At 42.1% G+C, this 144,179-nt stretch overlaps 7 protein-coding genes across 9 annotated transcripts; 2 read left to right on the plus strand and 5 right to left on the minus strand.

Moving 5' to 3' along the window:
* Positions 1-9,876: 9,876 nt before the first annotated feature.
* On the minus strand, positions 9,877-14,545 carry LOC120051819 (deoxyhypusine hydroxylase). Its single transcript, XM_038998703.1, has 5 exons — positions 14,434-14,545; positions 11,415-11,716; positions 11,214-11,290; positions 10,842-11,094; positions 9,877-10,607 (listed from the first exon to the last, which is right to left on the minus strand). The coding sequence occupies exons 2-5, from the start codon at positions 11,686-11,688 to the stop codon at positions 10,291-10,293; spliced, it is 921 nt and encodes a 306-aa protein (XP_038854631.1). The 5' UTR covers positions 11,689-11,716; positions 14,434-14,545; the 3' UTR covers positions 9,877-10,290.
* Positions 14,546-33,996: 19,451 nt separating this feature from the next.
* Positions 33,997-65,005, minus strand: LOC120052062 (oxysterol-binding protein-related protein 1-like). Its single transcript, XM_038998922.1, has 21 exons — positions 64,855-65,005; positions 63,725-64,474; positions 62,200-62,726; positions 60,335-60,437; positions 56,106-56,227; positions 55,001-55,082; positions 54,193-54,299; positions 45,072-45,234; positions 44,225-44,405; positions 42,326-42,401; positions 37,379-37,513; positions 37,088-37,185; positions 36,813-36,995; positions 36,557-36,664; positions 36,346-36,435; positions 36,087-36,210; positions 35,272-35,385; positions 34,981-35,104; positions 34,781-34,871; positions 34,514-34,534; positions 33,997-34,181 (listed from the first exon to the last, which is right to left on the minus strand). Exons 1-21 carry the CDS (start codon positions 65,003-65,005, stop codon positions 34,079-34,081), a joined length of 3,453 nt encoding a protein of 1,150 aa, XP_038854850.1. The 3' UTR covers positions 33,997-34,078.
* A 3,880-nt stretch (positions 65,006-68,885) lies between these two features.
* Positions 68,886-88,962, minus strand: LOC120051822 (tetratricopeptide repeat protein 39C). Its single transcript, XM_038998705.1, has 14 exons — positions 88,820-88,962; positions 86,182-86,230; positions 85,028-85,156; positions 84,015-84,129; positions 83,429-83,789; positions 71,550-71,718; positions 70,659-70,752; positions 70,420-70,527; positions 70,192-70,301; positions 69,953-70,076; positions 69,504-69,601; positions 69,264-69,368; positions 69,098-69,136; positions 68,886-68,975 (listed from the first exon to the last, which is right to left on the minus strand). The coding sequence occupies exons 1-14, from the start codon at positions 88,960-88,962 to the stop codon at positions 68,886-68,888; spliced, it is 1,734 nt and encodes a 577-aa protein (XP_038854633.1).
* A 22,012-nt stretch (positions 88,963-110,974) lies between these two features.
* On the minus strand, positions 110,975-113,233 carry cts12 (cathepsin 12). The gene is made up of 8 exons (XM_038998925.1): positions 113,203-113,233; positions 112,845-112,996; positions 112,517-112,639; positions 112,082-112,246; positions 111,768-111,989; positions 111,483-111,651; positions 111,208-111,313; positions 110,975-111,074 (listed from the first exon to the last, which is right to left on the minus strand). The coding sequence occupies exons 1-8, from the start codon at positions 113,231-113,233 to the stop codon at positions 110,975-110,977; spliced, it is 1,068 nt and encodes a 355-aa protein (XP_038854853.1).
* Positions 113,234-115,248: 2,015 nt separating this feature from the next.
* Positions 115,249-119,786, plus strand: LOC120051823 (ankyrin repeat domain-containing protein 29-like). The gene is made up of 10 exons (XM_038998706.1): positions 115,249-115,263; positions 116,796-116,906; positions 117,438-117,536; positions 117,796-117,894; positions 118,059-118,157; positions 118,631-118,729; positions 118,872-118,970; positions 119,153-119,248; positions 119,421-119,519; positions 119,634-119,786. The coding sequence occupies exons 1-10, from the start codon at positions 115,252-115,254 to the stop codon at positions 119,715-119,717; spliced, it is 897 nt and encodes a 298-aa protein (XP_038854634.1). The 5' UTR covers positions 115,249-115,251; the 3' UTR covers positions 119,718-119,786.
* A 1,074-nt stretch (positions 119,787-120,860) lies between these two features.
* LOC120052493 (vacuolar protein sorting-associated protein 4B-like) lies at positions 120,861-126,239 on the plus strand. The gene is made up of 11 exons (XM_038999437.1): positions 120,861-121,049; positions 121,430-121,541; positions 121,894-122,044; positions 122,211-122,272; positions 123,488-123,607; positions 123,742-123,898; positions 124,057-124,205; positions 124,449-124,530; positions 124,730-124,949; positions 125,139-125,279; positions 125,375-126,239. The coding sequence occupies exons 1-11, from the start codon at positions 121,029-121,031 to the stop codon at positions 125,474-125,476; spliced, it is 1,317 nt and encodes a 438-aa protein (XP_038855365.1). The 5' UTR covers positions 120,861-121,028; the 3' UTR covers positions 125,477-126,239.
* A 4,223-nt stretch (positions 126,240-130,462) lies between these two features.
* Positions 130,463-138,783, minus strand: plekhb2 (pleckstrin homology domain containing, family B (evectins) member 2). 3 transcript variants are annotated; one of them, XM_038999439.1, is made up of 8 exons: positions 138,700-138,766; positions 138,350-138,398; positions 137,861-138,013; positions 137,557-137,659; positions 137,409-137,448; positions 134,279-134,365; positions 132,175-132,292; positions 130,463-131,982 (listed from the first exon to the last, which is right to left on the minus strand). In XM_038999439.1, exons 2-8 carry the CDS (start codon positions 138,384-138,386, stop codon positions 131,837-131,839), a joined length of 684 nt encoding a protein of 227 aa, XP_038855367.1. In that variant the 5' UTR covers positions 138,387-138,398; positions 138,700-138,766; the 3' UTR covers positions 130,463-131,836. The 3 variants fall into 3 exon arrangements, with proteins under 3 accessions (XP_038855367.1, XP_038855368.1, XP_038855366.1); XM_038999440.1 differs by lacking the exon at positions 138,350-138,398 and having other exon boundaries at positions 138,700-138,783; XM_038999438.1 differs by lacking the exon at positions 138,700-138,766 and having other exon boundaries at positions 138,350-138,692.
* Positions 138,784-144,179: the final 5,396 nt, after the last annotated feature.

Here is a 144,179-nt window from a genome sequence, read left to right on the forward strand (position 1 = left end):
AGCTATACAAAATAGTGCTGACAGGCAACTACACATAGACAAGAACCCACGAACACTAAAGGGAAAATGGCTACCTAAATATGATCCCCAATCAAAGACAACGATAAACAGCTGCCTCTGATTGGGAACCATATCAGGCCACCATAGACATACAAATCACCTAGACCTACAAAAACCCTAGACATACAAAAAAAACTAGACAATACAAAAACGAACGTACCCACCCTAGTCACACCCTGACCTAACCAAAATATAAAGAAAACAGAGCTATCTCAGGTCAGGGCGTGACAATATACATGTGTTCAACAACATAGCTCACAGTTGAAAGTTTTGAAAGCATTTCCTCTTCATATGGTCAAGAAAAGGTCAAAAGGCCTAGTCTAAACAGTAACAATACAACAAGGACTGGTCACTTATGAAGCTCTTGTCATTCTGACATCATGTGGAGATTATTGTGTAATGCAGTTATAAGTACATGAATACAACACAGTATATCTCATTTGGCATACTGTTTACAGTGCATCTGCCACATGTTACTGTGTACCCTGCCTTGTCCCAAGCAATATGAGTCTGTGTCTGCTCCTTTGTAACTAGCTCATCCGGCCGAAGGCGACCCTGGGGCTGGTGCGTGGGGGCCATGGCTCACGTGGATCTCCTCCGCCTTGACCATGGCCTCCAGCTCAGCGTTGGTCTCTGGACACCAGTCCACCTGGAACTTGTCCCTAAACTCCCAGGGGTTAACCACCTCCTTGTCAGGCTGCAGCCCAAACAGGTAGTCTATACAGGGAGGGTGGGGGACACAATATGGAAGAAATTATGATACTATAAGACATTACAATATAAAGGGTTTTTGAAATGTTGTTTTGAAATTTAGATATTCACTTGTGAAATCCAAATCCAGACTATATCAGCAACTTTGTAGTCAGATACAGAATTATCATCTCTAATAATTTGATACAGTGATATTTTAATAATAATCTTGTAATTTCATTGCTGACTGACACAAGACAAACATAGTGCAGCCAGTTGGCTTTTGTGTGCTGTGGGAGTATAGTGGTAGCTGTACCTGCTAGGTCCTGAATCAGGACTTTGATGAGGTGCCTGATAATGGTGTACGTGGCAATCAGAGCCACCCCTGATGATAGGAACAGGTAGATAACATAGTTGGGCAGGGTGACAGCATCTCGAGAGGGAGGCTTGCAGTTCTCAAAGAACACCTCCTCCTCTTGTGAGTCCCCATAGTACAGGTGATTGGGCCATAGCCTCTTCACCCCTCACTCTACTCTACCTCCCCTCTTCTTCAAGGGGAGTGTGGCAGCCACATTACCGTTGCCATTTGGTCTACCTGTCCACAAAGAGAGACGTGCTTAAAGTAGTACGCTGAGTATATTGGCAGTCAATTCAGTACAATGTATTCATTATATACTGAACAAAAATATAAATGCAACATACAACAATTTCAAAATAAGGAAATCAGTCAATTGAAATAAATTCATTAGGCCCTAATCTATGGATTTCACATGACTGGGCAGGGGCGCAGCCATGGGTGGGCCTAGGAGGGCATAAACCCACCCACTGGGGAGCCAGGCCCAGCCAATCGGGAATTAGTTTTTCCCCACAAAGGGGCTTTATTACAAACAGAAATACTCCTCAGTTTCATCAGCTGTCCGGGTGACTGGTCTCATACGATCCCGCAGGTGAATAAGCCAGATGTGGAGTTCCTGGGTTGGCGTGGTTACAGGTGGTTAGACGTACTGCTAAATTCTCTAAAACAACGTTGGAGGCGACTGATGGTAGCGAAATTAACATTAAATTATCTGGCAACAGCTTATGGTGAACATTCCTGCAGTCAGCATGCCAATTGCATGCTCCTTCAAAACTTGAGACATCTGTGGCATTGTGTTGTATGACAAAATGTATATTTTTGTTCAGTGCAGCATAGCGTGTATCAAAGAGTTTTTCAAATAAGAACAACTTGTGTACCTACCAGTACCAGTGTTTTCTTTCTCCGCTTCCTAATTTGGCAGGCTGTAGTAATTACCAACAGTAATCTCCAATCTTGAGGAATTTCGGGAACAACTATGCATCAATCAATCGCGTTCATCAATCTTCTCTCCACCACTGAGAATCTGTTGTTTTAGATGTACTGTATTACATGACAAGCCACTGCAGCCCTTGTGCTGTGTCCCACCCCACAGCAGTGTGAGGTTGCCATAGCTGCAGGAGTGCTCTAGTCCTAGATTGCATTGACTGCAAAGAGAAAAAGAGACTCACGCATGCTAATGTACTTAGTGTCTTAAAGGCCAGGTCAAGATCAGTTCTCTGTGCCTGGATTGGATTTAGGATTGGATTGGAAAACAAAGAGAAGTACATCATGCTTGAAGATTCCACCCACATCTCCAACAGAGAGATAGGGGATAGAGTCACTGGATATGTTTTCTTTAATCCATATCTCCAAAAGAGAGATAGGGGATAGAGTCACTGGATTTTTAAAAAATCCATATCTCCAAAAGAGAGATAGGGGATAGTCACTGGAAATGTTTTTTTTTATCCATATCTCCAAAAGAGAGATAGGGGTAGCATCTTGCTTTATGGTACCTTTATTTGTTCCATTTGTGTATGTTTTGTCAGTAAATATTCATGTTTGAGTGTTGAGGGTTAAGCATGTTCGACAATAATCTCTTTACCAAGTCCCCTCTGTCAACTCACTGTTAAATCTGGGAGCTTTAATCATCATGTCTTTCATTGTGCAATGGAAGAATTACAATCTTATAAACTTTCCTAAAGCCAAACCATATCGCTTTGTATCAGATGCCTGTAGAGATTAGAGACCTTATAGTGAGTGACCTTACCATATGCTCAGGTCTTGTGTGACCTTGTGTGTCATTGCTAAATCCCTGAGTCGCCACTGCTGAGGCCTTAGTCCCCCGTGCCCTGTCTCTTAGTAAGACTGGCTTAGCTTAACCCCACATGATAATGAAAGATCGGGATAAGGAGATAAAGAAACAGATATACACATTCAGACAGACAGACAGACAGACAGGTCCAGTCTTTCCTTTATTGGAACAAGGGTCATCCTCTTTGGCCACCTTAGCCACAAGCAAACAGATGTATTTACGTCTACAGCGTTACAGCAGCACATAAAGCTCAACACTAGCAAAAGTGATGAGTGTTGTGTGTGTTTGTCCAGGTGCTGCTCAGTCCCATGCTATTAATGTGAGCTGACATCTTATAGTAAAGATCCAACTGTTATTTCTACGGGAGTCAAAAGGAAATAGAACCTTTCAGGGAGCACTGCCACAAATGAATGTTTCTGCACCATTGGATTGTTCAAATTGTCTACATTTGTTATCCTATACAGTACAGAAAATTATAAAACAGTAACTTAGTTTATACTATGCCTCTGATGCTAAAATTACATTGTGTAAATAGATTGGGTTGCAGATTCATTTAATTTGTATCAAAACAGGATTAGTTTAGAAGTAACAGAAATGGGATTTGGCTGCTTGGGAGCCAACCTGGGAGGAATTGAGGACAGAGCGGAGAGCAGAATAGAGTGGACGGTGTATTGCTATCAAGGTAACTTAGTCAATTGGGGTCAGAATAACATTTAGCCTAATAGAGATGTGAGTCTGTTTTCTGGAGAGGAAAGTTGAGTCTTTGTTTTTTACATGCTGGGAGACTTGACTAATGGAAGGACCCCCTTCCTCTCCTCTTCTATTTTGATGGTCATCCACCTCTTCGCCTCGACGGCAGTCTTCCACCTCTCCTCCTTCTCCACTCCTGTAGGCTCACACGCACCTTCCTCTTCATCTGGGTCTGGGCCTAGGACCCAGTCTATGTGCACAAAATTACAGCTTTAGTGTTTGGCATGTACACATTCCTCATACTGTATAGCAATATAAGGTCAAGCTCATTTCGACACCTGTTACATTACAGCCTTATTCTAAAATTGATTCAATAAATTTTTCCCCTCATCAATCTCCACACAATACCCCATAATGACAAAGCAAAAACTGAAATACCTTATTTACATAAGTATTCAGATCCTTTGCTATGAGACTTGAAATTTATGTCAGGTGCATCCTGTTTCCATTGATCATCCTTGATTGAAGTCCACCTGTGGTAAATTCAATTGATTGGACATGATTTGGAAAGGCACACACCTGTCTATATAATGTCCCACAGTTGACAGTGCATTTCAGAGCAAAAACCAAGCCATGAGGTCAAAGGATTTGTCCGTAGAGCTCTGAGACAGGATTGTGTCGAGGCACAGATCTGGGGAAGAGTACCAAAACATGTCTGCAGCATTGAAGGTCCCCAATAGAAGAAGATTGGAACCACCAAGACTCTTCCTAGAGCTGGCCGCCCGGTCAAACTGAGCAATCTGGGGAGAAGAACCAATGGTCACTTTGACAGAGCTCCAGAGGACCTCTGTGAAGATGGGAGAACATTCCAGAAGGACAACCATCTCTGCAGCACTCCACCAATCAGGCCTTTATGGCCAGACGAAAGCCACTCCTCAGTAAAAGGTACATGACAGCCCGCTTGGAGTTTGCCAAAAGGCACCTAAAGGACTCTCAGACCATGAGAAACAAGATTGAACTCTTTGGCCTGAACGCCAAGCATCCCATCTGGAGGAAACCTGGCACCATCCCTACAGTGTAGCTTGGTGGAGGCAGCATCAACCTGTGGGGATGTTTTTCAGCGGCAGGAACTGGGAGACTATGAACGAAGCAAAGTACAGAGCGCTCAGGACCTCAGACTGGGGTGAAGGTTCACCTTCCAACAGGACCACGACCCTAAGCACACATCCAAGACAACGCAGGAGTGGCTTCTGGACAAGTCTCTGAATGTCCTTGAGTGGCCCAGCCAGAGCCCGGACTTGAACCCGATCAAACATTTCTGGAGAGACCTGAAAATAGCTGTGTAGCGACGCTCCCCATCAACCCTAACAGAGCTTGAGAGGATCTGCAGAGAAGAATGGGAGAAACTCTCCAAAAACCGGTTGTGCCAAGCTTGTAGCGTCATACCAAAGAAGACTCAAGGCTTTAATCGCTACCAAAGGCGCTTCAACAAAGTACTGAGTAAAAGGTCTGATTACGTATGTAAATGTGATATTTCGGGGGGGGGGGGGGGGTATTGTGTGTAGATTGATGAGGGGAAAAAACGATTTAATCCATTTTAGAATAAGGCAGTAACGTAACAAAATGTGGAAAAGTCAATGGGTCTGAATACTTTCCGAATGTACTGTATGTGTTTGTTTTGACTGTGAAGTAGCCTTAACTAGCCCTCTTAATCCACAGATCCAGCTGACGTGCCTGTTCCATGGCTTCTAATTGAGGCTATGAGGTGTGAAGGTCAAAGCTGATCAGTATCAATGGGTGCCACAGTGAAAGGACACTAATCTGATTAGTCCTACCAAAGATGTCCGTCTGTCTAGTATCTGGGTCAGCGAACAGATGTTTGTGATTGGGGGGCACATGGCAGTGTCATGTAATAAAGGGGATTCTAAAAACATTTGGTTCTAACAATGACTATCAAGCTCTACAACCTAAGGCTCATACTCATAGATGGCAACCCTCACGTACTCTCATGATTAACAGCATGCAGAATACCACAGAGGTCTGACATCCGTCAAGATCATTTGAACATGATTAGCAAGAACACACAAAATGATGGAATTCACCACAATAAAAATAAATATGTTTTATTGTCATGTACACCGGATAGGTGCAGTGAAATGTGCTGTTTCACAGGGTCAGCCATAGTAGTACATCACCCCTGGAGCAAATTAGTGTTAAGTGCCTTGCTCAAGAGCACATCGACAGATTTTTCACTTTATCGGCTCAGGCAATTAAAACAGCGACCTTTGAGTTACTGTCCCAACGCTCTAACCTCTAGGCTACCTGCCGTCCTAAGATCTATGGTGACATTCTCGATGACCAGGGATGCGTCTTTTGACATGTGATCACCCCACTTTACCTGCCAGGTCATGGTACAGATCATTGATCAGATGTCCTAGGATGCCGTAGCAGGCCACTACTACCACTATCACTCCCATTATGACATAGAGCACATGAGGAGGCATGTGGAAGGCATCACGGGAGGAGGGTACATAGTCAACAAAGTAGAGATCATCCTCCTTCTCCATGGCCTGTAGAAGCTGCCTTGGGTTATATGTCCTGGGGCGGTTCCACACCTCTCCCCACTCAGCAGTAGGCTGGGTCTGGGCCCCTGGAGGCTCCATGGTACAGTTAGCCATAGCGTTCCGGTCTGTGGGGAATCCATCCACAAATTGAATTAGTAGAAAGGGGAAGTTGATTAAGGGTATATGAGAATGAATTGACCTTGTTGGTTAAAAACACCATCATGGAATGATTCTGGAGGAAAGACTCTGAACAGGTGAACCAAACCGTCTGTGCGGCTCATGCCCGGTATATTCTTCATATTAAGCGAGCCTTATGGCTGATAAGACAAGATAGAATAAGGGAGTTAGCAGTATCCTTTTGAAGGCAAAAACTCCCAAAATACAGTACATCTGTTGTGAAGGACAACTTAATTCCCCTAATAAACTTCCCTGAAGTCTGTTGTGATTTAAGGGGTAAGGAACGGACGTGGGGGTGATCTGACAATTGTCTGATTTTCAGAGAATATGTTGCTATTTGTGATGTTGAACTTCAATCAGCCTGGATTTTCAGTTTGAAGGAAAGGATTTGTTCTGACTTCAGTTACGGACAAAGAGGCTTAATAAAGTGCTATTAATCAGCTCAACTCTTTCATTCACGCTCCAGCCCATCCCACCATTCAGTTGTGCATTCCTCCTTTGTCCAGAAATATCATCATGTGACACTGTCCTGTCTTTACAGAGACCAACTCCCCTCCAGATGTGTCTCAATGAGGTGGGAGAGATGGAATGAAGGAATGAAGAAACAGACACAGGAATGAGACAGTTACTGTAAGATGAAATGTGGAGGTGTCTAAGTACATGTAAAAACCCCTTTGAAGTTTGCTCATGCAACCAAAGTGCAGAAAAAGTTCTCTCAGACAGATGAGACGGAGCAGCTGTATCAGCACTGCCTAGAGTACTACATGAGCCACTCTCCCAGTGTAAAAGCAGAACACTCACAACAAAAGCACTAGCAAAGCCTAGAAATTAACCTAAAGCTTTATTTCTCTAGTCTAGTCAGTGAAGAGATTGCTCACTCAGACTGGGACGACCTCCTCAGGGTTGGGTGCATCCTTGATCTTCCTGCAGAAAACTTGAGACAACAGGAAGTTCCAGAGGACGATAGCTAGGGAAGTGTTGGCAGTGACAATGCCAACCATGATGGGGTGAACCATGCTGTCTGTCTGCTGTGTGAGGCTGGCCTGACAGGGAGGACTGGAGCCCCTCTATAGTCAGCAGCAGGTAAGTAGCTCTACTGCTCCTGAGCTTTGAGTGAAACTGGACTGAAGGGTCAAGAGTCCCTCCTCTGTGTCTAACTCTATATAAGTCTCTGTGTCCATCATAACCTTCAACACCTAGATCTAATTAATCCTCAAGGGTGTTCCCTGTCAGACTAGGATGATGGTTGTGGATGACGCAGGACAGCACGAGTGAATGAGTATGACCATGAGTACACAGGAGGTTGTTGGCACCTTAATTGAGGAAGACAGGCTTGTGGTATTGGCTGGAGCGGGATAGGTGGAATGGTATCGAATTCATCTAACACATGGTTTCCATATGTTTGATGCCATTCCATTCACTCTGAACCGGCCATTATTATGAGTTGTCCTCCCCTCAGCAGCCTCCTGTGCATGAGTAGTCGATGACATCCTTTCTCTCTGACAGATCATTTATGGTGACAACTCTTCTTTGTCCATAAAAGTATGATAGATTATAATCCTGGTTTCTGCCAAATCATGATTAGGTTGGAAAGTCTTTTAGATGTGTCAAAAAAGATAGATATCAATTTGGTAGGACATTCTCCATATATATAGGCCACACTTTCAATTACTGATTACCAGATCATATAATTGCCAGAGTATAAAGGATACAATTAGAAATAATTTAAAACATATTGAATGATGTGCAATGAACACAAAAGTACTTTCCTGCATCATACATATAATTAACAGGCTATGTTGAGCACACAAATTTAGCAACCAGTAAACAAATCACAAATGTTGACACTAGAATGAGGAAAAGAGATAGCAAAATACCTTGCTGGGTTGAGCTGCAAACAAAGAATCCTTTGGTTGAGTTTGCCCTTCAGTCCATTCATTTCCCTGATCTAAGGCTGCATTTGATGTATTTTCCTCTCCTTATGTGAGCAGTAGTAAGGAATCGTCTGGTGTCCATAAGATGACACATCAAGCAGAACAAAGGGAGGGTTCAGGAGAGTTCAAGCTGCTAAAACCTGGAATCTGCACACAAGATATCGGATTTTTTTCACTCAGCAATGTGTGTATGATTTAATCTCTTCCCAATCTGGAGATAAGCTTCAATACTGTAATGCCACAGAGTCAAGACAAGGTCATAGCATTTCCTGTATGAATGTGAGTCAGAAAACCCTTAGTAAAATAACTTATGTTAGAAATACAGCTAATCATATACAGAAATATATTTATTGATCAGTTTCAAAGAGATGCACTACCTGTGTGTAAAACTGTGCTCCAATGGCAGGAGCACTGTGCTGAAGCTGTGGAGGACTGAGCAGTTCCACCAGACAAAACAGGACACACAGAAGCACTAAAAGCTATCTACTCTGAGCAGGACCTGTAAGGTTAGTCATTTAGGCAGGGTTATCCTTAGGTTTGTCCTCTTCCTCTATCTTCCTATGGAAGGCCTCTGTGAGGATGAAGATCCAGTAGATGACGGTGATGGAGGTGTTGACGACAATGATGCCGATCATGATGGGGTGCATCATGGTGACGGAGATGTTGGCAGGTTGAGGGAAGGCTAGGTACTGTTTCCACGGCTCTGTGTTAAGCTAAGTGTAGTGTACAGGAGTGGGTCCTTCAACCCCATTTTACTATAGCGGTCGCCCTCCCTCTCAGCATGCTGCTAATTCTCTATCCCACCACAGAGCTGACAGCTGCCTTTCTGTCCCCACTCTCTGCAGAGCTCACAACTGAAGATGTAAACACGTCACACCACACTTACAAAGTGTTCCCCTGATCAGGGTTACAAAAGGGGTCTGTTTGTACTGTTAAGTGGTCCTGTTTAGCTCAGTCGGTAGACTCTAGCAGGAATGTATCCCAAGACCCTTGGCGTTGCAAACGCCATACATTACTGGGTAGAGCAGGCTAGGCAACCCTGCCCTAGACTTCCGCAGGCACTTCATGTTTTTGATTTAACAAAACTAGAAGACCGGGTGTGTTGAATTTATCACTGAACTGCTCAATTAGCTGTTGGTCAGGTATGGTGCCTAGTTGGATCAAAATCCTGCAGTATCTGCGGAACTCCAGGAAAAGTGTTGCCTACCTCTGCGGTAGAGTATGGTGCTTGCAACGCCTAGGGTCGTGGGTTCAATTCCCACTGGGGCCACCCATACATAAAAATGTATGCACGCATGACTAAGTTGCCTTGGATAAAAGCATCTGCTAAATGGCATATGTGAAAATGTATTTGTTAAAACAGAGGATAGCAATGTGTTTCAGTGGGAATGAGAAAGCTGAAAAGAACTAGTAAAGTATTTATAATTTTATATAACCCTATTATTCATTTCTCTGCTGGCGGAGTCTGCGTGGATTAGCCATCTTGATCCAACACCTCCTTGAGCCATCATGATCCCACATCTGACTGGAATAGAACACAGGCAAGCTTACGGAAAGCCTACGTACTACTACCATGATAGCGCTAAGTGACAGCATTGAGACAATACAGAATCATTTTGTTATCTAAGCCTTTATTTCCGACAAGATAAAAATCTATGCGAATATGACATAGCAGAAAAGTGGATTAACAATCTTCGACAATCAGGTTTCCTGATTTCAGATGCTTATGATCAGATCACTCGGAATACAAAATACAAGTGAATGGTTCAGTGAGCTTGGGGGGGGGGGTATTGAACCATTGACCATTTAATCATATAGATTCCATGAAAACAATAAATAAATTAACCACAACATGACTTCAGATGTACTGTAATACAATTATTACACTGCCTTGTCTCATAAAGGCTAATAATGACCGGCGAGAGTCAGATAGTTTTAATAAGTGAAAATGGGTATAAGTGATCACGAGTTATGACCTCTGTAGAAAGCTCTTTTGGTGCTGTATAGCAGTTCTCCTGGTGTCCATGCTTACTGCTCCCCCTGCAGTCGTAGTAGTCCGTCAGCGTACTGGAACTGTGTGCCGTTCTCATACTCCAGCATGTCCAAGGCTACCTCACAGCTCTCCTTCACCACGCGCTCTGTGTCTTTCCTGTAGCGCTCCAGGATCTTCATACACTCCTCCTTGCCGATGGATCCGAGGGCCTCGGCACACTCGTGTCTCACCATGGCGTTCTCCCCGTCCAGCTCCAAGGCTGCCTGCAGCTGGGGGATGCTGGCTGGGTGCTGGATCTGACCCAGGACGTAGCCAATCTCATGGCGGAACAAGGCACTGCTACACTGAAGACCTGGGTGGCAGGACAACAAAGGGTTGAGTGAGTGTTGGTGTTCGGAGGACGCTGATAGTGGAGGGTTATGCAATGCCAATGATTCAGGAAAATAAAATGTACTTATGCGAATAACAATTATGTGGCTGGTTGCACGTTTGGCAGAAAATAAGCCCCTCTGCATGTTACTAATTTGATCCTTTATTGCCAACTGCCATAGACCGCATAGTTTAAGAATGACTGCCAGTCTCTCACCATCTCCTAGAGCCAGGACAGCCTCCTCGGTGCCCAGGTTGCGGAGGGCGAACATGGCCCTGTAGCGCTCAAACAGCGGCAGGCTCTCATCCAGGAGCTGTGTCCTCAGCTCAGGGACAGTCTTCCTCTGGGCTGGGGGAGCAGGGTCCACAGAACAGTAGGGGTTTCCATCGGTGACCTCCTCTCCTTTCTGGTCCCCACCAGATATCAGCCACTCCAGCCGCCTAACAGCCAACTGACACGTCTCTGCCACCTGGTGGAGAAGGACAGTCATGTCATAACCACTATACAGGCACTGTACTGGTCATAGTGAATATGACTAACTTTCCACATATTCTCTACTCTACTTCTATTTCCCTCGTTTTACCATACCTCGATGACTGGGTCCTCTGAGTACTCTTTCAGCAAGTCAAGGACCTTGAGGTTCCCAATAGCTCCTAATGCTTCACCTAAATAAAAATAAATAAATAGTTAACTGTTTAGATAAGCACTATTATCATCATTATCTCTGAACATGTATATCAATAAGGTATGCATGAATGAGAGTGGACTCTAGTGATCTGGCATACTGACCTGCTTCATGCCTGACCATAGGCTCCTGTGTTGTGTCTTTTAGAACAGTCTCTAGCGTGGGTATGGCCCTCTCATCCTGCATTTGGCCCAGGCAGTATGCCAGCTCATGTTTCAACAGAGCAGAGTCATCAACAAAAGCCTGACTGATCCATTCGATGGCCTCTGGTCCGCCCAGGTTACGCAAGGTGAAGAGAGCTCTGAACCGTGTTGTCAGGTCCTGCTTTGGGTTGACCAGAATCTTGCCAACTGCTGCTACCTCCTGCTCACTTGCCATGCTGAGTATAATGATGTAGCTACTAGATCTGAAAAGGGAAGATCAGATACAGTGAGGATGTGAATGAACTGAATATGTAGCTAGCTAGCTATTGGACATATCTGGTAATAAACACTGAATCCAATTCACAAAATATTTTCCTTACAAGGCTAGAGAGCTGCGTTGTTGGTTCACATTAGCTAGGAGTCTCAGGCTTGCCATTATCATGACTCCAATTCCATACCATTGGGTTCTCGAGAGCTAGTCTCAGGCTAGCAGCTTAGTTAGCATCACAGTTACAAAACTAGCAGAGAAAGAGGTAGCTGCAATCCAATATGGCGACCGGAGTGTGGGCGTGTGGAAAGGAGTGGGTGTGTCGAAGGGAAAGTAGTGGGCGTGTGGAAAGGTTGAGCGTTTTTCTTCCCTTTCATACCAGGCACTGCCGTACATTGAGCTACAATACCACAAGAGTTTGGACTCGGAGTCCGAGTCATTTTTCACTGTTAGTTTTACAAACAACTGTACATTTTCAGTTATAAAACTGATGATTGTTGGTTTTGATTCAAAGTATTGATGATGGGTATACTGTTGCTTCATGTGATGTATGCATGTGCTTACTGTGACTGTCACCCTGATATTGGCTACTCGGTAGCTATTTCCCGCACCGTTGCTGGACAGTTTTGTCAAGTGGGAGCGAAGGGCACTGTGTCCCGGTGTTGTTGCCTATCATGCTCTCGCCATTGAGTAGTAGACTGTATGTATCAAGGTGACATCTATACTGAATAAAAATATAAAACGTCACATGCAACAATTTCAAAGATTTTACTAAGTTACAGTTCATAGATTTCAATTGACTTTTTTCTTTCTATGGATTTCACATAACTGGGCAGGGGCACAGCCATGGGTAGGCCTGGGGGGGGGGGGGGGGGGGGGCATAGGCCCACCCACTTGGGAGCCAGGTCCACCCACTGGGGAGCCAGGCGCAGCCAATATTAATTAGTTTTTACCCACAAAAGGTTTTTTATTACATACAGAAATGCCCTCCCAGGCCAACCCATGGCTGCACCCCTGACCAGTCATGTGAAATCCATAGATTAGGGCCTAATGGATTTATTTAAATTTACTGATTTCCTTCTATGAACTGTAACTCTAAAATCTTCAACATTTTTGCATTCATATTTTTTTTCAGTACATTATTATATTCAACCCAAGGGCACAATGGCCACTGGCCGCAAAAGGCATGGATTTTCTTAGGGGGCATTACGGCCACAAAAAGGGGGATGCTACCAGGAAATTTGATGCATTATCAAGTGCTTGTCAAATTGTGAATGAGAGACTGATGAAGTGTGTAGCCTGCACACAAAAACAAAGCAGAGCTCATGCCTTTCAAATGGTACTTTTTTCAAATCATCATTAAAGTAGCATTATGCAGCCTTAGAATGTATTAAAAATCAAAACATATAACCCAACGTTTGTATCACAACTAAAGTTGCATAAATAACTCTAAATTAAGCATATAGGAGGACCTGTTTCTTTAACCGCACTAACACAGAATAGACACATGTGCGCACTCCCTCAGAAATCGTTTTGGAGAAAATATCCTTTCTACTTTATTTTTCTATGTTCAATTGTATTGTTAATACTAAAGATGCAGGAATGACCACATGCAAGAACACACCGAATTGCAGCTTTCATGCAGTAACCAATGGGGTGCTCGTGGGGGGGGGGGGGGGGTCATGAAGGAACCAATTTTTTGCAGAGAGAATGTGCTGGGAGGTATTTTGTCAACATGTACTTAGGCATATTAAAACACTTCCGTATTTTCCAATCACGCATATCACCTGTCAATTTACGGATACGATTACGACGACTATGGCCATATCGGCACACCCCTAGGCTGTGGTCCAAACACTTAAGACACACCCTCGCCATCACCCTCGCCGTCCAGCCCCTTAGCCCTCGTTTTTAGTCGGCTTTGCAAGTGTACAATTATGTTCACTCAGGGGTCTGAAACTCCCCATATTTCAATTCGCGATGATTGTACATCCGCTAAGAAAAGGATGCGAAAACTTAAAAACAACATACAAGTGTAAGTAAAAACAAATAAGTTAGAAATTGTGCTACTAATGCACATGACAGCACAAACGTCTCATAAAAAGTAAATATGTTTTTGTTTGGTTATCTTTTGGAAATTTTAGAAATTAAACATTTTTCCTTCTTCAGAAGTTCCAGCTAGGCAGCCAATTAATTTGCTAGTTATCATACAGTAGGCGTATATTAATAATTATATATTTTAAATAAGTAGACATGCACTCCTATTTGACTAGCGCATATAAAGCACCCACAAGCTACCTGTGGCTAAAACACAATCATCGCGGGATGAACGCGTGACGTATTTCCGGCCAAGGGTGGTCTATTTAAAAATCATTACTTCCTCGCCCTGCAAGTGTATACTCGTCAGACGTCATCAGAAGTGTCCCCTTAATTTGAGAGATGAGGGGATCGTGTGTGTCTTTTAAGTGTTTGGTCCGCAACCCTAGTTTTTGGGCTATACATTTGAGCTAGACATGGCAACCCTGGCTGCTACCCATACTTGAACTAGCAACCTAACGTTCGCTAACTAGTAAAGATGTTTGATAACATAGCTGGCTAGCTAGCTTGCTAATATAATGACTATCATATCCAAGCTGAACCTTGCAAAGTAAAATACTTAGAATTCATAAACAGGTCAAAGATGGACTGACAATTACAGTAAATCATACTCACTTCGCCTACTTTTCTGTAACAGTTCGCTACAATCAGCATTTCATCTTTTCCACGTGGACAAGTTCCTCAGTCGCTGTGCGTGACCGAGAAACACTACAACCTTATACTTCCGGGGTACAGTTTAGTTTACCATCTGGATACTGGGAAAATGTATATAATGTAAAGTAAAAAAGTATCATAATCACTCACATCGGTAATCAATTGTTTTTATTTTAATTTTATTGGAAAATATTGAAGAGTTAATTATCTAGTAGGTCTATCTCAGAAGAATAATGCATTGTATCAAGTATGGGTAACTGCATAGGTGTATGTGTCTGAAAGTCCTTGGTATATTCTTTATATAATCATTTGTGTTCCCCCAGGTACTTTTTGTATTGATTTGTTTATTAAAAAATAAAAATAAAGTGTTTGTCTGAAAGTGGACGCGTCAACAGAAGTGGGAGGATCAACCGCGAAATGCGTTACACCAGCACTTTGTAATTGGTTAGATATTTTTGATTGAAGCGGGTTGTTTTTCCATTTCTTAACACGTTTTTATTGGTCAGTTCAAGACGGTGTGAAACAACACTTGGAGAGCTAAAAGCCACTCTTTTCTTGATAGAGAATCATACTGTTCCATTTGAATGTTAACAAAACACACAACAAATAAAAGAAAATTACTCCAGTAAAAGTGAAAGTCACCCAGTAAAATCCTACTTGAGAAAAAGTCTAAAAGTATTTGGTTTAAAATGTGCTTAAGTATCAAAAGAAAAAGTATAAATAATTTAAAATTTCTTATATTAAGCAAACCAGACAACACGATTTTCTTGTTTTTTTAATTTACGGATAGCCAGGGGCACAGTTCAACACTCAGACAAAATTCACAAACAAAGCATTTGTGTTTAGTGAGTCTGCCAGATCAGAGGCAGTAGGGATGTCCAGGGATGTTATCTTGATAAGTGCGTGAATTAGACAATTTTCCTGTCCTGCTAACCATTCAAAATATAACGAGTACTTTTGGGTGTCAGGGAAAATGTAAGTAGTAATAAGTACATTATTTTCTTTAGGAATGTAGTGGAGTAAGAATTAAAGTTGTCAAAAATATAAATAGTAAAGTGCAGAAACCCCCAAAATACGACTTAAGTACTTTACACCACTGCTAATCAGATCTATCTCAGGAAAACCTTTACACAGCCGTCGTGTTGTCTGAAAACTTAATGATGGTGTTGGAGTTGTGAGCGGACACGCAGTCATGGGTGAACATGGAGTACAGGAAGGGACTAAGCACAGCTGCTCGAGGTTCGACTGTCTGCTGCCCTGGAACCTTAAACCACAAAGTCTCCATCTGCCTCTCCCGCTCCAGGTCCGGAGCCCAATCCAGCGGTGGATCCTTCATCTGCTCCTAGGATGGAGCCACAGCCTGCAGCTATTACAGATGCCAAGTGCAGCCAGAACTTTGGGGCATCTCCAGCCACGCCTGCCAGCACCGTACTAGTTCCAGCCCAGAAGGTCCTTCTACCTTTAGACCTTTCAGACCTCTACTCAGGAGACCTGCCAGACATCACCTCGGGTGACCCAACAGAAGGCACCCCTGATGCTCCCTGCCACCACAGTAGGGTCTGTTCCCTGCCCCCACCATAGGGTACGTGTCCCCTTCCTCCCGGATATGGGCAGAGTCAGAGTTTCCTTCCCCCACGGTAGGGTAAGAGTCAGAGTCAGAGTTCCCTTCCTTCCTGGTAAGGTCAAAGTTCCCTTTCCTCCTGGTAGGGTCAGAGTTTCAGTTTCCTGTGTACCTGGCATGTGTAAAGTGTCCTGTCCCTCAAGTTGGTCCAGTGTATCCTGCCCAATGGTAGGTCTAGAGTTCCCCGCCTTCCTGGTAGGTCCAGTCTACCATGGCCACCCGGTAGGCTCGCAGTTTCCATTCATATCCGACCCTCAGTCTCTGGCAATAGTTTCAAGTTAAAACTTTTCTGACATACAGTTGAAGTCGGAAGTTTACATACACCTTAGCCAAATACATTTAAACTCAGTTTTTCACAATTCCTGACATTTAATCCTAGTAAAAATTCCCTGGCTTAGGTCAGTTAGGATCACCACTTTATTTTAAGAATGTGAAATGTCAGAATGATAGTAGAGAGAATGATTTATTTCAGCTTTTATTTCTTCACAATCCCAGTGGGTGAGAAGTTTACATACACTCAATTAGTATTTGGTAGCATTGCCTTTAAATTGTTTAACTTGGGTCAAATGTTTCGGGTAGCCTTCCACAAGCTTCCCACAATAAGTTGGGTGAATTTTGGCCCATTCTTCCTGACAGAGCTGGTGTAACTGAGTCAGGTTTGTAGGCCTCCTTGCTCACACACGCTTTTTCAGTTCTGCCCACACATTTTCTATAGGATTGAGGTCAGGGCTTTGTGATGACCACTCCAATACCTTGATTTTGTTGTCCTTAAGCCATTTTGCCACAACTTTGGAAGTGTGCTTGGGGTCATTGTCCATTTGGAAGACCCATTTGCTACCAAGCTTTAACTTCCTGACTGATGTCTTGAGACGTTGCTTCAATATATCCACATAATTTTCCTGCCTCATGATGACATCTATTTTGTGAAGTACACCAGTCCCTCCTGCAGCAAAGCACCCCCACAACATGATGCTGACACCCCCGTGCTTCACGGTTGGGATGGTGTTCTTCAGCTTGCAAGCCTCCCCCTTTTTCCTCCAAGCATAATGATGGTCATTATGGCCAAACAGTTCTATTTTTGTTTCATCAGACCAGAAGACATTTCTCCAAAAAGTACAATCTTTTTTTATGGCGGTTTTGGAGCAGTGCCTTCTTCCTTGCTGAGCGGCCTTTCAGGTTATGTCGATATAGGACTCGTTTTACTGTGGATATAGATACTTTTGTACCTGTTTCCTCCAGCATCTTCACAAGGTCCTTTGCTGTTGTTCTGGGATTGATTTGCACTTTTCTCACCAAAGTACGTTCATCTCTAGGAGACAGAACGCGTCTCCTTCCTGAGCGGTATGACGTCTGCGTGGTCCCATGGTGTTTACACTTGCGTACTATTGTTTGTACAGATGAACGTGGTACCTTCAGGCGTTTGGAAATTGCTTCCAAGGATGAACCAGACTTGTGGAGGTCTACAATTTTTTTATGAGGTCTTGGCGGATTTCTTTAGATTTTCCCATGATGTTAAGCAAAGAGGCACTGAGTTTGAAGGTAGGCCTTGAAATACATCCATAGCTACACCTCCAATTGACTCAAATTATGCCAATTAGCCTATCAGAAGCTTCTAAAGCCAAGACATAATTTTCTGGAATTTTCCAAGCTGTTTAAAGGCACACTAAACTTAGTGTATGTAAACTTTTGGCCCACTGGAATTTTTTTGATACAGTGAATTATGAGTGAAATAATCTGTCTGTAAACAATTGTTGGAAAAATGACTTGTGTCATGCACACAGTAGATGTCCTAGCCGACTTGAAAAAACTATACTTTGTTAACAAGACATTTGTGGAGTGGTTGAAAAATGAGTTTTAATGACTCCAACCTAAGTGTATGTAAACTTCCGACTTCAACTGTAGGTTCCCGGACTTCAGCCTTTGGTGCTTGGCCCCAAGTCCTCTGCCGTTCTAGGCCCACAGTCTCCTGCACTAGTAGCCACTAAGTTTGTGTTGGGAATGTTATTGCGCTAATAGGGGGTGCAATAGTAGTGAGTTATGGTTACATTATTGTGCAGTGTAACTGTGTAGATAAGTTTGCAATTAAGAAGTTGCAATGTTTGCTACCTCTCGGGTAATGCTAGCTCTACTGTTTGTTTGTACCCCATGCATGCTACTTTGTCTAGTATCATTATTCATTATTCAAGTATGTTTATTGAGTATCACTATTCATTATTATTAATTATTCATGTGTGTTTATTGAGTTTGACTAATCTAGCAATGTTTATATTATATGCATGCTACTGCTGCAATATGTTTATATCTGCAATATGTATAGCCTGTTGTGTTACTTGTGTAGTAGCTGGTGCCCTTCTACAGATTCTAAAAGTTTCCAGAATGTTTCAGCACATGCGCGGTAGCCCTAAATTAAGATATCACCTAGGCCAGAGAGATAGCCATAAAACATCCATGGCCTTAGGCCTTCTATTTCTCTCTCTCTCTAGCCATGTGTATTCTTTAATTATGTCTAGATGCTATACTATTGCATTCATTCATGTGTTTATATTATGCCACAGTTTGCTCATCTACTTATTGTTATATTCCACGTGTATATTTATCTTAGTATCTTCAAATTGATAATGATTGTATTGTTTCAGAACCACACACAAGTGCATATAAACCTCTTTAAATGGAAGCAGCTGTGTCCACATGTGTGTGTGGTGGTGACTATCAAGAGTATAGCTATGGGCCTCAACATCACATTCTAACCAGATAGCACTGTAGTGGGCAGATCTTAGTGAATCAGTTGAAGTTTACTAGCGGATGAGGGCATTCACAACTGACCTCTGGTGAGCTCCAGCTAGTCCTTTTTTAATGGTCCTAGTTTTTGCCGGATATAGCGACCAACAGTTTTTTCAATTAGGCTATTAATGAGTAAGCCAATGACTAAGCTATTTTACATTGTGCCAGTGAATTGAAGTTGAACATCGTCAAATCCGTCCTTTTAATTAGGCTTAATTCCGCCAAATATAGCTTATTTAATTGATGTCCTAGCTAGGCAATAGATCGCAAAGCAGGGCACCCACAATTCCCCACTTGTCACGCCCTGACCTTAGAGATCCTTTTTATGTCTCTATTTGGTTTGGTCAGGGTGTGATTTGGGGTGGGTATTCTATGTTCTTTCGTTCTATTATTTGTATTTCTATGTTTTTGCCGGGTAGGGTTCTCAATCAGGGACAGCTGTCTATCGTTGTCTCTGAGATTGAGAACCATACTTAGGTAGCCCTTTTTCCCACCTGTCTTTGTGGGAAGTTAACTTTGTTTGTGGCACTTAGCCTTAAGCGTCACGGTTGTTTGGTATTGTTTATTGTTTTGTCGGCGTCATCACCTAATAAAAGGGAATATGTACGCTCACCACGCTGCGCTTTGGTCAAGTTCTTTCAACGGCCGTGACACCACTGAGCTAAACTTTTTGGAAATGGCAAATTCCCTTTCTCCTCCATGTACGCTTCTCAAGTGCAAATACTGTACAGCAGTTCAAATCACCAGGCATTTTTGTTAATAGGAGAGGTCTACCATAATTATGATCACACTTCCTCAATTTAAATATTATGGGGACACCTATACATTTGGCAGCCAACCACAAGTTATCTGTAGTCTATTTGTATTTTTTGTATTTATTATGGATCCTCATTAGCTAAGGCAGCAGCTACTCTTCCTGGGGTCCAGAAAAATTAAGGCAATTATACAATTTTAAAAACATTAGAATACAGTCACAACAGATTTTACAACAAATTAAGTGTCTACTACCACATATCTACAACACAAAATCCATGTGTAGGTGTGTGTATCTGGGTATTTGTGTTTGTATTTATTATGGATCCCCATTAGCTGCTGCCAAGGCTACAGCTACTCTTCATGGGGTCCGGCAATATCTACAACACAAAATCCATGTGTAGGTGTGTGTATCTGGGTATTTGTGTTTGTATTTATTATGGATCCCCATTAGCTGGTGCCAAGGCTAGAGCTACTCTTCATGGGGTCCGGCAAAATTAATGCAGTTATACAATTTTAAATACAATAAAATACATTCATAACAGATTACATAACACACTGTGTGCCCTCAGGCCTCTACTCCACTACCACATATCTACCACACAAAATCCCTGTGTACGTGTGTATAGTGCGTATGTTATCATTTGTGTGTATGCATGTGTCTGGCCTATGTTTGTGTTGCTTCACAGTCCCCGCTGTTCGATAAGGTGTATTTTTATATGTTTTTTAAATCTGATTCTACTGCTTGCATCAGTTAACTGATGTGGAATAGAGTTCCATGTAGTCATTGCTCTATGTAGTACTGTGCGCCTCCCATAGTCTGTTCTGGACATGGGTACTGTGAAGAGACCTTTGGTGGTATGTCTTGTCGGGTATGCATGGATGTCTGAGCTGTGTGCTAGTCTTTAAACAGACAGCTCGGTGCTTTCAACATGTCAATACCTCTCACGAATACAAGTAGTGATGAAGTCAATCTCATCTCCACTTTGAGCCAGAAGAGATTGACATGGATATTATTAATGTTTGCTCTCTGTGTACATCCAAGGGCCAGCCGTGCTGCCTCGTTCTGAGCCAATTGCAATTTTCCTAAGTCCCTCTTTGTGGCACCTGACCACACGACTGAACAGTAGTCCAGGTGTGACAAAACTGGAGCCTGTAGGATCTGCCCTGTTGATAGTGCTGTTAAGAAGGTAGAGCAGCGCTTTATTATGGATAGACTTCTCCCCATGTTAGCTACTGTTGTATCAATATGTTTTGACCATGACAGTTTACAATCCAGGGTTACTCCACGCAGTTTAGTCACCTCAACTTGCTCAATTTCCACATGATTTATTACAAGATTTAATTGAGGTTTAGGGTTTAGTGAATGATTAGTCCCAAATACAATGCTTTTAGTTTTTGAAATATTTAGGATGAACTTATTCCTTGTCACCCATTCTGAAATTACCTGCAGCTCTGTGTTAAGTGTTGCAGTCATTTCAGTCACTGTAGTAGCTGACGTGTATAGTGTTGAGTGATCCTCGTACATAGACACACTGGCTGTCCTCAAAGCCTGTGGCATGTCGTTAGTAAAGATTGAAAAGAGTAAGGGGCCTAGACAGCTGCCCTGGAGAATTCCCGATTCTACCTGGATTATGTTTGAGAGGCTGCCATTAAAGAACACCCTCTGTGTTAGACAGGCAACTCTTTATCCACAATGTAGCGTGGGATGTAAAACCATAACACATACGTTTTCTCAGCAGCAGACTATGATCGATAATGTCAAAAGCCGCACTGAAGTCTAACAAAACAGCTCCTACAATATGTTTATCATCAATTTCTCTCAGCCAATCATCAGTCATTTGTTTAAGTGCTGTGCTTATTGAATGTCCCTCCCTATAAGTGTGCTAAAAGTTTGTTGTCAATTTGTTTACTATAAAATAGCATTGTATTTGGTCAAACACAATTTTTTCCAAAAGTTTACTAAGGGTTGGTTGTTCGGCTATTTGAGCCAGTAAAGGGGGCTTTACTATTCTTAGGTAGTGGAATGACTTTTGCTTCCCTCCAGGCCTGAGGGCACACACTTTCTAGTAGGCTTAAGTTGAAGATATGGCAAATAGGAGTGGCAATATCGTCCGCTATTATCCTCAGTAATTTTCCATCCAAGTTGTCAGACCCGGGTGGCTTGTCATTGTTGATAGACAACAATAATTTTTTCACCTCTTCAACACTCACTTTTACTGAAATCAAAATGACAATTCTTGTCTTTCCTAATTTGGTCAGATATACTTTGAATGTGTATTGTTAGCGTTTTTTTGATGGCATGTCATGCCTAAGTGCTAATATGAAAAAATCAGTAAAGTAGTTGGCAATATCAGTCGGTTTTGTGATGAATGAGCCATCTGATTCAATGAATGATGGAGCTGAGTTTGCCTTTTTACCCAAATTTTCATTGAAGGTGCTCCAAAGCTTTTTACTATCATTCTTTATGCCATTTATATTTGTTTAACAGTGTAGTTTCTCCTTCTTTTTATTCAGTTTAGTCACATGATTTCTCAATTTGCAGTATGTTTGCCAATTGGTTGAGCAGCCATTCCTTTCCTCTCAACCATACATTCTTTCAATTCCTCATCAATCAACAGGGATTTAACAGTTTTAACAGTCATTTTTTAATGGGTGGATGCTTATTAGTAACTGAGATAAGCAATTGTGCTAATGTGTCAATGTAGCGTTTAGTTGCTCCTCATTACACACCACGGACCATCAAATATTCTTTACATCAACAACATAGGAATCACTACAAAACTTGTTGTATGACCTCTTATACACTATATTAGGCGCAGCCTTTGGAATTTTGGTTTTCCTAGCTATGGCTACTATATTGTGGTCACTACATCCGATGGACTTGGATACTGCTTTAAATGTATTTTATTTATATTTATTTAACCTTTATTTAACCAGGAAGGGCTCATTGGGTTTTAAAATCTCTTTTCAAGAGTGTCCTGGCCAAGATAGGCAGCACCAAGTCATTACAAAAATTACAGACAAACAACATGAAAAACTACAAGTAATCTAGTAAAAACCATAGAATTCACAAGAGTATAACAAAAATCAAAAACAGCTAATTAAAAACATTGACAGGTCAGGGAATCAGTCTCAAGATCATTCATCAGTGATTTAAAAATACCAGTCGGGACAAGTTCTTCCAGTTTAAAAGTATTTTGTAAGGCGTTCCAAGACGATGGCGCAGAGTACATAAAAGCCCTTTTACCAAATTCAGTTCGGACATTTGGAACAGTTAGCAGGATAAAGTCCAGTGAACGAAGAGAGTACCCACCACATTTCTGAACAATAAAAATGCCCAGATAAAAAGGTAGTAAACCCAAAATGGCTTTATAAATAAAACATGTACCAGTGACTGAGCCTACGAGTGACTAGAGAAGGCCAGCCAACCCTGGTATACAAAGTGCAGTGGTGCGTAAGGGTTTTGCAGTATAAAATAAATCTCAAAGTGCCATGGTAAAGGGTGTCAATTGATCTCAAACACTGATCGGAAGCATTCATATATAAAATATCCCCATAGACTAGTAAAGGCATAAAAGCACATTTATGCAGCATTAGTTAAGATTTGATCAATACATGTTGATGAATTCATTCCTGTGCTTTTTTTTAACTACCCTGGTAGGTTGACCGATAACCTGAACCAGGTTGCAGGCACTAGTTACAGTTTTAAGCTTTCTCTTGAGTGGACAGCCTGATGAAAGCGTGTCAATATTTAAATCCCCCAGAAAATAAACCTCTCTGTTGATATCACATACATTATCAAGCATTTCACACAGGTTATCCAGATGCAGACTGTTAGCGCTTGATGGTCTATAGCAGCTACCCACCTGAATGGGCTTTAGGTGAGGCAGATGAACCTGTAGCCATATTACTTCAACAGTATTTAACATGAGATCCTCTCTAAGCTTTACAGGAATGTGGTTCTGAATATAAACGGCAACATCTCCAACTTTGGCATTTCTGTATTTTCTGTAGATGTTATAACCATGTACTGCTACCACTATATCATCTAAGTGAGTTTCAGAGATTGTCAGAATATGAATGTCATCTGTTACTAACAAATTATTGATTTCATGAACCTTGTTTCTTAAAACCTCTTATGGCTGCAAGCCCGAGGTCGGTACACCTATGACAACATCCAGCTCAAAGTGCAGGGCGCGAAATTCAAAAAAATATTTTTTTTAAATATTTAACTTTCACACATTAACAAGTCCAATACAGCATATGAAAGGTACACATCTTGTGAATCAAGCCAACATGTCCGATTTTTTAAATGTTTTACAGGGAAGACAAAATATGTAAATCTATTAGCTAACCACGTTAGCAAAAGACACCACTTTTCTAACTCCATCAGTTTCTTACTCCATCAGGTGCTATCACCAATTCGGCCAAATAAAGATATTGATAGCCACTAACCAAGAAAAAACCTCATCAGATGACAGTCTGATAACATATTTATTGTATAGGATAGGTTTTGTTAGAAAAATGTGCATATTTCAGGTAGAAATCATAGTTTACAATTGCACCCACCATCACAACTCGACTAGAATAAATACACAGAGCAACGTGTATTACCTAATTACTAATCATAAAACATTTCTTAAAAATACACAGCTCACAGCAATGGAAAGACACAGATCTTGTGAATTCAGACAATATTTCAGATGTTCTAAGTGTTTTACAGCGAAAACACAATAAATCGTTATATTAGCATACCACATGTGCAAACGTTACCCGAGCATTGATTCAAGCCAAAGAGAGCGATAACGTAATCATCGCCAAAATATATTAATTTTTTCACTAACCTTCTCAGAATTCTTCCGATGACACTCCTGTAACATCATATTACAACATACATATAGAGTTTGTTCGAAAATGTGCATATTTAGCCACAAAAAAACGTGGTTATACAATGACAATACTAGCAAAACTAGCCTGAAAATGTCGGGCGCCATCTTTAACAGTGATCTTGTCTCATGCATAACTATTCATAAACTTGACTAAAAAAATATAAGTTGGACAGCTATCGAAAGACAAATTAGTTCTTAATGCAATCGCTGAATTACATTTCTAAAATTATCCTTACTGTGCAATACAGGGTTCGCCAAGCGAAGCTATACCAAAAAAAATGGCGGAATATGCGTTTAAAATTTTTCGACAGAACAACGATTTATCATCTTAAATATTTCTTACTATGAGGTGATCTTCCATCAGAATCTTGGGCAATGTATCCTTTCTTGGGTCTAATCTTCTTTTGGTCGAAAGATGTCCTCTTGTCCATCGAAATGCCCACTAACGTTCGACCGGGACCCCGAAACGTGCCCGGCGCTTCAAAGTGCAACACAAAGCAATGCCTCAAAATCGCACTAAACGGATATAAATTGCTATAAAACGGTTTAAATTAACTACCTTATGATGTTTTTAACACCTATAACGAGTAAAAACATGACCGGCGATATATTACTGGCTAAACCCAAGCTTGGAAAGAGAGCAGGTCCGACGTCCATCGTGCGTCAGGCGCAGCAGGAAAAGAACGGTACATCCGGTCTTTGGCCTTTTATACAGGCCCTGATTGCGCAATCGACTCCATTCAAATTGTCACCTCTTACTGACATCTAGAGGAAGGCGTGGGCAGTGTTTGTATCCTCATAGGATTCACAGGGACTTTAAAACTGACCTGGGACCAGTGGCCAAGATTTCTGAAATCTCACTCCATATCAGGAAAAGTGCTGTAGAATGAGTTCTGTTCCACTCAGAGACATAATTCAAACGGCTATAGAAACTAGAGAGTGTTTTCTATCCAATAATAACAATAATATGCATATTGTACGAGCAAGAATTGAGTACGAGGCCGTTTGAAATGGGCACCTTAAACAGAGCGACTCAATACTGCCCCTGCAGCCATAAAAAGTTAAGCTACATGTTTTTTCATTGCTTTACTGGGAAGCTTAGCAGAGGTAGACATGCCCATGTTATTTATGTTAGTACAGGGTGATCTGCACACATTGGACTTCCTACTAGGGCACACTGTCTCAGTGCTAACAGTATAACTCTGGTTCATAGGCACATGATTACTGCATACAATAGCTGTGGGATCAGCAGAGGCATTCAGGGCAGTAAGAGGGACATAAATGAGGTCTTCCAATGCCCCTGGGATAATGTACATTTGCTGAAGCATTATGACAACTCAGAGATACAATGGTAGGGATTAACTGAACTGAGCTTGGGTCATTGATAAGTCATTGACTCAACGCAGCCTTATAATGCTGTGAAAGGATCCAGGAACCCAAATGATTTGGGTGGATCCCATCCTCCTCATAAAACGAGCTTTGTTTACAGAATGTATCGAAATTGTCAAAACACTTTACACCCACAGAACTGCAGTTGTCTCGTAGACAGTTATGGAGGGCTAAAAGTCTGCTGAACCGTTCAATGCCACAATTTTGGGAGGGCAGAGGGCCAGATATTATGGAGCGTTTGTTGGTGTCAAGGTGTGACCCAATAAGTTATTTAAAACCCATCTTCCGCTGTTCTGAGCTGCCCTTCATAATGTCATTGAATCTCACATGAACTATGATAAACTCTATTTCCTGATCCTGGTTTAAAATGTTTGGGAGCAGCTTATTTATGTCCTGTACTCGTGCTCCTTGATAGCACAACGTTTTTGCTCCAGGGACTGAGACATTTCTCACAATTGAACTGCCCAATACAACGGCCTGAGAGGGGAATGGAGAAATTTGCCCATTCCTACCCCTCAAACAATTTGTTGAACCCTTCACGGGCCCACGAGAAGCAGGATAGCGTACTTTTGTTGCTCCCAATGATAGGTCTAGACCTCCCACAGCAGGCAGTACCCCGTCAGATCCAGAGAGAGGGAAAGGAGCCGGAACTTAATGACAAAGCCGCTGCTGGAGTCAGCGTCGCAGACACAGGCAATCCCAACGATGAAGGTGCAGACATGACTAGACATGACGTTGACTTGAAATATCTTCACGTCCAGAATAAAAACCAGGCTTCTGTCATAAGTCAATTTAATGAAAAAATATATAAAGAATTACAGGGGGCAGTTTGGAAAAGCGAATCCCGTATGAATCATCCTCTGGAATAAGGCACATGCTAGGATAGTAATTACATAACAAACATCTATGAATAGGGAAATATAATGCGGCAAAGAATACACTGAGTGTACAAAACATTAAGAACACCTTCCTAATATTGAGTTGCACCCCCCCTCAGAACAGCCTCATTTAGTCGGGGCATGGACTCTACAAGGTGTTGAAAGCATTCCACAGGGATGCTGGCCCATGTTGACTCCAATGCTTCCCACAGTTGTGTCAAGTCGGCTGGATGTCCTTTGGGTGGTGGACCATTCTTGATACACAAGGGAAACTGTTGAGCATGAAAAACCCAGCAGCGTTGCAGTTCTTGACACAAACCAGTGCGCCTGATACCTACTACCTCACCCTGTTCAAAGGCACTTAAATATTTTGTCTTGCTCATTCACCCTCTGAATGGCACACATACACAATCCATGTCTGAATTGTCTCAAGGCTTAAAAACCCTTATTTAACATGTCTCCTCCCCTTCATCTACACTGATATGAAGTGGATTTAAGAAGTGACATCAATAAGGGATCATAGCTTTCACCTGGATTCACCTGGTCAGTCTATGCCATGGAAAGAGCGGGTGTTCTTAATGTTTTGTACACTCAGTGTAGGCTTATAGGGTTAGAGTACATCACATCAACCCATGGGATCTGTCAAGGCTACGCACAGCAGAAATATGACTGAAATATTCTAGTTCCTACACCACCTTCTATATTCAAACTATAGGCCTTTTATAACTTGATGAACAAATATGCAGCACTTTGCTCATGCCAGTCCTCTCTCGAAGGCAAAATTAGTCTTCCTAGTCAGACTCTGCAATAATGAGGCGATGTGTATGTGTGTGCGCAGCTGTTTCAGCGTGTTGTGGAAGTCGAGCAAGAGTAGACTCCAAAAATCCTGGAGTCGTTCATCCCTATAGCCATCTAGCTTGCTAGTAATTCTAGCTTTATGTTAGCTATAATTATTTTGTTTGTCTCTGGAACTTGTATGGGAACATCTGAACAGTACGACACACCTGGTTAGTTTGCTAACCTTAAACATTAGCTAGCAACCCATCTAGAACATAGATGGCTAGCTAGCTCACTACCAGAGCTGGCAATTTAATTAACGTTAGTAAAATAGCTAAGTTACGCTGTCCATGGGGCTGAAGCTACTGTGATATAGACCTGGTGTCTCTGGCGCTGTCCGTGGAACTGGAAGTTGACTGGCTGACTTCAATTGCTAGCTATCTAGCTAACCAGCTGACAGCTGTACAGCAACGTGACTGACGGGCCAGTGTGAGACAAATAACTTGTTTAAACTGATGGAAATGTTAGTTAGAGCAAATTATTAACACAAATACTTCAACAAAATGAATCTCAGTATTCTTATTTACATAAAAAGAGCACCAGTTTTTCTTTCATTTCAAAGAGGTGGGCCCGCTTAATGATGGACCAGGAAAGTTAAATCTGTTTCATTCCATAGTAGCCCCAGTCTTTCATCAAGGCGGCAACAGTTCATTGACATCTGTGTCTAAAGGGGAAGTCTGAGATTTAGGCCACACGACCACCAATCACCAAACAGAAAGTAAAAACCAAGGAGGATAAAAATGACATCTCAACTGACACAAAATCGGACAATGAAACCCAGAAGATTGAGAAACAGACTGCAGGTAACCTTGCCATTTTCAAAGGCATTGAAAAGGCCAAACTGCTTCTGAAATGTAATACTGCTGAAAATCTAGAGTTGGCAGGACTACCTATCAACATGGATAGCGTTCCTTAGGGCACCCCAGGAAGCCACAGGAAACCCCTCTGCGATGTAAACCCAGCAATACCCACCCTACCAGGGGACTGTGTTCCAGAACAGCTCCTAGATGAGTCATAGCAGGCTCAACAGGCCCCAGAGCACATACCCAGTACTGGCAAATGCCAGCTCCAGACATGGCCACGGGCCGATGTTTACCCCGTTGCCTCAGTGCAAAGAGCCACAATGTTTCCCCAGACCATGTCCCAACAGGCAACAGATGATGTCCAATGGCCATTGGCCGGTATGGGGCAGGCTCATGGGGAAGGCTACTCAACCATGTCTTTGTTCCAAGTAAGATTGATTTAGAAATAGTTTATCTTATCAGTAACATTTCACCCCAACTAAGCATGGTGCAGTCCTTTACATATTTTATTAGAATGGAATATTGTTGTTTTAATCTATAACATGTAGCAATGGGCAGCACCCATGGAAGATCTAACACCAGTTTAAATTGAGTATGTCACTCATTCAGGAGAAGAGGTTCTTCCACCATGAGGGAATGCTTCACCCATCCTCAAGACTCCTTTTTCTAGAATTTAATCAACTTTTCCTTGACAAATAATGTAGTTTTGTCTGGTGTCCATTATAAACTATAAAGAGTAGCTAGGTTACGTCCACAGAACCACAGCGCTGTCGATTTTCACAATGATGCTGTCCTTGGTGTTGACGTTAAATGTGTCCGCCTGTGCGGCGGGTCTTATTTTCTATTTCTAATTCAAAACTTTAACTATGAATGATCATTATTTCACCACAATCTAGCCATATTTTGTTTGTAAAATTATATTTCAGAATGGTAGCGTATTATGAAGTTATTATGACATAACTGCAGATCGAACTGTAGAAGTCTGGCGAGCTATAGATATGTAGTCTGGCGGTCTCAAAAGTAACAACGTGTGTTTGATGTCTGCAGAACATAGCTAAATAACATTGAATGCGTCATTTATCTGGTATTTGCATGTAATTCTTGACTAATCTGTGGCTGGACTATTTTCAAGTGAGCTCAAATTTGGTACTTTAGATCAGTGGCTGTGGAAGATCAGTGGCTGTGGAAAATAGGCTATGTCTTCGTGTGTATCTAATAGCAACCCCTAACAATATTTATTCTGAATCTTTGAGGCTTTGGCGACCCATAAGCATGTCAAGGGGGCAATATGATGTCATCCTTCCTTATGGTCTGACTACCATGCTGGAGGGTTTGTCCCGGGCTGTACTGAAAAAGAGACCAGACAACATTAAACTCTTCGCTCTTTACTATCTGACAGAGCTGAAGAAATTCAAAAATGGTAGGAACAAATGGACTCCACCATTATGCATTGCATGGATTATGCATTGACAATGATTGAGATGTTTTTCTTGCATCTAGAGAACCCGTCCTTTGGGATAAAGAAGCTTGTGGTAGATTTCCACAAAGATAGGGGTAAGGAACAAGGCAGGAATCACATTTCATTATACCAAGAATGCCTTTGTCACATGATTAAATTGACGTGTAGTACAATCACTAGCCTATAACATCAAATACAAAAGTACTTCCATACAATTCCATATAGATTTATTGGATCTCTGTGAGTAGACTTCTCTAACGTGCATAGGTTCTTTCTTTTTAGCCGAGAGTTTACACGACGATGGTTTTGAGGAAGAATTGAAAATGATTGGTTTCGAAGGCATACGACCAGAGCTCTCGAGATTAACCAGGGAGGAACCGACATCACCATCACGTTCAATTCCAGATAGGGTCAATAGGATTCCGTCCACATCGAAGGGGGACGCAGTCCTAGCTACACTTATAACGGAGAGCAATGTACAGATCAACGGTCGCCAAGATAATTACGCACGACCCAAATCTGCCCTCGTGGTAAGTCAACCGGGTATTTCGCCTGTTACAATTGACTGGAGACTTAAATCAAGCCGTGTAAAACATCAGTCGGTGAACGCACGAGGGCAAGAAGTTGAAGTCAAACGAGGTGGAGCCCCCAACAAGCCCGCCAATACACGATCAAGCGGAGGTTCGGAAAACGGGACGGTCGGAGACGCACCTGTCCAGGCGGCCAGTAATCCATGCACTGAGAACAAGGTAACTCTAATCACACCAGATTACAAAGAAACACGCGACACACCATGTAAACATGTCGACGAGATAAGAGAGTTAGTCCACGACCTCAGCAAAGCCCCAGAACAACGTGAAACAATACTAGTGACCGAAGGGCTTCCATCTCCAAGAGGAGATGCTTCCACAATTCCACATTCACGGTCTCCCGGTGGACAAAGAGCTGCAGCAACAACGACCGGACCTAAGAGGGAAAGCCACGGTGTCAAAACACAGGTCATTGCGACCACTAACCGACGAAGAGTTCGGATCGATGCATGGGCACAAGTGCCAGGGAAATCCTTCACCCGCAGCTCAGCCGCTAGACCTTCAGGGTGCACGGATGAGAGACGCTCACTCAACGCTGCAGCAGTTGTGCATTCTGAACAAGGTATTTCGAAAAATGTACTTAATTGTCTTCTTGCCATGAATGATCAATTAAACATGTTTTTTAAATACATAAATCAGAGCAGCAGTATAAAAAGATGGCATAATAAAATGGGTTGGTGATGTTTCCTCTTTGTTTTTGTCTGTCAGGCTATCAAGATACTGAGCACCCAAGAGATTATGAAGTGTCACCAGAAACAAACCATGACTACAGCCATGACAACGAAGCATGGAGAGGTCAAAATATCAGTAAGGGCGAGAGTCATGGGAAAGTAATCGTTCCAATACAATATCATGCGCCATGCTGTTGCGCTCAGCGAAGGTATCCTCAAGAGTGCGCCTGCCACTATTCTACGTCACAAGACTACAGTTATTGCCCCGGATTACCGACCCACCACCCAGGTTTACTGCACAATCAGTGCGCATACGACTACTCGCCTGTTTGTCAACCTCAAATAAACCTGTGCCACTGCGCCGCAGAGAGCACCGTGCCTCTTGCCATACATGTGCCACGGTGCGTAAGGGTCAGGCCTCACACTACTGGTCGTTTGAAGCAGCAGACGCAAATCAAATCCTGTCGGACTTCGACAACAACTAATTGCTGGAATGAGAGCCCTGCAGTGACCAGGCGACGATGCGCTTACCCTACCCTGATGTCAAGCAGCTACTATCCAACAGACAGTGATTCCTATTGTCTGCCTTTGCAGCCGAGGTCAACGATGAAATACGTTCCTGTCTATGTACCGATGGATGACCATTCCGTGCAAAAAGCCCTGACACCTGCTCACCTCGCAGCCTACGTACCATTCAGCCACGTGATGGAAGCTGAGGAAGGAAGGAGGGCGCGTCCTAGTGTCCCCTTCAAAAGGGTCACTTTAAGTAAACCTTGTGGGGGCTTGCACTAACGTGGGTCAGCCAACTTGTGATGGCTACATGGATTTTTGTCATCAATAAAACATGTGAACAAAACACTCTTCTTAATGTTCTGTATGGAACATAGATTCATTTAAAACTCGTGACCACCAAGCCAGAGCCATGCCAAAAGTAAAATGCATTTCATATTGTAGAGAACATTTTTATTTAAAAGTTACATGTTATATGGGTATTTTTTTATTTACTAAATTAAAGCGTCAGATTAATCATTTGATTGTACTACCTTGCCATACATTTTGTCATATTCCATATATCATACACATTCTTGGAAAAGTTTTGACCTCAAACTACCAGAAACCCTGTTACCAAGTTTCTTTTCTTCTGTGACAATGACACAATATATCTCTACCATACACTAGCCCTATTGTTAAAATCATATCAACAGTCCATACCTTTGATCACTCTGTATTATGACCCATGTCCTATATGGGAACTCTTCACAGTTGAATAGAGGAATGTAAAAGGAAAGCTGTTGGAGAATAGACCGGGATACACTTCTGTTTAGCTTGTACATACAGCGTCCCTTCAGATAGTTGCATAGCTGAGATCATAGCTTACTGCTCTACAAAATGTAACTACCATAACCAGTGGAGAAGTGGGACCTTGAGTTCATTTTCTCCCGCAATGATTGACATGAGAAGATTTTGAAGTAGTGTAGATCAAATCATCTAAGCAGCATTGTAACATTCAATAGTATGCATTGTACAGGTATTTTTTGATCCTACAATCAATAGAGCAATAGACCTTGATGTTCATAAAAATATTAACAATTCACCATGTTAATGCGCATGGATGGACTAAACAACTAAATAAAATACAAGTAGTCAGAATGATAGATCAGTAACAGTAGGACTGTGGGATAACACATTCAAATATCAGAAATGAAGTGTTATAAACTAATAAATCCCAACCACATGTACAGTGGGGAGAAGAAGTATTTGATACACTGTATTTGATACACTGGCCTAGCCAGTCTCCAGACCTGAACCCAATAGAAAATCTTTGGAGGGAGCTGAAAGTCCGTATTGCCCAGCGACAGCCCCAAAACCTGAAGGATCTGGAGAAGGTCTGTATGGAGGAGTGGGCCAAAATCCCTGCTGCAGTGTGTGCAAACCTGGTCAAGAACTACAGGAAACGTATGATCTCTGTAATTGCAAACAAAGGTTTCTGTACCAAATATTAAGTTCTGCTTTTCTGATGTATCAAATACTTGTCATGCAATAAAATGCTAATTAATTACTTAAAAATCATACAATGTGATTTTCTGGATTTTTGTTTAAGATTCCATCTCTCACAGTTGAAGTGTACCTATGATAAACATTACAGACCTCTACATGCTTTGTAAGTAGGAAAACCTGCAAAATCGGCAGTGTATCAAATACTTGTTCTCCCCACTGTATATGTGAGTGCAGTTATTTTTTTGTAACAGAAAAATTTAATAAAGTTGTGGGCACAAAACAGCTGTACATTACATTAGGAGCAACAGATTGAATGTGTGGATACTGTGTGTTCCTATAGTATCAAGGGAGCAAGGTTGTGCAAATGTCACACAGTAATGATGGATTACAGCATTCACAATCAAAACACAATTAGAAACTGGGTGGTTCGAGCCCTGAATGCTGATTGGCTGACAGCCATCGTATATCAGACCGTATACCATGGGTATGACAAATTTATTTTTACTGCTCTAATTACATTGGTAACCAGTTTATAATAGCAATAAGGCACCTCGGGGGTTTGTGACATATGGCCAATATACCACGGCTAAGGGCTGTGTCCTTGCACTCCACGTTGCGTCGTGCAAGGACACAGCCCATAGCCATATACCACACCCCCTCGTGCCATATTGCTTAATTAGAACACACAGATCCATTTATGCTAAAAAGTAATAATAAAATGATGGCTGCATGGAACATGTGACCTAATATAGATGCTACATTCATATCAAGCATGTTTAACAGCTGAACATTTTGTATCACAAATACATCTATTATTGCTATTTTCATACACAGTGTATTCATTGTAATAAATTAAGGCTTTAATGTATTCATGATAGATAAGGAAGTTGACGTGGATAAGAATCAATCTCACTATTCAAGGAATTAATGTCCATCAGTAAATATCAGGTAACAGGGGATAGTTGCGGTTCCAGTACCCAGTGGAGAACAACCAGTCCTGGGAGCCATTGTGGGGATTCTGGCCCTGTTGAAACCACCTGGAGACACAGGAGGGATAACGTGAGCATGGGCGGGGTTCAGGCTTTCATCCTGTCATTCTATGGATGAGAGTTAGTATCTACATAACATAAAGTACTGCATGCATGCATAAACATTAAGTCTAAAAATAAAATCATACGTTGGTTATGTGCAATAAATGGACAGTGGGTATGTATGCACTTATTTTCATTTGGGCCACTAACTGAATTTCAGAGATCAGAACCGATGCATGCACAGTATGTATTAGCACCAGTAGATGGAGCTACCACACAACAGTGTGACAGTGGAGAGCACATGTAAGGCACACAATAGAAGAGCAAGCAACTAATACCTGGGGCCGAGGGAAGGGTTTCTTCACATCAATGCAAAGGTGCAACACAGAGAACAAGACAATGGAAAAGAAAAGTAGGACTTTGCATTATTATAAAGCAGTAAACCAAATACAAATAATGACATGGATTAAATGAAGGGATACCTTTTCTTTTTTTTATACACTTGCTTAATTTCAAAATATATGGGTGTATTGATATACAATACATAAAGAGTATAACATAACTGAAATTGTCAAAACATAACCGTATTTCTCTCATTGTCTTACTTTGTTTTCCACTCGTCATCAGATTTGGAATGGGTTTTACATGCAGCTCTCTGTTTCTCTTCTAGTCTCTTCTTCTCCTCACTTGCAAGATCTACAGCAAGGAGAAAACACACAGGGTTTTCACTGATCTATCTTAGATCAACTGTGTGTTCAAAGAAAGTGTTTGCAGATGAGGCACAAGCATTTATCATGATTCGTACCAATATCTCCATTCTCCATGGCTCGTATGTCTGGCCTAAGCCTGCAGTCTGTCTTTGGGATGAGCCCATCCATATCTTTATCCAGCTCGTTCAGTTGCATGGCAAACGACGTGAAGCTGTACATCTACAAATACACACAAAAAACGTTTCCAGGACTGAATATTTAAATACAAAGCTGTGAAGAAGATTATGCAAAATATGCTTTATGATCGTGAAGTTTCTGAGCCTCTGCATTTCTATGTGCTTGAGTAAACCATACATCTAAATAGGAGGGTTTCCGATGCGACTAACCTCTGTAGAGTTGACTGGTCTGGGGGCTATCCTCCAAAGGAGATAGCTGCCTGGGATGACCTCGACTGTGTCAGCCTCTGGTAGGGGGATCTCCTCCACTTCCTCACGAGAGCCCTGGACAACAGGACACACAACAAGATCACATGAGAAGTTTCCACTAGTTACCACAGCCACAAAGTCAAAATTGTCTACATGGACAAATGTAAGGTTAGGGTTAGAAATAAAGTTAACAATGTGGTTCAAGTTAGGGATAGGTTTAAAATCACATTGGAAGAGAAATTGTAGAAATAGGCAGGGTTTATGGTTTTGTGGCTGTGGCTGTGGCGACCCACATGAGGGGAGCTCTGCACTGAAGCTCTTCTATCTACAACCGTAAGAGCTGTCATCACAGCGACGGGAACACCCGCAGCCAAAATCAACTGACAATACCAAAGTCGAGAACTGAACAGTATAGAAAAGGTCACCCTTTTTTTTTTTGCTGGACCCTTTTTGATGTATTATATATATATATATATATATATATATATATATATATATATATATATATATATATATATATATATATATATATATATAAACTGTCGTTCTCTCCATCCATATATTGTATGCTCGTGGATTTCAGTTTGTATTGACTGCTATATGAGTATAATAAAAAACTTGAAATTGAAAATACCACAGTGAAAGTGGTTGGAATTTACACTTCTTGTAACACCAGCACATGACATTCTTTGCAGTATAAAATAAGCCTCAGGGATGGAGAACTCAAAGCATGTGTTCACCATGTAATGGACTACATGATTTGATGGGGTACATACCGGTTTGCTGCTTTTCTTTTCCGCTGTCCCCTTCCCACTTCTCTTATGTGCCTCCAATGCAGCATAATCCACAATGTACATACACTCTGTCCACTTTCCGTAGAGAGAACAGACCTTCTTTTTGCTGTGCCAAACACACACATACTGTCAGTTAAAGCACTGCAGACATCACTGACTTCCGTCAATATGGCAACATAATGGATAAATACATTACAAACGTGAGATACATTGATAGGCTGGCTAAATCAAAGCTGCCTACCTTTTGTCCAGAATGTAGCCTTCAACTTTGTGCAATTCCTTGCCAAAAAGGCCACAGGGTTTGAAATTCAAACAGCATCTTTCTCCAGTTCTGTGAAAAAAACAGAAATACCATCAAATCATTTTCCTTTTAATTTATTTTAGTCATGCTTCCCCATTCACATATTGCACTTCCTTCTTAGTCAGAGCATGTGACAGTATTTTTCACATACTTGTGGTTGAGCACCTCCACGTTGCCATACTGCTCAATCCACAGCTGCCCCACGATGATGTTGTGGACACAACATGTAGGGTTTGTCCATGTGTAGGCCTCATTGTACCTGGAAGTACAAATAATAACTCTATAACAACATGTCGTGGAAAAATACATTTTGGTTTCACACAGGCAACATGAAAAAACATCACACATAACTGTTGTGTTGTTTGAATGTGGTGTGAAAGTTACAGTGCATGAATGAGTATGCTTACTTGGGAAGCTCCAGTGTGATGATGCCTTTGGGTTCAGCCTCCACGCTCTTGCCCCAGAACTTGAGTTTGGGGTAGATGGAGCCATGGAACACAAAGTCTTTCTTCAGGCCTTCGGCGTGGAACGCACTGACTGGTGGATGGTGGCTCACCTGCTCTGAGATCAATCTGAACCCCAGGTCCTCTCTGTCAGAGAAAAGGGGTGAGCTCAACACTTGTCTTTTACCACATCCAAATCCATCACCAGTGTTAGAGATGAACTCCTCCCTCCCTCTTACCTGACCAGTTCGTAGGTCTCTCCTAGTAGCGGGTTGAAAGGTTTCCCAGTTCTCTCCCACTGCGAAGCCACAGCAGACACAGCAAACGCTGCCACACACTGCCCATGCAAAACAGAAAAATGACTTGATGTGGAGATGTAATGTACAATTTCTTAGCTCTTTTTTTTCTACATACAGTATTTATTATACGTTTCTATGCTTGTCTCTCTCAATTCAAGTGGACAAAAAAATGACCCAAAAAAATCTATAATTAAACCCATTTTCCAGATTTTTTCTCAAATGTGTGTGTACCTTCATCCTCTCTATGGAGTCAGAGGAGGCGTTGGCCTGGTGGATGAGGTACGTGTGCTCCATGTACTCTGTCAGACGCTGAAGGAAGCTCAGGGGCTCATTAAAAATCACTGGCATGGTAATTTTAGACAGCTCCTAAAAGAGAGAGAACAAGAGAAGTAATGAATGTGAGAGAAAAGGAGAGAGCGCAAGTTAGTTCACAAGTAGTTGTACTATATGATTCCCATCTATCAACCATTAAATAATCAAGTCTCTAGATTTTACAGGAATGAGCAGTTATTGCATGAGCAGTTATCTCATAGGCCCATCATGATATGCTATAGATTTTTTTTAATGTACATACTGTGTGTGTGTGTGTTGGAATTCACACACACATCCATCAAGCATCAATTAGTCCATACCGAACCCCCATCACTGACATTTAATCGCTTTACAGTACTGGGCCATGGCCAAACATGTCTAAGTAGAATTATGTTTTTAGACATTTTAACAAATTTATTAAAAAAGAAAAGTCAATAGGTATTCAACCCCTTTGTTGTGGCAAGCCTAAATTCAGGATTTCAGGAGTAAAAATGTGCTAAACGGGCCTCCCGAGTGGTGCAGCGGTCTAGGGCACTGCATCACAGTGCTTGAGGCATCACTACAGACCCGGGTTCCATCCCAGGCTGTGTCACAGCCGGCTGTGACTGGGAGAACCATGAGGCGGCGCACAATTGGCCCAGCGTCGTCCGGGTTAGGGGAGAGTTTGGCCCGGCCGGGATGTCCTTGTCCCATCGTGCATAAGCGATTCCTTGTGGCGGGCTGGGTGCAGTGCACGCTGACTTCGGTCGCCAGTTGTACGGTGTTTCCGCCGACACGTTGGTGCGGCTGGCGTCCGGGTTAAGCAAGCAGTGTGTCAAGAAGCAGTGCGGCTTGGCATGGTCGTGGTTCGGGAGGACGCATGGCTCTCGACCTTCGCCTCTCCCGAGTCCATACGGGAGTTATGGTGATGGGACAAGACTGTAACTACCAATTGGATATCACATGAAAGGGGTAAAAAGTAAAAAAATAAAATAAAAAAAACAAGTCACATAATAAGTTGCACAGACTCACTCTGTGTGCAATAATAGTGTTTAACATGCTAATTGAATGACTACCCCATCTCTGTACCCCACACATATTATCTGTAAAGTCCCCAGATTCAACCACAAAGCCCAGGGAGGTTTTCCAATGCCTCGCAAAGAAGGGCACCTATTGGTAGATTAGTACAAAAAAATAAAAAGCAAACATTGAATATCCCTTTGAGCATGGTGAAGTTATTAACTGCACTTTGGATGGTGTCTCAATACACCCAGTCACTACAAAGATAAAGGCGTCCTTCCTAACCCAGTTGCCAGAGAGGAAGGAAACCACTCAGGGATTTCACCATGAGGCCAATTGTCACGTTCCTGACCTATTGTTCCTTTTTCTTTTATTTATTTAGTTGGACAGGGCGTGAGTTGGGGTGGGTTGTCTATGTGTGTTTTTCTATGTTGGGGTTTTGTGTTCGGCCTGGTATGATTCTCAATCAGAGGCAGCTGTAGATCGTTTGTCCCTGATTGAGAATCATACTAAGGCAGCCGGGGTTTCACGTCTGTTTTGTGGGTGGTTGTATCGCGTGTCTGTGTTAGCACCACACAGGACTGTTTGCGGTTTGTCACGTTTGTTGGTTTTGTATGTTAAGTGTTCAGTCTGTTTTCATTAAAATATCATGGACACTAACCACTCTGCATATTGGTCTGATCCTTCTCGCCTCTCCTCCTCGTCCGAGGAGGAGGATTACGACGATCGTTACAGAACCACCCACCAATCTAGGACCAAGCGGAGTGGAGAAGGGAGGCGACAGCAGTGGGAAAAAACCCAGGACTCCTGGACTTGGGAGGAGATCCTGGACGGTAAAGGACCCTGGGCTCAGCCAGGGGAATATCGCCGTCCCAAGGCGGAGCTGGAGGCAGCGAAGGCAGAGAGGCGCTGGTATGAGGAGGCAGCGCGGCGACGCGGTTGGGAGCCCGAGAGTCAGACCCAAAAATTTCTTGGGGGGGGGCACACGAGGAGTGTGGCAAAGCCGGGTAGGATACCTGAGCCAACTCCCCGTGCTTACCGTGGAGTGAGAGGGCGTCGTACTGGTCAGACACCGTGTTATGCGGTAAAGCGCACGGTGTCCCCAGTACGCGTGCTTAGCCCAGTGCGGGCTATTCCACCTCGCCGCACTGGTAGGGCTAAGTTGGGCATCGAGCCGGATGTCATGAAGCCGGCCCAACGCATCTGGCCTCCAGTGCGTCTCCTCGGGTCGGCATACATGGCACCAGCCTTACGAATGGTGTCCCCGGTTCGCCAGCATAGCCCAGTGCGGGCTATTCCATCTCGCCGCACTGGCAGGGCTACGGGGACCATTCAACCTGGTAAGGTTGGGCAGGCTCGGTGCTCAAGAGCGCGTGTCCTCCTTCACGGTCCGGTATACCCGGTGCCACCTCCACGTACCAGTCCACCGGTGGCAGCCCCCCGCACCAGGCTGTCTCTCCGGGTTCTCTCTCCAGCTGCTCCCACCTGTCCAGCGCTGTCAGAGCCTTCCTCCTCTCCAGCGCAGCCAGTGTCTGAGCTGTCTGCCTGCCCAGCGCTGTATGAACTGTCTGCCTGCACAGCACCGTCAGAGCTGTTCGTCTGTCCCGAGCCGTCAGAGCTGTCCGTCTGTTATGAGCCGTCCAGCCAGGACCAGCCAGAGCCGTCCAGCCAGGACCAGTCAGAGCCGTCCAGCCAGGACCAGCCAGAGCTGTCCAGCCAGGACCAGCCAGAGCCGTCCAGCCAGGACCAGCCAGAGCCGTCCAGCCAGGACCAGCCAGAGCCGTCCAGCCAGGACCAGCCAGAGCCGTCCAGCCAGGAGCTGCCAGAAGCCGTCCAGCCAGGAGCTGCCAGAGCCGTCCAGCCAGGAGCTGCCAGAGCCGTCCAGCCAGGAGCTGCCAGAGCCGTCCAGCCAGGAGCTGCCAGAGCCGGCCAGCCAGGATCCGCCAGAGCCAGCCAGCCAGGATCCGCCAGAGCCAGCCAGCCAGGATCCGCCAGAGCCAGCCAGCCAGGATCCGCCAGAGCCAGCCAGCCAGGATCCGCCAGAGCCAGCCAGCCAGGATCCGCCCCTCATTCCAGTGTTGCCCCTCATTCCGGTGCTGCCCCTTAATCCAGTGGGGTTAATTTGGAGGGTGGTCATTTTGAGGAGGCTACGAAAGCGGGTAGTGACTATGGTGGGGTGGGGACCACGACCAGCGCCAGAGCCGCCACCGTGGACAGACGCCCACCCAGACCCTCCCCTAGACTTTATGCTGGTGCGCCCGGAGTTCGCACCTTAAGGGGGGGGTTATGTCACGTTCCTGACCTATTGTTCCTTTTTCTTTTATTTATTTAGTTGGTCAGGGCGTGAGTTGGGGTGGGTTGTCTATGTGTGTTTTTCTATGTTGGGGTTTTGTGTTCGGCCTGGTATGATTCTCAATCAGAGGCAGCTGTAGATCGTTTGTCCCTGATTGAGAATCATACTAAGGCAGCCGGGGTTTCACGTGTGTTTTGTGGGTGGTTGTATCGCGTGTCTGTGTTAGCACCACACGGGACTGTTTGCGGTTTGTCACGTTTGTTGGTTTTGTATGTTAAGTGTTCAGTCTGTTTTCATTAAAATATCATGGACACTAACCACTCTGCATATTGGTCTGATCCTTCTCGCCTCTCCTCCTCGTCCGAGGAGGAGGATTACGACGATCGTTACACCAATGGTGACTTTAAAACAGTTACAGAGTTTAATGGCTGTGATGGGAGAAAACTGAGGATGGATCAACAACACTGTTGTTCCTACACAATACTAACCTAGTTGACAGAGTCAAAAGAAGGAAGCCCTTACAAAATAAAAATATTCCAAAACATGCATCCTGTTTGCAATCAAGGCACTAAAATAATACTGCAAAAAATGTGGCAAAGCAATTAACTTTTTGCCCTGAATACAAAGTGTTATGTTTGAGTAAAATCCAATACAACACATTCCAGAGTACCACTCTCCATATCTTCAAGCATAGTAGCGGCTGCATCGTGTTATGTGTATGCTTGAAACTGGGGAGTTTTTCAGGATAGAAAAAGAAACTGAATGGCACTAAGCACAGGAAAAATCTACCAAATACTGGGAGATGAATAACACCTTTCACCAGGACAATAACCTAAAACACAAGGCCAAACCTACACTGGAGTTGCTTACCAAGAAGACAGTGAATGTTACTGAGAGGCTGAATTACAGTTTTGACTATGGCAAGACCTGAACATTTTTGTCTAGCAAATATTAACAACCATTTTTTGTCTAGCAATGATTAACAACCAAAAGCAAATTATGCACAATCCAGGTGTGGAAACCTCTTAGAGAAATACCCTGAAAGAGAAACAGCTGTAATCGCTACCAAAGTTAATGCTAACATGCATTGACAGAGGGATGAATACTTATCTAATCAAGCTATATTAAAAAATACATATATATTGTATTTACAAATGTTAGAATTTTTCTTCTACTTTGATATTACAAAGTATTTTGTGTAGATCTTTTTTTTTTTTATTAATAGGAAATCCATTTGAATCCCACTTTGTAACACCACAAAATGTGGATAAAGTCAAGGGATGTGAATACTTTGTATAGGCATTGTACATTACCACTCCCCGGCTACTGAACCACATTCCACATCAGGATTATGACATGCCAGATCCTTTATATACATGCTCTAGGCTGTAGCTAAAGAAAAGCTCCACACAGAATTGTATAGATGTGGGTTACTTACTGCACAGTACATCAGTATTGGATTGACTGATCTACAATACAGGCACTATTATGGCCAGGAAGGTTCCCATTATTCATCATGTTACGGGGGTTTGGACAGGAACAATAAAGCTGAGTGCTTCTGGTTGATAGCTCACCATGCCAATGCATTTCCTCAGGATACTCCAGATGCTGAAGTCATTTCTGGAGAACATGGATGCTGGTAAACTTGTTCTGGAGTGAGGGATATACAGACGCACAAACATAGAATCTGGTAAATGTACAAATGACACAAGTATCACACTCTGCTCTGTGGACTTTGACACTACCCTTACCGTACAGTGATCTGCATTTCTTTCGATGAGATGTGCCAGGCATGTAACACATACTTTATATCTAATGCAGAAGTCATATCTTATTCAGGCGAATATAGTCTGCTGAGTGCAACAAAAGCCTTCAGTTTAGTTTCAGGCATGTGTAGAGCTGACATATTGGACCAAGGCCCAGGTCTACAATCAACACCGCTACACCACTACTGTCGAGGAGCTTCCATGGAAATAGCTGCTCCCTGAGGCCTTCACTTCTTTAAGGCAAGAGTAATCTTACCAACAAATGTACGTTGGCATCATGAACACCTACGTATATTTAACACAAATGCTTGCTCACACAAAGATATGTGAAGAAGATAAAAACCTGTGGATACACTAGTTTGCACATCCCATTAATCAAATATGCCATTTGATTCACTTCCTAACTATGCCATTTGATTCCCTTCCTAACTATGCCATTTGATTCCCTTCCTAACTATGCCATTTGATTCCCTTCCTAACTACCACTGTCAGTCAGTCAGGTTGGGCTTGACCATTTGGCTCACCACAGGTTTTTATGTTTTTAATGTTTTTTCTTACTAAAATGTATGGCCTCCACTTCTACGCCCTGATCAGCATTCAGATCGGTCAACATAAGGTCCTACCGAGTTCCAATTATTGCATGACACTGTGACCTCATCAATGTTTAACTGGTTTTACACAGCGCTCAGCCTTCTCAATGAGAGCCTTTCTCCTGCCTGGACCAGCCTAGCTGCCTTGCTAAATTATTCACACACTGACTCTGAAAACACACGAATAATACACCATATGTAGTCTAGGAACACAACAAGAAAACAAACAGTAGGGTAAACAACAAGATTCTGATAGTTAGGGGCTGGAAGAAACTCCACCTCTGTATTAACTTGGTCCTAAGAACCACTCATTTCCAACACTGGTCTAAAGTAGGAGATTGCATAAACCACAGGATGTTTCTTTGCCTTTTCCACTGCTCTACTATAGGCTTCTTTTTACAGAAAGGGTTCTCTCAAACAGAAAGGGAGTAACAAAAGTTTATTTGACAAACAACAAAAAAAATATGACTTTAAAAGGTACAGGTTACTGCCAAAATAAAGAAAAAGTGACAAAGTGTCTTAACAGGGTGTTGTGCCACCATGAGCCGCCAGAACAGCTTCAATGCGCCATGGCATAGATTCTACAAGTGTCTGGAACTCTATTAGAGGGATGCAACACCATTCTTCCACAGGAAATTCCATATTTTGGTGCCTTAATTTAAATGTTAAATTGGGTTGAGATCTGGTGACTGAGACACACACCCTTTAAACCTCTATATGCTCATTTGAGACCCCTCTTTCAAAGTCACTGAGATCTCTTCTTCTAGCCATGCTAGTCAAAATAATAGGCAACTGCGCATTCTTATAGATGACCCTAAGCATGATGGGATATTTTAATTGCGTAATTAACTCAGTGGAAGTACCTGCTTTCAATGTACTTTGTATACTTCCTTTACTCTTGTTTCCTTTATTTTTGCAGTTAACTGTAACTTATTGTGCAAAGAGGCAAAGTGGCTTTTCTTTCCAGGTTTAATCCCAATCTGAAGCTTCTACCTTCTAAAACAGCTGTGTACTGTAAACAGGACCGTTCCCTGTGTGTGCTTGGATGTAGGGTGGATGGGAGAGACACTGGGTGGGTAGGAGGGGGTGTGTCGGGGGGGCACTTGGCTAAGCTCACCTGTGCCTCACAATCCCATTGGGTTGGGACTCCTCCTCATTGCCATGGTGATTCTCCAGAGACATGCTGGTTGGGCTGCTGCGCTTGCTGCTGAACAGGACAGAGCCTTTCTCCTCGTCCTTGTCAAACGAATGACTGGCCACCGCCTCAAAGACGCTCAGAGAGTGCTCCGAGTCCGAATCTTGAGATGAAAGGGAGTAAGCAGTCATGTTGTAAAGGCAGGGACTGGATATATGAGTGACAGTGCTATGAATGACTGTGTCGCTATCAACAACTGACACCTTTCCCTGAGCCTCACTAAAGCCCTGACGGGAGAAACCAGATCTGTGGATAGGGTTGTATTTAAAGAGCCCTGAACCAACCTCTGAAGGCTGAAGGCATCAGTCAATCGATCATTGCAAAAATCATCATAACCATTATCATAGGCCATCTTGTGACTAAAAAAGCATTTTCTAAGTGAAATAGTAGTTTGTAGGTATTGCTCAATTGTGACTAAATTGGTGCACACAATAGCAAGCAAGTCATCTTAGCATAATATTGTAAACATCTAGACCAGGGGTAGTCAACTCTTACCCTATGTGGTTCGGAGCCTGCTGGTTGTCTGTTCTACCTGATAATTAATTGCACCCACCTAGTGTGCCAGGTCTAAATCAGTCCCTGATTAGAGGGGAACAATTAAAACAAGCTGTGGAACTGGCTTAGAGGTCCAGAGTTGAGTTTATAAAATGCATGAACAGCTATAGGCATCAATAAAATAATCATACTGTCAAACAAACACAAGTTTTTTATCTCAAGCTCTCTCACTTCAATTCCAATCTGATCGTAAATAAAAACAAGCCATACTCACCAGACACAGCATCGTAGAAATCATCATCACTGAGCGCGCTCCGTGGAGAGGAGCCCTTGACAACGGACTGCTCTAGTTTGTGCTGCTCTGTAGCCAGAGTCTGAAGCTCTTCAGACAGGATATTATTCTTCTCAACCTCCTGCTCCAATTTCAGACTGCGCACCTGAGCCCCAAACACACACACACACACACACACACACACACACACACACACACACACACACACACACACACACACACACACACACACACACACACACACACACACGCCACAAAACAACCACACACGCACAGACACACACAAACATAAGTGGGTACACACATGCACGCACGCAGTATAATTAATAATCATACAGTATACGTTTGATGGCACTTCATGGCCTACATAGATGATCTATTTATGCTAAATATCAACACTGAATACAGTATACAGTGAATAGAGTATAGATATCAGCAGAGATCTCTGTACGGCTGTGAGGACCTGTGTTTTGTAGGTCTGTAGACTACAAGAGCAGCATACTGACTGATCTCCTCTTGTTACTGTGCTCAGATCAGCAGACAGACATCACAGAGCCAGAGTGAAGCTGTGCTGAGAGGAACAATACATGTTTAGCTGTAGTGGAGGACAGGTGCCTTAAACCTGCCGTCTCAAATGGCCATCCAGAGAACGATCCTCATGGCGCAGAGGAGATCAGATAACTACAATGGGCAAGGACATTTCCAAATAGACTACTTGATCTTCTGTGGAAATATATAAAGATATACAGTACCAATCAAAAGTTTGGACACAACTACTCATTCAAGGGTTTTTCTTTATTTGTACTATTTTCTACATTGTAGAATAATAGCGAAGACATCAACACTATGAAATAACACATATGGAATCATGAAAAAGTGTTAAACAAATCAAAATATATTTTATATTTGAGATTCTTCAAAATAGCTACCCTTTGCCTTGATGACAGCTTTGCACACTCCTGGCATTTTCTCAACCAGCTTCACCTGGAATGCTTTTCCAACAGTCTTGAAGGATTTCCCACATGCTGAGCATATCTTGACTGCTTTTCCTTCACTCTGCGGCCCAAATCATCCCAAACCATCTCAATTGGGTTGAGGTCGGGTGATTGTGGAGACCAGGTCATCTAATGCAGCACTCCACCAGGCACTCACTCTCCTTCTTGGTCAAATAGCCCTTACACAGCCTGGAGGTATGTTGGGTTATTGTCCTGTTGAAAAACAAATGATAGTCCGACTAAGCGCAAAGTAGATGGGATGGCGTATCGCTGCAGAATGCTGTGGTAGCCATGCTGGTTAAGCGTACCTTGAATTCCAAATAAGTCACTGACAGTGTCACCAGCAAAGCACCCCCACACCATCACACCTCTTCCTCCATGCTTCATGGTGGGAACCACACATTGCGGAAATAATCCGTTCACCTACTCTGCATATCACAATTTGGACTCATCAGACCAAAGGACAGATTTCCACCGGCCTAATGTCCATTGCTCGTCTTTCTTGGCCCAAGCAAGTCTCTTCTTCTTATTGGTGTCCTTTAGTAGTGGTTTCTTTGCAGCAATTCAACCATGAAGGCCTGATTCACACAGTCTCCTCTGAACAGTTGATGATGAGATGTGTCTGTTACTTGAACTCTGTGAAGCATTTATTTGGGCTGCAATTTCATAGGCTGGTTACTCTAATGAACTTATTCTCTGCAGCAGAGGCAACTCTGGGTCTTCCTTTCCTGTGGTGGTCCTCATGAGAGCCAGTTTCATCATAGCTCTTGATGGTTTTTGCGACTGCACTTGAAGAAGCTTTCAAAGTTAGAACTTTTCCAGATTGACTGACCTTCATGTCTAAAGTAACGATGGACTGTTGTTTCTCTTTGCTTATTTGAGCGGTTCTTGCCATAATATGGACTTGGTCTTTTACCAAATAGGGATATCTTCTATATACCACCCCTACCTTGTCACAACACAACTGATTGGCTCAAACACATTTAGAAGGAAAGAAATTCCACAAATTAACTTTTATCAAGGCACACCTGCTAAGTGGAATTAATTCCAGGTGACAACCTCATGAAGCTGGTTGAGAGAATGCCAAAAGTGTGCAAAGCTGTTATAAGGCAACGGGTGGCTACATTGAAAAATCTCAAATATATAATATATTTTGATTTGTTTAACACTTTTTTGGTTACTACATGATTCCATACGTGTTATTTCATAGTTTTGATGTCTTCACTATTATTCTGCAATGTAGAAAATAGTACAAATAAAGAAAAATCCTGGAATGAGTAGGTGTGTCCAAACCTTTGACTGGTACTGTACCTCATAACCACACGCCTTCTCCTTTCCAAAAGCTGCATTTCTTTCATCCATTGAAACACTGTGGCTTAGCCAGTTCTTCTCTGCATAAAGCCAGATATTTGAACCCAAAAAGTGTATTCATTTTCAACAGACATGGTTTCTGGTGAGGGCAGCTCAAAGCCATGAAGGTGCAGTATGCACAGTACAGCTTACCTGTAAGGTTGGGAATAGAGGAAGGGAGCGGAAGCAGACCTGTATTATGATTCATTCACCTTTCTTACAGATGACGTAAGGTATCATATAGACAAACACCCAGATGTCTCTGAGGACTTTGTAGAAAACAAGCGTACATTTCTAGACCTCCACTGAGATCCACTGAAACATTCAGTGTCAATAACTAAAAGCCTGCATGTAATGGATTAATTAAGAGTAACAACACAGACAGTAACTACAGTAGGACCAATCTGCTGAACAGTTTTATAACGGGAGATTGTGCAATCATCAGAGCCACATCGTGTGCAACCTTAGAATATTTATAAATAGCATATTCAACATCATATGATAACCAGGGGTCTTATGTTATTATGATCCCTCACTTTGGTGAGGGTTGATGAGGGTTCACCAGAAAATGGAGACAAAATTCAAGCTGAAGTAATAAAACTGCAGATTCATCCACAAAATCATATGAAATGTCTGTCCAACAGCTATTGTCATCGTTAGTCCCTGTAACACTGTAATAGCATCACTAATTCCCAATCACATATGAAGTTATACTGAAATGACAGTATCATCCTTGTCATCATACTACAACATCTACAACCATAAGATGCAGTAGCAGTAAGACACAGTGAAACAGTCACACTTCAAACCAGGAACCAACTACAATAACACACTCACTACACAATCACAGAAAAGCTCATTGCACCAGAGCTGCAAATAAACTCACAATAAATCCAGCCTCTTCCATCTTCCAGCATAGGCCTGCACAGTGGGACACTGGCATTCGTCTGTGAGCTCACAAAACATAGCACTATTGAGGAGCCGGCAGCAACGGCAGCAGTAGTAGAATCGTCCCTCAGGAGATGCTATGTTATAAACAGCAGATGATGGTACTGTAGTAGCACTTATCAATAGTAGTAACATTTGCCTTTCCAGTAGTTTGAATTGGAGTATGACTGAGTAATGGCAGATGTAGTTCTACAGAGAATTACTATCAGACAGTCACTATTGTCACATTGACAAAGTTGTTGTGAAGATGGGGAGAGGTATGTCTGTTATAAAAATATGTTCTGCATTTTTGGCACAAAGATCAACTGTACTAGTTCAGGCTTTGATCTTGTCCCATCTTGATGTCCGGTAATATGGTCAGGTGCAGCAAAGAAAGACCTAGCAAAGCTGAAGTTGGCTCAAAACAAAGCACCACACCTTGCCCTTAACTGCACACAAAGAACTAACATCAACAATATGCATGACAGTCTTTCATGGTTGAGGGTTGAGGAGAAATTGACCACTTCTCTTGTAGTCTTTTTAAAAAACATTTGTGTGTTGAAAATGCCTAACCCCTTGTATAATCTATTTGCATACAGTGTCATACAGACATACATACCCCACCTGACACGCCACCTCACACAAACACAAACAGTTTGCGAATCAAAACATCAGATATAATCTACAGTATGATGTAAATGCATTTGGACACATTAGTATATCAAACTGTGCCTCATTAATAGTTCACCCTCAGGTCCATGTACACTATTGTATGAGAGAGCAGCATCTACCTAGGTCATGACTGCTGGTCAGTTTCATGCTGTACAATGGCTCAACAACCTCCTCCACTCAAGGGGCAGTTAGCTAATGCTGCTAGGCTGTAGAGCCCATCTCAAGTGGAAGAAAGCTAATGCTGCAAGGCTGTAGAGCCCCTCTCAAAGGGAAGCTAGTGTCATGACGTTGCCCTGTTGTAATGAGCCCCCATAAATATCTTTCCCCCTTTTCTCTCCACCCTACAGAATGGACTCTTGGAAAGCCTTTTGTTAACATAGAGAGAGCATGGTAACATCAAAAGGTTGGGGAAAGGTACAACATTTCTGTAATCCAACCAGTTGAAAGTGTCCGTTGGTACTTAAAGAATATGATGTCAGATCAGTTGGTGTATGGGACACTATATCTGAAGATATGACGACAAAAATTACATCTTGGAAAGTCTGCACATTCTACTTATCAGATTCACATGGAATTGTTGTGCAATTGAAATGTTTAAATATGAAACTATTTGTGAAAAGATTAAATGTAATTTTAGCTTCTAAATGAGAGAATTGTTTTCATAAAGTAAACTATGCTCACTCAGTGGCCACGTGGCCAAGTGAACAGACATTGATTGAGAACTATGAAACAAGCCCTTCTCTCCCCCACTACAAAAACCCGTCGACGCAAGTCAACTTTAGTTCCCGACGACATGAGGACTGGTGTCGATACATTTAAAAGGGCTAATATCAACTACAACCTAATGAAATTAACTTTAATTCCCAACAACATGAGGACTGGTGTCCATACGTTTAAAAAGGCTAATTTCAACGTGGAGGTGACGATCACCATGCTGGAAGGAAGAATTTCTACTAGACCAGCCAGAATTCAGTGCGAGCTGATTATGGCAAAATGGTATGAACTTTGAACTCTTATTCACAAAAGAAGAAGTGATACATCCTAGACGTCGAGTTATCAGCTGCAGCTGCAAACGTACGTTGCCTAGGAAAGAACAGACAATCTTCTAATCATAACGACAGGGTACAACGTATCCTCCCTACAACACTACGACCAGACAGATTCTACAAAGGACAAGGGCAATCTCTGCTGGGCAAACCAGTCTTCCATCTTCGACCCATCTATCGAAGCGCAGCTCAGTGTAAATATATATTTTGCGTTTTCCTTTTCCAAATGGGCAGTTATTTGAATGCATAAGATTCTGTATTTACATTAGCATAGCTTTTCAAGGTCTGATAGAGACCCAGTCTCCTTTGTACCTCAGTCCTCCCACTCTTTCATTCAAACCCAACCCCCTTTCTTTGTGTAACCAGCCGTGATATCGGTTTCACCCGCTAGGGACTTTTTATTTTATGACATGATTAGTAATCGATGTATGATCCATCCTGTGTATATGTAATTCTGCGTGATTATTTAGGTATTTAGTAAATAAATAATTAAGCCAATTTTTGTATTGCTGATTCAACTTGTTAGCCAGGGTTCGTGAAGATAACCAAGAATTTTACGATGTTCAGATGAGACTGTTATTAGGTAAAGAATAATTAATGATTGACTGCTATTGATATAAAAGATCTTCAGGTCTTTAAGAGTGGATTCGGGAGATAGCAGCTCTAAATAAACTAATTGTTCCATGGTGCCCCGAATTCCTAATGAGTAGTTATTGCCAGATTAATCAAATCAATGAAAATAGCATGTCAATGAATCAATGAAAATAGCATGTCATCTCATTTAACCAATACTAGAGACACAACACTAGCTAGCTTTGTTAGCAAAGATACTGGTAACTAACCCAAGAGATCTCTTTGACGTAATTTCCTTTGGGAGCAAATTAAGCATAGTGGGTAGAACAAGCAAGGAGGAGGGCAGAGCCAAGCACGAGCTAGTGAAATCCTATTGGCCCATTTAAAAAAATTGTATATATATATTTCTGTGTGCAATAACTTAATTTGCCCTTGCACTCCTTCTAAACAGCAGCATTTTTTGAAAGGGTCAAGTCTACAAAACTTAGTGCACTCTTTTCTTAACCGATTCTAGTTTTGGAAGCAGAAAACTGTATTGAGACTGAATGTTTCATCGGTGAGAAAATTTACAGAACGTCGGACAACTTTAATCTAGCTCCATCTTCTCTCACTTCCCACCACTGGACATCCTCATATCACCATATTTCTCCCTGTCACCCACGACTGAGTGACCGCGCAAGACTTCAACACCACCATCAAGTTTGCTGATGATACTTTTGGTATTTTGGTATGTTATTAGGATCCCCATTAGCTGTTGCAAAAGCAGTAGCTACTCTTCCTGGGGTCCACACAAAACATGAAACATGACATAATACAGAACAAAAATAGACAAAAACATCTCAAGGACAGAACTATATAAATTTTTAAATAAGACACACGGAGCATATATATCAATACATTCACACAACATTTCTAGGTCAAATAGGGGAGAGGCGTTGCGCTGTGAGGTGCTGCTTTATTTGTTTTTTGAAAACAGGTTTGCTGTTAATTTGAGCAATATGAGATGGAACGGAGTTCCATGCAATAATGGCTCTATATAATACTGTACGCTTTCTTGAATTTGTTCTGGATTTGGGGACAGTTAAATGACCCCTGGTGACATGTCTGGTGGGGTAAGTGTGTGTGTCAGAGCTGTGTGTAAGTTGACTACGCAAACGATTTGGGATTTTCAACATATTAATGTTTCTTATAAAAAGAAGAAGTGATGCAGTCAGTCTCTCTGCAGCAGATATTTGGTGAGCAATATGTTTGGAACATCAAATCGCAATACATATTGAATCGTGAGAATCGCAATACAGTGCACACGGAAAGTATTCAGACCCCTTCACTTTTAACACATTTTGTTAGGTTATAGCCTTATTCTTAAATGTATTAAATAAAACATTTTCCTCATCAATCTATACACAATACCCTATAATGACAAAGCGAAAACAGGTTTAGATTTTTACAAATAAAAACAGAAATACCTTATTTACATAAGTATTCAGACCCTTTACTATGAGACTCAAAGTTGAGCTCAGCTGCATCCTGTTTCCTTTGATCATCCTTGAGATGTTTTTACAACTTGATTAGAGTCCACCTGTGGTAAATTCAATTGATTGGATATGATTTGGAAAGGCACACACCTATCTATATAAGGTCTCACAGTTGACAGTGCAAGTCAAAGCAAAAAAAAGCCTCGAGGTCGAAGTATTATCCGTAGAGCTCTGAAACAGGATTGTGTCGAGGCACCAATCTGAGGAAGAGTAACAAAAATGTCTGCAGCATTGAAGGTCCACAAGAACACAGTGGCCTCCATCGTTCTTAAATGGAAGAAGTTTGGAACCACTAAGACTCTTCCTAGAGCTGGCCGCCCTGCTAAACTGAGCAATCGGGGGAGAAGGGCCTTGGTCAGGGAGGTGACCAAGAACCCGATGGTCACTCTGACAGAGCTCCAGAGTTCCACTGTGGAGATGGGAGAATCTTCCAGAAGGACATCCCTCTCTGCAGCACTCCACCAATCAGGCCTTAATGGAAAAGTGTATGAACAGAAGCCCCTCCTCAGTAAAAGGCACGATAACCTGCTTGGAGTTTGCCAAAAGGCACCTAAAGGACTCTCAGACCATGAGAAAAAGATTCTCTGGTCTGATGAAACCAAGATTTTTGGCCTGAATGTCAAGCGTCACGTCTGGAGGAAACTACGGTGAAGCATGGTGGTGGCAGCATCATGCTGTGGGGATGTTTTTCAACGGCAGGAACTGGGAGACTAGTCAGAATCGAGGGAAAGATGAACTGAGCAAAGTACAGAGAGATGAAAACCTGCTCCAGAGTGCTCAGAACCTCAGACTGGGGCGAAGGTTCACCTTCCAACATGACAACGACCCTAAGTACACAGCCAAGACAATGCAGGATTGGCTTCGGGACAAGTCTCTGAATGTCCTTGAGTGGCCCAGCCAGATCCCAGATTTGAACCTGATCGAACATCTCTGGAGAGACCTGAAAATAGCTGTGCAGCAACGCTCCCCGTCCAACCTGAGAGAGCTTGAAGGGATCTGCAGAGAAGAATGGGAGAAACTCCCCAAATACAGGTGTGCCAAGCTTGTAGAGTCATACCCAATGAGACTCAAGGCTGTAATCGCTGCCAAAGGTCCTTCAACAAAGTACTGAGTAAAGGGTCTGAATACTTATGTAGATGTAATATTTCCGTTTTTTATTTTTAATACACTTGCAAAAATGTCCCCCTTTTTTTTGCTTCGTCATTATGGGGTATTGTGTGTCGACTGAGGAGGGAAAAAACTGTTTAATCCATTTTAGAATAAGGCTGTAACGTAACAAAATGTGGAAAAAGTCAAGGTGTCCGAATACTTTCTGAGTGCACTGTACTTGAGTCTTTCTCTTCAGTGTATCCTCTTTAATCAGGTGACTTTGTGAATATATGAGTTACTGTTTGTTCGTCTTTACATTCTTGTGTGTTGGAGAGATTTCCCAGCTGATTGTAAACATCACCATAAAAAACACTTCTCACGGCTCCATCCCTTTTCCGTCCCCTTTGTCTCCCATAAACCCTCTGCATTAATAAACTACCTGCCAACGGCACAGCCTTGCTCAGTATGTGTGTTTGTGTGTATCGGTAGTAAAGACTAAGTCTATGGCGAATTTCCACTGAGGATTTTACCTGCGTTTTTACAAAAAGCCTCAGGCTTCTGTGTTTCCACCGCCACGGCCCGGCTCTAGCGACTCACTGGGCCATGAACTCGATGGACCTGCTCTGATTTGGGGCCAAGGCGAAGCCGCTGGGACTTTCAGGGCTGCATTTGCATAACAATGGCTAACTGTGAACATGGGTTAACACCTTCTGTGGTTAATACCGTCTCACAAAGCAACTCTTTTGATTTTGCAGAGGTTGCTGGTTCTGCTCTTCACAAGTCATCAGTGTCAGCCATAGCAATGAAAACACACTTCCCAAAAACGAACACTAGAGCAACATTAACATAATCACTGGAGACAGTAGTGTTGCTGTGGAAAAAAGGCATCAGTAGACACAGAAGAGAAGTGACAAACCCCATCCTGTCTGGAGAAGAGGCTGAGGCAGTGGTTGAGATTCGAGCAAGTTTCACTGGACAGCTCACACACCTCCCTCATCTTCTGCAGCATCATGGGCGGTAGCTCTGAGGGGACAAACAAGGCCACGGGATATTTTAGCTTTGTTCTGAGAGAAGAGTTAAATAGTGTTTGTAACGGTAACATCAAATTTACCACTAAAGCCTTGTGGTCTGAATTCAGACTAAATTCAAGCCACTATCACACCATCCTAGTCTTCCCCTGGAGATACACTGAGTGTACAAAACATTAGGAACACTTTCCTAATATTGAGTTGCACCCCTTTTTGCCCTCGGAACAGCTTCAATTTGTCAGTGCATGGATTCTACAAGGTGTCCAAAGCGTTCCACAGGGATGCTGGCCCATGTTGACTCCAATGCTTTCCCCATTCAAAGGCGCTTAAATATTGTGTCTTGACCATTCACCCTCTGAATGGCACACAATCCATGTCTCAATTGTCTCAAGGCTTAAACATCCTTCTTTAACCTGTCTCCTCCCCTTCTTCTACACTGATTGAAGTGGATTTAACAAGTGACAATAGGGGATCATAGCCTTCACCTGTATTCACCTGGTTAGTCTATGTCATGGAAAGAGCAGGTGTTCCTAATGTTTTGTACACTCAGTGTAGGTCAATAGGGTTTAGGCACGAGCTTCTGTTGTAAGTGTAATATATTAAAAAGCACAATTACATTTAACATTTATGCTATGAATGAGGGTATTGTACTACACATCTGTGGAAATTGAGTTCCTATGAAAGAAAAGGCTTTACTCTCTGGAAGTCCATCTTCCTTCACCAAGGAGAGGAATGCTCTAACCTCCTTCTCCAGCTTCTGGTGACAAGCTTCAGCTGACTGCCAGGGAGGAGGAGGGAGAGGGAGAAAACATGACCTCCATACATACACTACGGTTCAAAAGTTTGGGGTCACTTTGAAATGTCCTTGCTTTTGAAAGAAAAGCAAAAAAAAAAGTCCATTAAAATAACATCAAATTGATCAGAAATACAGTGTAGACATTGTTAATGTTGTAAATGACTATTGTAGCTGGAAACGGCAGATTTTTTAATGGAATAACTACATAGGCGTACAGAGGCCCATTATCAGCAATCATCACTCCTGTGTTCCAATGGCACGTTGTGTTAGCTAATCCAAGTTTATCATTTTAAAAGGCTAATTGATCCTTAGAAAACCCTTTTGCAATTATGTTAGCGCAGCTGACAACTGTTGTCCTAATTAAAGAAGCAATAAACTGTCAGACGAGTTGAGTTGATCTGTGAAGGGAGTAGTACACAGCATTGTACAAGATCTTCAGTTTCTTGGCAATTTCTCGCATGGAATAGCCTTAATTTCTCAGAACAAGAATAGACTGACGAGTTTCAGAAGAAAGTACTTTGTTTCTGGCCATTTTGAGCCTGTAATCAAACCCACAAATGCTGATGCTCCAGATACTCAACTAGTCTGAAGAAGGACAGTTTATTGCTTCTTTAATCAGGACAACAGTTTTCAGCTGTGCTAACATAAATTGCTTTTCTTTCAAAAACAAGGACATTTCTAAGTGACCCCAAACTTTTGAACGGTAGTGTAAGTTAACCATGAATTTTAAGGATCTTAAAATTCCCTGTTACATGTGAAAGAATAAGAGAGAATACACAGCTCTATTGCAGAAGGAGAACATTCAAGAACATTCAGGGGGATGGGGAAGGTTGAGAAGAACATTCAGGGGGATGGGGAAGGTTGAGGAGAACATTCAGGGGGATGGGGAAGGTTGAGGAGAACATTCAGGGGGATGGGGAAGGTTGAGGAGAACATTCAGGGGGATGGGGAAGGTTGAGGAGAGATACCAGATGAAGGTAAAGAAGTTGCAGACTGGTATGTCACCTGTAGTGATTCTGTCAGCTCTCCCACACTCATGACTCCTTCCTCGTCCTCCTCGCTGCCCTGCACCCGAGAGCAGTAGTGTGTGCTGTAGGCAGAGTATTCCTCCATAGCGTCCAGCCACACTCATCTGAGCTGCATGATGTACTGCACTGTACTGTGCTGCTTCATGTTCTGCTCTTAGGCTAATAACTGGGCTCTCACATGACTCATGACAGGAAGCAAATGAGAAGTTATGAGAATAGCGTTGTGTGTGTGTGTGTGTGTGTGTGTGTGTGTGTGTGTGTGTGTGTGTGTGTGTGTGTGTGTGTGTGTGTGTGTGTGTGTGTGTGTGTGTGTGTGTGTGTGTGTGTGTGTGTGTGTGTGTGTGTGTGTGTGTGTGTTAGAAAGAGAGTGTTTGTAGGTTTGTTCAAATGTAGGCTATGTTCATCAACTGGTTGGTGTTTTTTTTAACAGAAAACAATATGTTTTTGTTCTAACAAAAAAGGATGTTCCTTAGCTTTTGTACATATGACAGCTATAGAAAAAAACAGAAGCAATGAAAAACAGTATTGTTGATATGCAACAATAATTCAGAAAAACAAACCACATCTCACTTTTCTTGTTGTCATTCACGGGGGACTCTTTGAAATTATGCACTTGAGGGTGAAAAAGCAGCTGTCTCTGACTTTGATCTGAAAAATAAATAGTAAAACACAATTTGTCCAGTAGAGGCTGCTGAGGGGAGGATGGCTCATAATAATGGCTGGAATGGAGTCAATGGAGTGGTATCAACCACACGGAAACGACATCTTTGATATGTAGGATGCCATTCCATTGACTCCACTCCAGCTATTATTATGAGCCGTCCTCCCCAGCAGCCTCTACTGAATTTGTCGTATTCTACACTAATATTCCAGTAAATACTGCCCCAATGTTAAATCTGATGAGAGAAAAATCATGGCCTACCAAACAGTGGGCTTGGGTTAGAGGCTTACGGCCTTGTCTTTGGACATTGGCAGCTGCATCCAACCTTAGGAGGCAGAGAGAGAGAGAGACATACTAGGTATAATAATCTAGTGTGGGTCTAGGGCAGGGCTTCTCAAATTCTGTTTGTCAATAGGGTTTTTGAGAATGTCCGGTCATACACATTTCCAAGGTGGCAAATGTCTGGATGGATATTGTCATTTATCGGCGTAGTAAAGAATCCCCACCTCGCAAACCATGTGACCCCAAACTATTCACACCCCTTTCGTTGGCGGAGAGAACATTTAGCAGTGTGACTTTTTTTCTGCATTTCTACATGTGTTGCCATGTCTTATGTGTGTTTATAGGATACCAGGGTTCTAGGCCCGACTAAGCCCCACCACCCCAAAAAATATAATGCAACATTTATTCGATTTTTTGTTGCGACAGTATTGACCGCATTCTGGGTCTGGATCTGGCCTGCAGTCGGCCTATTGAGTATGGGGGATCTAGGGTGTCCTTAATTTTATTTTTATTTAACCTTCATTTAACTAGGCAAATCAGTTAAGAACAAATTCTTCTTTACAATGAGGGCCTACCAAAAGGCAAAAGACCTCCTGCGGGGATTAAACATTTTATTTTTTTAAAACAACATATAAATATAGAACAAAACACACATCACGACAAGAGAGACACCACAACACTACATAAAGAGAGACCTAAGACAACAACATAGCAAGGCAGCAACACATGACAACACTGCATGGTAGCAACACAACATGACAACAACATTGTAGCAACACAACATGGTAGCAGCACAAAACATGGTACAAACATTATTGGGCACAGACAACAGCGCAAAAGGCCAGAAGGTAGCGACAACAATACATCACGGAAAGCAGCCACAACTGTCAGCAAGAGTGTCCATGGTTGAGTCTTTGAATGAAGAGATTGAGATTAAATTGTCCAGTTTGAGTGTTTGTTGCAGCTCGTTCCAGTCGCTAGCTGCAGCGAACTGAAAAGACGAGCGACCCAGGGATGTGTGTGCTTTGGGGACATTGAACAGAATGTGACTGGCAGAACAGGTGTTGTATGTGGAGGATGAGGGCTGCAGTAGATATCTCAGATTGGGGGGAGTGAGGCCTAAAAGGGTTTAATAAATAAGCATCAACCAGTGGGTCTTGCGACAGGTATACAGATATGACCAGTTTACAGAGTATAGAGTGCAGTGATGTGTCCTATAAGAAACATTGGTGGCAAATCTGATGGCCGAATGGTAAAGAACATCTTGCCGCTCAAGAGTACCCTTACCTGCTGATCTATAAATGATGTCTCAGTAATCTAGCATGGGTATGATGGTCATCTGAATCAGGGTTAGTTTGGCAGCTGGGGTGAAAGAGGAGCGATTACGATAGAGGAAACCAAGTCTAAATTTAACTTTAGCCTGCAGCTTTTATATGTGCTGAGAGAAGGACAGTGCACCGTCTAGCCATACTCCCAAGTGCTTGTATGAGGTGACTACCTCAAGCTCTAAACCCTCAGAGGTAGTAATCACACCTGTGGGGAGAGGGGAATTCTTCTTACCAAACCACATTGCCTTTGTTTTGGAGGTGTTCAGAACAAGGTTAAGGGTAGAGAAAGCTTGTTGGACACTAAGAAAGCTTTGTTGTAGAGCATTTAACACAAAATCCGGGGAGGGGCCAGCAGAGTATAAGACTGTATCATCTGCATATAAATGGATGAGAGAGCTTCCTACTGACTGAGCTATGTTGTTTGTGTAAATTGAGAAGAGTGTGGGGCCTAGGATTGAGCCTTGGAGTACTTCCTTGGTGACAGGTAGTGGCTGAGACAGCAGATTTTCTGACTTTATACACTGCACTCTTTGAGAGAGGTAGTTAGCAAACCAGGCAAAAGACCCCTCAAAGACCCCAATATTCCTTAACCGGCCCACAAGAATTGAATGGTCTACCGTATCTAAAGCTTTGGCCAAGTCAATAAAAATAGCAGCACAACATTGCTTAGAATAAAGGACAATGGTGACATCATTGAGGACCTTTAAGGTTGCAGTGACATATCCATAACCAGAGCGGAAACCAGATTGCATACCTGAGAAAATACTATAGACATCAAGAAAGCCAGTCAGTTGATTATTGACAAGTTTTTCCAACACTTATGATAAACAGGGCAAAATAGAAATAGGCCTATAACAGTTAGGATCAGCTTGACCTCCCCCTTTAAATAAAGGACGAACCATGGCTGCCTTCCAAGCAATGGGAACCCACTTACTGAAAATTGCCTTCCAGGATCTGCTTCATCTCTGTGTCGTTGGTGCACAAGTCAGAGAAAAGGAGTCATCATACAGAACAATACACTAGGACATTGATGTTAAAACAAATAGCATGTAGCTTCTAAGCAACCCGTCTCATGCACACCCTGTCATTCATTGATTCTGAGCCCATCTTTACCATTCTTGTTCTTGATTTGGGGCTAGCACAATTGTTTAGCAGTTTCAGGGCACATAGCTTTTGACCACGTTAGGCAGAACAGTGCAGTAGGGTAATACCCAAGAGGTCACAGCAGTCAATGTCTGGAGGCTTTTTCCTGTTAAGCTAAAACAAATAGAGCATGTTGGGTAAAAATACAAAACCATGAAGGATAAATGTTTTTAATCATACACTGAGAGAAAAGTTATTCTTTCCAAGTAGGTAAAGTAACAGATATTGTGTGAAACTAAACTTTGCTCACCAGATGTGACAGGGTAGAACGGTCTCCTTCTCTCGCTGCCTCCAAAAGCTCTTCTTCTAGTTCTTCTCCGTCCTCTCCATCGCTGAATGGATTTATTGTGAAACCTTTCATCTCCACCTTTCAATCTCTAATTGCCTTTGAATTGTAATTGTTTATACATATTCAGATGGAGTTATCTTTCTAAAATGTGTATAGTATGCCAAGTTATTTAGCTACATGTATTTCCCATCATAGTGTGGAGAAAGTCAAGAGGAAGCAGTGTGAGTTGAACATGCGTGAAGGAGATTACAGGCTACAAAGGCATTATGACGACCAACCAATGTTTAAGGTACATCAAGCACGATCCAAAACACACTTTTGGATTGTATGTATGAAGTGTACAGAGAAGCTATAGCTAAGGAGGTGTCTGAGACTCCTTTTGCGTCTGTACAGGCAGACGAGACAACTGACGTCTCCTGTAAATCACAGATGGTAATAGTGCTCTGCTACATGTTTCCAGACAACAGTGTGCTCGGGAGGCTCCCATGCCACAGCTGGCTTGCCAGGCTCTGGCACGTCAGGCAGCTCGTCAGGTTCCCGCGCTTCAGCAGAGGTGACCGGTCCGCTCCTGATCCCAGGGATCTCTCTTTTGTCGGCATCCTGCGGCTGGAGCAGCGCATCTGGGAGAGGTTACTGTGTCATGTATACTTCCTCTCCGGCCTCTAGGTCACCAGGCTGCTGACTATTATGCACACGTGTCACGCGCACCAGCGCTTCATGACAATCACCTGGACTCCATCACCTCCTTGATTACCTTCCCTATACCTGTCACTCCACTTGGTTCTTTCCTCAGGTGTTATTGACTCTGTTCCATGTCAGTGCGTTGTTTGTGGTTTAAGTTCTGTTTATTTATTAAACACTCACTCCCTGTACTTAATTCCCGACTCTCAGCGCATTCGTTACAAACTGAAATTAAGCTAACTATTAGAACTTTAGCAACCAGGAAATGGCAGAGAAATGTCTGCATAGTGCATCTTTAAGCAGATGTAAACCAATGCATGATTCCAAAGATTATGAATATACTGACAAGATACATCTCTCCGCCCTAACAATGGGAGTCATTGTCCACAAAGCAGCACAGCGGGCTGTCTTGCTCCTGCCTATCCATTCTTTGGATTGGTGGATACATCTAACTATTGTAATCCTCTATTGAATATTCGATGAGGGTTGTTGACGTCAAGCGCCTGTATTCAATGGAGAGAGACGCTATGCTACTAGTCTCACAACATTAATATGCATAGCGATCTCAACAACTCAGATATAGTGTTTTTTTCTCAAAGTGGCAGGGATGTCACATGTCCTACTTATATCAGTACACCCGTAAGAACGTAAGCATTACAAAACTTATATTAGATCAAATAAACCTCACGTAGCAAATAAGCCATACATTTTTTGGGTTACCAAATTCAACACTCATTGACCTCCATGCAAAAACTCCTTGCTTGGTGGGCAAAACAACGCCACCTGCTGGAGGGAGACTTTCCGCCACGTTGGGTCTCTCCCTTTTCTTCCTCTCTGATAATGCTCACCCCACGCAGCGTTGCAGTCACACTTGCAGCTCATTTTGGGTTTCAGTTACGAGGTGAAAACACCTGCTGCCACTAAAATCCAGAGTCCAATTCCTGAAGGGGAGATATGAAAAATGGCCTTCACCCAGTGATATTTAAGTTCTACTGTTTGTGTCTCATCATAGATTTAGTGAACAAATTCAAACTACCTAGCTAAGTTATCTAGCTAGGCTTTCATTACCCTTGTTTTAGTAAATAAAATCCAAAGGGGTTGCCAAGGGAATCTTTTTCAGTTGGTGACAATAATTCATAACATTGTAGCTTGGTAAAGGTAGCTAATATTTGATCAGTTATTTTACCAGGAACATTGATGTTTATTTCAAAATGTTTAGTCCATCCTCATGAAATTGCATTTATATGAATAGGCCTACAGAAAAGATATTTTAATTCTAGTTCTGGTGATTAAATTCTAGTTCTTCTAATTCTACTAGTTCAATGGGTGCAACTGTAGATCATGACATCACAACTCAGAATATTTCATAAGATAGCTATGTTTATTGCGGAATGTTGAAGGTGTTCAGTATGTTTTCAGGAACAAATTAAACAAGTTGTTCATTCCTGGCGATGTGCTGTCATTAACCTGGAATTTAGACAAGAATGAGCTGAATAAATTAGAGATAAAATGAAAATCTGAACAAAATGTCACACTTATTCCAAGACACATTCTAACAAATGACAGAGAAATAACGTTTTTATATACCAGAATAATTCTGCTCATTTGGATTTTCACCCATTGGCATATTACTGGGCTCTCTGCAGTGTTCTGTTGGCCCTTGCTGGTGGACTGCATGGGCGCTCACATTGAAGGTGGATGACATTGCATTTACAGTTTCACTGTGGGGACCATACATGTGGACAGAATCATAGGCAAAACCCTGGGGCTGCATGGATGATGGAGTAGGGCAAAGATAAGAAGCAACACCGTGAGTTGGGCTGTTGATCAGTGCATAGTGTGGAAGGACCACATCAGGGGCAGCCTGGCAGCAGCGATGGTCTGGGGGTTTGACTGGCATGTAGGCACCACTCATGGGGCAGAGGGTTTGAAACAAGTTGGCACCACACATATGTATGTGATGGGAGCTGAACCGGGGCCCAAAGTCCTGGTGCATTGGCAAGTTGGCCTGGTCAGGGAGGTAGCCTTGCTCTTGCCCATGGCCAATCACAGTCCTAGATCCTCCTGGGCAAGCCACAGCTGTTGGCATCCCGGCCATAAACTCAGGGCGTGCCAGGTGGCAGAGTCTCCAGCTGCTACCACATGCTTCAGGTCTAACATACTGGAACTCTGGCATGGCCGCAGTAGGCGCTGTGTCACATGGCCTTTGTGAATCTACAGGGATGATAATAAGAGGAGATGTGTTAGGGGGGTTAATGTCACACAATATTAATTTTAACTTAAAAGAAAATAAATAACAACATGAAGTGATGAACTACAATTGATATATTAGGGTCAGTATGATATAAAAAAAGAGCATTCTATATTATCCTTTCACAGCTATCTGCTATTCTACTTGCCTGCTTCTCTGGACCAGCTGTGAATGAACTGGGGTTGTTGTGGTTGAACATACATCTGTGTCACTCCCATAATGCTTTGGGAGACCAATGGAATCATATATGGTGTTCTTCTGCTCTCCTCATTCACATGGAATGCTAGTGCATTTTGACCAGTGCACTGATGCATGTGGGCAACTGGGGCCTGGGGGAGTGGCAATGAAGTGGGTCTTGTTTCCACCTGGGCCAAAAATGGGGGATGAAGCAGAGTGGCTGTTGTTTCCTGTGGAGCTGGTACAGATGGGTTTGGTAAACTGGGTGGCACAATAGGAGGGTACATTGATCGGACGGCCTCTATTTCCTCTGCCTTGGAGGTCTTTATTTCCTCTGGTTGTGAGATGGCTGGGCACATCCCACTGGGGACTGTAATGGCTTGTGGCATTGAGATAGATGGTGGGCTAAGCAACGGGAGTGCTCCACTTTCTTGAGCAATGGAAATCGTCGGGAGCACCAAACAGAGTGTATTAGCCTCCTGTCCAGCTGAAATCGGAGGATACACTAAACTAGAAGCACTTATTTCTTCTGCTGCTGAAACACGTGGTGGCATGAAGGTGGGTGGGCCCATAACATTGAAGCATGTCATCTCATCTGACACCTTGGGTAAAATACCAAAGTTCACCTCATTCATTTCATCCACTATCATTTCATTCATGTAGGGGTTGTAGGCATTTGCATCAGGTAATGCTGTATTTATGTCCATGTGCTTGTAGAAAAAATTGTCTCCAGGTGAAAGTGGATTCCAACCAAGTTGGGTTAAGACAGCCCTATTTCCACCACCAAAAAGCTGAGGGTCCTCAGTCACCACTAAGGGCGTGACCAATTTGGTGGCTGGCTGATCTTTGACCATTTGTGATGGGGCTGTAGGCAGGGTCAAACAGGGTGTGCAGTCAGACTGGGCGTTGCCCGGTGCACCAGTGGCAGCACCACCAGCTGCTGCTCGAGCATTCCTCATTTTCTTACTGACTGATGAGTCTCTCTGAAACACTATGGTCTCCGGGACGTTGTCTGACTGCACCACAATCATGTACTCACAGGGCACATAAGGTGTCCTGATCAGAACAGCATTGGATATGAGATCGATCTCACTCAGTGGGATCCTCTCGAAGAGAGCTGACTCGGTTCGCCGGGTCCGGTCTGAAGCAGCAGAGTTGATGTCACAGTCAGCCGTCATGCAGTCGGTGCTGGATTTCCTGCGGAAGACAACTACATCATCGGTCTGCTCTGCTGAGATGGGGTGAGGGGAGACGTTAGAGATAACTGTCTGCAGAAGGCTCTGAAGGCCATTGTCATTGAGGTATTGGCTTGCTAGGGAGGTTACTTCTGAAGCTTCATTGGAGTCTGATAGACCAGGCAATGTTGAGACGGTGTACAGAATGTCCTGGCTGTGGATCCAGGGCTGCTCAGCACCCTGCTCCTCCACTCCTGGAATACTGGGAAGGGTTGGGAAAATCCCGACCGGAGGGTAAGCTCCACATGGTTGGACATATGGACCACCAGAAGAGACTGCTGTGGCACTTTCATTCTGAACTGCCAGTGGAGCAATCACAGTTCCAATGCCATGACTTGGTAACTTAGGCACTATAAAATTAAAATAAATATGATTGACTTGTCAGGTGTTAAATTGTAATTTCTTAAAAAACCTGATTTGTGATAGTCACATTTATTAATGTCTTTATTACAGTACTTTTCAGGTAAATGTTTTGGTACCTGGGCATGGCCTTATCATTATGTACTATTATCTAGTTAGGCCTACCTTTAGTTGCATTGAATTCTCTCACGAGGGCTTTGATATCAAGAGTTGGATTTTCTGTACACATCATAGCAAGAAAATATGTTACTTCAGTTTTCGCAACAGATTTCATCCTATGTTGAAAAAAAACGAATGCTATTCTCCACTACATATGTACCTGTCCTGAAGCGCAAGAGCTCAGCAAAGTACAACTGAGCAAACTGTGAGATGTAATCTGGACGCCTTTTCACTACTGCCCGACTGAGGCCTTCCAAAAGCGTCCTCAAGCCCGGAGGCACGTTGACTTTGGCGGGATAGCTGTAGGACATCTCGGCTTTAATGGAGCATCACCTCAGAGAGAATTCTATGAGGGAAATACTATATCAATTAAATCAATCAAATACATCTGCCTATATTAACGTATATAAAGAACCCGTCAGCGTCAGATACTTTTTTATGTAGGTTGACTGTGTTTCAACTTTTGTCTGAAAAGTAAATGAACTTACTCTGCGAAGAAACTGTCCTCTTTTCAATTCCCGTATTACAAACGCAAAACAATATGATGTCAAATGATTTTACCAATAGGTAACAATGTAATAAAACGGTAAAACGAATTTCGAAATAAGCAGTTCGTCATAATAACGGGCGTGGTCCACATAGGAAAGGCATTATTATGCGTCAGCTTTAGATCACAATGCATGGCATCTGAACTTGCCTCCCGCCTCCTCCATATGGTGCCAACTGCCAACTAATCAAAGAAAGTATTTTTTTCTTCATATGGGCATAAATTAAACCACAAGACCGATGTTATCGGCATTACAATATACTGAACAAAAATATAAACACAACATACAACAATTTCAAACATTTTACTGAGTTACAGTTCATATAAGGAAATCAGTCAGTTTAAATGAATTCATTAGGCCCTAATCTATGGATTCCACATGACTGGACAGGCAGGGGTGCAGCCATGGGTGGGTCTGCGAGGGCATAGGCCCACCCACTGGAGAGCCAGAATCAGAATTCGTTTTTACCCACAAAAAGGCTTTATTACAGACAGAAATAGTCCTTAGAAAATTACTCCTCAGAAAATATCTGGGATTTTTTATTTCAGCTCATGAAACCTGGGACCAACACTTTACATGTTGCGTTCATATTTTTTGTTCAGTGTAGAAACAGCTCATTTGAAATGCTGGATTAATTGACAATCCTTTATTGAACAGTTTGTAGATCTCTTTAGACACCACACAGGACCACCCTGTTACAATTGAACAATCTCCACATCACCCTCTACAACCTCACAACAAAGTGGATAGAGCACATTTCTAAGACAGAAATGTCCCCTTTTTTTTGTTGGTATACATATAATGACATTTAACTCATGTCATTACATGTCATTATAAGATACTTTGCTCTTACAGCTGTGGACTTACTTTATACCAGCACTTTATGGTCACACTCAGTAGTCAACACTTTTACATCACACCAAATCTTACATCCCTTTACACAATCACAGGAGAAGATAGAGGTCACTGACTGACTTGTGTAGATTTAAAAAAAAGTGTTCATACCCATCCTTGAACATGAAAAAAAGAGTCCCACTTTAAATGAAACACAGCATATTGAAGCTTTCACAAGCCGTTTACACTAAGGCCTATCTATATAGATTCTTCAGAAATCATTCATAAGAATATGCCATTTTATATGAAGGGTGGAAAATAGTTATTCTTAATTTAGCACGCACAAGATGTAAAGACTGTTTATATCACCCTTCACATGATTGGGGAATCCCATTGGGCGGCGCACAATTGGCCGTCATTGTAAATAAGAATTTGTTCTTAACTTACTTGCCTAGTTAAATAAAAGTACTTTTTTTTTTTTTTTTTATGAATCTAGTATGAATTAAAGACCATTTATATCACCCTTCATGTAGTATGAATTAAATACCATTTATATCACCCTTCATGTAGTATGAATTAAATACCATTTATATCACCCTTCATGTAGTATGAATTAAATACCACTTATATCACCCTTCATGTAGTATGAATTAAATACCATTTATATCACCCTTCATGTAGTATGAATTAAATACCACTTATATCACCCTTCATGTAGTATGAATTCGATTCCGTTTAAATCACCCTTCATGTAGTATGAATTAAATGCCATTTATATCACACTTCATGTAGTATGAATTAAAGACCATTTATATCACCCTTCATGTAGTATGAATTAAATGCCATTTATATCACACTTCATGTAGTATGAATTAAAGACCATTTATATCACCCTTCATGTAGTATGAATTAAATACCATTTATATCACCCTTCATGTAGTATGAATTAAATACCATTTATATCACCCTTCATGTAGTATGAATTAAATACCATTTATATCACCCTTCATGTAGTATGAATTAAATACCACTTATATCACCCTTCATGTAGTATGAATTAAATACCATTTATATCACCCTTCATGTAGTATGAATTAAATACCATTTATATCACCCTTCATGTAGTATGAATTCGATACCGTTTAAATCACACTTCATGTAGTATGAATTAAATACCATTTATATCACCCTTCATGTAGTATGAATTCGATACCGTTTAAATCACACTTCATGTAGTATGAATTAAAGACCGTTTATATCACCCTTCATTTAGTATGAATTTGCTAATGAAAGATTTGTGCTATGTAGTGCTTGTACAAGTAGTTAAGCAGTTGTTATTCATTTGAAGTGGGACAACAACAAAAAAGGAAACAAAGTTTGTGACAGCTAATCAAACTTCCAGTGTAAAATGAGCACTCTTCTTGCTTGCTTTTTATTGCTTGGAGACCATACCTCAGAGTGATTATAAAGACAGTGATACAATACCCTGCACTTTCAATTTAGTTTGTGACTGTCTTGAATGTTTCACTCATCATCAGTGTGGCCTGATAGAAAAGCCTGATCAAACTAAAATGACAGAATATCAAGCTTTAATGTCCAGTTTGTACAGTAACCTAAAACCTACCATTATTATTACAATGCCTGTAGTTAATAAGGACCTTGTTGGATTTTGTTAAAAACCAGAGTAAATATTAATATAAATGTGTTCTGTTGTCATCCAAAGTATCTCAGGAAAAAAACGTTCCGATTCATAGTACACAGCTGTATAAAAGGATCTTTCAGGTCCTTGGGTCACTAATAATACCCCTGCCATTGCATGCATAGTGTGCAGATCAATGCCCACTGCTTGTAAACTAAAATAAATAATATATAATATTGTTTGGATATTGCATTGTGCAAAAATGTCACAAAACATTTTAGAAGTGCATGTTATTTGTAAGCCAATATGTGAATGTCAGAATGTAAAAGCAATTTCATACTATTCAGAATTCAAGGTACCTGACACTAATATTACAAGTTTTCACTGCATGGTATAGTACACTCTGTATGGCACGCTGCGTAATACAATACTACAATGTAGCAGGCCACTAAGTTCTTGTCCCATCATTTAGGGGGTTGTTGTCACCATAAAACTTCACTAATATTTCTCATTGCAGAAAAATGATCTATGTTTGTTGGCATCATGACAAGCAAAGTAGGGCCATTTAATCTAGGACACATTTCTGAAAAACCAGAGGCGATAATTGTATGGATATTGGTCAATAAGAGGGTACTACAGCAGCGACAACTAATACAATCAAGAACCTTTGTCTTGCCTTGTCACATGAGGCAAACACAAAGACAAACAATTGGCAAATAACCATTTGACCACTTGATTATGGGTTGTAATCGAACATCTCTTGTACATGTCTTCCCAAGAACATGACAAGAACACAAAAGACAATGTTACTTACTGTTTAACTGTACTGTTACTACCTGTGGTCAAGAAAACCTGACAATGAGAATAAGGTGTGCATCTTCAAGAAGTTACTTGTATCCTATGTACCATTATGTATGGTCCAAAGAGTGGAAGGAAGGTTTGCAGAGCTAAAACCCTCCACTAGAAGAAAATGGTATTGACTATGAAATTGTTGGTTTATTGTATTTGGATGTGTAAAACATCTATCAGAAAAAGGGGGGGAAAACAATTTTGTCTGATGAGTGTCATACTGTGGTTTTGAATAGTAAAAGCCATGCTTTCCATATCATCAAGTGCACAGCTGGAGACGGAGTCGTTGCCTCATCATTATTCCTCCAGTGGTGGGCGGGGTCATTGGGGTACCACTTCCTTCAGCGAGGCCATGGCTGAGTGGATGCGCACGTGAAGTCTGTTCTCAAAGTCATAGCCTGCATAATCTTCCTGAGAGGCAGAGCACAGAACAAATGATGACTTCACAATCAGAATGGACTGTGTTACGTAGTCATTTCAAACCCAAGAGGAAAACCCTAACCATTCATATACATGTCATCTGATAACTGTACCTTTGCCTGAAGCAGAAATGCTCTCCCTTTTCCCACCGTCTGGATAGAAACACAATGCAAAAAAACATCTCATTAGTCCATCGAGATAAATACTTTAATACAATTTTGGACACAGACACCCACATACACATACACGCACAGATGGTCTGAGTTGACATATTCTCACCTCTGGCTGGGCAAGCAGGACACATCCAAGCTCATAGCAGGAGTATGGCTGCACATAAGAGTTGGTTTGTCGACCAAACTCATCTCTGGCAGCCAGCTGGAACGACTAGATGGGAGGAGAAAGACCAAAGGAAAATCGAATTATATAATTGACCACAAATACATAGTGAGTTACATAATTGATTGTACTGGCATAAGTTAATGTAATCAAGGTAAAATAATGTGCTCGGAAACAAATTACCTGGATGGCATCTTTATTATTTCCATGACATTTGTGGATGGAACCGAGAAGGAGGTTTTTCAGACCTTTGCACGATGCGTCATCCACACTCTGTAACACTGAAAAGAGAGGAGACAACGGACTCTATTTCATCCGTATTGTGGAAGTTCAGCGCTAAAGCACAATTGAAATATAAAGGCAGTGTTCCCACGTTGGCCGAGACTGCATTCAGGATGTCAGCGCAATCGAAATCCCCTTTACATTTCTATCGCTCAATCTGAAAGCGATATTCAGCGATACAGACTGAACAAAGCCCAATGTCTCAAAGACAGAAATGGTCAAATACTTCACAACATTGGTCAGAAATGTTCAAATACTTCACAACATTTAGTACAGTGGTTTGCACCCCATTGTGTCAAAGGAAACTCCTTGACTTGGAGATCCCCCTCTGATAAAGGTCCAGCCCTTACACTGATTCATGAGCTGCAGTTTGGAGGAGGAGCAGTTGGGCAGAGCCTTCCACAGGTACAGCACCTCTATGACCCCCAGAATGCACAGCTCTCTGGTGGGAGACATCTTCCTCAGTCTCTCTGCCTGCAGTAGGGTGGGGGCAGAGAGGCCATGGTAGAGAAAGGGAGGGTTCATGGTTATTAGTTTCACAAAGAGTGGATAAAGATATGGTAAACACATCTGGATGAAAATGACCCACCCGCTTGAGGGCAAACTGCTCAATCTGGTTGTTCTTCCTCTTGAACAGTTTCTGGACATCTTTGAAGACATCCTTGGCACCATCTAAGTCCCCTGCAGCTCCCTGACATACTTTACAGGGGGGGGGGGGGGGGGGGGGGGGGGGTTAGAGTGTGAGATCATTTTGAGAAGATGATGAAGACGATGACAATCAATGGTCCACACGTTCCTGGGGCAGTGGCTCTCTCACCTCCAGTCAGGTAGGCATAGTAACACTGTGACCATCGGGACTCATTCTTCAGCCTCTCAAACGACCTAAACGCATCCTCAAAGTTCATCTCGATCATACTGCACCAGCCTGAAGTCAAGACAAGACAAATGGGTACAACAGAGGGATTTGGCTCTCAGCAACTGTAAACTGAATGTACATGAGTGTATGCATGTGTGGGTGCTCATTTGAAAGTTGGCATGAATGTCAGGGAAACATACCGATTTCATAGAGACACACGTGCTGGATCTCTCTTTGGTCTGATGCCAGCTCTAGTGCATCATGGAAGGACACCAGAGCACTGTTAATTTGGCACTGGAGATAGATGGGATAGAGATAGCATCACTTTACACAATTACGAGCTACTAGGGTCCTATAAAATCCGCAACGAGGAGAATGCGGATGGAATCACGGAATCCAGACAATCCAGACATGCATTGAACTTAGTAGGGAATCAACTAAATCTATTGAACATGTATTCATTTGCCCAGGTTTATCATAACACAAAGAGAATGCAACTTTCTAAATAGGCAAAGAGAATTCCCCGTCGGTGTATGTGCGGGGCACGCCACTTTGTGCAGCCGTTAGCGACGATGCTAATGAAAAGTATTTTGGTAGATGGAAAGGCTTTCCCAAAATCTACAAAGTACCTGTCAGAATTACCTGTCAGAATTATATCATGATTATCTGTATAAATCCAGTGGGTACTTGTTTTGCAAACTCTACCATCACTCTACCAAACAACATTCTCTTGCAAGATGAGTGCTGGAATTAAGGGGGCAACTATCTACATATCTAAAAACAAATTATCCAAGACCTCAAAAGTAGTCTCCTGATGTGGTTTAAGCATTGTTGTGGACTTAGAATATCAAATGTAGCTGTTTTTCTATTAAAAAAGTGTGATTTTGAGAGTGAAAACCAGGGGGAAATGGAAACCCGGAAAAACAAAACGGAGAAAACGAAATTTGGGAAAAAACAAAATGTAATTAGGCAAAAAATGTAATGGATTTTAGAGCGCTAAGCTACTAAGAGCTACAACAACTTACTGTATTGTACAACGCTAAGCGGCAACAGACTGTTATTTCAAAGTCAGATGACCCCATCATGCTCACCTCTAACCTCTGAACCCGTCCTTTAAAGAACATGAAGAGGGAGGAATTGGGGTAGACTACAGCCTTCCTCTGGAGAATGGCCTTGGCCTCCTCCAGGCCTGCCTGAGTGTCAGAACCATCCAGAGCAAAGAAAGGCAGCACTACTGTGTGGTACCACAGGAGGGCCAATCTGGGCAGAGGAAAGAGGAAACAATCACGTTTATTTGTGAGACAATTCAAGATGTTTTTATTAAATATCGATTACTGTACATTCAAGTTTGCTAGATAGTTAATATGAAACATTGACTTTCTTGACAAAGAAAAGCTTTGTAAAGATGGCAAATAGAACAAAATTGTACCCCACTGCAGTAATTTAGTAAAACACCATCTCAATTTCATAAATAGCAAATGGTAGTTTCTGTCTCAGAGCCTTTTTTCACCACTAGCCATTCTAATAAGCATGCACGTGATTACCGCTATTCTTAGGTCTACCTACTTCTTACGTCACGAGTATTCACCATTCAACTTCCACTGACAGCATGCAATGTTGTGTCCTCAATTCTCTATGACTTCAAATATTCCCATTTGACATATTTTACAACTAACACCTGTCCCTGGTTTCATGTATTATACAATGAATAAATACCCTATGATTATAATATGCCATTATGATACTTAGGAGATATTACAGAACAGATGGCCATGTATGAGACAACAGGAACAAGCACTGTGCCAAGAGCTGGGAAAGAGATGAGCTGGAACACGTCAGCAGAAGCTGATCATGCAGAATAACACAACACGTCACCCCCAATCAAATCAACCTCAAGACCTGTGCTCTGCTTTTCTATCAAACGATGACATCATATCTACGTATAGCAGCTCATTCAAGCAGTAAAAAGAACTGACAGTGACCTGAACATTATGAACTGTTGGGAACTGACTTTTAAACTTGAAAATATGAAATATCCTTATTCATGGCACCGATGCAGAGAGGGGAATGTATGATGTTTACATTCTACCAGGATATGTTATTGTCAGACATTAGGGATCCTACGGGAGGAGAAGAGACACAGTCTGGTACAAGTCAACATGACAGACGTGAGTTGGGGAGGAGTGAGCAATTTGGGGCCAAAGTGAGGTCAGATGAAGTGAGGAAGAACATATATCACTAATCTTCTGGTTAGCAACAGAGGTGTATTGGCTGTTCAGACGTGTAGGAGGAGACTCAGTATAGGAGAACGGGTTAAATATCAGTGCTTGTGTGAATATGTATTTTGTCTAATGCAGCTGTTTTACTAGGTTCATTTAGAACCTAACAGTTGGCACTGCGAGTAGGGTTCAGCACGATTTATAGTCATACCAGAGAATCCAGATCAGTGGAGCAGGAGCTGGCAGCAAGGTAGGCACAGTTCCTACACCTTGGGGAGATGAGAATTGTGGGCTGAAAAATTATAGGAGTTTAGGAGGAGTCTGAGTTTATTCAGTCGGCCCATTGTGTAATGACCGGTCGTAAATATATGTTGTAGGGTAGGTTCTGTTAAGGATAGGTCCCGATTGGAGATTTTCCTCTGCGAGATCCAGGTAAATATATGGTGTAGGGTAGGTTCCTTTAAGGATAGGTCCCATGAGTGACACTACAGTGTAGGGTAGGTTCCGTATAGCATAGGTCCCTAGTGGGGCTATTCCCCTGCGAGATCTGTAAGAGGGATGAAAGTCCCAGCCACAGTGGCAGCGAGGCCGTAGAGTGTATGTGGATAGTGATAAAAAGTTGTCTATAAGTCCTTGAGGAGAGCTTCATCCATGGTGAGAAAATAAAGAAACTGTGAGGACAGACGCTGGGAGAAGAGAAGCAAGTACAGGGAGTGAATATTTTATAAATAATCGACATAAAACAAAACAAGGACAGTGTCTGGACAGGGGAAACAAAACAACATTAATGATGACACGGGGATCAGACTGAGGAACAAAGTGAAGGAGTCCAGGTGAGTCCAATGAAGCGCTGATGTGCGTAATGATGGTGACAGGTGTGCGTAATGGGCAGCCTGACACCCTCAAGCACCAGAGAGGGGGAGAGTGGGAGCAGGCGTGACAACCCCCCCTCCCATCTAGGGGCGCCACCCGGCATCCCACCTGGGTGAGCCTGACGGGCTGGCCAAGGCATGGGAGCCGGACAAGCCGGCTGAGGCGTGGAAGCCTGCCGAGACGGCTGAGGCGTGGGAGCCCGACGAGCCAGCTGAGGCGTGGGAGCCCGACGACCTGGCTGAGGCGTGGGAGCCTGACGAGCCGGCTGAGGCATGGGAGCCTGACGAGCCGGCTGAGGCATGAAGTGGGATTGGAGCATGCTGAGCCCACTGAGGTGTGGAAGCCTGACGAGACGGCCGAGGCGCGGGAGCCTAATGAGCCGGCTGAGGTGTGGGAGCCTGACGAGCCAGCTGAGGCGTGGGAGCCTGACGAGCCGGCTGAGGCATGAAGTGGGATTGGAGCCTGCTGAGCCCACTGAGGTGTGGAAGCCTGACGAGCCTGCTGAGGCGCGGGAGCCTGATGAGCCGGGCTGAGGCGAGGGAGCCCGACGAGCCAGCTGAGGCGTGGGAGTCCGACGACCAGGCTGAGGCGTGGGAGCCCGACGAGCCGGCTGAAGCGCGGGAGCCTGACGAGCCAGCTGAGGCGTGGGAGCCTGACGAGCCGGCTGAGGCATGAAGTGGGATTGGAGCATGCTGAGCCCACTGAGGTGTGGAAGCCTGACGATCCGGGTTGAGGCGTGGGAGCCTGACGAGCCGGCTGAGGCATGAAGTGGGATTGGAGCATGCTGAGCCCACTGAGGTGTGGAAGCCTGACGAGCGGGTTGAGGCGTGGGAGCCTGACGAGCCGGCTGAGGCGCGGGAGCCTGATGAGCCGGCTGAGGCGTGGGAGCCTGACGAGCCGGCTGAGGCTTGACGTGGGATGGGAGCAATTAACAAATAAACAATTTGTTTATTTTTTATTTAACATGCAGTGTTGTTGTTCGTTTATGAATCATGAGTCGTGTTCAAAGGGGAAATTACTAGTTCCCTGGGTCCCTGGTCCTTTGGTAAATATGCAAATGTACTTTGTTCAGACTGCATATAGAAGGAAAAATATGTTAATAAGGATTGACATTTACTCCAAATGGATTGTGATATGTGTATTGCTGATTTCGTTTTTGTCTTTGTTTCAATACAAATTTCACCAGATTGGGTCTGCTGGATTGTTGGGATTTCCCCGATGGGTTAGAGTTCTAACTCCCTGATCTGGTAACTCTTCGGGGAGGTTGGCAGTAAAAAAAAAGGAATATGAACCAATTTTGAAAATGGTTTCAACAGTAAAAGTATGTTGTTATGCTCTTTGACATTTGTCTTAGAGATAATGGTATTAAGAAAATGTATCATACGGTGAATGGATAGTCTGGATTTCCAGATTCAGATGTTCTTAAAAACTGTTGTTTTGCTCTCTCCTCTCTCAAGTAATGGCAAGGTGGCATCAGATGGTGTCTTAATGCATGCATGCAAGGGATAATTTGACCATGAACAGTGTGTGAACCTCAAAACCCTCCCTAACCGGCTGAAGAAAGAGTGACAAAGGTGTTCAATACGACAATGACTTTTAACACTCCTATCTGTGACCTGAGTCCGAGCCATCAACCTGGGTACGGGCGGCAGGAGTGTGCCATCAGTCCTGAGACCGCGCATGTGGAGTGAGCATGGAGAGAGATAACGTTCAAACTTCTCTCATGCTGCTGGTGTACTGGTGGGAAAAATGGACCAGACAGAATGGACTGTACAGAATGGTGGTGGCACCTAAGGCGAGAGACTTGTGTATTTGGAAAAAAATTATACATTTCTTTGATTATTGAAATCGGGACATTATCAAGAGCCATCAACTGTGACAGGCACGAGTTATATATGTGCCATTGGGAAGATGAACTATAACACTATCTGAAGAGGAATCAATGAAGACACACTAGAAAGATAAGTGTCGGGAGAAGAGGGAAGGTGTCAACCGTGCCCGTAATTGTTAGGGTGATTATGGAGGTCTGCACACTGCAAAATTCATAGTAATTTAGACTAAGAATGCATTGAGATTAGAGGTCGACCGATTAATCGGCATGGCCGATTCATTAGGGCCGATTTCAAGTTTTCATAACAATTGGTAATCGCCATTTTTGGATGCCGATTATGGCCGATTACATTGCATTGCACGAGGAAACTGCGTGGCAGGCTGACCACCTGTTACGCAAGTGCAGCAAGGAGCCAAGGTAAGTTGCTAGCTAGCATTAAACTTATAAAAAACAATCAATCTTCACATAATCACTAGTTAACTACACATGGTTGATGATATTACTAGGTTAACTAGCTTGTCATGCGTTGCATATAATCAATGCGGTGCCTGTTAATTTATCATCGAATCACAGCCTACTTCGCCAAACGGGGGATGATTTAACAAAAGTGCATTCGCGAAAAAAGCACAATCGTTGCACGAATGTACCTAACCATAAACCCCAATGCCTTTCTTAAAATCAATATATTTTTTTAAACCTGCATATTTAGTTAAAAGAAATTCATGTTAGCAGGCAATATTAACTAGGGAAATCGTGTCACTTCTCTTGCGTTCATTACACGCAGAGTCAGGGCATATGCAACAGTTTGGGCCGCCTGGCTCGTTGCGAACTAATTTGCCAGAATTTTACATAATTATGACATAACATTGAAGGTTGTGCAATGTAACAGCAATATTTAGACTTAGGGTTGCCACTCGTTTGATAAAATACGGAACGGTTCCGTATTTCACTGAAAGAATAAATGTTTTGTTTTCGAAATGATAGTTTCCAGATTTGACCATATTAATGACTAAAGGCTCGTATTTCTGTGTTTATTATAATTAAGTCTATGATTTGATATTTGATAGAGCAGTCTGACTGAGCGGTGGTAGGCAGCAGCAGGCTGGTAAGTATTCATTCAAACTTTACTGCGTTTGCCAGCAGCTCTTAGCAATGCTTGAATCACAGCGCTGTTTATGACTTCAAGCCTATCAACTCCTGAGATTAGGCTGGCAATACTAAAGTGCCTATTAAAACATCCAATAGTCAAAGGTATATGAAATACAAATGGTATAGAGAGAAATAGTTGACACGTCATAATTCCTATAATAACTACAACCTAAAACTTCTTAACTGGGAATATTGAAGAACTAGGAATATTGAACCACCAGCTTTCATATGTTCTGAGCAAGGAACTTAAACGTTAGCTTTTTTACATGGCACATTTTGCACTTTTACTTTCTTCTCCAACACTGTGTTTTTGCATTATTTAAACCAAATTGAGCATGTTTCATTATTTATTTGAGACTAAATAGATTTTATTTATGTATTATATTAAGTTAAAATAAAAGTGTTCATTGTTCATTCAGTATTGTTGTAATTGTCATTATTACAAATATATATATATATATATATATATATATATATATATATATATATATATATATATTCTCTCTATATATATATATAGAGAGAGAGAGAGAGAAAATCGTCCGATTAATCGGTATCGCCTTTTTTTGGTCCTCCAATAATCGGTATCGTATCGGCGTTGACAAATCATAATCAGTCGACCTCTAATTGAGATACCAATCTGTCATTACCATGCCACTCGCGACAGTAAAAACAGAGACAAACGGGGTTGTAATGAGAAGAGTTATTACCGGTAATATATGGTCCCGTTTATAAATGTACATTCTAACCGTGATGATGTGTGCTAGGTTGAGAAGTTTGAATTCGAGTGATAGACTCAAAGTACAGCACTAAGGACTGTCGTTTCAAATTTTGGTTGGATAATTTATCAAATGTTTTAACTATGATTCGAATAAAGCGAGAGAGCGTGCTATTCTCAAACTGCGAATGTATAGGGTCTAGGGAAGGTTTTTCTCTCTAGAAGCCTTATCTTTAAGTGTCCTCCGAAAGGGAGGTTATTAGAGAACTCACTGGATGATAGCTTGACTCAACCATGAAGGGGTTTTTGTTTTACAATGTCACCATAATCCTTGTGTTAAAGCATATCAATACATATGGATTGCTGGATGATACGGTAAAATTAATTGCATACAAGTCTCATAGTCTGTGTCTTGTGTTAATACCCAAGGATGAAAATGAAGGAGACGGGCATGGAAACTAGCATTCCATGGGCATAGAACGGAAAGAATGGACGGTTCTTTACCCAGTCTTAGTCGCATCAAGGGTGGTGTGAAATGAGTAAACATGTATTTTCTCTCTTCCCTGTTCAAGTCAATATGTTTTTAGGTGTCGTGGGATATAAAAGTGATCATTGTTCCAGATGAGGAATTGGTGGAAATTGAAAAATTTATTTGAAAATGTTTTAGTATGGTGATAACAATAGTAGTGACTAATGTGTTATAGGTTAGATTAAATGATTTATGTGCAAATGTATTTGTAGCAGGTGAGGTACATATGAGGCCTGTGTTTGAGACAGAATGTTTACATAAGGGTGAAGCAGAAGGCAATGTGACTGGGGGAGATCTGCGGGGGCTCATAAATTAAGGTCGGGGTGATAGTCTCTGGGGATGACACCACTCCATGTATATTGTTACAGGAGATAGCTCGTAGGAGAGGGAGACAGATAACTGTGCACAATATAAAGACTATTATGACGTTAAATTGAACGTTACTCATACCCAGATCATGGTGAGAGTAGCAGAGATAGTGTTGGCATTTCAGACATTATTGTCAACTTTCAAGAAACCTGTGACTTAGAGTTTTGTTAGGTTGGATATTCTTCCAAAGTCATTAATCTCTTCCCCATTTCTAAAAGCCAGCAAACACTTGACATATCTCCCAGAAGATTGTGACCAATCTAACCTGAGCACAAGAGAGTATTATCCACAGGTACAGACTGTAGCAGAATACAGAAGGTCATTGGAGATGTTGGTGGCTAGGGGACCGGATATGAGTTGGGAAACAGGTAGAGAGTATCTGAAAGGGTCCGTCCTAGATCTATCAGTGAACCACGACAATAGAAGAGCAGGAGACAGATTCCAGGCAGTAGCTATTCTCACAGCAGTCGCTGTAGGGACAGTAAGTGAAGGAGGCTATAGTAACAGCATGGAATTAGAGTACGGAGCAAATGGGGGATTTTGAGGTATGAGTCATGAGCAGTGTTAGTAGTAGCAGGGGTTACTTTAGTAGCATTGTTGGGACATCATTTTCTGAGGGCATTGATGTTGAAACGTGTATACAGTGCTGAATTACCTCAAGAAGAGGTAAAGTTGATTAAGGCCACTGCACGTATAAATCGGGTGGCTATGGAGGAAGAAGGAGAAGGGGAGCAAAGTGAGAATGACATGGCTTGGGAACACCTCTTGAGAGCCTGTGGTCTGGGGGGGAAGACTGGGTGAAAGCATGAGGAGGTTTTTAAGGGCTTTCATTTTTGTGGAACCCAGCAGAAAAGTAGCAGCAGAAAAGTATCCTGAAGGCAAAGTCAGGCAAAGAGAGAGTGGGAATTGGGAATGTTCTCAAACTTTGATTTTATGTTGCTATATATAATTATGCATAGTTTCACACATTATTAATACTGTTATGTTTTGTGTTTGTGTTTGCTTTTCAAGTCTTGTGCTATCACTCTCTAAGGAACCAGAAGTTGAAATGGAGAAAGTCAAAACCTACAGCTAAAATGGAGGAAGCCAAAAGCTCCAGCTGTCATTCTGTTGTCCGACAAGAAATGGGAATAGGAGTGTGCAGAGTGTGATTATAGAAGAGAGGCCATAAGTCTTGGATTTGTAAACATAATAAACAACTGTGAATGTTAATCATGTTTTATTTTTTTGTTAATGTCTTATCATTGTTTGTTCATTTATAAGTAATTTCCTAGTTTATATAATGATGAACTGTATGGAGTTAATGTTCAACAGGGGGAACTGTTGGGAACTGACTTTTAAACTTGAAAATATGAAATATCCTTATTCATGGCACCGATGCAGAGAGGGGAATGTATGATGTTTACATTCTACCAGGATATGTTATTGTCAGACATTAGGGATCCTACGGGAGGAGAAGAGACACAGTCTGGTACAAGTCAACATGACAGACGTGAGTTGGGGAGGAGTGAGCAATTTGGGGCCAAAGTGAGGTCAGATGAAGTGAGGAAGAACATATATCACTAATCTTCTGGTTAGCAACAGAGGTGTATTGGCTGTTCAGACGTGTAGGAGGAGACTCAGTATAGGAGAACGGGTTAAATATCAGTGCTTGTGTGAATATGTATTTTGTCTAATGCAGCTGGGTGAATAAACTTGGTTTAAACTTTACTAATCGTCTGTGAGTTTTACTTGGTTAATTTAGAACCTAACAGAACATAATCCCTTTCCTTCTCTCATTACATGAAAGTCATTCCCTTCAGTTATGAGAAAGGGCTCTATTCAATCCGACGCGCTTCAGTTCAGCGTTATAACGCGATTGAAATGTAAAGGTCATTTCCGATTGAGCTGAAGCATATGAGAGTACCAGCTGTTCTGGATGACTGTGTGATAACACTCTCGGTAGCCGATGTGAACAAGACCTTTAAACAGGTCAACATTCACAAAGCCGCAGGGCCAGACGGATTACCAGGATGTGTACTCAAAGCATGGGCGGACCAACTGGCGAGTGTCTTCACTGTCATTTTCAACCTCTTCCTGACGAGTCTGTAATAGCTACATGTTTCAAGCAAACTACCATAGTCCCTTTGCCCAAGGAATCAAAGGTAACCTGCATAAATGAGATCCACAGATGACGCAATCTCAAATCGCACTCCACACTTCCCTTTCCCACCTGGACAAAAGGAACACCTACAGTGGGGCAAAAAAGTATTTAGTCAGCCACCAATTGTGCAAGTTCTCCCACTTAAAAAGATGAGAGAGGCCTGTAATTTTCATCATAGGTACACTTCAACTATGACAGACAAAATGAGGAAAAAAAATCCAGAAAATCACATTGTAGGATTTTTAATGAATTTATTTGCAAATTATGGTGGAAAATAAGTATTTGGTCAATAACAAAAGTTTATCTCAATACTTTGTTATATACCCTTTGTTGGCAATGACAGAGGTCAAACGTTTTCTGTAAGTCTTCACAAGGTTTTCACACACTGTTGCTGGTATTTTGGCCCATTCCTCCATGCAGATCTCCTCTAGAGCAGTGATGTTTTGGGGCTGTTGCTGGGCAACACGGACTTTCAACTCCCTCCAAAGATTTTCTATGGGGTTGAGATCTGGAGACTAGCTAGGCCACTCCAGGACCTTGAAATGCTTCTTACGAAGCCACTCCTTCGTTGCCCGGGCGGTGTGTTTGGGATCATTGTCATGCTGAAAGACCCAGCCACGTTTCATCTTCAATGCCCTTGCTGATGGAAGGAGGTTTTCACTCAAAATCTCACGATACATGGCCCCATTCATTCTTTCCTTTACACGGATCAGTCGTCCTGGTCCCTTTGCAGAAAAACAGCCCCAAAGCATGATGTTTCCACCCCCATGCTTCACAGTAGGTATGGTGTTCTTTGGATGCAACTCAGCATTCTTTGTCCTCCAAACACGACGAGTTGAGTTTTTACCAAAAAGTTCTATTTTGGTTTCATCTGACCATATGACATTCTCCCAATCTTCTTCTGGATCATCCAAATGCTCTCTAGCAAACTTCAGACGGGCCTGGACATGTACTGGCTTAAGCAGGGGGACACGTCTGGCACTGCAGGATTTGAGTCCCTGGCGGCGTAGTGTGTTACTGATGGTAGGCTTTGTTACTTTGGTCCCAGTTCTCTGCAGGTCATTCACTAGGTCCCCCCGTGTGGTTCTGGGATTTTTGCTCACCGTTCTTGTGATCATTTTGACCCCACGGGGTGAGATCTTGCGTGGAGCCCCAGATCGAGGGAGATTATCAGTGGTCTTGTATGTCTTCCATTTCCTAATAATTGCTCCCACAGTTGATTTCTTCAAACCAAGCTGCTTACCTATTGCAGATTCAGTCTTCCCAGCCTGGTGCAGGTCTACAATTTTGTTTCTGGTGTCCTTTGACAGCTCTTTGGTCTTGGCCATAGTGGAGTTTGGAGTGTGACTGTTTGAGGTTGTGGACAGGTGTCTTTTATACTGATAACAAGTTCAAACAGGTGCCATTAATACAGGTAACGAGTGGAGGACAGAGGAGCCTCTTAAAGAAGAAGTTACAGGTCTGTGAGAGCCAGAAATCTTGCTTGTTTGTAGGTGACCAAATACTTATTTTCCACCATAATTTGCAAATAAATTCATTAAAAATCCTACAATGTGATTTTCTGGATTTCTTTTTCTCATTTTGTCTGTCATAGTTGAAGTGTACCTATGATGAAAATTACAGGCCTCTCTCATCTTTTTAAGTGGCAGAACTTGCACAATTGGTGGCTGACTAAATACTTTTTTGCCCCACTGTATGTGAGAATGCTGTTCATTGACTACAGCTCAGCGTTCAACACCATAGTGCCCACAAAGCTCATCACTAAGCTAAGGACCCTGGGACTAAACACCTCCCTCTACAACTGGATCCTGGACTTCCTGACTGGCCATCCCCAGGTGGTAAGGGTAGGCAACAACACGTCTGCCACGCTGATAATCAACACGGGGGCCCCTCAGGGGTGCGTGCTCAGTCCCCTCCTGTACTCCCTGTTCACCCATGACTGTGTGGCCAAATATGACTCCAACACCATCATTACGTTTGCTGATGACACAACAATGGTAGGCTTGATTACCGACAACAATGAGACAGCCTATAGGGAGGAGGTCAGAAACCTGGCTGTGTGGTGCCAGAACAACAACCTCTCCTTCAATGTGAGCAAGACAAAGGAGCTGATCGTGGACTACAGGAAAAGGTGGGCCGAACAGGCCCCCATCAACATCAACAGGGCTGTAATGGAGCGGGTCGAGAGTTTCAAGTTCCTTGGTGTCCACATCACCAACGAACTATCATGGTCCAAACACACCAAGACAGTCGTGAAGAGGGCACGACAAAACGTTTTCCCCCTCAGGAGACTGAAAAGATTTGGCATGTGCCCCCAGATCCTCAAAAAGTTCTACAGCTGCACCATCGACAGCATCCTGTTGCATCACCGCCCGGTATGGCAACTGCTCGGCATCTGACCATAATGCGCTACAGAGGGTAGTGCGTATGGCCCAGTACATCACTGGGGCCAAACTTCCTGCCATCCAGGACCTATATACTAGGAAGTGTCAAAGGAAAGCCCAAAAAATTGTCAGAGACTCCAGTCACCCAAGTCATAGACGCACGGCAAGCGGTACCGGAGTGCCAAGTCTAATACCAAAAGGCTCCTTAACAGCTTCTACCCCCGAGCCATAAGGCTGCTGAACAGTTAATCAAATGGCCAGCGGACTATTTACATTGACCCCCCCATCCATTTGTTTTGTACATTGCTGCTACTCGCTGTTTATTATCTATGCATAGTCACTTCACCCCTACCTACCCCCAGCCCTATGTGCAAATTACCTCAACTAACCTGTAGCCCTGCACACTGACTCAGTACTGGTACAACTTGTATATAGCCTCATTATTGTTATGTTATTGTGTTACTTTTTATTATTTCTTACTTTAGTTTATTTGGTAAATATTTTCTTAACTCTTCTTGAACTGCACTGTTGGTTAAGGGCTTGTAAGTCAGCATTTCACGGTAAGGTCTACACTCGTTGTATTCGGCGCATGTGACAAATAAAATTTGATTTGGGAACATTGCCTTTAAATGTCAATCGCACTACAACGCAGATCTTCAGCGCTACGGATTGAATCGAACCCTAAGTCGCTCTCTCTCTCTCTGTCTTTCCTTGCATTTCAGCCCTCTAAGAAGTGATTTAATACTCATACTCACGTAGCTAGTGGGGCCTTCATGTCCTTACTCTCACTGGCATACATGAGGGAGGACAGACCCTGGAGACGATCGCCAGGGAAACCCAGCAGGTTGATGATCTTGAGCAGGTGTGGTGGTACCATGGAGATGCAGAGATGGAAGAGGCCGTATCCGAAGCTGACGGAGCCCTTGAGTCGGTCCAGGGCCTCTGCAGTCACAGCACCCTCCACTGGGGTGTTGTGGTTGGCCTGGTCTGAGGATAGATCCTCCTCATGGGAGGAACAGTGCCTCACACAGGTCTCCTGCAGCTGACTGATGTCACTGTGGCACTTATTGTACATCTTCCAGGCCTTACGGAGGATCCAGCCTCCTTTGATGTACGCTGTTGAAGAGAAGATACTGTAAGAGTCAGTCCAGTCAAATCCAGTTAACTCTCATGATTCCTATTTTACTTGCAGATGTTTCCAAAAATTAGTAGACTGGAAATAATCATATTACATATAATTGAATAGAAAATGTATGAAAACAATATATACTGCATTGCCATCAAGCAAGCTATAGTACATCAGTAATTGAATGATTGTGGATTCAACAAATGATACATTACATGAGAGCTCCTGCTTGATGAAGGAGAGCACAGCGAGGTAGACCTGGCAGTCGGCCACAATGATCTGTCGCTGCAGGCGGTCCACAACCACGACCCCTGACCTCTGGGACTCCAACTGACAGACAGAAACACACAGTAGTCTGGTAATTCTCTGATCAACACTCAGCTAAACCATCAGCCAGTCCAGCTACGTAATAAAGAAGCCACCTGTGTTGATCATAAACAGGTTGTAACGATTATCTTCCTCTTCTGATGAGGAGTAAGAAAGATCGGACCAAAACGCAGCGTGGTAAGTGTCCATGTTACTTTAATAGAACAGAACACGAAAATACAAAAATAACAAAGTGAAATAACAACGAAAATCGAAACAGTCCTGAATGGTGAAAACAAACACAAAACAGGAAACAACTACCCACAAACTCAAGTGGGAACAGGCTACCTAAGTATGGTTCTCAATCAGAGACAACGATAGACAGCTGCCTCTGATTGAGAACCACACACGGCCAAACACAAAGAAATAGACAACATAGAACACCAGACATAGAATGCCCACCCCAACTCACGCCCTGACCAAACCAAAATAAAGACATAAAAAAGGAACTAAGGTCAGAACGTGACACAGGTCTCCATTCTATTCCTTCGTTCTATTTCAGAGAGTTACTAATTACATTGAGTGTGGGATTGACATGATCTCATAGTTGCCAATATCATTAAGCTCAATATAGAAGATCTTGACTTTGATTCTTGATACTGATACAGCTGGAAACAATGTGATGGTGTATAACCAGCAGAAATCAAGACAGAATTATGCATGTTACATGACCAATCCCACTGGGCACGTCCCAATGTCTATTTCACATCGGTTCAATGTAATTTCCTTGAAATAACGTGGAAACAGCGTTGATTCAACCAGTGTGTGCCCAGTGGAATGCTGGGATATCCTAAACATAAATGCTCCATGTAAACAAAACCTCTCTGCCTGTCTGTTGGTCTGTAATCAGTCACCCACTCACACTCTTCTTGATCTTGTTCCTGATTGTCTCTATGACGCCAACGTTGTCACTCTCACACAGCTTCTCCGTGGTCCTCAGGTCGTCACACGCCGTCTGCATCTTCTCCTCCTCAAAGGTCATCATGGCATTCTGCAACATCACACACACAACAACAACAAACACATTGGAGCTTTTCAGCTAATGCTGGCACAGAGAAAACACTCATGCAAGTAATTAAAGAAATAAGTACCCGATTTTAATTTTGATTTCATTGGGGTGTATTGTGAACAAATGTGCGGTAATCGGATTGAAGGAGGGTTATAACACAGGGGTTACGCAATGGTATCACAAAGCAGGCTCAGGACAAAGAGCTCTTTCTAGGCCACAGCACACGGAGAAACACTGTGACAACCAGAACCTATTGTGTGGCTTGGTCAAGAATCTCTTTGTTCAGTTGCCTTTTATCAAACTGTCAGTCAAAGACATGCAATGTATGCCCTCATCCTTATATAAATATGTGGTTTTAATTTCAGATGAATTGAATGCTTTTTCAGTGTGAGGCCCTCTATGCATCAGTTTGTGTTGTCATTGACCCATCCCCACACACTATCCTTCCAAGCGTTTTTTATTGCATGGGAGGGCAGAGGAGGATGACATTATCTCTCGCTTCATGGTGCTCCAACTCTGACATGAGGGGCAGTGACGGGGTCTGTTTCGTGACCATGCTGCAGAAAATCTCTGTCCCCCCCCCAGGGAGACAAACACATCACTGCAGCAGAGAGATAGCGAGAGTATCCACAGCAAAATGCCTTTGATGAGCTGAAGATGCATCCATTATGGTAATGTATAAATGAGGGGAAATGGACAATAGTGGTCACGATGATGTAATCCATTAGACAAATTGGGTCACGTCAAGTCCTGACACCTCATCTAACTTACGCAGTGCATTGTATGGTTTATGATGGTGTAACGTTGCACACTAACATTGTTAGGATGAGTAATTACATTTGCCCTGTCTCTCGTAGCTTGCATGCTTGTAGTGATGTCATGAGAGAGAATGTCAGTAGAGGTAGGACGTGAACCACCAACAGGGAAGTAAGCTAGAAGTTATGGTAACCAAGGGGTCATGACAAAACACCTGTCCTGCAGTCAAGATGCAGTCTGAGGAAACTCACCAGGAAGCTGACAAAACTGGCCCCAAAGCTCATCAGTGGACTGTGAGTCCTGAAGAGAAAGGACAACATAGAGTTCATTTTATTTATTTTATTTCACCTTTATTTAACCAGGTAGGCTAGTTGAGAACAAGTTCTAATTTACAACTGCGACCTGGCCAAGATAAAGCAAAGCAGTGCAACACAAACAACAACACAGAGTTACACATGGAATAAACAAACATACAGTCAATAATACAATAGAAAAAGTCTATATACAGTGTGTGCAAATGAGGTAGGATAACGGACGTAAGGCAATAAATTGGCCATAGTGGCGAAATAATTACAATATAGCAATTAAACACTGGAGTGATAGATGTAAATTAGATGAGTGTACAAGTAGAGATACTCGGTTGCAAAGGAGCAAAATAAATCAAATAGCTAACAGTATGGGGATGAGGTAGTTGGATAGGCTAATTACAGATGGGCTATGTACAGGTGCAGTGATCTATGAGCTGCTCTGACAGCTGGTGCTTAATAAAGCTAGTGAGGGAGATATGAGTCTCCAGCTTCAGTGATTTTTGTAGTTCGTTCCAGTCATTTGCAGCAGAGAACTGGAAGGAAAGGCAGCCAAAGGAGGAATTGGCTTTGGGGGTAACCAGTGAAATATACCTGCTGGAGCGCATGCTATGAGTGGGTGCTGCTATGGAAGGGAGCGATAGACACAGAAGCTGCATTTAGACAGGCAGCCCAATTCTTAAAATTATTTGATGTGAAAAGATCTGTTGACCAATTAGTGGGGGGAAAAAATCTGAATTTGGCTGCCTGTGTAAACGCAGCCAGAGAGACTTACTTCTGCCTCATACCGAACATAATTCAAGAAAGCAGAGAAAAGATAACCAGTGACACTTGAGTATCGACTAGGTAAAGGTTGTTACTAATGATAACTAACTAAAGGTAACAATATCATAATTGATTATCAATAATCATTACTGAAATTGTTATAACAATAACCATGCACATCTTCGCCACTACTAAGAACCAGATCTGTTTCACACATAGTGCTTTACAGAGAGACATTCAGTCCGTTCCCCTGTCTCAACATCATCAGCGACTCATGGAGGGAGAAAGGCTTGATTAACCAGAAAGCTAAAATTAGCACAGTAAGTGGCAGTTTCTCCTGTTGGCACAAACAGAGCTGGATTGCAGTGAGTGCAGTGTACTACCCTTCCATTTCTCAGTCACCATTATCCATTCAACTGTTGTTTGGAATGTCAGGGCCAGGCTGGAGTGCAGAGACTACTATTTAATTTCTTGTTTTGGGGTTAGGCTATGAATGGGGATAGTTTCAAGCGACAAGGATAGATTTACATTTAGACTCAAATGTAGATTTTCAATATGTTAAACCAACTCAGTAGCATTAATCTGCAGATTTAAGAGGAAATAGCGGGTAAAGCAAATAATACATAATCATAGCCACAGGTGCAAACATAATTTAAAGGACAATTATGCCTAACCATGGTCATACCCTGTTTGGCACCAGTGAGTTCTGCCAAAGAGAACAATAATGGCCTTTGTGTTGGACTTGGACAGTGTGTTTGGGGAATTACTGATGGCCACTGTGTCACGTCCTGATCATAGAGAGCCTTTATTTTCTATGGTGGAGTAGGTCAGGGCGTGACTGCGGGGGTTTCTATTTTATTATTTCTATGTGGAGTTCTAGGTTTAATTTTCTATGTTGGTGATTTGTATGATTCACAATTAGAGGCAGCTGGTAATCGTTGTCTCTAATTGGGGATCATATTTAAGTAGTGTTTGTTCCCACCTGTGTTTGTGGGATATTGAATTTTGAGTTAGTGTATGTGTCACTGTTTGTTTTGTTGTTTTTGCTAAGTTTCACTATTAATAAATTATGTGGAACTCAACATTCACTGCTCCTTGGTCCGTCTCTACAAACAGCCGTGACACACTGAGACTATAATGCTGTAATGGTACCGAAGCCTTGTATAGGCCTAGAATGTAAATTGCTGGAAGGCTCTGACGGATACCGACTCTAAGGAAATATGCTGAGCTCTGATGTTTTATCAATATTTCTGTCCAACCTTCAATTTGCCGGGGGGTAAATTTGTATTAACTACCATGGAAATCCTTAACAATGCCTCAAGGTGATCATGCAGAGCTATCTGTCATGATTGCATAGGTAAAGAAATATGATGCACCTATACCTACATACTGTAGGATCAGTGATCACCTCAAGTTGGGAGGGTTATTACAAGTATTTGAACAGGGCCTTGAAAACAGGTTGGTACAGTTAATCTGATGTTTGAGCACACAAAGGCACACCCTTTAAATTAATCACCTGTGCAATTCAAATAATTATGTAGCCTAATACAGGGTTTCCCAAACTCGGTCCTGGGTGCAAGTTTAGTTTTTTTCCCTAGGACTACTCAGCTTATTCAAATAACCAAAGCTTGATGATGAGTTGGTTATTTGAATGAGCGTTGTAGCGCTAGGGCAAAAACCAAAACCAAAACCAAAACGGGGGGGGCAAGTTTGGGAAAGTCTGGACGAATAGGCCTGCTGTGGGCAATGATATCTGATGATCAAATATTACTATAGGCTACATTTTATGAAATTATGAAGAGCAGGAAAACTATCTCACCTGTATTTTCTGAAAAGCTCGTCGCTCTCCTTGAATCCGTTGTTGAGAAGCATGTTGATACCTTGAAGAGCGAGCTCAGCGTCGTCTATGTGCTCAGCTTTCTCCTCTACCTGCTGCTGCTTGGACTGCTCCGGGCCCGCCATTGTTTATGCCTGTCGTCTGCTGAATATAATGAATCAATTCAACACAGGCCAAAATGTGGTTTCAAAATTATTCTTCCCCGTAGACTATCCCACATTGGTTATTGATGATGGGACTGGGCCGACATATCCTTGCAAATGAGGTAAGAGACGCGTCTTTTCGGGCAAAATTCTGAAGCTGTAACACCGGTAAATTACTAATCGGCGCGCATCCAAGGTTCGTCCAAATGCACCAAAGGCACTATTTACATGCTATTCCTATGATTAAACTAGGTGTACATTCATCCAGACGTTTTGCTGTCTTGTCTGCCGCACGCTATGGTCGTCGTCAGTCGAAAAAATGGTTGTCGTCATAACGTAGGCTATAGCTTTGGGCTAGGTATGTATAGGCTCTGGGAGGTTCCAAAGATGAAACCTGCTGTGGCAAATCAGCATCCTGCCATTGCACCGTCTGCTAGCCCTGCCTGCGACTGCTTCCCATTTCCTCTCATCAGTACCTTTTCCAAATATGTCCTGCTCTGCCTCCAGAGTCCAGTCCTCAGAGCAGATTTGACGACAGCAACAACCTTTCACCTCACAGCCAGCCAATACGCGCGCACTTGGCTGCGAGCTTCAGAACAACAGCAGTGCACTGTCACATTAGAGCAGACGCCTACAAACCTCATCGTTGAAAGGAAAAAATGTCATATTTAGCAAGAAGGCATGCAGCTTGCAAAAACTAGGAAAGATATCCTCAGCATAATGTGCAAACGTGCATAACTTCAGTTTATTTCAATTCCCAGGCTTGAGTTTAGAGTAAGATATGTAATAAAATATATATATACAATATATATATAGCCACCTTTCTCCCAGAATTGCAAGCACAGACTGGTGCTGGTGTGATGTGCAGTGAGGTATGTGACAAGGGTGTATCCCCAACTAGGAGAATAATAAACCAACTGAAAGGGATCCAGTATATTGAAGCATTTCATTATGTTTTATATGATGTGCAAGATGTAGATGAAGACAGAGTGGAGAGAGAGAGAGAGAGAGAGGATGTTGTCTGGACTCTGCAGTCCATGGTCACAGTATGAGCTAAGCCCGGACGTGCATTAGACACACATTTTTGCACCCTGCATGAATAAAGGATGTGTGCCATGCCAGGGGGTCCTAGCTTTGTGCAGAACTAACCTCAGTAGACTGTTGCAGTCAGCCTGGGAGGAGAGCCTAGAACCCCATAATAACATCTTCTCACTCCTAGTATTAATGATGACTACATGGCATGCCAATGGGAGTTTAGTCCAATCATAATATTGGCAAAATTGTTCAGGCGTTAAGTTTGGTATTCCTTTTATTGGATTTGACAAGCATTTGGTTAAACCTTAACTTTTAGTATATTGAAACGAATTGTGCAATTGCAGTTTAATTTTTACAGCAGCAACCCACTGGACACAAAAATCAATTCACGTCTATTCCACATTGGTAATTTAATTGAAATGAAAACTGTAGACTGATCAACGTGAGACATGGTTTTTGAAATAATATCAATTATATTTTAGCCTCACTAGGGATAACATTTGTGTGCCAGCTCATCTTGAGAGGTATTTCTTCCTGTTAATTTATAGAATACATCAAAGTCACTGTCACTGTAATTTAAAAGGTGTGAATGTTCAATTCATGAAACACTTTGAAAACATTGCCTTAAACCCCAACAGTGTGAATTACCTTGCAAAGCCAACAACACAGTTATAAGAGCACTGCAGTGCCCTCCAGTGGTATAATTTGCACATGAAGAGGTGAGTGTCTATCTATTACACATATTTGCAGCCGTTTACCGCTGAGTCATAGACAGATAATCTCAGTGGTTCAGCGAATTAGGTAATCTGGGGCAACACTCATTGATTTCATCCCCTTAGTCTGCTGGGCATTCATTGACGTTCACAGGGCCGACCACACTGGAGGCTGTCTTAAAAACAACAGGCTTTTTATTGACCTTTATGTTCCGCAAGCAGCCAACAAACGAAGAAGAGACTGGCACTCCTTTATGCTTTGATGTGCCTGTATAGGGGGGAAAGCATTAAAGTCATATTCATGTGTTTATAGAACTGTCAGAAGCTGTTCATCAAGGTTTGACATGCTCTACCAATTTTTGGAAAGTGTTTTGATTCAGAGAGGATTTTTTAATGAGATGCAATGGGTAGTGTTGCTGAATGAATTTACCGGACATGCCACCAATGTAGAGGGAATCCTTAGTCATTGTGTAGGAGGAGTGGGAAGGCCCGACCGTACGCTGAGACTCTGAGTCCACGTTCAGTTGGACTACATTGTTCTGTTTGGACACTGAGGAATACAGTAGATGGACTGGCTATTAGAAGATCCTTCCAAGTCCTTGTAAAAAATATGCTGGTTTAAATGTATCTGTACTGTATGAGGATGAATCAATGGTTGATGTGAGAGGGATATGTACCTGCAATAACATGGAATGTGCCATCACACAGGTTTTGTTGAGGTGTCACAGATGCACTGTAGTCACCTAACCCATCATTCACGTGGACCTCCACCTGAGATTCAGAGCAAAAATTATATTCCAAAGTTTTCCACACATTTCAATATACTTCAGGCTACACTGTATCCAACTCCACAGTCCCATATACATGTTGATGAGGTTTAAAAGAACCTTGTTTTTCCTCATGAAGACACTTAAGCTGTTCCTAAGACGACCCCTGGCATGGAAGAGGAGGCCTGTAGTGTTCCGTGGGCGAGCCTCAAAGGTCAGCTCAAAACGGGAGCCCACAGTAAAGAACTTATCTAAAACACAAAGTATCTTTGTCAGAGTTACTGGATGAATGAGATGATTATTTAAAGCAATAATGCTCACAACTAAGACACCACAATTGTAGTATTTGTTGTTATGACTATATAAAGTCCACACCTAAGACCACATGCCCTGTGCCAGCAAAGTATGCCCCCGTCTCTGTTGCCCCATCAAAGCAGGGCGGGGCCCCGTGATTGGCGGCTGGTTCACCAACCAGAACATTGTACATTTTGAAATGGCGTATACAGCCAATCACACTCTTCTTGGGAAGAGAGCCACCCTGAGAGAGATACAGATGGACGTCATTTTAAAACCAAGCACACATTTTCCAGGATGTAAATATAGATGTCATAGTAAATATGGCAGTTATGCACCAGATACAAACCTACAGGAGAATCACAATCCCACCCTCACATTGTGTTGTGTCTGGTTTGTTTAGACGCCGTTACAGTCTGTGTCTGCTTGCTTACCTGACCCCAAGAGGTTTTGGAGGCAGGGTCACTGCCCAGATAGACCGGGTTCTGCAGGGCTAAGGAGGAACCCTCCTCTGCAGGTAGAATACCATCAGGCACACGGAAACCATCCACGACCAGGTGGAAAGTGTTCTTCTCCACACTGACCATTACCTGCACACAGACAGGCAGGCGCTGATCAGCTGCTTTACACTTATAAATCTCTCAGCTGTGGCTGTGAGGTACAGTGTACATTTTGCACTATTTAGAATGACCTGAAACTAACAATGATTATTATGACTTCATTTAATTATCCTAATATTGAGACCTGATATCTCAACAGTTATTAGACAGCTTACTGTATGCCATCTTCCATCGTTGCTCTTTTTCTTGTTGTGGATGACTCTGTCCTTCCCCAGTGAGAGTTTGATCTTGCCGTTGGTCATGTACAGAGAGACTTGGGAGATGTCCCCGTTCCCTGAGACATGGAGCAACAGCCCCTCAGATGACCTGGTTCTGATCTCCAGGGACAAGTGAGGCCTAGCAAGAGGAACAAGCAAGCCACAGATTTAGAATTGGATTGTCTGTTTTCATAGGTCTTATAACGGTTAAATAATAGAAAAATACATCTGCAGAGAATGTTTTTTTTAATGGAATGTGGATACGAGGCCCAGCATTTGACCTGCTGTACCTGAAATTAAGTTCTTCAGGTGCGATGATGTAACTGAGCCAACTAGCAGCCCCAGTTAGCTGGTATGCCTGGGGGTCAGACACTTTGGGCAGTCTGCACTCAGTATGCACAGCACCAGATCTCTTCAGCCAGATAGAGGGGGGTGGGGGAGAGGATACACATTAGTAATGTACCAATACAGTAATACTTTACCTTAAGTAGCTCTATTCTTGTGTAGTTACTTTGTAATTACTGTATTATACGATTGTATTATTTTAGACATTTGTGCTGGAAGACCAAACCAAAGTTACACCCCTGTCGCTTGAGTGAGAGCCTAAAACTTTACAGGAAAATGAAAAGAGCCAACATATCCCTTACTGCATACTTTTACCATGAATAGCCTGATGGTTAACATACTCTTGAATCAACTTTGGGAAATATTCCCATACTCACTGGTTTGGGTTTCTTGGGCCTCTCTTGAAGGCTTGCTGGCTCCCATATGGCCTGAGGAGGGGGCTGTAGTCTGCACATCCCCAGGATCACATCTCCCTTCTGGGTGAACGAGCTGAAGTCAGCAGGAATAAAGCTTTCTTCAGGCCTGTGTCAGAGCACAAACAGATAGAATGACAAAAAGAACATCATCAGTTATTTTTACTTTCCACAACTGACTTAATTAATTAGAGAAAACACTGTAGCTAATAATAATTTAAACACATTTACATTTCTTTCTTTTTTTAAAACATTTTAGTCATTTAGCAGACGCTCTTATCCAGAGTGACTTACAGTCTGTGCATTGATCTTAACCTAGCTAGATGAGACAACCACATATCTCAGTCGTAGTAAGGACATTTTTCCTCAAATTGTCACGAATTGGAATGACCACAATGTTGAATCATAATATCACCTCATAGAAGTTTACTTTTTCACATGTTTTACCGTTATAACTATAGTGTTGCATTTTAGAATCAGACCTCCTGATATGAAGGTTAGCCAGGCAGCCCCTGAAGGTCTCTCCTCCCAACACAACCTGCTGTTCATTGGGCTTGTCTTGGGGGGAGGTTTGATGCTGACCCAAATCACCGTTATCAACCCTCAACTCCAATCTGAGGAAATCACAGCGCTTTTGTTATGTCTGTCTGTGGGTGTGTGGAACAAACCAACAATAACATTGTAGAGTTTATTTCAATTTCAGATGAGAAACATCTCTGCACAGCTTGACCAATGAAAATAAAAATGCCTTACTGTGTGCCATTCCTTAATGCAGTCAAGTAGTGCCATCTTCCATCGTTGTATGTCTTGGTAGACTTCAAGGCATTTTCATCAAAGTTAAACATCACATAGCCATCAACCAATGAGAGCTGGTATCCATGACGCTGATCGATAAAGAAATGGTGTGATGATATTGTTTACAAAAAGTGTATAATTCTAAAACAAAACTGTTAAATTCATTTTGATAACTCATTTTGATCCTTTTACTAGTGTTTAAGGTTAAAATATGACACACGGAGAGCAACCATTATTGAATAGTGGACTGACCTCTTCGCTGGTCCTGAGAAGAACACCTTTATTCTCCATGGTCCTGAACCCCAAAGAAACCATGGCCGCAGGGGTGGTCCAGAAATCCTGTGGGTCCACTGAGAGGGAGCCACCAGGGTGGAAAGTAGCTTCACGAACACCCTGAAAAGAAAATACACTGTACATGAAAATTCTAGAACTAGAACATCCTCCACATTGTGCAGTCTGAAATGTATTTACAAAATAAGAGACGGTTTACCAAAAGCGAGGTTGGGCATCCAACACTGACACCAATTGTCGTGTTAAACTCAATCTCCTTAGATTGTAAAATCACATTATCTATACATCCTCTGAATGGTGGGGTTGTGACATTATCTCTGAAAGAAAAGACATGACATGGATAATTGTATAATTGACATTCCAGGAAAATGCATGTATCCCTTGCAAGAGATGACAGAAAGCCTATTTACAGAGTTTGTACCTTTCTCTTAATGACGCTGGTAGACCCCCAATGTAGAAATGTTTGAAACCTTCCATGATGTTGTCTATTTTGACAATCTCAGTTTGTACTCCAGCCACATGTACTTTAAATGTTGTATCCATGACTATTACAAATTGTTCATTCTAAGAGAGAAAGCAGAACTTTAAAAAAAAGTTTATGCAGATAAAACTAAACCGTACAGTAAGTCCCTGACACTATCTTACATTGAGTGAAACTTTTCTAGTACTCTTGGCATTGAGGACTTGGGTGCCGTGTCTTCCCTGCAGCACAACATAACCTCTCTCCACAGTAACACTAGTGTACGAATCCTGTGAAATACAACAAACAGGTGAATGAAGGAACATATTTATGAAGACATTGCTCTACACACACCAACCATAAAATCTCAATAAGGACTACATTTATTCATGTCCAACTGCAATACATTGATGTTCCTGTATCTACTTGATGAAATTGTAAGCTTGATTGATTACACGACTTACAATGTAAACCAGATATTTAATTAATTTACTTGAACTAATTATTCAATCGTTTCTGTGTGTGATTCTGAATTAATATTTTTAACTGATATCAGATATATGAATGGACAAAATATACATACCTCATTTCCTTTATAAAACAGTAATGCATTCTCCACCTGGCTGTTTGTGTGGAACTTGAGCACTCCTCTTTTCGGGGTTTCAATTTCTTTAATGGCCGTAACCAAACCGTAACCAGTGCCGTCAAAATAATAAGGCACTGTTGACTGTAGACTAACACTAACCCTGAAAGAAGGAAGGAATTGCATGAAACATTCTGACACTGAAGCAGAAAGATGTTTTTTCATGTATGGTCATGGTACAGAGCATAACAGGCTAAATGAGAAAATGTGGACAGCATTCACCATTCCGTACAGTATGGCATCTTTTATAGATTTATAATCAAGGTGATGGTCCCTTTTGTTGGTTCTTACTTTATATAGGACTGTTTGTCTACGTTGATGGCATTCTTGAAGTTGTACAGACTAAAGAATTGATCATTGATAGTAGACAGTTTGATGGCTCCACAGTATTTGGGGTAGCGCAGCTCCACTGGAGGCTAATGAGAGAAGGGCATAATGAAATAAAACAATACTTGAATAGGGAGAATAAGACTGGTCTGGTCCCGCTGATGTCTACAGTGTACTTCTGTATTCAACAATCAACAATGAGCATGATGCAGAAGCACAGAACACCTGGGAGGCAAAGGGATAGAGGAATGTAATTACAGTGAAGGCATCAGGATAACCGCCTACGTAGAAGACCACACTGTTGGTGTCCAGGTTGAGGAGGCCAACTGTCGTGTTGGGCCGGTTACTCTCCTTAGAAACTTCGACAGACTGTGATGGGAACCTGTGTGTGAGACTGAGCTCAGCATCTTGGTAAACTCTAGAGAAATAGGAGACAAACACAGTGGGGATTACAAGGGAGCTGTTTCCATCATGGGCAAACTGTCCCATGTCATCAAGTTAGTATGCAATCCAGAACAATTCCTCAGAGGTGTACCTGTTAAAGACGACCTTGTCAAAAACAGTGGAGTTCACTTTGGTTCTGGTTATGTGGTCGGTGTTCAACTCATGTACGACTCCACCCAGCTTGTATACACAGCGGAGAGTGTTATTCTTTACAGCCATTCCAATGAAGTCTTTGGATGACTGGAACGGGGGAAACAAGCCATACGTTAAAAGTTAAAAAAATACTGAGCATCTTCGATACAAAATGTATCAAAATAGTTAGGGAATCAATTGAAATTCCAAGATTAACGCTCTAGGATATTATGACTACACTATTTACTCAGATGGCACACTTACGTCCTTGTTGCCGAGATAGAGCACAAAGAGGTTTCTGTCATCCTGTGTGTTCTGTCTGCGCCTACGGCTGCGGTCCCCCCTAGTGGGCTTGGTCTCCTGGCGGTTGAGAAGAAGTTCAGCAGCTGTAAACGCCTTCAAATCCTCAACATTGGTGGGGGGGCGGAGCTCAATGTGACCCTTCCCATTGAAGGTCATGCCGATAGAGAGCTGGGGAGACACCAAGAGAGGAATAATGGACATTCAATATGACAGACAGCCAGGTACAGCCAGTCTAAAAGACCTAAGAAAAACAGTGTAATGGTTGGAGTGATCACGTTTGGTCAAGAAAGGACAAAATGTAAGGACTAAGGTTCACAGGAAAACAATCAAAATAGAATGAAGAATCTATAGTGTTTTAGGTTAGATGTGGTGTCACCCTTTTGACAATGTCTCTGGCCTCCTCTATCACGTCCTTGATTCTCCTGATGCTGTCTGTCATACTGACACTAGGGGAAGCCTGGGAGCACAGGTTTTGCACCCTGCTGAGGGTGTCTTCCAAAGTAGGCCATGTCTCGTTCAATTTCTTCACTGTACCAGTCAGGAGAGAAAGAAAAACAGCTCCAACCAACTACTTTCTTTTCACTTTCCCTTTGTATCATTAATTCAAATTCAGTTCAAGAATCTGAAGTTGGATTTGAATTTACAGAGTAGAGGCAGAGTTTAGATTAGAATTAGAGGACGGTTCATTTCAATACCATGACAGGATATATGTACTGTGTGTCTGACATGAGTACTTACATTCATTGCCAGCCTCATCGAGCACACTGCCAATGTTTGAACTGACATTAGGAAGCCTTATATGTCCCAAGCTGATATTATTTAGTCTGTCTGTTACGTCATTGACTGTGTTATTGGCAGCGTTGACAGTTGCTTTGGCAGAGTCTATGAGCTTCCCAATGTCATCTGAAACACAAACAAATAGTGTACGTGAATAACATAAGTATGGTCATGTTGTGGCACAGAATGTGTAAACTGTCATTCTCATCGATTCCATGGTGTGTTATTAAAACACAAGCATAATCTTTCATCTTGTATACACAAACCTCTTTGAATCTCTTTAAGATTCTCTGTAACTGCAAGAGCATCTTTTCTCAGCATCTCTCTTTTGTTCTTGGTCTGACCAACACGTTGCTTGTGGTTGTCAACTTTGGCTGAGGTCTCTGTGTGTAAAAAAAAAATGTTGGGGATAAGTGGTAATATATGATAAGATAATATCAGAAGGAGATATCAGAAGGAGACAACGGAATGTGTTTTATCGAGGGTATACAGTATACTGCAGTGTGTTTTGGCCTCCAACAAAACCGTTAACAAGTTCAAAGTGCATAGCTTTCTTCAACATCATAAAACAAAGCCTTTGCCTCATATAATGTCCTGGAAGGATTGAGAAGGGGTCAATAACATGATACATTCTTGTTTCTATTGTAGCTTTAGTGTCGTTAGAAAAGCAAATATTGGGATGATTATTACACCTCTAAGGTCCTTCTCAGCATTCATGGTCTCTGTCAGTAAGCTACTTGCATTATGCTTTAGTTCCTCAGACCTGTTGGTCAGACCTTGCTCCTCCACATCCTGAAACATATAAAAGTTACTGGAGATATGTGAAATACTTATTGATTGTATGTTAACTGTATTTTCAATGTTGTTGTGAATTTGAAGTTAACGGTGGCTGTAGCATCCAGACCAGTATAATAATCACCTTCAGAGCTTTGTCGGATGCCTCTTTGGATTGGTTGGCCTCCATCTCTGCCTCTTCAATGGCTTTTATGATGCTGCTGTAGGCTCTGATGCTTTCTGAAGCATGCTGCAGGTCAGAGCTGTTGGTGGCATTATGCACTGCCCTGCAATAACAAGGAATACAGTGCTCACAGTGGCCCATACTAGCCAATAAAGACACGAACACACAAAGGTATAAAGAAGTAGGCCCCCAACCTAATGACCTTACTCTGTCAACCTACATGTGTAGTTCCATTGCCAGTCTGTTTAGTTCCTCTGCATGCTCCTCTGCCATGACGACAATGCCCTCCTTCTGTTTTGCTTTAGCGATATCATTCAGCCTCTTGGTTAGATTGGGCTTGGCTCCGTCTATCTCGGCTGCAAGGTGCTCGTATTCCTGAAAGATTTAAATGATATTTTGAATGCCTCCTTCACAACAAGAGAGATAGGAATTTCCACTGGAAACGATTTGAATTCATCTGCTTCATACCTTTTTCATCTCCTTCATCATTTCCACAAGGCCTGTGATATTCTTCAGTTTATCTTTGGTCATATTCATTTCAGGAAGCACTGAATCACGTTTCCTCTCCAGCTCACCTCTTAGTTGCTAGACAATGTACATATAGAGAGAAAACAGTGATTACCCCTTGTCAAACACAGAAACTTGAGACATGATTTGGTATTTGTCATGTTCAGAAAAAGGAGAGAACATTTTTTGTATTGTATCTGAGATCTACAACATATTTCATAGATTTTACACCTCAGTGTTTGACATTACCGTCAGGATTCTTAGGAAGTCAGTACTGTTGAAGTTGAGGCTCCGTGTCCTGTTAACCATATTGTCTGCTTCTGCCACAGCCGCGGCCAGATCACTCAACGCAGAGACCGACGTCATCAGGGACTCTGCCGTCTCATTGGCTACAGCCTGGTTGTCGTCTAATGGAGCTGCCATATTGTTCTTGATGAAGTCCAAGACTGAGAGAGACACATGCATTACACTTTGCATTGTGAATCATATCTATCATACACAGTGAGTCAAGAATTTGTGTCATATTGATAATGTATAACATTTATTATTCAATAGTGTGATCATTTAAGTGCTGCCCTGTACTTTAAGTGACTATAGACTAAGCCAAAAGCCCCCTGTCTCACGTTTGTGAGCGTCCTCTTGCTCCCTGGCAGCCGTCACTGTCTGGTTACTGCAGCCAAGCTGTCTCATCTCCTTCACCATGCGCTGCACCACCTTCATCATCCTGGCTACCTCCTCCACTCCCACAGTGATGTTGGTTACACTAGAATTAGCCTCACTCAGCTGTTGAAGGAGATCTGAGAGGGAAAAAAGAGAGGTGGGGATTATCATGACAATGACGTTGTCACGCCCTGACCTTAGAGATCCTGTTTATGTCTCTATTTTGGTTTGGTCAGGGTGTGAGTTGGGGTGGGTATTCTATATTCTATTATTTGTATTTCTATGTTTTGGCCGGATAGGGTTCTCAATCAGGGACAGCTGTCTATCGTTGTCTCTGATTGAGAACCATACTTAGGTAGCCCTTTTTTCCACCTGTCTTTGTGGGAAGTTGTCTTTGTTTGTTGGCACTATAGCCTTTAGCTTCACGGTTGTTTTCTCGTTTGTTGTTTTGTTGGAGTCATTTTTTATAATAAAATAAAATGTACGCTCACCACGCTGCACCTTGGTCCACTTCCTTCAACAGCCGTGACAGACGTATCATTATATTATCATATTGAAACACTTTCAATAACAGTTTACCTTCTATATTCATTAGAAGATCTTGAGCTTCAGGGATAAAATCCTCGGCTCTCTGTTTGGTTTGGATCACTTTCACCAAGACATTCTCAGCATCTGAGAGAGAGTAACTTGCCTAGAGAGAGTAAGATCACACAAGTAAAAAGGATATAGTTTTTCTGGAAAATAACGGATTACATCTGACATCTGATTATGGATAGCAGGCCTCAGACACCTTGTCTTCCAGTAGGCTTATGTCCTGATCCAGACTCATAACTTCTGCTTCCAGCAGATTGACCTTTGGGCCCTGAGCATCCACAGTAGTGCTGTACCTTCCAACCAGAGCCTGCAAGAGTATACCAGAGGGGAGTAATCATCTTGTTAAATTGTGTACATTATACACCATTTGATGTTCAAATATATAGAGCGCCTCAGTAAGACCGTGTTAAATTACCTTTGTTTCATTAATGGCACCTTCCAGCTGGTTAAGGTTGGCTGGTGAGCTGTTGGAACCAATGCCCTGAAGCTGCTGCCTTAGCAATTCCAGCCCATCATCCATATTTTCCAAATCATTCAGTAAGGCCTGAGTACAGCTGTCACACTCTGACCACAAAGAGAGGAAGAGCAGATCGTTTAGTTAGGTCTAATAGGATGAGAGGAAATGCAATATGAATCATGCTGGCAATAACGGACAATAGCTCACTATACAGTGAGAATGTGTATTACTGTGTGCTTCACAAACCTATGCATTGGTCATCTGTGCCGGGATCATCAGGCTTCTTACACTCTAGAGACAGAAGACACAGTGAGCAACAGTTATACCAAATCTACAATAAGACAAACTATTACCAGCATGACATTTCTTGCAGGCATTTCTTCAATCTATAGCCTATAGCTTTATCGTTATATAGGAGGCATCCTGTTTTAATTCATAGATCATTTTCTCTATTCTTGTACGGCTGAAGTGGGTCCTGAGCTTACTTCCAGTCAGATTGTCACAGGTACTGGTAGCATCACAGTGGCATCGCTGGCACCTGCCTCCATATATCATTGGGTTACCATAGTAATCAGGGGCACACCTGCCAGATTGGAGGAGGAAGAGGAGAGGAAAGTTATAGACTTGTTTTAAATATATTTACGGTAAGATGACATTGACATTTTTATATGTACTGTAAAAAGCACATAAACACACCTCTCACATCTGGTTCCAGTGTAGCCAGGTTTGCACAAACATTCGATTTCATTTGCACCAATATCCAGACATGCTACTGCAAAACTACACAAAGAGAAAAAAATGCTTTTGAGTACCAAATAGTAATTATATGTTTTCATCCAATATTTTATCTGGGGAACGTAAAACCAAGTGTGCTCACATAGCTACCTGTACATTGACAGAGTGTATGGACATATAGAAACTGACTTGTTGGCTCTGAAGGGACATGGACACCCACGGCAGGTCTTTTGGGCAGCATTGCCGTAGTAACCTTCCTTGCAGCGCTCACATCGATCCCCATCAGTATTGTACTGACAGTTCTGGAAAATAAAGTGTCCTCTCTGTTTATGACTGAAGCAGGCTTGTGGAATGTTGGGGGTATGGTTCATGATGTCGTAGCACAGTACTGAGAGTTAGTCAAGTCTGGCATAAAAACGAATCTGTGGATATGACTTATATCCATCTGGATCAGCATGGGTTAGAAAAAGTGCATATGTTTACCTAACTGGTGAGTCAGGAGGAACCTATCCTGCTATGTGTGTGTGCGTATGTACTCCACTGGGTACAGACATCATTTCAAGGTCTAGTTTTGATTTACATTTAGTTGAGTTGTCAACTAACGTGAATTCAATTTGATATCAACAAAAAAATTCACCATGTCATTGGATTTAGGTTAAAAGGTGGGTGAAAAAAAAGACGAAATTCCTTTACGTTGATTCAACATCATCACATTGGATTTTGTTGTTGAAATGGCGTGGGAAAAAAATTGATTTAACCTGTTTTTGCCCAGTGGGACCAATTAAGACTGCTGTGTGTGCTGCAGCACCCCTGATAAATCACTTTTTTTATAGACACAGAGAGAGAGAAACCCACCAGACATCTCCCTGTTTGCTCGTCACATTCATTAGACAGGCTGTTACAATTGCAGGGTACACACTGGCCCCTATGAGGCCCTGTCCTCTCTCTGTAGTATCCAGGGCCACACCTCTGTATGGCGGGGAAAAGTCAGGTTAGGTAAGGCAGCCTTTTGATTGCAAAAGTGTCTTATCAAAAAAGTTAAAATAGAAAATATAGATCCGTTTTAGTCAATAATAACAGTACTATAGTGCTACATGTTTCGGCCCATCCTGGACTTTTTATTTAGCACATTCTTCAAGTGAAGAAGGCTTGGACTGGCAGAAAAAAAAAAAAAAAGAAAGAAAGGTGAAACAAGACCCTAGTCAGGAGGACATACACTGTCAATCTGCTATCTTGCTATCCATAATAATTAATTAAATGTAAATATGGACCTGCAAAGCAACCCATTTTGTGTAAGTCGCTCAGACACATTTGTGTGGTGAAAATTCCAGAGATTTCAATACAAAACCATTGCTTGTTTGAGTTGTAAATCAAGGTGTGGTATATTCTACCACTAAATCAACACATGAGCAAAGAACAATGGGGAACATTTGAGGACACAAGACCTGGGTTCAAGTACTATTTCATATATTTCAATTACTTTTCAATTAATTTGAAAACAAGTTTTTGGATAACCTGTATTTGAAAAAACAAGTAGTTGAATATTGGAATGCATTTGGAAATACTCAAATACACTGACTCAAATACACTCCCATACATTTAACTCAGGTATTTGAAAATAGTATTTGAAATAAGTATTTGAAAATACTTTCGATTGCAATTTGGTCTACTATTTGTTTTGCTTTCAAATAACCATTCAAATACTAAAATAAAAGTATTATTTTGGGATGTGTATTTGAACATAGTCAAATACACAGAAAAAAGTGTTTACAGTGCCTTGAGAAAGTATTCACACTCCTTGACTTTTTCCACATTTTGCTGAGTTTAAAATGTATTAAACTGAGATTTTTTTGTCATTGGCCTACACACTGTTGGAAACTGACTTTTTTTTTTTTTTTTTTGGTCAGGGTGTGATTTGGGTGGGCATTCTATGTTTATTTTCTATGTTTTGTATTTCTTTGGTTTTGGCCGGGTGTGGTTCTCAATCAGAGGCAGCTGTCTATCGTCTCTGATTGAGAACCATACTTAGGTAGCTTTTCCCCACCGATGCTTTGTGGGTAGTTGTTTTCTGTTTTTGTGTCTTCACCAGACAGAACTGTTTCGTGTTGCTACATTTTGTTATTTTGTCTCAGTGTTCAGTTTTTTAAATAAATAATCATGAACACTTCCCACGCTGCGCTTTGGTTTACACCTTCTTCATACGACGGCCGTTACAGAACTACCCACCTCCAAAGGACCAAGCTGCGTGGAAGAGAGGACTGGACATGGGTGGACATCCTGGACGGCAAGGGATCCTACACATGGGAGGAGATCCTGGCTGGAAGGGATCACCTCCCATGGGAACAGGTGGAGGCAGCCAGGAGAGCGGAGGCAGCAGGAAAAGGGAACCGGCGTTATGAGGGAACACGGCTGGCAAGGAAGCCCCCAAAAACAATATTTGGGGGGCACACGGGGAGGAGTGTGGCTGAGTCAGGTTGGAGACCTGAGCCAACTCCCCGTGCTTACCGTGGCTGGCGTCGTACTGGTCAGGCACCGTGTTATGCGGTGGAGCGCACGGTGTCTCCAGTACGCATTCTTAGCCCGGTGCGCTACATCCCAGCTCCCCGCATCTGCCGGGCTAGGGTGAGCATCCAGCCAGGAAGGAGTGTGCCAGCCCTGCTCTCCAGACCTCCAGTACGTCTCTATCCTGCGCCGGCTCTGCGCACTGTGTCTCCAGAGCGTCTGCACAGCCCAGTGCGTCCTGTGCCTGCGCCCCGCACGTGCAGGGCTAAAGTCACCATCCAGCCAGGACGGGTTGTGCAGGCTCTTAGCTCGAGACCTCCAGTGCGCCTCCACGGCCCAGTGTATCCGGTGTCTCGGCCAAGGAAGAGGCCTCCTGCATGTCTGCCCAGCCTGGTGAGTCCTGTGCCTGTGTTAAGAACTAATCCTCCTGCATGTCTCCCCAGCCTGGTGAGTCCTGTGCCTGCTCCCAGAGCCAGGCCTCCTGTGTGTCTCTCCACTCCAGTGGTGATCCATGGCAAGAAGCCTCCAATGATGATCCATGGCACGAAGCCTCCAGTAAGGATCCATGGCACGAAGCCTCCAGTGATGATCCATGGCAAGAAGCCTCCAGTGATGATCCATGGCAAGAAGCCACCAGTGGTGATCCATGGCACGAAGCCTCCAGTAAGGATCCATGGCACGAAGCCTCCAGTGATGATCCATGGCACGAAGCCTCCAGTGATGATCCATGGCACGAAGCCTCCAGTGATGATCCATGGCACGAAGCCTCCAGTGATGATCCATGGCACGAAGCCTCCAGTGATGATCCATGGCACGAAGCCTCCAGTGACATCCATGGCACGAAGCCTCCAGTGATGATCCATGGCACGAAGCTTCCAGTGATGATCCATGGCACGAAGCCTCCAGTGATGATCCATGGCACGAAGCCTCCAGTGGTGATCCATGGCACGAAGCCTCCAGTGGTGAGCCATGGCACGAGGCCTCCAGTGATGAGCCATGGCAAGAAGCCTCCAGGGGTGAGACATGGCACAAAGCCTCCAACGGGGGCCTCCAGTCCGGAGCCTCCAGCGACGGTCTCCAGTCAGGAGCTTCCAGCGACGGCCTCCAGCCCGGAGCCTCCAGAGACGGCCTCCAACCCGGAGCCTCCAGAGACGGCCTCCAGCCCGGAGCCTCCAGAGACGGCCTCCAGCCCGGAGCCTCCAGAGTCGCCCTCCAGTCCGGAGCCTCCAGAGTCGTCCTCCAGTCCGGAGCTTCCAGAGTCGCCCTCCAGTCCGGAGCGTCCAGAGGCGCCCTTCAGTCCGGAGCTCCCAACGAGGGTCCCCAGTCCGGCCCCCGCAACGAGGGTCCCCGCTCTAGAGGCGCCACCTAAGTGGGCCAAGCCAGAGGTGGAGCGGGATCTACGTCCCGCACCAGAGCCGCCACCGCGGTGAAATGCCCACCCAGACCCTCCCCTATAGGTTCAGGTTTTGCGGCCGGAGTCCGCACCTTTGGGGGGGGGGGAGGTACTGTCACGCCCTGACCGTAGAGAGCTTTTTATGTCTCTATTTTCGTTTGGTTAGGGTGTGATTTGGGTGGGCATTCTATGTTCATTTTCTATGTTTTGTATTTCTTTGGTTTTGGCCGGGTGTGGTTCTCAATCAGAGACAGCTGTCTATCGTTGTCTCTGATTGAGAACCATACTTAGGTAGCTTTTCCCCACCGATGCTTTGTGGGTAGTTGTTTTCTGTTTTTGTGTCTTCACCAGACAGAACTGTTTCGTGTTGTTACATTTTGTTATTTTGTCTCAGTGTTTGTCTTCATACGACGGCCGTTACAGTGCAATTGTATTTGGCCATAGGGAAAGTAAACAGGGGGCCTGTCCATAAGGGTGGGATAGGAGACACATGCTAGAGCTGATAGATCACAAATTACTGTCCTATAACACTGTCTTATATCTTAATATGTTTTCTATCATTATATTTTATCAATATTTTTTATATCATTATATTATCTTAGTATGAATAGATGGCTAATTTCATAGAATAGAAAGAAGTGTTGGCTCTGTGTATGAGAACAGCAATTATGTAGTGGACTGACTCCCTAACCTCAAGGCCTCTCCTGACTGATAAGAAGAACGGTGAGCTCCGTGGAGGAGTGCCAGGGTTCTGGAGTGATAACACCACCTGCCCAGCAACATCCTAGACACAGAAGGGGGGTCTGTTTGGGAAGGAGGTTATAAATATATGTGCTTGTGACTTCATATGTTGTCTTTGCAGCAGTATGCTTTCTCCTGAGTCTTAGGACGTAACAACACAATACCATAATGTCAAAGTCGAATTATGTTTAATGTTTTATTTTTTACAAATGAATAAGAAATGTAATGCTGAAATGTCTTGAGTCAATAAGTATTCAAATGAGCTTAAGAAGTCGCATAATAAGTTGCATGGCCTCACTCTGTTTGCAATTATAGTTTTTAACATGATTTTTAAAATACTAGCTCATCTCTGTACCCTACACATACAATTATCTGTAAGGTCCCTCAGTCAAGCAGTGAATTTCAAACACAGATTCAAGCACAAAGACCAGGGAGGTTTTCAAATGCCTCGCAAAGGGCACCTATTGGTAGATATGTAAAAAAACAAAAAAGCAGACATTAAATATCCATTTGAGCATGGTGAAGTTATTAATTACACTTTGGATGGTGTATCAATACACCCAGTCACTACAAAGATGCAGGCGTCCTTCATAACTCAGTTGCCGGAGGGAAACCGCTCAGGGATTTCACCATGAGGCCAATGGCGGCTTTAAAACAGTTACAGAATTGAATGGCTGTGATAGGAGAAGACTGAGGATGGATCAACAACATTGTAGGTACTCCACAATACTAGCCTAGTTGACAAAGTGAAAAGATGGAAGCCTGTACAGCATACAAATATTCCAAAACTTGCAACAAGGCACTAAAGTAATACTGCAAAAAAATGTGGTAAAGCAATTAACTTTTTGACCTGAATAAAAAGTGTTATTGTAACGTCTGCTTCCAACTCACACTCTCAAACACATAGATCCCCTGAACGCAGCTCACTTTCCAGCCCACTTTCCAGCTCACACTCTCAAACACATAGATCCCCTAAACGCAGCTCACTCTCCAGATCCCAATGACCTGAATTCTGAACACCTGTTCACACACCTCTATGTCATTATCACACACTATTTAGTTCAGTTCTTTGCACCCCATCATTGTGAGGTGTTGTTTGTTTTGTGACACACTTCTATTCGGAGCGCTGGTTTTCCCGTAATTTACTCCTCCCGTGTATGATAGTTTTTGCCTGCCTCACTAACGAAGCTTTTTGCCTATTCCCTGCCTGTACTTTAGCCTATTGGATTTCCTGTTACCTACCTATTGCCTGATCTCCCGGACGACGTTACTAACCTTGTCCCTGCCTGTACTGTTGCCTTTTTGGATCCCCTGTGTATGACCTTCTGCCTGCCCCTGGACCCAGCTACCTGCCTCCTGCTGTGGTCCTTTACAATAAACACCTGCTGTGCCCTGCGCTTGAAACCAGCTCTCTGTCTCCCATTGTGTTCATTACAGTTATGTTTGGGGCAAATCAAATCCAACACATTACTGAGTACCACTCCCAATATTTTCAAGCATAGTGGTGGCTGCATCATGTTATGGGTATGCTTGTAATTGGTTAAGGACTGGAGAGTTTCTCAGGATAAAAAAGGAAATAGAGCTAAGCACAGGCAAAATCCTAGAGAAAAACTTGGTTCACTCTGCCTTCTACCAGACACTGGAAGATTAATTCACCTTTCAGCAGGACAATAACCTAAAACACAAGGCCAAATCTACACTGAAGACATTGAATGTTCTTGGGTAGCCGAATTACAGTTTTATACTTAAATCTGCTGGAAAATCTATGGCAAGACCTGAAAATGGTTGTCTAGCAATGATCAACAACCAATTTCACAGAGCTTGAACAATTTTGAAAAGAATAATGAGCAAATGTTGCACAATCCAGGTGTGGAAATCTCTTAGAGACTTACCCAGAAAGACTGACAGCTGTAATGTCTGCCAAAGGTGATTCTAGCATGTATTGGATGAATACTTATCTAATCAAGATATATTAGTGTTTTATTTTTCATATAATTTTTTTCTAATGTTAAAACGTTTCTTCCACTTTGACATTACAGAGTATTTTGTGTACATTGTTGACAAAAAATGACAATTAAATCCATTTTAATCCCACTTTGTAACTCAACAAAATTTGTAAAAAGTCAAGGGGGGTGAATACTTCCTGAAGGCACAGTAAATAACAAATACTCAAACACAGCTTCCGTGTCTAGACCAGCCTATTATCACCAGACAGAATGTGTTTGATATTATATTGTAGGATAATGTAATATTGTGTACAGTATGGATCTTTTAAATGCATTATAGTATGTACTGTGTTGTGAATGTACACTACCTTTGAAAAGTTTGGGGTCACTTTGAAATGTTCTTGTTTTTGAAAGAAAAGCTCATTTTTTGTCCGTTAAAATAACATAAAATTGATCAGTAATACAGTGTAGACATTGTTAATGTTGTAAATGACTATTGTAGCTGGAAACGGCAGATTTTTTAATGGAATATCTACATAGGCGTACAGAGGCCCATTATCAGCAACCATCACTCCTGTGTTCCAATTGCACATTGTGTTAGCTAATCCAAGTTTATACTTTTAAAAGGCAAATTTATCATTAGAAAACACCTTTTGCAATTATGTTAGCATAGCTGAAAACTGTTGTTCTGATTATAGAAGCAATAAAACTGGCCTTCTTTAGACTAGTTGAGTATCTGGAGCATCAGCATTTGTGGGTTTGATTACAGGCTCAAAATGGCCAGAAACAAAGACCTTTCTTCTGAAACTTGTCGGTCTATTCTTGATCTGAGAAATGAAGGCTATTCTATGCGAGAAATTGCCAAGAAACTGAAGATCTCGTACAACGCTGTGTACTACTCCCTTCACAGAAGAGCGCAAACTAGCTCTAACCAGAATGGAAAGAGGAGTGGGAGGCCCCGGTGCACAACTGAGCAAGAGGACAAGTACATTAGAGTGTCTAGGTTGAGAAACAGACGCCTCACAAGTCCTCAACTGGCAGCTTCATTAAATAGTATAACACCAGTCTCAACATCAACAGTGAAGAGGCGAGTCTGGGATGCTGGCCTTCTACGCAGAGTTCCTCTGTCCAGTGTCTGTGTTCTTTTGCCCATCTTAATCTTTTATTTTTATTGGCCAGTCTGATATATGGCTTTTTCTTTGCAACTTTTTCTTTGCAACTCTGCCTAGAAGGCCAGCATCCCGGAGTCGCCTGTTGACATTGAGACTAGTGTTTTGACCACAAACTTTTGAACGGTAGTGTATGTTTGGATATTTCATGTGTCATAATGATTATATTCCAAAGTACGGTACTGCTGTAACCCTGTGATAAGAACCTATGACATTCTTGTGTGAGAAAACACAATAAAGTACATATCATAACTGCATTTAAAAAAAATACTCAAATAGACATGTATTTGAACCCAGATCTGGAGAACGCGCCACCTGAAGACTGAAGTATAAAAGTGCTGTCGTCTGGACCTTTTGCTCCCTTTTGAGAGGAATCAATAAATATTTTTTGAAGTCACTCTCCCTTTGTCTGTGTACCCTGTGATCTCTGTGTGCATCACATTAATACATTTTTCAATTTTTGTTGTTCGACACAAACTTAAACCTCCATTAGTAGTTTAAAATAGCAGGTAAATTGGTTTATTTTGCAAAGCTCTATTATTTAGCCCTGCATTACCTGGGTGATGGCTCCAGCTGACTGGTTGTTGAATGAGGTGTCACAGTACTTCCTAGGGATCCTGGGGTGCCCTTTGTGCCAAGGATCCTTACCACTCTGGTGGTTCTGAGGCAGATAGTCATACCTACAGTTTGGATGTCTCTGTGGTGCTCTCTGGCCATCTGTGCAGGGGCCAAATAAAGCACACCACAACAATAATCCCCATACTCCTCCAAACCAGCAAACAGTCCCTTGTGTCATTTTCATACGTCTGCAGGACAGCAAAACTATCTCCCTCACTGTTGAGGAGCGTGGCTGTGGGAACTATGAGAGCTAAATACCTAGGAGCTCCTCCCTCTGTAAGCCCAGGGCCAGATAGAATGCCCCTATAAAGATAGACTGGTATACATGAAGGAAGACTGAGCATATCAGTGTGTTTAGTTTGGTGTGAACATGTTGAGGTTCAAAGATCACCTGGGTACCACTCCCTTTTCTTCAAATGTGTTTGTGGAGCAGTAAGTTGGCATGGCATAGATACTATTTGTACTCTGTACCACAGGTCCCGTTTAACAATTGTAAAACTATGGAAGGTGTAAACCTATGAACCAGGTGAACTGGATAACAGTATAATACAAGGAACTCAAAGACAATCTACAGTCTAGCGTTGCTTACACACTGATTATGTTCCCACGCCTACGTTGCCTCCTGCAGACTGTTTGACATTCTGGCAGATTGAAAGGGCTTTCTCAAGATGCCTCGCTGTGCAAGGAAATACCTTCAAATTCAACACAAGCCGTCAGATACCTTGATGCCTCGCTGTGCAAGGAAATACCTTCAAATTCAACACAAGCCGTCAGATACCTTGATGCCTCGCTGTGCAAGGAAATATCTTCAAATTCAACACAAACCGTCAGATACCTTGATGCACAATATCTAGTGCTATATCCAGTCCTGTATTCAATCCAAAATGTTCAAAGGAACATCAAATTCTAGACCAGCCTGACACAGTCGGTCGAAATCTAAAAACAATCGCAGTCAAAGGTCAATTCAATTGAACTTTATTCTCTATCACAGTGCAATACAGGCATAGCATTGCTCAGAGTAATACAGTATAGAATACAGAATACTTGGTACCATCACCCCCACAAATAAACCAAATCAATACTTTTTATTAACCTCTGACAACCTATCCAACACCAAGATGATATGTTCTGTCTCTGACACTTTATCACTTATGTGGTTCATAAAATAGGATACAGAGCGTAACTTGCGATGCCACAAGTGTTACTGCCATTCCGGATCATTCGCATGTAGCCACCCTCTCCCCATGCAGTACCCCAGCTGGGAAGAAAAGGAAAACATGCATACATTTATGTACAACAAATGTCTTACATATATGTATATGAAAAAGTAACCAATTTATTATATTTTATTAGAATGTAAACCATGTTACTCCCACCAGTGATTCACCCACCTGTTTTTGATGATCCAATAGTCTTGCCCCCCTTCAGAGCCATAGCCAACCAGCAGCACCGCATGACTGAGGTTGTTGGGGTTACAGCTTGGCTCCTCATATATTCCTGTTAGACCAATAATAGCCCTGGTTACAATGAGGCAAACTCAGACAGGGCAAATGCATTTTTAAAAAATGAATAAAAAACCTTTATCAAAGTTAATATGTACAGTCATGGGAAACAAAACACTACATTTACCTGTCCACCACCGTCAAAGAATTCAGTGAAAACCAACCTGAACTGTAGAACATGAAGCTTGGGTTATCTGCATCCACAGCGATGGTGATTGGGCCAATGGTTGCCACAGCGTCAGCCAGGGCCTGCTCATCTCCAGAGGGTATGAACCTGTAATCAGTGATGCTGGCAACCAACTGACTGCTGTCGTAGAAACAGGGTTGGGTGTCCTAGAAATACAGAAATGTGTTTTATCCTCAGCCATTGTACTTCTTAAATCATGTTGCTATTAACATTATGTAACATTGGTGTACATGGTCAGGAATGTCCCCAGTCAGACACTTACCACTGATGTGTAGGGGTAGGTGTCTGTGGACTGAAGCCCATTCTGAACCACATAATTATAGGCATTAGCCATCCAGGCCCCACTGCAGCCATATGTGCCGTAGGGCTTGGAGCAGTCCACAAGGTTCTGCTCACTCAAGGAAACCAGTTGACCTGTCCTCTTGAACATTTGTCCCTCGATGGCCCCCGTAGTGCTAAAGGCCCAGCAGGAGCCACAATAGCCCTGTGAGGAGAAATCAATAGACAGCATGGATTTAAAATCACTTCCTAGTTTGCACTGAAATTCTACTTAAATTTTCTAAAGCAAAGCCTCACCTGGTCTTTGACCTCAGTGACATAGCCCATGGCTCTGTAGTCAACGGTAACAGACCCTAACTTCTGAGCACTGGCACGGAGCTTTCGAGCTGATGCATTCTTCCCTCTTTTCTTTATTTTGCTATTTATCATGGCACCTTGCAAACGCTTGTATTCGTGCCTTGTCTACGCATTGAAGAGAGAGAAATTCCAAAGTGATTTAGTATGAAATGTATGAAGGAATCAATGAATAATGGGAAAATACTGTTTCAATACACTGCAATAAGAACAATCTCTCATAATGTATACAAATGGACAGAAATGAGAACTTAAATGGGAATGTTGCAGCTCTCAGTGAAAATTGCTCAAAGTGGACCATTATAAGTAACTCATAGAAGTACCTTGGACTATAACATCCTGTACTAAAGAGAAGTAAAGATGATGATGGTCACTTACCAGGTCCCCATATTTATTCATGGCCATGGTGAACATCTTTGTCCCTCTGAGAAAACTGTTATTATTCTCATCAATCACTCTCATGTTGTCCTCCCATATGGCCTTCCTCTCAATGTCATCCCGCTTCAGGAAAGAACAGAATGAACAAACAAATAAAGTAGTTGATTATTGTTAAGGTGTGTGTCTTGGAGGGAGGGAATGACTTCCTAAATATTTACAATGTGTCTTCATGTAGGCCAATATGCAGATTACTAGCCTACAGTAACTATTGGGATGTGTTTTTTATACAGTCTGTGTGTATGAGTATGTGTATAAAATAACATCTAACCTTCTCGTCATAGGATACACCGTTGCTCCTCTTCCATGTTTGCCACTCTGATGGCTCTTGCACCTCCTCGTCTGAGTCTGACGCCACGTGGAGAGGATCAGACAGGAGGAGAGAGAGCAGCACAGCTCTCCCCATGAGGCTGGCCCATTGGACTGGAAGGATGGATGATCAGAGTAAAGTGTTTCACCAAATGTATTGTGTTCTGTTGTAAATTACTTTGCTGCAATTTATACCATATTAGATAGAGAATTATATGGAAACACTATAAACGCTCTGCGATTCTGAATGTTATGTTATTAAAACAATGCAATCATGATAAGAAATTAGGCTAAATGAATGTAAATAACCTGGCACTCACCTGATGGAAAGTTGGGCTGTCTTGTCTTCATGTTCTGAGACTAACTCTACACTCTGACCATGACTGGTCATCACCCCCTCTTTTATTGCCTGTGATGGAGGGTGTCCTCCCCTTGGGCCTGTCTGAAACCTCATCACCTACACACAAGAGGGAGGTGGCAACAGGGGACAGAAACCCTCTTATTAGACAATGTCAGGCCACAGAGTGTAAACACAGCATGTCACTATTCAAAGTAGCCCATATCAGTTTTTTGGCACTCATCACAAAAACAGCTTAGCAGTGCCAAGAAAATATGATAGCCTACTCTATATACAGCTCATCTCTAAAAACCTGCCAATTACAAGCTTGCAACTAAATAGTAATCAAAACAACTTCTCCTTCCACAGGTTACCTGCAATTATGCACCCTGATATTTAAGTGTTACACTCTTAGAAAAAAGCTTTCCAAAAGGGTTCCTTGGCTGTTCACATAGGAGAACCCTTTTCGATTCCAGGTATAACTGTTTTTGGTTCTATGTGCTACCTAAAGGTTATGGAAAATGTGCTCTTTTAGTATTTCTCCAGTAGGTATCCTGGAGGAGAACACCTCCACTTCTATGTCAAAGATAATAAAGCAAAAACACTATAGTAAATAATAAAGTAATGTCCGCAAAAACACTACAGTAAATACTACAGTATACTATAGACGCAAAAACACTACTGTAAATTCTACAGTATACAACAATCTGCAAAAACACTATATTAATTACTATAGCATGTACTATAGTTTTGTTTTACTACAGTATTTATACTATAGTTAACTGCGAATACAACAGTATACTACAGTAAATACTGCAGGGAATACTATAGTAATGTCAGCAAAAACACTACATTAAATACTATAGTATTTATACCAGTCATGTTTCTTCTCCAGTCCCAAATTTTGGCACAAACTAATAATACCTTTGAAACAGCTGCTCAACATCCAAGAATACAGGGTAGCCTGTGTCACAGCACAGACACAGTAGGGGAGAGCCAAAGGGGTAAATTGAGCCACCGTTGTTTCTAGGAAACCATACACACAATTAACAATTTGACCACATACTTAGGAAGAGGTCTTCATTTGTGAAGGAAGAAACCACATGGAAAAAGTGTTAAGCAAGTTAGGTCCAAAAAACTGATTTTCACCAAGTCAAATTAATTTGTTAGAGGTATCATTAAGCTTGCAAGTAGAAAGATCATTTTAAGATTGTTCTATATGTCAGTTGGGGTCTCTATACGCTTCAAAATGAGGTCCTAAACCTAAAGAAATATAACCACAGCTGTGTGGGCTAATACAGTGGTATAGTGGTGCCTGGAGAAATGGGTATACTCTACTTTTGCCACACACAAAAAAAACATCCAAACAGCTCCACAACAATGTCTCCACATCAGCAGACATTTTTTTGGGTCTGGGAAAAATCCCCCAAAAATGTGGAGGGTGTAGTTGCCCTTTTATTCAGAACGTTACCTGGGGTAAATTGTTCTCCCCATACCCAGGGTAAGTTGTGACAACAATATATGTCGATATCTTTGTTAGAAAAAAATACTATATTTCCCTCGACAGAGTGACGCTGAATGTCTAAAATGCCTCAATTTACCTCACTATCCCCTAATACAGTTGTATGGCTGACTTTCTGGAGTTTAGGGGCATTAGGAGCAAGGACTGGATTATGTGTAACAAAAAAAAAAACATATAAAATAACAGTCTATTTTTCCTCAGGATAAATAAACTACTACCGCTAAAAAGAAACTGTAACCAAATCGAACTCGTTTCATTTGGTTGAACAAACGACTCCAAGAAATCGAATCAGACATAGCTGCAGCGGTCGTGACTCGTGCGCCTGTCTGTGTGGTTGGAGCGGCACTGCAGAGGATTTGCTGCGTGTTGTTTTTTCAACAGCGCGCCGACACCCTTGGAGCAGTCAGTGTGGTAAAACGAATTACAGCCGTTATTACAGTTAAACCCATCGGGACGTTAGCAGCAACAACCCATTCGCAAGAAATATGAGTCACGAATGAGGTCCACAGGATGTCGTTCAAGGTAATCTCAACGTTCTCCTGCATATGTAGCTGAGTTGACTCAACTCCACTATATATAGATATCCATATTACAGGGATCTAAACTAGAGCTACAGCTACTACTGCATAGGCTACTGTAACCATGCTTGGAATGAAGAGAGAGTAGTCTAATATAATCTACTCACTACGAATGTTTACTTATTTTGCGTACATGGCTTCTAATCTGTGCTGTTATGAATAGGCCTATGGTGAGTTATGCGCACGTAATAAATTAATACATCGCAGGGGGTTTGCGGGCAATAATAACATCGTAATGGAAATTAGATATGCTGCTTTACCTTCGTGGTCATGGTTTTCCCGGACATATGCCGCGTTCAAAACAACTGGTAACTCGGAAATAAACAAGCTCCGACAGGGAAAAATCGATTTGAATGGTCATCCAACTCGAAATTCCAATTCGATAACTCGGCCCACTTTCTAGAGTTCAGACTTTCAGACCTGAAGATCACTGACATCATGATTTGACCTGCATTTTTCCAAGTTTCCAGTTGTTCTGACTAACATTAGCCACCTAGCCAACGTTAGCAACAACAAATTGGAATTCGTAACATATCATACGTTTTGGTAATTCATAACATATTGTACGTTTTTGCAATTCATAACATATACGAATTGTAATTTATCATAAGAAATGGAAGGACATCCACAAATTAAAACATACCATACGAAACTTAGCATGTCTCTGATTTTTTTTAAATGTAACCTTCATTTAACTGGGTTAGTCAGTTAAAAACAAATTCTTATTTACAACGACGGCCGAGAGTGGATTAACTGCCTTGTTCAGGGGCAGAATGACAGATTTATACCTTGTCAGCTCGGGGATTCGATCCAGCAACCTTTCGGGAACTGGCCCAACGTTCTAACCACTAGGCTACTGCCGCATACAGAATAATACGAAATGCTATGAGACCAGGTGGCAGCGACATGACAATTTAATCTTAGCTAGGCTAGGGTTTAAGGTTAAAGGGTTAATTAAGGTTAGGGGAAGGGTTAGCTAACATGCTAAGTAGTTGCAAAGTAGCTAAGAACGTAGTATGTAGTTGAACATTTGCTAAAATGATATGGTGATGAAATTCAAACACAACTTTTGGGTTGCTAGATGTTTGCGTTTTTTCTTGTCTGTTAAATATACCCAGATTCATTTGGACCTACATAAGTGGGTGGGAGCTGGACTCTTAGAGACCACACACAACCAGACCAGAGACCATATAACCACACCATACCCAATGCAAGAGCATAATCAACGTGTGTGCGTGTGCAAAGAACCTCTGTCCATATTGATTCTCATATTTATTGTGAACAGGAAGAGCATGACTGCAACTCATTTTAAATGGTTTTCTCTATAACCTCCATTGTCTGACCAACACCAGCAAAGAAATTGCTTGCCAAGACTTCTGGGATGATACTGTAGATAGTGTCTTTTAGTCTGGTTACAGGTCTGTTATCTGACACTTGTGTCTGTTCGATGTTGTATCATGTGTGTTTGTCCTACAGAAGGAGACGCCCCTGGCTAATGCTGTGTTTTGGGCAGCTCGGAAGGGGAACTTGGCCCTGCTTCAGTTACTGCTCAACAGTGGCCGTGTGGATGCCGACTGCAGAGACAGTGTACGGACGCTGCATGCCCTGGCGGCTCAGCTGCACGCTTTACCCATAAACCACCTGTGGTAGGAGAGAAAGAGAGAGCTACAACTCGTGTGTGTGTGTGTGTGTGTGTGTGTGTGTGCAGGTGTGTGGATGTGTGCAGGTGTATGTATGTCTCAATAATGTGTTGTAGGTCTGCTCATGTTCAGGTGCTTGCAGCTTCCATGTGTGTCACATCTAATTGTTTATTGTTGTGTGGTATTTGAAATGTAATGCTATGTCAAGTCTCCGCTGATAAGTTCAAGTATGTTTCAGCAACTTTCTCTAGAGGTTAGGGAATGTGAATGATTGGGTGGAGCATCAGACAAGGGGTGGTACTTTGGAGGGCTGTGTGTGCAATTATGTTGTCTGGAGGAGAATCAAAACACAAAACAAAACAAAAACAAAAAAATCTAGACCCCCAGGTTTCTTTCATGTGCAGTTTGAATGACATGTAGACAATGATCTGACTGAACTGAGGTGTTGATTGATTGTGATCCCTCGGTCTCTTTCCAGTTTCGCACCACAGCCCTGATGGTGGCGTCCTACAATGGCCACAGTGACTGTGCCAGTGAGCTGATCATGCAGGGAGCTGACATTAACCTGCAGAGAGAGGTAAAGTATACTCCCACTTTTGTACACCTTGGTGTCATTAGAAGAAATACCTTGGTTTTAGTGCTGCTCCTTGATAAACTGCAACCATCTGCTTTTCCGTAGTACAGCGCCTGAAATTAGCGTTGCATTATTGATGTTGCTTTGAGACCAATGTGGTCAAAGTAGAAACAATAAGCAGTAAAGATGTTTGAAGCGTTGAGAAAATGTGTATGTCCTTTTTAAGGTCTTCCTGACATTGAATGCATGTTTCCACCCTCAGACAGGCTCCACTGCCCTCTTCTTCGCTTCCCAGCAGGGACACAATGAAGTAGTAAAGCTCCTCTTTGAATTTGGTGCCTCAACTGAATTCCAGACAAAGGTATGCCGTGTCACCTACTTAGAGAGAGAGAGAACATCACAGGGAGGCAGACAAAATATGCTGACAGCAGTGATCCAGTGTTGGATGCCTGCTGTGTATAGTCATATTCCATGTGCCAGTCACTGCAGGATATGTTGCTAATCTGTGTTCTCATGGTTTGGCAGGACGGTGGCACAGCCCTCTCTGCAGCCTGTCAGTATGGTCACTCTAAGGTGGTAGACACTCTTCTGAAGAATGGAGCCAATGTTCATGACCAGCTGCATGTGAGCATCCCTAACACCTATCTCATCTCACTATGTCTGTCCTTTTCCCACACTCCTGCAGAGCCCCACAGTGTCCAATGCTATAGTCCACAACACACCAAAATCCCACTGGAAGACCCTCTCAGGTTACCGCTGAGTCAGACATGAGATGTATTTTGTTTTATGCAACACATAGAAGGGATTGGATTACTCAGTGTAACTATGTTACATGTTTGTATGAAAACAATACAGTAAGGCTTACATTAATTTTGACACAGTGATTCTCTGCTCACTACTAGTTCTGATATTGGTGATTGACAATAGTGTTTTTTGCATCATCAAAACATCAGCCTCTTTCTCTCCTTTCTATAAGATCCATTGTACCCACAACAGTGCCATTCTATGTGTTACTATTCATGAACAAGCCATACATTGCATAACTTTGTCATGCAGTTGCTTTGCTGTTGTGACATGTTTCTAATATCATGTTTCAGGATGGTGCCACCCCACTCTTCCTTGCTTCCCAGGAGGGTCATGTGACTGTCATACGTCAACTGTTGTCGTCTGGAGCCAAAGTTAACCACCCTAGGGAGGTGAGGCCACTCCCCCATACAATAATAGAGGACTTCAATAGAGGGACTGACTTCTTCATTTCTCTTCTCACCCTCTTCCTCCTTGTATTTTGTCTCCATTTTCTTTCTCTCACCCCCCTCCCTCACTATCCCTCCTCTCCAGGATGGCACAGCCCCCCTGTGGATGGCAGCCCAGATGGGACACAGTGAAGTAGTGAAGGTTTTACTTCTGCGTGGTGCAGATCGGGATGCTGACAGAAAAGTATGTTGTCCTTTAGCAACCCAGTGGTTACACAGTGGGTTGACAAAGACAAGATGATTGTCTTCCATCAATATATTCAATCAAGTAATTTATTGAAATGCATTTCTTTGTGTAAGGCATATTATATATTGAATGGGGAATTAAAATGTTAATGTCTCATGTTTCTTTTGATCTTATTGAAGGATGGGTCAACTGCATTATTCAAGGCAGCTTTCAAAGGACACAACAGTGTCATTGAGGAGCTCCTCAAGTTTTCCCCTTCAATGGGCCTTCTCAAGGTAAGATATCTAGGCAGTGATGCTTGCTCTTTGCCGTATCCTGTCTCGCCATGACCCAGAGGAGTAGTTTTTATTCAGAAGTATATTGTGAAACATTGTATTGTAAAACATCAGTGTTTCAGTGATAAGAACCAGCCGTTAGTTAAGTGGCTTCACCATTCCATTTCTCCAGAATGGTTCCACAGTCCTCCACGCTGCTGTCATGGGTGGCAATCATAAAAGTGTAAACCTTCTGCTCGGGGCCAATGCAGACCCCACACTACCCAACAAGGTAAATCACTGCAGTGTGTACAGGGGAGAAGAAGCAAAGCAGAGGAGAAGGATGCATTTTAGGATGTCGCTCTGGTTGATTATTTTTTCATGACTGGTTTTGTTTTCTTTGCAGAACAATGAACTGCCAGCAGATCTTACAAAGAGTGATCGCATCCTGAGTGCTCTGCGACCACAAATCTTAAATGGAAGTAGTTGATGACAATCCTAGTTCCCACCTTAGACCATGGTTGTTTTATGGAGAGAAATGCACCGAGGGCTCCGAACAACAGAGAACAAACAAACAGGATTCAGTCACACTACAATACTTATATGGTGCTTGCTTTCAATTGCAGCTTCAGAAAATACAATGCTATTTGGAGTAAACGTAACTGGACATATCAATATGTAGCCTACTACCAAAATGCATCCGTTTGTGGCTAGAGTTATTTTGCCATGTACATCCTTTCGTTTGAGGTGTTCTAACTTTGCTGTATAGTTTTAGTTTCTAAAATATTGTATCCTGGTGCTGTGATATTTCTAAATATTTTGCATTTTTTTTATTTCTGCAATTTTAGTAAATGCAATACTGTACATTGGGTTAAATAAAAGATGAATGTGGAAGAAAAAAAAACATTTATCCTGTGACCAAGTCAATAACATGTGCTATAATAACAAGTCACTAGAGGTCAGTGTACTTGCCGTTGGTACCAATGATCTATATAAACTCTGGATATTTAGATGCTCAGTTTGGCCATTGAGAGACTTTGAAGCCACCGGTCGGCCATATTGGCACTCCAGTAGGAGCAGTCCTACATAGCAATGAATGGAATTCTACGGGTTTTCAATTAAATGTTTCAATGACAAAATTACATGTATTTAAGCATTTTTTGTTGTAGTGGGGACACTAACATTAGTCATCTCAAAAAATTATACAACCAATGTTTTTAGATATTTTAAATGTTTATGTTTAGCTCACATAATATAATTTAAAAGTATGCGTTAAGGTGTCTGTAATAGAGTAAATGTGGCAAAAACGAATGTAGACGTTAATTAATGCATTTTTATAGCTTCCCCCAAGAAATTACCACAGTGGGGAGTGCCAAGATGGAGGCACGGTGGCTTCAACACAGCGCCCTTAAATAGTCATCTAGTGTATATATAAATCACCAAGAAACTGAATCCATGCAAATGTGTCTGATGCTCTTTGTCTGACCTTATTTATCGCATATGCAATGCACATAGATTTTAAGAATAGGCTGTGAAATTGACCGCAGTAAATTGACAACGATAGGTCAGAAAAAGCTCTCGTCTCTTTTTGTGCTGATGTCACGTGTAAACCATAGGCGGAAGTGACACTCGACATCTTGATGCGGAAGAGATTCCGAAGAATTAAAGAACTGTCACCAAAATGACAACAACACACTAACCAGAGCTATTAACGTCGTATTATAGCTATTGCACGTTGATTTACTGAGACGAGTGAAATTCTACGGTGGGTTATTTTGACCATCGTACGTAACCAGCACCCATGGCTAATAACAATTTACAGGTGAGTGAATCTCCAGCCAGAGACAAAATAAATAAGTTAGCTAACTACTGTAGCTAACACAGGATTGTATCGTTAGTCTACTGTGGGTTCAGATGGCGTTAATATACGTTTGTCTAGTTAATGTCTCTCTTGACCCAAAGTATTTAATGAATTCGCATCAACTAAGTGTGTATGATTACTGATTTTCCATTTACTAATGCCATTTTGACATACCTTTGTGACATCTTGCGGAACAAGATCATAACGTCATGCTAATGCCCTACCCTCTCTTGTTATGGTTCTTCTTTAACATAGCGCCCGCAAGATCATGACGTCATGCTAATGCTCTACCCTCTCTTGTTATGGTTCTCCTTTAACATAGCCCATGCATTGTGTTACAGAAAGCAATAGATCTTGCAAGCAAGGCTGCAGAGGAGGATAAGGCTAAAAACTACGAGGAAGCTCTCCGGTTGTACCAGCATTCCATTCAATACTTCCTTCATGTTGTTAAATGTGAGTTGTCTCTTATCTCAGTTCAACTTCCTGTTACTTATTTTTTCAAGTTCTTAATTTGCATTTATACTGCAAACACAGAACATCTACATAGGCTACTTTGTTTTTCTGTTCCCTTTCATTTACTGATATATGTGTGACTGACATGATTATGAACTGTGCACCTTTGACCTTAGAGTTTGGAATGAACTTTGAATGACCCCATTAGGAGCTATGGATCAACATTAACAATTTCTTCAGGAAACAGCTTTAACAGCTTTGTTTCACTTTCACATTGAATGACCCACGTGTGACGATTACCCAGCCTTGGACATAATGTGATGCCAACCTGTTACATTTCCTCTTCCTGCAGATGAGGCCCAGGGAGACAAGGCCAAGCAGAGCATCAGGGCAAAGTGTGCAGAGTACCTGGACCGAGCAGAGAAGCTGAAGGAATACTTGAAGAAGAAGGATAAGGCCCCTCCAGCCAAGCCTGTCAAGGAGTCCGGCTCTGATGACAAAGGGTGAGGGAGCATAAGAAATCCTGAGATGTGTTATTATCCTCACCAATCCTTCATTCTGATCTGATTCTTGGTTCTTTTGAACTGTGCTTATACTTTTTGTGTGGCATAAAGGTGGGCCACCTTATCAGTACAGTGATCTCAAACTACTTTTCTTTTTCTTTTGCAGGAATGACAGTGATGAAGGTGAAGGTGACCCAGAGAAAAAGAAGTTTAAAAATCAACTCTCAGGTGAGTTATATCATCAGCTACTTCACTGTTCAGCATTTTTAGTGTGGCTCATACAAAGCTTTGATGCAGTCTTGTGGCACTGAATCTGTATTTGATTTGAATGATAAAAAGCGCTATTTGCCGTTAGGGGTGTGAACGTTTAAACTAAATTGGGATCTTTAACGTTTGCAAAAATCTTAAACCGAAAAAACGATGTTCACAGTGCAGTTATCACAAAACTACCACTAACAGGTCCCGATCATCTTCATAAATGGAAAAATACAAATTAAACGAATACTTAACCCAACAATGCTGTAAAGTTAGTAGGAGGAGAAATGCTTCTTTCAAATTATTTCCCACAGATATAAAGGGCTCCACACATCATCATTGTTAACAGTTGGAAAAAATGTCAGAGAGTGAGACAGGGAAGCGACAGCAGCGAAGTCCTTTATGGCAATACTTTAAGAAGTTAAATGAGAAGGTGGTGAATTGAGCTAGTGCAGAGGCAGAACAGGTGCAATGCTAAAACATCTGAAAGGGAGACACCATGACCGTGAGCCCCAACCCATTGCTGGCAACAGCGCAGGCCCCCAACAACAGACATTAAACAGGCTCATCACACGAAAGAAGTGCGATAAGGGATGGAGTGAGAAAATCACAGCGCTGATTACAGAAATCGTTGCAGCTGATATGCAGCTATTGTTAAGGGTAGAGAATGTCGGCGGCAATGTCCTAATGGCATATCTAGAACCAGACTACAAGATTGTACAGTGAAATTGTAAAAAGAAAATTGTACAGAAATTGTACAATGATTGCTCTGGAAGTACAACGGTCAAGATCTCAAACACCATACGTGACACGCTGTCATACATCACCGCAACGAGCCATCACATTGATGAGAAGTGGGACATGAAGTCCCATGTACTAACCACTGAGGACATGGATGAGAGGCACACCACAGAGAACCTAAAGATAGCATTAACTACCTTCGTTGCTGAGTGGGTGGGGGACAGCAGTAAGGTGAGCGCCATCTGGTAGCCATGACTGTGGTAGATTGAACTGCATTGCCCCCTAGTGGTCAGACGCAGGACCATGTCTGCATTGTGAATTCACATGTCTTTTTCTTCTCTCAGTTGAAGCAGAAAAAAATGGCACTTTAAACGTTAAGAACATTTTAACATTTGTTACATCCCTATTTGCCGTACTACATTTCACCGACTTCTATCTATGTTACAGGGGCCATCGTCATGGAAAAGCCAAACATCAAGTGGAATGATGTAGCTGGGCTTGAGGGTGCAAAGGAGGCCCTTAAAGAAGCTGTCATCTTGCCCATCAAATTCCCTCACCTCTTCACCGGTATGGATTATGGAATTCAAGAAACACATAACATTCTAGATATTAACAGATGTATTATGACTTGCAGCAGTGCATCTGAAGAGTAAATCGTTTTCAATAAAGAATACCTAAGTATATTTGTCTTTGGTGTCCAGGAAAGCGAACTCCATGGAGAGGGATCCTGCTGTTTGGCCCTCCTGGTACAGGGAAGTCTTATCTGGCCAAGGCTGTGGCCACAGAAGCCAACAACTCTACCTTCTTCTCTATCTCCTCCTCTGACCTGGTGTCCAAGTGGCTGGGGGAGAGTGAAAAGTGAGTAATGGGGCAAGGAGGGTTGGCAGGTTGCTGTGCAATCAAATCAATATAGTATTTAAAAGGATATTGCTCATACATACCTATCTCTCTCCTTCTCCTCTGTATTTTTCTCCTTTGGTCTCATATTCACTCTCCACAACTCTTTCTGTCTTCAGGTTGGTGAAGAACCTGTTTAGCCTGGCCAGGGAGAACAGGCCCTCCATCATCTTCATCGACGAGATAGACTCTCTGTGTGGCTCCAGGAGTGAGAACGAGAGTGAAGCAGCCCGCCGCATCAAGACTGAGTTCCTGGTCCAGATGCAGGGTGAGAGAGCCAGCCACTGGGCTGACAGACTGTACAGTTTACACAAAGCCTGGCCTCAGATCCTGATTACCTTGTACCTTGAGTATTGACACAACTGCTTTGGCCACTATGTCGTTTGGCACTGAACCTTTTTGTTGGTACGGTGTCACCAGAACAACTAAACAACAATTGTTTTTGCTAGATTTTGGCTTTCCTTTTGACTGAATCAGCTGTATATTTAAATAATTATCTCTCTTCTCTGAGGTGTTGGAAATGATAATGAGGGAGTCCTGGTTCTAGGAGCCACAAACATCCCCTGGACACTGGACTCTGCTATTAGGAGAAGGTCAGTGTATATTTATCTTCTGATGATCTCAAGTCCTTTATCTTATTGTGAAGATGTATTATTCACCATTTTTGGACCAAGTGACTCTTATTAAACAGATTGTTAAACATTAGAGATAAATAATGGGATGACCCTTGCTGCATCTCCATATAAACATTCCCATATCAGATATCACAACTGTCGTGTTTCTGTGGCTCAGGTTTGAGAAGCGGATCTACATCCCTCTGCCTGAGGGGCACGCCCGCTCCTTCATGTTCAAGCTGCATCTGGGCTCCACCCCCAATGAGCTCACTGAATCAGACTATGTGACCCTGGGTAAGAAGACGGAAGGCTACTCTGGAGCAGACATCAGCGTCATCGTAAGGGACGCCCTCATGCAGCCAGTCAGGAAGGTGCAGTCGGCCACTCACTTCAAACGGGTATGTGACAGTCTGACATTCAACAGGGACAGGGCTCACCTAGGTGCAGTGAATCTTAATTCATTTAATTTTCCTCATCTGATAGTTGTGAAGGAAGCATTGAGTCATATGAATACACTGTCAATGAAACATCAGCTATCACAAATCGATGTCCCAATTCTGCCCATGCGTTCTTCTTCATACACCCAGGTCCAAGGGTCATCATGGAACCATCCCAACCTCGTGGTAGACGATCTCTTGACCCCATGCTCACCAGGAGATCCAGACGCCATAGAGATGACCTGGATGGATGTTAATGGGGAGAAACTCATGGAGCCCATTGTTTGCATGGTGAGAAGAACCCCAAAAACATATATATTTTTGATTTTGAACACGAGGGAGCAAGTATGTGATGCTAACTGACCCTTGTGATGTGCTGTTCACAGGCTGATATGCTGAGGTCACTGCACAACACCAAGCCAACTGTGAACGAGCAGGACTTGGACAAACTCAAGAAGTTCACAGAGGACTTTGGTCAGGAAGGCTAATACTCAACCAAATAATGCGAACACAACTTTCCTTTCTCATATCCTTTTTCTTCACTGGTTCTCAGGCCTGCATTTGCTACTCTACTTTCTCTCCACAAGTAGCAAAGGGGCTTCATGTTTCATGTATGTTAATTTGTTGACTTACTTTGTTAGTTGCCAATACATACCCATAATAGTGTACCCATAGTATACAACTTTTCTTTTTACAAAGATAGATTGGTTGAAGATGGTGATGGTCTCAAATAATATGGATTCATGAAAAGTATTTATAATTTATGCTTTAAAACACTAAAGTGTCTGTTTTGGCCTTGATGGCATCAAACAAGCAATGCATGCAATTGTGCATTACAATAACTCCTCCAAAAGTCCTTTACTGCTTGAAGTGCATCTATGGTTTGACAAGATGGATTTTGCCTGTTTTGTTGTACTGTAATGTATTTGGACATTGTTTACCGATGTTTCTTTCTTTGTATTCATTTTTCTTACCAAGAAGGGCTACGCCTGTAATTTTGACTTTGCGTTGATGGAGCAGCACTCATTGAAGAGGACCATATCATGATTAACTACCAGCAAATTTAATGATTACAATTTTCTTTCATCAGTTTTTATGTTGAGTATTTTCATATTGTTTTTCTGTATGCTGTTTTTGAAAGAAGATGTTAGTTTGAGTGCCTTGCTGGTCAAAAGAAAGTTAAAGTACTTTGGAATGGGTTGGTGGGGGTATGTTATAATGTAATAAAACCCAATGATTATTGATCTTCAAGGGAAATCAGTAATTGAGTGAGCAATAATCCTTGGTAAAATGTTTTTGACCCCTTAAATTGTACTTCCCACATCTTTGCAGACTTCAAATGTTTTGTACAAGTTGTGCCTTGACGAAGAATCAATGTGCAGTGCATTCGGAAAGTATTCAGACCCCTTGATTTTGTTAGCCTTATTCTAAAATTGATTTTTTTTTTTTTATTCTCAATCTACACACAAAGTGAAAACGGTTTTTTAGACATTTTTGCAAATGTATTACAAATAAAAAACAGATACCTTATTTACATAAGTATTCAGACCCTTTGCTATTAGAAATTGAGCTCAGGTGCATCCTGATTCCATTAATCATCCTTGAGATGTTTTTACAACTTGATTGGAGTCTACCTGTGGTAAAGTCAATTGATTGGACATGATTTTGAAAGGCACATTTTGAAAAGGTACCTGTCTTTATAAGGTCCCACAGTTGACAGTGCAGAGCACTGCAGAGCAAAAACCAAGCCATGAGGTCGAAGGAATAGTCCGTAGAGCTCCGAGACAGGATTGTGTCGAGGCACACATCTGGGAAAGGGTACCAAAAAATGTCTGCAGCATTGAAGGTCCCCAAAAACACAGTGGCCTGCATCATTCTTAAATAGAAGAAGTTTGGAACCACCAAGACTCTTCCTAGAGCTGGCCGCCCAGCCAAACTGAGCAATCGGGGGAGAAGGGTCTTGGTCAGGGAGGTGACCAACTACACAAAAGTCACTCTGACAGAGCTCCAGAGTTCCTCTGTGGAGATGGGAGAACCTTACAGAAGGACAACCATTTCTGCAGCACTCCACCAATCAGGTCTTTATGGTAGAGTGACTAGATGGAGGCCACTCCTCAATAAAAGCCACAACAGCCTGCTTGGAGTTTGCCAAATGGCACCTAAAAACTCTCAGACCAATAAAAACAAGATTCTTTGGCCTGATGAAAACAAAATGTAACACTTTGGCCTGAATGCCAAGCGTCACGTCTGGAGGAAACCTGGTACCATCCCTACGGTGAAGCATGGTGGTGGCAGCATCATGCTGTGGGGAAGTTTTTCAGCGGCAGGGACTGGGAGACTAGTCAGGATCGAGGGAAAGATGAACGGAGCAAAGTACAGATGAAAACCTTCATGAAAACCTGCTCCAGAGTGCTTTGGACCTCAGACTGGGGCAAAGGTTCACCTTCCAACAGGACAACGACCCTAAGCACACAGCCAAGACAACGCAGCAGTGGCTTCGGGACAAGTCTCTGAATGTCCTTGAGTGGCCCAGCCAGAGCCCAGACTTGAACCCAATCGAACATCTCTGGAGAGACCTGAAAATAGCTGTGCCGCGACGCTCAACATCCAACCTGATAGAACTTGAGAGGATCTGCAGAGAAGAATGAGAGAAACTCTCCAAATACAGGTGCGCCAAGCTTGTAGCGTCGTACCCAAGAAGACTTGAGGCTGTAATCGCTGCCAAAGGTGCTTCAACAAAGTACTGAGTAAAGGATCTGAATACTTATGTAAATGTAATATTTTCATTTTAGATTTTTAATACATTTGCAAATATTTCTTAAAACCTGTTTTTGCTTTGTCATTATGGGGTATTGTGTGTAGATTGAAAAAGTCAAGGGGTCTGAATACTTTCCGAATGCACTGTATATCCTCTCTCACTTTCCACTATAGCCAATGAAACTTCAGATACCCTATTAAAAAAAGACGCATATTCAGATAGTTCCTTACTTGGTAATGATTATATACAGCTGTGTTTCTATAACTTCTGACTTTTCTTTTATAGAAAAAAAAGTATAAACCTCAATGTACAGTAGTCTTTTATTTTCTCATTTGAGCAGTTTACATATTGTCTGGTCACTGGGGTGAGGTGAATAGCATTGAACAATGCTAAGAAGGGAGGAGTTTGTCTTCATAAAAGAAGAAGAACGATCATTATGTATTCTTTTGGCAATACTGTTAACATGTATGACTGTGGGTTTTCTTATAATTATGTATTCAGGATTATTTTCTGGGATTTTCCAGAGGTATCCAGTTTGTTGTGTTCTGATCTTGAACATATATGTACATAAAACTATTACTTACTGAAATGACTGATGTTTGGTTTTACTTTAATTATCTTTGGATGTATGTATATTTCTATATATACACTACCGGTCGAAAGTTTTAGAACATCTACTCATTCAAGGGTTTTTCTTTATTTGACTATTTTCTACATTGTAGAATAATAGTGAAGACATCAACACTGTGAAATAACACACATGGAATCATGTAGTAACCAAAAAAGTGATAAAACAAATCAAAATATGTTTTAGATTCTTCAAAGTAACCACCTTTTGCTTTGATGACAGCTTTGCACACTCTTGGCATTCTCTCAACTAACTTCATGAGGAATGCTTTTCCAACAGTCTTTAAGGAGTTCCCACATATGCTGAGCACTTGTTGGCTGCTTTTCCTTCACAATGCGGTCCAACTCATCCCAAATCATCTCAATTGGGTTGAGGTCGGGTGATTGTGTACGCCAGGTCATCTGATGCAGCACTCCATCACTCCTTGGTCAGAGAGCCCTTACACAGCCTGGAGGTGTGTTTTGGGTCATTGTCCTGTTGAAAAACAAATGATAGTCCCACTTAGCGCAAACCAGATAGGATAGTCTATCGCTGCAGAATGCTGTGGTAGCCATGCTGATTAAGTGTGCCTTGAATTCTAAATAAATCACACTGTCACCAGTAAAGCACCCCCACACATCACACCTCCTCCATGCTTCACAGTGGGAACCACACATGCGGAGATCATTCGTTCACTTACTGTGTCTCACAAAGACACGGTGGTTGGAACCAAAAATCTCAAATTTGGACTTATCAGACCAAAGGACAGATTTCCACCGGTCAAATGTCCATTGCTCGTGTTTCTTGGCCCAAGCAAATCTCTTCTTATTTGTGTACTTTAGCATTGGTTTCTTTGCAGCAATTCGACCATGAAGGCCTGATTCACGCAGTCTCCTCTGAACAGTTGATGTTGAGATGTGTCTGTTACTTGACCTCTGTGAAGCATTTATTTTGGCTACAATCTGAGGTGCAGTTAACTCTAATTAACTTATCCTCTGCAGCAGAGGTAACTCTGGGTTTTCCTTTCCTGTGGTGGTGGTCCTCATGAGAGCCAGTTTCATCATAGCGCTTGATGGTTTTTGTGACTGCACTTGAAGAAACTTTCAAAATTCTTGACATTTTCTGGATTGACTGACCTTCATGTCTTAAAGTAATAATGGACTGTGGTTTCTCTTTGCTTATTTGAGCTGTTCTTTCCATAATATGGAGTTGGTCTTTTGCCAAATAGGGCTGTATTCTATATACCACCCCAACCTTGTCACAACACAACCGATTGGCTCAAATGCATTAAGAAGGAAAGAAATTCCACAAATTAACATTTAACAAGGCACACCTGTTAATTGAAACGCATTCCAGGTGACTACCTCGTGAAGCTGGTTGAGAGAATGCCAAGCGTGCAAACCTGTCATCAAGGCAAAGGGTGGCTACTTTGAAGAATATCAAATATATTTTTTTGGTTACTAGATGATTCCATATGTGTTATTTCAGTGTTGATGTCTTCGCAATTATTCTACAATGTAGAAAATAGTAAAAATAAGGAATAACCCTTGAATGAGTAGGTGTGTCCAAACTTTTGACTGGTACTGTATATATATCCAACTGCAATTATAAACTGACATACAGCTTATCATTCACAAGAAACTGGGATGTAAACACAATGCATAGGAGAGTAATATTGTGATACTAACAGTGATGTGAAATATAGGGAACGGTGTTAAGAGACAAGCAGTTTGTCCCCAGACCCAACACACACAGCACTGTCATGTCAAATGTGTAAATAATCTATAGAATGTGCGTGTAGTCTACATTTCATACTAACTAAGCACTATTATTTATTTGCTCTCGACTGTCATATCAAAGTTAATTGTTTTTCAAACACCATGGCTGCGTTCACACAGGCAGCCCAATTCTGATATTTATTTTCAGTAATTGGTATTTTGACCAATCAGATATGGAAAAGATCTGAGGTGATTGGTCAAATGACCAGTCAAAAGACCAATTACTGGAAAAGAGATCAGAATTCGGCTGTCTGTGTAAACGCAGCCCATGTGACATCAAGCGGCTTCCCTTGAGCCAAGGTGGAACTCAGAAGTTGCTAGGATTTACATATAGTTTCAAACGTGAATTTAATGATAATTTAATACATAATGGTTAAAATGTCATACATCACTGAAGAGCAATAACCAATGCATTAATTCTGCATAACAAAGCATGTTTCCCATTTGAAATGTAAGGTATAATGATTTTTACTTCATTTGATATCAAATAAATATCCTATATCATAAATTACTGTATACAACTTTCATGTCAAAAGAGGAAACAACCTAGTATTCCAAATGTCTATACAAGGTGGCATAACTTTGAATGAAATGTAAGACTTTGAAATTGAATATAAAAGGTTAATAGGTGAGAAACCAGTCTCTATGATGTGTTCAGTGATAAAAAAACAATGAGGCCACTCAATTATTTAACTAGTAACTTATCCACTTAACCAAAGAGCACAATGTAATCAGTCAAATATGCCATTAATATCAGTAACAGGAAAAAGTTAAATATTTAAAAAATCATTTTGGGAGTGTGAGTAAATTCAAAACAATTAAAATGTCAAGGAGTATCTTTCAGTTCTCTGTTGTAGCAGCGATTAAACTTAAGATGAAACTGATGACGCTTGTGCATACCCTAACAAACACATGCATCTCCTGAAAGTCCATTCAAACGTGAGATAAAATAAAATACATGGTTTAACGCTGACAATGGAGTAATAGGAAAACAAAACAATAAGGACTGTAGTAAAGAAGAAAACAAATCCCATGTTCACTTCCCCTTAAATTATATCTAATATCCTACCATGTTAAAGGAATGACAATAACCAAGAAACATATGAAGGTGAGTAAAATTACAAAGATAAAGTGGAAAACCCTCACAAAAGCACATTGGATGTAAGACAGGTTTTAGGTGAAGAATCAGGATGCTCAACCCTCAAAGGAACAAAGAAATGTAGCCTACGCGCTCAGGCAGGTGCCACGACACTCTTATTGACCACTCTACTACATGGGACATCAGAACACTTGAAATTTGCTAGACCTGAAAAGATATTTAATATCTCTCTCAAAACCTTTCCTTCAACTGTGCGTTAGAATATCCAATTATCATTTGCGTTTATTCAAAAGTACATTCGTGTTTCAAACAAAAGGACATACAGTACAAACAAAAGAAGAGGCAAGCTGCATAATAGCTACTGTGCCTAATAGAAAGTGCTAGAGCATTAATACATCAAAAGTTTTGGTAAGGACACAAATGGAGTAATTTACTGGCACATCACAATCATGCGTCATAGGTGAACAAAGCCCAACCATCACATACATTTAACTCCTCCATCTCTGTCACATGGCTACAGAGATGAAGTTGCAGTGCTACCAACATGTGGGAACGGTGTGTGTCAGTTGGGGGTGGGTATCGTTGTAAGCGGTTCCTATGAAGACACTAGAAGACAGAGAAGAGAGAGCCAAGAGCCAATCCAGTCGCAGCTCCAGCAAGCATGCTGAGAGCCACGTCTCCTCCATCGTCACGTTGACGCTCGTGAACAATAACCTGATTCATCCCTTGGGGATTCCTCATAGGATATGCTCCTACAAATCATGGTGGGAAACATTAACTGCAGTTAGAATGGTGGAAAAAAGCTATATTGCAAAATAGTAACTGAAAGATTACATCCATTAAAAGAACAAAGGAACATTTAATTAAATGTGATTATCAACGTAACTTTGACATTCCTTCGGGAGCATGCAAACAAAAAAAGTGTGAATTCACCCTGTGCGTACCTTGGTATTGATAGGGGTATGCAACAGCATAGGGCTGCCCATCAGCTGAGTAAATTATCTGTGTGCCATGGACAGGAGGAGCTGGGGCATACCCTCCATAAGCGTCTGGAACATAAACCTGTTGGAAAGGCAGAAATCACTTGTGTCACTATTGGGGAGACTACCACTACTGCCCTGGTATCTAGAGAACTGATGCAAGCCATATACATTTATCCAAAACCACAATATATAGCATAAACACCATGTTACAGTGCCTTCAGAAAGTTTTCACACCCCTTTACTTTTTTCCATATTTGGTTGTATTACAGCCTGAAGGTAAAATTGATTACATGTAGATTTGTTGTCACGGGCCAACACACAATACCCCATAATGTCAAAGGGGAATTATGTTTTTTATTTTTTATTTTAATAAATGAAAAACATGTGAAAAGCTGAAATGTCTCAAGACAATAAGTATTCAACCCCTTTGTTATGGCAATTTGCTTAACAAGTCACATAATAAGTTGCATGGACTCACTGTGTGCAATAGTGTTTAACATGATTTTTGAATGACTACCTCATCTCTGTACCCAACACATACAGATAATTGTAAGGTCCTTCAGTTGAGCAGTGAATTTCAACCACAGATTCAACCACAAAGACCAGGGACGTTTTCCAATGTCTCAAAGAAGGGCACCTATATTGGTAGATGGGCTATAAAAAAAAAATACAAGTAACATTTTTTTTTTTAAAGGCAGACATTGAATAACCCTTTGATAGTGAAGTTATTAATTACACTTTGGATGTTGTCTCAATACACCCAGTCACTACAAAGATACAGGCGTCCTTCCTAACTTAGTTGCCGGAGAGGAAGAACGCGCTCAGGATTTCACCATGAGGCCAATGGTGATTTTAAAAAACAGTTATAGTTTAATGGCTGTGATTGGAGAAAACTGAAGATGGATCAACAACATTATAGTTACTCCACAATACTAACCTAACTGACAAGAGTGAAAAGAAGGAAGCCTGCACAGAATAAAAAAATACTCAAATATGCATCATGTTTGCAACAAGGCACTAACTAAAGTAATACTGCAAAAACAAATGTGGCAAAGCAATGACCTATTAGTCCTGAATACAAAGTGTTATGTTTTGGGCAAATCCAATACAACACTGAGTATCACTCTATATTGTCAAGCATAGTGTTGGCTGCATCATGTTATGGGTATGCATGTAATTGTTAAGAACTGGGGTGTTTTTTCTTTAAATAAAAAAAGAAATAGAGCTAAGTGTAACAGATGTGAAATGGCTAGCTAGTTAGTGGGTACGCGCTAGTAGCGTTTCAATCAGTTACGTCACTTGCTCTGAAACCTAGATGTAGTGTTGCCCCTTGCTCTGCAAGGGCCGCGGCTTTTGTGGAGCGATGGGTAACGACGCTTCGTGGGTGTCAGTTGTTGATGTGTGCAGAGGGTCCCTGGTTCGCGCCCGTGTCGGGGCGAGGGGACGGTTTAAAGTTATACTGTTACATAAGCACAAGCAAAATCCTGGAGAAAAATCTGGTTCAGTCTGCCTTCTACCAGACACTGGGAGATGAATTCACCTTTCAGCAAGACAATACCCTAAAACACACAGCCAAATCTTCACCGGACTTGCTTACAAAGAAGGCAGTCAATGTTCCTGAGTGGCCGAGTTAGTTTGACTTAAATCTACTAGAAAATCTATGGCAAGACCTGAAAATGGTTGTCTAGCAACCAATTTGGTAGAGCTTGAATAATTTTTAAAGAATAAAAAATGGGCAAATGTTGCACAATCCAGGTGTGGAAACCTCAGACTTACACAGAAAGACTCATGGCTATAAATCGCTGCCAAAGGTGCTTCTACAAAGTATTGACTTGGGTGTGAATACTTATGAGATATTTCTGTATTTTATTTTCAATAAATGTGCAAAAATGTCTAAAAACCAACTGTTCACTGTCATTAAGGGGTATTGCGTGTAGATTGAATTCAGGCTGTAACACAACAAAATATGGAGTAAGTATAGCGGTATTAATACTTTCTGAAGGCACTAGACTGCTCAAAGCATATTTACAAACGTAAAGTCTAGGCAGCAGGCTCACATACGTACCGGAGGTGGAGGACCATATTCAGAATATGGAGGAGGGGCAGAAGCAACAATTTGCTGCGCAAAGCCAACCTGAGGAGGTGCGACCACCTAAAAATATAGAGATATACACATACACACAGTACCAGTCAAATGTTTACACACACCTACTCAAAAATAAATATCAGAATTGGGCTGGCCGTGTAAACGCAGCCATGGTGTTTGAAAAACAATTAACTTTGATATGACAGTCGAGAGCAAATAAATAATAGTGCTTAGTATGAAATGTAGACTACTTTACACACACATTCTATAGATTATTTACACATTTGGCATGACAGTGCTGTGTGTGTTGGGTCTGGGGACAAACCGCTTGTCTCAACACCGTTCCCTATATTTCACATCACAATATTACTCTCCTATGCATTGTGTTCACATCCCAGTTTCTTGTGAATAATAAGCTATATGTTAGTTTATAATTGCAGTTGGATATATATACAGTACCAGTCAAAAGTTTGGACACACCAACTCATTCAAGGGTTTTTCTTTATTTTTACATTGTAGAATAATAGTGAAAACATCAAAACTATGAAATAACACACATGGAATCATGTAGTTTTTGCTTGTTCTTATCTGTAATTAAATATATTATTAAACTGCATTGTTGGTTAGGGGCTTGTAAGTAAGCATTTCACTGTAAGGTCTACACCTGTTGTAGTCGGCGCATGTGGCTAATAAAATTTGATTTGATTTAGTAACCAAAAAAAGTGTTAAATCAAAATACGTTTTATATTTGAGATTCTTCAAAGAGCTTTGCACTCTTGACATTCTCTCAACCAGCTTCACCTGGAATACTTTTCCAACAGTCTTTAAGGAGTTCCCACATATGCTGAGCACTCTTCTTATTTGTGTACTTTAGTAGTGGTTTCTTTGCAGCAATTCGACCATGAAGGCCTGATTCACGCAGTCTCCTATGAACAGTTGATGTTGAGATGTGTCTGTTACTTGACCTCTGTGAAGCATTTATTTGGGCTTCAATCTGAGGTGCAGTTAACTAATGAAATTATGCTCTGCAGCAGAGGTAACTATGGATCTTCCTTTCCTGTGGCGGTCCTCGTGAGAGCCAGTTTCATCATAGCGCTTGATGGTTTTTGCGACTGCACTTGAAGAAACTTCAAAGTTCTTGAAATGTTCCTGATTGACTGACTTTCATGTGTTACAAGTAATGATGGACTGTCGATTCTCTTTGCTTATTTGAGCTGTTCTTGCCATAATATGGACTTGGTCTTTTACCAAATAGGGCAACCTTCTGTATACCACCCCTACCCTGTCACAACAACTGATTGGCTCAAGCGCATTAAGGAAAGAAATTCCACAAATTAACAAGGCACACCTGTTAATTGAAACACATTCCAGGTGACAACCTCATGAAGCCGGTTGAGAGAATGCCAAGAGTTTGAAAACCTGTCAAGGCAAAGGGTGGCTACTTTGAAGATTATCAAATATAAAATATATTTTGATTGGTTTAAAACTTCTTAGGGCTGCAATCCCGGTAACGGGATTGATATGACAACAGCCAGTGAAAGTGCAGGGCGCCAAATAAAAAAAACTGAAATCTCATAATTAAAATTCCTCAGACATACTTATACCATTTTAAAAGGTAATCATGTGGTTAATCCCACCAAAGCGTCCGATTTCAAATATGCTTTTCAGCGAAAGCACCACAAACGATTATGTTAGGTCACACCAAATCACAATAAGCACAGCCATTTTTCCAGCCAAAGATAGGAGTAAAAAAAAAAGCATAAAGAGATAAAATTAATCACTAACCTTTGATGATCTTCATCAGATGACACTCATAGGACTTCATGTTACACAATACATGTATGTTCTGTTTGATAAAGTTCATATTTATATAAAAAAATCGGAGTTTACATTGGCGCATTACATTCACGAGTTCCAAAAACATCCAGTAATTTTGCATAACCACAACATTTCAACAGAAATACTCATCATAAATGTAGATGTTAATACAAGTTATACACATGGAATTATATATATACCTCTCCTTAATGCAACCTCTGTGTCAGATTTCAAAAAAACTTTACGGAAAAAGCAAACCATGCAATAATCTGAGACGGCGCTCAGAACAATAGTCAAATTAGCCACCATGTTGGAGTCAACAGAAATCAGAAATTACATGATAAATGTTTCCTTACCTTTGATGATCTTCATCAGAATGCACTCCCAGGAATCCCAGGTCCATAATAAATGCTTGATTTGTTCGATAATGTCCGTTATTTATGTCCAATTAGATACTTTTGTTAGCGCGTTAAAAAAACAATTCCAAAGTCACGAAGCGCGTTCCCTAAAAGCTGACGAAATGTCCAAAAGTTCAGTAACAGTCAGTAGAAAAATTTCAAACGATGTATTGAAACAATCTTTAGAATGTTGTTAACATAAATCTTGAATAACGTTCCAACCGGAGAATTACATTGACTTCAGATGAGCGATGGAACAGAGCTCCCTCTTATGTGAACGCGCATGGTGAAAGCTGGTGAAAGCATGGTCAGGTCATGGCAGACTTGACTATTCCTCTTCCTTCTACAGACTGTTGACATCTAGTGGAAGCCGTAGGAAGTGAAAACTCATTCATATCTCGCTGTGATTTCAATGGGATCTTGGTTGAAAATCAACCAGCCTAATAATTTCCACTTCCTGTTTGGATTTTTTCTCAGGTTTTTGCCTGCCATATGAGTTCTGTTATGCTCACAGACATAATTCAAACAGTTTTAGAAACTTCTGAGTGTTTTCTATCCAATACTAATAATAATATGCATATATTAGCAACTATGACTGAGGAGTAGGCCGTTTACTCTGGGCACCTTTCATCCAAGCTACTCAATACTGCCCCTGCAGCCACAAGAAGTTAACACTTTTTTGGTTACTACATTATTCCATGTGTTACTTCATAGTTGATGTCTTCGCTACTATTCTACAACGTAGAAAATAGTAAAAATAAAGAAAAACCCTGGAATGAGTAGGTCTGTCAATTTTTGACTGATACTGTATATTAAGACCTGAGCTATAATACTGTCCATAAGTAGACTAGGATATGCAGGCAGAGGGTCTTTGCAGACCAGCAGAAACTCACAGAGCTGATTCTGGCATCCTGGAGAGCCATGGTCCATGCCCTGAAACAACAATGGGAAAACAAGAATAAACTTGAGTTTTCAGCAGGCTAACCCATATACACACAACTAATCACAGTCATATTGATTACAATGGGAGAGATGTCTTACAGTGCATCATCTGCACTGTCTCCACAAATGCTGATAACCCGTCCATCTCTGCAGACTATCTGGAGCAGGGCATCTCGACTTCTGCCCTCTGGAGGGTTTAGATCTGTGGACAGTGAAAATGTGGATGTAACGGTTGGTTGATGGGTTGGTGTGGATACATTTTAGTCATTAAGTAGACGCTCTTATGCAGGGTGACTTACAGTTAGAGCATTCATCTTAAGTTTGCTGGGGGGGGCGGGGGGGGTCCTATTGCGAGTTGAGAGGATTGGATAGAAAAGTATAGCAGATGCAGGTAGTCAAGTACCTTGACATGCAGTTGCACTGCGAATGTTAATGCAGTCCACTCTCATGTGGATCTCATCCTCCATATCTCGCCGGTGCTGGTCATCATAGAAAACCAGCCGCCCATCAGACCACAGATCAAACCAGTTCCTCTTCCACCGCCGCAGAATAGTGCCTGTATCATTTAATTATATTTAAATACTCTTAGCACTTGTGCAAACACAGGTCTAAGCCCCAAAGAGCAATGAGCCCATGGTGGTATGGAAAACTACATGACGAAATTCTGTGAAGTGTCAGGAAGAAAACTATAGAAAACATTTCTGCAACGAAAACTAGCAGTTCTATTGAACATGTTCAGAAAACAGGGAGGAACCTACATGAATATGTCCAATAGAAACGCCAGTTTTCGTTAAAAAACGTTTGGAGTAATGATTACACTCCAGGTTTGTGACAGACTTGTGTACTGCACTAGTGACAATGTACAGCTAACGTTAGCTACAGCTCCACTCACTCTGCCGATGGAGGAAGCCACTTTTCACAATCGACATCGTTAGGTTACTCTGAAAATAAGCAATTATAAACATTTGGAAACAAACAAAAAATGCTTACTGGATATAGCGAAATCTATTTAGCTATCTAACGTTACAAGGTCATTTTCATATCTAATAGCTAGTTTAGCTAAACCATCGTAACACTCACTGCCTACACTTGTGCCTGGTATGCTAACTAACGTTAGCTGACCGAATCTATTTACGTTGTCATTTGACCCTTTGGTAAACTATGCTTTGAAGCTTATTCGGACAATATTGCTGTCGATTATAATATGACTAGCTACACATGCCATATCTGTAATTAAATTACCTCTTGTGGAACGTCCTTTTCAAAGCCCTGAGAGGACAAAAGTTAACTGTCTTGTTTTGAATGACATCATCAATATCAGCTGACTGGTCCTTAATTAGAATGCTGGGAATTGAAGCCACGATAAACAATCATATTATTCGTTCCCTGTAATGTTACAATAATAAGTCGTGATTGTCTTTACTTTTAAAATATGAAGGAGCCAAACCCTAAAGATATCCAATCATAAGGACATGATCAAATCTGTATCTTTTGAGCCAAAGAAAATCTAGGATGTCATGAATTATGAATGTCTGTAGCTAATGTTCAGCTAATGAATGCTGTGTTCATAACCAAGTGGGGAAGGTGGTATTTAACACATGACAGGGAAAAATCCACTTAAAAGGCCCTCCAACTCTTAATTACTAGTGGGGAAATAATCAATAGGTGACGTTGCGTGCTTGTTCGAAATGGGAAACTGAGAAGTCAGACATCCGACATGATTGTGCTCAAATGTTTTTGAAGTTGAAACAATTCTTATATCAGTAAGATTTTAGTTTGATAAGTTAGCCAACATTGTTAATAATGTAATGAAACAGGCAGGGAGCAGGTCTCGAACCCTCGACCTTCTAGCCCGAAGTCCGGCGCGCTATCAACTGTGCCGCAAAAGCATGCTCAAGCGGCAGAGTCGATTTCCGCGCTTATAAACCCAGGGTCGTTACACTACTCCCTCCTTTCAAAGAGCGCGTCCTCGCGCTAGCTTGCGACTTTACGTCTTACAGGAACGCGCTCACCGGCCAAGCACACGCACTGTCGTGGATGCGAGGTCCGATCACTTCTGACACCAGTGTAATGAAACAGGCAGGGAGCAGGTCTCGAACCCTCGACCTTCTAGCCCGAAGTCCGGCGCGCTATCAACTGTGCCGCAAAAGCATGCTCAAGCGGCAGAGTCGATTTCCGCGCTTATAAACCCAGGGTCGTTACAATAATATAGTTAGCTAGCTTGCTTAACTACATGCTCCGGAATTTCGGTGACTACTTAGTATTTTTTAAACTCCCGCTTTGGGATGGATGTGTTAATGTGTAGTTCATACATGCAGAATTACTGTTTTAACACAATTAGCCACAAAATCCTAGTTTGAAAGCGACTCCTTTTTTGGAAGCTGTGCTCCGCCATTTCCCCTACATTTTCCTACACGTGAGCCAGCCCCCTAGCAATTTGAGTTCTAGGCAATGAGCTTCAGTCCCTCGCCATTTGAGTAACAGCTAGCAAGATGCACACACAGCAGATCGATTGAGCAATGACTTGGTGCACATAAACTCAGCAAAAAAAAAGAAACGTCCTCTCACTGCGTTTATTTTCAGCAAACTTAACATGTGTAAATATTTGTATGAACATAACAAGATTCAACAACTGAGATATAAATTGAACAAGTTCCACAGACATGTGACTAACAGAAATGGAATAATGTGTCCCTGAACAAAGGGGGGGGTGAGGTCAAAATCAAAAGTAACAGTCAGTATCTGGTGTGGCCACCACCTGCATTAAGTATTGCAGTGCATCTCCTCCTCATGGACTGCACCAGATTTGCCAGTTCTTGATGTGAGATGTTACCCCACTCTTCCACCAAGGCACCTGCAAGTTCCCGGACATTTCTGGGGGGAATGGCCCTAGCCCTCACCCTCCGATCCAACGGGTCCCAGACGTGCTCAATGGGATTGAGATCCGGGCTCTTCGCTGGCCATGGCAGAACACTGACATTCCTGTCTTGCCGGAAATCTTGCACAGAACGAGCAGTATGGCTTCTGGCATTGTCATGCTGGAGGGTCATGTCAGGATGAGCCTGCAAGAAGGGTACCATGTGAGGGAGGTGGATGTTTTCCCTGTAACGCACAGCGTTGAGATTGCCTGCAATGACAACAAGCTCAGTCCGATGATGCTGTGACACACCGCCCCAGACCTTGACAGACCCTCCACCTCCAAATCGATCCCGCTCCAGAGTACAGGCCTCGGTGTAACGCTTATTCCTTCGACAATAAACACGAATCCGACCATCACCCCTGGTGAGACAAAATCACGACTCGTCAGTGAAGAGCACTTTTTGCCTATCCTGTCTGGTCCAGCGACGGTGGGTTTGTGCCCATGGGCGACGTCGTTGCCGGTGATGTCTGGTGAGGACCTGCCTTACAACAGGCCTACAAGTCCTCAGTCCAGCCTCTCTCAGCCTATTGCGGATAGTCTGAGCACTGATGGAGGGATTGTACATTCCTGGTGTAACTCGGGCAGTTGTTGTTGCCATCCTGTACCTGTCCCGCAGGTGTGATGTTCGGATGTAACGATCCTGTGCAGGTGATGTTACACGTGGTCTGCCACTGCGAGGACGATCAGCTGTCCATCCTGTCCCCCTGTAGCGCTGTCTTAGGCATCTCACAGTACGGACGTTGCAATTTATTGCCCTGGCCACATCTTCAGTCCTCATGCCTCCTTGCAGCATGCCTAAGGCACGTTCACGCAGATGAGCATTGACCCTGGGCATCTTTCTTTTGGTGTTTTTCAGAGTCAGTAGAAAGGCCTCTTTAGTGTCCTAAGTTTTCATAACTGTGACCTTAATTGCCTACCATCTGTAAGCTGTTAGTGTCTTAATGACCGTTCCACAGGTTCATGTTCATTAATTGTGTATGGTTCATTGAACAAGCATGGGAAACAGTGTTAAAATCCTTTACAATGAAGATCTGTGAAGTTATTTGGATTTTTACAAATTATATTTGAAAGACAGGGTCCTGAAAAAGGGACTTTTCTTTTTTTGCTGATTTTATGTGATGTAGCAAGATTTGGAACCTAAGTTATTTTCCAACCGTTTAGTTCTGAACAAAACCATTATTTATTTATTTTGTTCCGACCAGCAAAATAAAGTTCTGAACCGGTTCCAACCAAAAAAAGTAGCGGTTTATATCGTTTTCTTTCTAATCTTTTTTAAACCTCTGAAAAATACTTTTAAATTTAAAAAAAAACATTTAACTCGACATTGAATTACTTTACCAATCAGTGCAGCTAGAACAGTTTGCTGGGGAGTGGGTACTCGATTTAATCTGCATAGATAAGTAATTAAGAGCAAATTCTATTTTGCTGTAACAGAATGGTTTCATTGTAATGAAAGACAAACACTATGCTGCCAGTCACGTAGGGCGCGAGATGCAACTGAAATTGAGGGTGAGGATAGAGGAAGCTCGACTTGAAGTGCTGGGCATCTTGTTATGACATGCATTACTAGAAATAGGCCCACAGAATTACATTTACGGAGGATCGGTTTTTATGAAGGAATTTTGAATGTCTTTGAATTTCCTAGTTGGGCTAACAAGCATGTTGTGTGCAGAGCAGCACTATAATTACAAACATGTCTTACCTTTTTGTAGTTAATAAATCTGATGTGAAACTTGATAACTGTAGTATTCCTTAACTAGCATTGAAAAAGTAAATCCATTCTTCTCTAATTAAACATCTCTCCCTAATTTTGGAATTACACTTGTAACGTAATCAGTAGACTAAATCAAATCAAAATCAAATCAAATTTATTTATATAGCCCTTCGTACATCAGCTGATATCTCAAAGTGCTGTACAGAAACCCAGCCTAAAACCCCAAACAGCAAGCAATGCAGGTGTAGAAGCACGGTGGCTAGGAAAAACTCCATAGAAAGGCCAAAACCTAGGAAGAAACCTAGAGAGGAACCAGGCTATGAGGGGTGGGCAGTCCTCTTCTGGCTGTGCCGGGTGGAGATTATAACAGAACATGGCCAAGATGTTCAAATGTTCATAAATGACCAGGATGGTCAAATAATAATAATCACAGTAGTTGTCGAGGGTGCAGCAAGTCAGCACCTCAGGAGTAAATGTCAGTTGGCTTTTCATAGCCGATCATTAAGAGTATCTCTACCGCTCCTGCGGTCTCTAGAGAGTTGAAAACAGCAGGTCTGGGACAGGTAGCATGTCCGGTGAACAGGTCAGGGTTCCATAGCCGCAGGCAGAACAGTTGAAACTGGAGCAGCAGCACGGCCAGGTGGACTGGGGACAGCAAGGAGTCATCATGCCAGGTCGTCCTGAGGCATGGTCCTAGGGCTCAGGTCCTCCGAGAGAGAGAAAGAAAGAGAGAATTAGAGAGAGCATACTTAAATTCACACAGGACACCGGATAAGACAGGAGAAGTACTCCAGATATAACAAACTGACCCTAGCCCCCCGACACATAAACTACTGCAGCATAAATACTGGAGGCTGAGACAGGAGGGGTCAGGAGATACTGTGGCCCCATCCGATGATACCCCCGGACAGGGCCAAACAGGAAGAATATAACCCCACCCACTTTGCCAAAGCACAGCCCCCACACCACTAGAGGGATATCTTCAACCACCAACTTACCATCCTGAGACAAGGCCGAGTATAGCCCACAAAGATCTCCGCCACGGCACAACCCAAGGGGGAGCGCCAACCCAGACAGGAAAATCACGTCAGTGACTCAACCCCCTCAAGTGATGCACCCCTCCTAGGGACGGCATGAAAGAGCACCAGTAAGCCAGTGACTCAGCCCCTGTAATAGGGTTAGAGGCAGAGAATCCCAGTGGAGAGAGGGGAACCGGCCAAGCAGAGACAGCAAGGGCGGTTCCTGGGCCAGACTACATTCAGTCATATGACCCACTGAAGAGATAAGTCTTCAGTAAAGACTTAAAGGTTGAGACCGAGTCTGCGTCTCTCACATGGGTAGGCAGACCATTCCATAAAAATTGAGATCTATAGGAGAAAGCCCTGCCTCCAGCTGTTTGCTTAGAAATTGTAGGGACAATTAGGAGGCCTGCGTCTTGTGACCGTAGCGTACGTGTAGGTATGTATGGCAGGACCAACTCGGAAAGATAGGTAGGAGCAAGCCCATGTAACGCTTTGTAGGTTAACAGTAAAACCTTGAAATCAGCCCTTGCCTTAACAGGAAGCCAGTGTAGGGAGGCTAGCACTGGAGTAATATGATCAAATTTTTTGGTTCTAGTCAGGATTCTAGCAGCCGTATTTAGCACTAACTGAAGTTTATTTAGTGCTTTATCCGGGTAGCCGGAAAGTAGAGCATTGCAGTAGTCTAACCTAGAAGTAACAAAAGCATGGATGAATTTTTCTGCATCATTTTTGGACAGAAAATGTCTGATTTTTGCAATGTTACGTAGATGGAAAAAAGCTGTCCTTGAAACAGTCTTGATATGTTCGTCAAAAGAGAGATCAGGGTCCAGAGTAGCGCCGAGGTCCTTCACAGTTTTATTTGAGACGACTTTACAACCATCAAGATTAATTGTCAGATTCAACAGAAGATCTCTTTGTTTCTTGGGACCTAGAACAAGCATCTCTGTTTTGTCCGAGTTTAAAAGTAGAAAGTTTGCAGCCATCCACTTCCTTATGTCTGAAACACAGGCTTCTAGCGAGGGCAATTTTGGGGCTTCACCATGTTTCATTGAAATGTACAGCTGTG

This window comes from Salvelinus namaycush, chromosome 8 (assembly GCF_016432855.1).
Source record: "Salvelinus namaycush isolate Seneca chromosome 8, SaNama_1.0, whole genome shotgun sequence".
NCBI classification, from domain to species: domain Eukaryota; kingdom Metazoa; phylum Chordata; class Actinopteri; order Salmoniformes; family Salmonidae; genus Salvelinus; species Salvelinus namaycush.

Coding starts and splice junctions, on each gene's coding strand:
- LOC120051819 (XM_038998703.1), bottom strand. CDS start 11,688: ATGGCAAGTGAGCAGGAGGTAGCAGCAGTTGGCAAGATTCTGGTCAAC. Junction 11,291..11,414: donor TATGGTCAGGCATGAAGCAG/GTCAGTATGCCA, acceptor ATTTTTATTTAG/GTGAAGCATTAGGAGCTATT. Junction 10,608..10,841: donor TGTCCTGGCTCTAGGAGATG/GTGAGAGACTGG, acceptor CCTGCCACCCAG/GTCTTCAGTGTAGCAGTGCC.
- LOC120051822 (XM_038998705.1), bottom strand. CDS start 88,962: ATGGCGGGCCCGGAGCAGTCCAAGCAGCAGCAGGTAGAGGAGAAAGCT. Junction 86,231..88,819: donor GAGCTTTTCAGAAAATACAG/GTGAGATAGTTT, acceptor CTTTCTCTTCAG/GACTCACAGTCCACTGATGA. Junction 84,130..85,027: donor GGAACAAGATCAAGAAGAGT/GTGAGTGGGTGA, acceptor TCTGTCTGTCAG/TTGGAGTCCCAGAGGTCAGG.
- LOC120051823 (XM_038998706.1), top strand. Junction 117,537..117,795: donor ACATTAACCTGCAGAGAGAG/GTAAAGTATACT, acceptor TTCCACCCTCAG/ACAGGCTCCACTGCCCTCTT. Junction 119,520..119,633: donor ACCCCACACTACCCAACAAG/GTAAATCACTGC, acceptor TTTTCTTTGCAG/AACAATGAACTGCCAGCAGA.
- cts12 (XM_038998925.1), bottom strand. CDS start 113,233: ATGAAGACAAGACAGCCCAACTTTCCATCAG. Junction 112,997..113,202: donor ACAGCCCAACTTTCCATCAG/GTGAGTGCCAGG, acceptor CCATCCTTCCAG/TCCAATGGGCCAGCCTCATG. Junction 112,640..112,844: donor GTGTATCCTATGACGAGAAG/GTTAGATGTTAT, acceptor TCTTTCCTGAAG/CGGGATGACATTGAGAGGAA.
- LOC120052493 (XM_038999437.1), top strand. CDS start 121,029: ATGGCTAATAACAATTTACAG. Junction 121,050..121,429: donor TGGCTAATAACAATTTACAG/GTGAGTGAATCT, acceptor ATTGTGTTACAG/AAAGCAATAGATCTTGCAAG. Junction 123,608..123,741: donor ATTCCCTCACCTCTTCACCG/GTATGGATTATG, acceptor TTTGGTGTCCAG/GAAAGCGAACTCCATGGAGA.
- LOC120052062 (XM_038998922.1), bottom strand. CDS start 65,005: ATGTCCTACAGCTATCCCGCCAAAGTCAACGTGCCTCCGGGCTTGAGG. Junction 37,186..37,378: donor ACTCCATAGAGAGGATGAAG/GTACACACACAT, acceptor TTGCATGGGCAG/TGTGTGGCAGCGTTTGCTGT. Junction 35,105..35,271: donor GACCAGTCAACTCTACAGAG/GTTAGTCGCATC, acceptor GTGTATTTGTAG/ATGTACAGCTTCACGTCGTT.
- plekhb2 (XM_038999438.1), bottom strand. CDS start 138,422: ATGTTTATAATTGCTTATTTTCAGAGTAACCTAACGATGTCGATTGTG. Junction 137,660..137,860: donor CAGTGCAACTGCATGTCAAG/GTACTTGACTAC, acceptor CACTGTCCACAG/ATCTAAACCCTCCAGAGGGC. Junction 132,293..134,278: donor AATATGGTCCTCCACCTCCG/GTACGTATGTGA, acceptor CCTTTCCAACAG/GTTTATGTTCCAGACGCTTA.